This window comes from Chamaea fasciata, unplaced genomic scaffold (genome assembly GCF_029207755.1).
Source record: "Chamaea fasciata isolate MVZ Bird 193981 ecotype frontalis unplaced genomic scaffold, bChaFas1.0.hap1 SCAF_13, whole genome shotgun sequence".
In the NCBI taxonomy this organism is placed as follows: domain Eukaryota; kingdom Metazoa; phylum Chordata; class Aves; order Passeriformes; family Sylviidae; genus Chamaea; species Chamaea fasciata.
The window spans coordinates 10,860,001-11,003,092 of NW_027094098.1; the positions used below are offsets into that span (position 1 = coordinate 10,860,001).

General features: G+C 42.0%; 5 protein-coding genes across 6 annotated transcripts; 3 read left to right on the top strand and 2 right to left on the bottom strand.

Moving 5' to 3' along the window:
- Positions 1–2,099: 2,099 nt before the first annotated feature.
- Positions 2,100–48,945, top strand: LOC136296338 (netrin-4-like). Its single transcript, XM_066195339.1, has 10 exons — positions 2,100–3,067; positions 9,216–9,757; positions 22,181–22,444; positions 34,225–34,351; positions 34,703–34,891; positions 42,584–42,797; positions 43,518–43,654; positions 44,242–44,310; positions 45,203–45,373; positions 45,910–48,945. Exons 1-10 carry the CDS (start codon positions 3,001–3,003, stop codon positions 46,044–46,046), a joined length of 1,917 nt encoding a protein of 638 aa, XP_066051436.1. The 5' UTR covers positions 2,100–3,000; the 3' UTR covers positions 46,047–48,945.
- A 3,406-nt stretch (positions 48,946–52,351) lies between these two features.
- CHCHD4 (coiled-coil-helix-coiled-coil-helix domain containing 4) lies at positions 52,352–61,050 on the bottom strand. The gene is made up of 3 exons (XM_066195242.1): positions 60,784–61,050; positions 59,057–59,155; positions 52,352–53,508 (listed from the first exon to the last, which is right to left on the bottom strand). Exons 1-3 carry the CDS (start codon positions 60,803–60,805, stop codon positions 53,219–53,221), a joined length of 411 nt encoding a protein of 136 aa, XP_066051339.1. The 5' UTR covers positions 60,806–61,050; the 3' UTR covers positions 52,352–53,218.
- A 46-nt stretch (positions 61,051–61,096) lies between these two features.
- On the top strand, positions 61,097–72,675 carry TMEM43 (transmembrane protein 43). Of its 2 annotated transcripts, none has more exons than XM_066195241.1 (12): positions 61,097–61,244; positions 62,377–62,526; positions 63,487–63,621; positions 64,318–64,412; positions 65,149–65,198; positions 66,709–66,778; positions 67,119–67,189; positions 67,355–67,476; positions 68,070–68,144; positions 68,226–68,327; positions 69,678–69,795; positions 70,743–72,675. In XM_066195241.1, exons 1-12 carry the CDS (start codon positions 61,233–61,235, stop codon positions 70,943–70,945), a joined length of 1,203 nt encoding a protein of 400 aa, XP_066051338.1. In that variant the 5' UTR covers positions 61,097–61,232; the 3' UTR covers positions 70,946–72,675. The 2 variants fall into 2 exon arrangements, with proteins under 2 accessions (XP_066051338.1, XP_066051337.1); XM_066195240.1 differs by lacking the exon at positions 61,097–61,244 and adding an exon at positions 61,343–61,432.
- A 348-nt stretch (positions 72,676–73,023) lies between these two features.
- XPC (XPC complex subunit, DNA damage recognition and repair factor) lies at positions 73,024–82,380 on the bottom strand. Its single transcript, XM_066195203.1, has 16 exons — positions 82,223–82,380; positions 81,469–81,670; positions 81,154–81,287; positions 80,761–80,881; positions 80,182–80,266; positions 79,548–79,705; positions 79,227–79,347; positions 78,951–79,040; positions 77,624–78,547; positions 76,986–77,146; positions 76,656–76,737; positions 76,102–76,236; positions 75,439–75,608; positions 75,128–75,221; positions 74,825–74,914; positions 73,024–74,289 (listed from the first exon to the last, which is right to left on the bottom strand). The coding sequence occupies exons 1-16, from the start codon at positions 82,326–82,328 to the stop codon at positions 74,077–74,079; spliced, it is 2,886 nt and encodes a 961-aa protein (XP_066051300.1). The 5' UTR covers positions 82,329–82,380; the 3' UTR covers positions 73,024–74,076.
- Positions 82,381–82,407: 27 nt separating this feature from the next.
- LSM3 (LSM3 homolog, U6 small nuclear RNA and mRNA degradation associated) lies at positions 82,408–85,299 on the top strand. The gene is made up of 4 exons (XM_066195245.1): positions 82,408–82,456; positions 83,330–83,440; positions 84,511–84,606; positions 84,894–85,299. Exons 1-4 carry the CDS (start codon positions 82,436–82,438, stop codon positions 84,972–84,974), a joined length of 309 nt encoding a protein of 102 aa, XP_066051342.1. The 5' UTR covers positions 82,408–82,435; the 3' UTR covers positions 84,975–85,299.
- Positions 85,300–143,092: the final 57,793 nt, after the last annotated feature.

The following is a 143,092-nucleotide window of genomic DNA, read 5'->3' on the forward strand; positions in this document are numbered from 1 at the left end:
GTCCATTTGTGTTATTATAGCTTAGGAATTAATGAAGGTTAAGGATTGTTCACATCACTGTTCATACACATTGTGCAGTTAAGACAGGCAGTCTCTGTTTGACACCCCTTGGTATGGGCAGTTCCTCAGATCTCACCAATTCATCTTCTAGACAGCAGCAGTGGTCATCATAACAGCAAAATTTCCCCCTTAGGTGTTAGTTCCTCTCAGCTCACAGGCATGAATGGATTTTCATAGCATTGAACTAGAAATGTACTCATTAGCATTGGAAGTGGATTTCTCAAGACAGGCAATAATTGGGAGGAATAATGAAGGCTTTCAGTCCTATGTCACTTTTATACCCTACAGTCAACAACAACTAGAAAGTCTTGTACTGCCATCCAGGAATCACAGGTAGATGAATGCACTTAACTTTGATTTTCCACTTAACAGTGCAATGTGAACTTTGCTCTCCATTCTGGTTTGTTATTTAAATTATACAAAAGCTTCTTGACCTTTATTACATCCATTGTACTACAAGTGCAGCATTTTAAGCCTGGTGAAACTAACTGGGCAAAGCATTTCAGTTAGAAATGAGCCTAAAATCTGCAAATGAAAAAATACAGCATTTCCCCACAAAGGCAGCAATCAACAAGCAATGACAGCAGAGCACAATTATTAAATGACAGCCTCTCATTAATGTCAGATCCGCTTTAGCTCTAGGACATCCTGCACATCCCCAGCTCCCAGTGAAGATGCTCAAGTTGAAAGAACTCAGAGCATCCCAGGGGAGCTGAGCACACAGCAGACTCAGACCCTCTGAAAGATAATGTAATTTAGAGCAGGAGAATTTTGTTTTGTAATTATACAGTATTTTAGCTGCTTTCAAAAAAAAGGCAAAGACAAAAAGGAGAGAGAAAAGCCTTTATATTTTAAAGTTTTCTATTGAGTTTTCATATTAAAAACACACACACACACACAAAAGGGTAAAGTCAGAAAATTCTACCCCAAAATCTAGCCAGATAACCCTGCCTTACATAAACATACCCACCCCAAAGGGAAATAAATCTTTCCTTACTCTTCTTTGTACGACCTACATTCTTCAAATCCCTTTAAGGTCTGATCCTCCACATACAAGGGCACAAGAATAACCTTGTCTGCCTTTGCACTCCCGTCCAGACCTGCTTCCCCCATGACATCAACAGAAGTTAATGGCGTTATAGTGGTGAGAAACCTGAAGAAAGAGAGAATGAAAACGTGGGGAGCTAACACCCTGAATTAGATTGTTTTTCTAGGGCTGGACACTTTCACCCCCTGACTGCTACACGCCAGAGTGTCTCCGTGTCCCTGGGTTTGTGCCAGAGTTACCGAACGCGGCTCAGGGGTTGTGCCGGCGCGGACACCCCAGCTCCGGGCAGGCACCAGTCGCCTCGCCGCCCGGCTTGTCCCAGCTCCTGCCTGCGGCTGTGGAGTGACACGGGAGCGGGTGGCAGCGGGCCCGCGGTGCCCGGGGGTGCCGGGGCAGGTGTCATGTCCGGGCCGGGCTGGCAGAGGGTGCTGCAGGGACAGACGGACGCGGACGCGCCCCCGCCTGCGCGCACACACGGACACGCACAGGGACACACGCACGCACACCCAGCCCGGCTGAGGAGGGAGAGGATGCGCCTGGAAAACAACGCCCGCAGCTGAGCCCAGCCAGGACCAGCCCAGCCGAGAGGAGGTGCGGAACCGAACTTAAAAAAAAAATAAATAAAGGCAGGAAAAGAAAGAAAAAAATAAATTTAAAAAAAAAAAAAAAAAAAGAGAAAAAAAAAAGAAAAAGGCACATATAAAGCCCAGGAAAAAGATCACATGTTTTAATAATCCCTTTTTCAGCTAGACAGGACCAGAGAGGAGGACTGAGAAGTGCCCGGTTAGGACGGGGAGATGTGCTGGAGGTTGAAGGGAGCAGAGAGAAAACTTGCAGATAACTAATCCGCCCTCGGGAGGGCAGGACCCCCCGCCCTGAGCCCTGCTGTAGCAGGAGGGAGGAAGGATTTTCCAGCCCCTCTCCCTTTCCCCGCTCTGGGCTGGGCGCTGGGCACTGCGCCTCCATCCCGGGAGCGCAGCCCCAGCCCGCGCCCGCCCCTGCCGGGAGCCGCAGCCCCGTGTGGCGGCCAGGAGCCGCTCCAGCAGCACGGACCGGGGATCGCCCGGGCACCGGCCCCGCGGAGCTGGCGCTGGGTTTGTTTTCCACTCCCCTGGCGCTCGCTGTGTGAAGCAAATCCCTTGGATGTGGGGGAGAAGCGGCTTCCGTGACAGCGGAAGGAGGAGGGAAATAATAAAATAAAACAAAACAAAACAAAACAAAATAAAAAGAGAGAAGAGCCAAGAAAGCACTTGCTTCTCATCATCTCTCAGGGACCAAAGCCAGCTCTTTTCTTCTTATGAGCCCAGGCTGCAGTGAGCAAAGGGAGAGAAGGTACCAGGGGGCACCTCCTAACAAAGCAAGGTTCAGGCTGCCCGGAGCCCCTGGCCGCCCCGGGGAGCAGCAGAGGTGCGACGGGATAGGGAAGGCTGCCAGGGCGAACCTGGGCACCGCCGAGCCGAAGCTCCACCGAAAGCAAGGAGCAGAAATTAAAGTTTCGAAATAGCATCCGAAAAAGCGCCAAGGATCGGACCGAGCAGAGCTCCCCGCCTCGCATCAGCCCCCGATGGTGCATCCGAGGGGCTGCATCAGAGATGTGAACGTCCCCTGCCCACTGCATGGAGAGGGGTAAAGGCACAGAAACCCCTCGTTATTTATTTATTTATTTATTGGAAGCAATGTATGGGTGACACCCAGAAGGCATCTGAGCCCTGAAAAAAACCAAACCACCTCTGGACCCAAACGAGAACAAGAAGAATGAGACAGCAGCCTTGACCCTACACTGAGAGGAAGGTGAGCAGAAAGAAAACACAGAAAAGCCATGCAAGCGCCAAACCTGTAGATTACTGCAGGTCTTTTTTGCTTCACTGAGGACAAATATTTTACTGACAGCCATGCAGCATAAAGGCATCATGCTGATTGTGTTCTTGGAATATTTTATTTCTGGACATGGGGAAGCAGGTAAGCAAAATAAATCAATATTGCCATTCTGAAACAATTTATCCTAAATTTAGCAAGGGGGAAGGTGAAGAAAATCAGGTCTGTTTGTGAAAAATAAATTGTGTCAACATCTTTATTTTAGATTGATTTTTTACGAGGAATAGGTGTTAGTCAATATATACCAATGCTTCTTATTCTTTGCAATACTCAACTTTATAGCTCAGTCTCCATCCAAAGACTTATCATAGGATGTACAGGTTCATACACCCTTGAAAAAGAAGGAATGTGTCATTTTTGAAAACAAAAGAAAAGTCAAAGAGAAAAAGGAGGGTAAATGGAGTGAGATATGCTGGATGTTTGTTTTGAGGATGAAACACTGCCTTCCTAGGGAGGACAAGAGTGAAATGACAATATCCTTGGAAAGCATCAGGGTAGGAATCAGAATTATTCTCTGTTAACTTAATATTGCATCATTAAAAATCAGAGACACTGTTTAGGAAATCTTAACTGAATACTTAACATGCAGAGGACAGGATTAAATGAGCATTAGAGAAAAATGGATTAAAACAGAAAGAGAAGCTGATTAGTTCTGTGTATACATGTGGGTATACAAATAAACATATATGGGAATGATACAGCTGTAATGATATTTACATGGGGTTCTAAAAATACCTAGATTATGAGGAAGACAAAATCCTTAAAGGAAAGGAAGCAAAGCATTGGACTTCTGTCCTTTCTATTATGGTTTAATACATCTTTAAGTTCAAAAAGGATTAATTACAAGAATCAGGTCAGAAAAAAAAAAATTGATTACTGATGAAAAAAACAGTTCATCCTTGGTGACTTTTCCTTTGAGATACTGTCTTGGAATCTCTCCTCCTGTGCAGGAAAGCATTTCAATGGTTTAAATTTCACCTGTGTGCTCAGAGAATTAGGACAGAAACAACACTCTTCATGCAGTGATTTGAAAGTAACTGAAGGGCTCAGCTGTCCTGCAAGTTCCAGTGAAGGCAGAGGCAGATCAAGTGGATTCAGCTCAGATTATTCCCCAGCTAGAACTCTTCTGATAACAGACAGCAGATTTCCATAACCACAAGAGTTATTTTCTTAAAAAACTGAAAACAGCTCATAAATTTACCATCCTGTCGTATTACCCAGTAACTCATTTGGGGAAAAGGTTGTCCATCACAACGTGACAGGGAATGAGGGGAGGGAGTACATGTGCCTTAATTGTCTTAGTGTCTTATTCTGGGCATTCTCCAGTCCCCAGGCTAGGATGCAGGCTCCCTATAGGACGCATATGTCGACACGCAGCACAGAAAGGTTACAGAGATCTCTTGTGAAGTTGCTGACACTGTTGCAGAAGGCAGTCTGTTACAAACTAGCCTAAGTCGGCTCTGCATCCTAATCACTTTAAGAAAAAATGAATCTTCAAGGAAACATAGCTCCCAGCTGGTTGCTTAGAAAGTGAATTTGCGGGGGTCGGGGGGAGTGTGTTCTTTTTGGAGCTAAACTCACTCCAAATAATAGTGCAAGACATTGTGAATAGCAGCAAAATAATTGGATATTGAAGGTGATGCTTCTAAGGATTCAATGTCCTTTTAAATAAATATTTGGTGTTTGAATAAAAAGGTTGCACAAACTATCAGCCTGTGAAAGCACAAGGGTTGCCTGTTAATTTTTGATTCTTTATTTGGAGCTGAGATGTGTACAGAGAAGTATGTTTTTTGTGTGCTTCATTAGCCTATGGGGAGTACAAGGCACGTTATATTTGTGGGGAGTCCAGTATTTGCCTTCTGCCGCCTCTGTGAAGAGAAGACCATCTGGGTTGTCAAGATTAACTCCTCAGACCTTTAAACATAATGAAGAAAAAGCCACCCAAACAACAAAACCAAACAAACACCTCACTTATTATGCTGGATCTGTCAGCTTGGGTTTATAGTGTAAGATGTGACCCTTGGACAATCCTTCCCCTTGTCTTATGCAGGTGGAGGGCATTATTCCCCTCCAATCAGCTCTGCAGTGATCTGAAAACTCCTGCATAAGGGACACTTAGTGGAGCTCACAACAGCTTGGGCCCTTGCTTCAGCCCCAGACCTCCCCATGGGAGCAGTGCCCTGGGGAGCAGCACTCGGCCTGGCTCTCACCCAGTGGCAGCCCTGAAAAAGAAGGTGTGATTTGTTCAAAAATAGCCACTTCTACCATCAGGCTTGAAATCAGTTGCAGGACCTGGCTATTAGCAGGACTTGGTTTCCTCTGATCTGAGGTTATTCAGCCCATCTGCCAATGGAACTGCAGGTGTTGGAGCCCACTGCTGTTCCAGGAAGGATGTGGACAGGCAGATTGCAACTGGACATGATGGACAAGGGCCTCAGCCTGGGATCTTATTCTTCTGGTCTCAAGTCATGGTGGCAGCTTGGTTTCACAGCACATTCCACCTCTGAGGTATTTTGACAGCAGGCTCATTAGCTCCAGTTATCAGAACTATTTTAGTGCAGAAATACACTAGACTTCTCATAAGGGGATGAAGACCTGCCAAAATCACCGCATGTTGGCCCCAGGCAACCCAAAATGTTGTACAGCTGTTGAAACCAGTGTTAAAGGGTAAAATTCTAGGGCTGACTAAGAAAAACTTGAGCAACTTAAGTCCCCAGGGTGGCTAGATTTAGAATAACATTTATAAGGTCTTGGTTATTAGGAAAACAGAGTTGAACAGATATATAACAAGTGCAATACAGGTTGGACATACATGTGGAAATTGCTCCATTAAACACACAGCAGAAGATGCCAAAAAGTTTTACTCTTTCTGAGATATGTGAAATTTACTGTCCTGACTCACTGCAGGACACTTCAACACAAAAAATCATAAATCTGCATATAGAAAAGAAATAAAAGTTCCAATTCAAACCACTCAGGAAATATTAGGCATCTTTCCAGTCATATCAGCAGGCTTTGGATGAGTTGCCATATGACCTTTCTTCTATTGAGTATCCAATTGAGGGTGAAAAAAAATGAAAGAAAAAATAATTGAACCTGTTTTTAGTTAATGTCTACAATGTTTTAGTGCATTACAAGGTTGTGAAGTAAGAGGTCTCCATTTGAAATGGTGTCCCAGGAACATCCACAGTATGACCTCCCTTCAACTGTATGATTCCCTAATCATCAGATAACACCATTGTTACAACACATGCTGGGCTTGTGCCATTGACCTGCCACTTTGTGGCACAGCTCTGAGGGACCACAAAACAAACAAATAAATTAATCATACCATTTATGAAGCCAAGCCACCCTCCATGGAGTAAAAGCTAATCAACCTCATAATAACATGCAGTGCCCGTGTGTAATCAAACCATTTAATTCTCTGAGTAATTCAGTGAGTCCTCCTGGCAGTTGGGGTAAGTTGTGTGCTTCCCTGGCTGCTGTTTCTCTCCTGCAGCAGTCTCCCCTTGCTGTCCAGACTCAACATTTCATGTTGTTTCCACAGAACCAGTGAGTGATGGACAGGCTGCACTATCCTTGTGGCCAAGCAATGTCCTGCCAATTGATTTCTCTAAACACAAAGCTTTTAATCGACTGCAGATTTTGTTTTCCAATCTCTCTCCTCTCAAAGTCCCTTCTGCTAATTTGCACTTTGTTCTTCTCCCATTTTCCTAATGACACAGCAGTTCAGACAGGAACTGTTTATTGATGTTGCTGCATTAGCAGGCAGAGCAGATAAACCTTCTTGTGACTGCTGTTCAGGAGAAAAAACATCTTTCTCTCTTTTCAAGGCTCATAAAAAAACAGCTAAAATTCAATAGAAGGCTAATAGTCCATTTATGGGAAATACAAAAAGCAGCCATTCCTTTTAGAAAATGTTTCCTTTTCTGCTTCCTCACATTCTTGTCTGCAAAGCTCCCCCTTATGCAACTTGTTTAATTTAGAACTCCAGCATCCCATTTCTTCTATGAAAGCTTTAGTGGCATAATCCATCAAGAGAGATGGACTTTCTTTTAATTACATGGTGTATTTATACACAGTCATCCACAATCCAATCACATTTGTAACATGGATCCATTCTTAATCAAAACTAAGTAACCTGACTCTTAGTCAGAACTAATGATTGTTCAAAGTTCAGTTGTAAGACCAGTCCCACTAAAATTCTCTGGAGGCAAAGATGACACCTTTGTGTGGCACTGAGCAAAATCAGTTAATACTGAATCTACTTTAAACACAGAAATTGCCTTCCTTATTTCCAGCAATTTCTACCAAGCAGTTTGGACATGAACTTAAATGCCATTTGCAAAGACATTCTTGAGGTGTGCACTTGTAGCTCATTTTATCTTTGCTTACTTCTGGGAGTGCTGAGAATCACCTGCTCAGCTGAAGGTGGGGAGCACAAAACAGAACCAAGAGAGCCAAAAATCCCCATCTTCATTTCTCTCCAGATGGGACTGCAGCTCATGTCTGTGCTGGCTCAGAGAGTGGTGGTGGGACTGGGGAGGGGCACTTCCATTCCTTTGATCTGAGGACTGTTAGGTGCACTGGTAATCCAGGCACTGCTGCCCACTGAGCTCTGCCAGGCTCCTGCGACTGACTTCACTGCAGTACTAAAAGAAAATAATTGCCAGCCAACACATCTCAAACTACCTTGAAGGTGGCTTCCACCTGTTTCTAAGAGCAGACAAGAGCATTTGTGGGTGATCTCCTTCCTTGCTATCTGAAGTTTCAGACTGCCTTACACTGTATGCAAGCTAAAATGGCCCAAACCATTCATCAGTGGGATTCAGTGGGCATGCAATAACTATTTTGCATCCTAACCCTGGAGTGCAAAATGCATGAGGTGTTTTCCAAAACAATGTTCATGTCTGACCTTTCTTTCCTGGCCTGTGCAGAGATACCACTGAAGAACTAAGGACAGAATCAACTCAGAGGCAAAACCATGCAAGCTGGACGCATTTTTTTCTCTTTAAGTTTTCCTTCAGGGAAGAGGAATGTCCATTTCATTCAACAATATTTACAATCTGAGTACTTTCATAAGGCTGATTTGGAGACCCCTTTCTTTGACTTAACTTGATTTTTAAACTAATTTTACCTAAGGAAAGGCTGAATATAAATGGAGTAGGGATTTTAAAATTTGACCTAGAATGTTGAACTTATAGCTGACCTTTGAACTGCTCCTAGATTACACAGGGTTTATGGTCATCCTTTGTTTCATTGGAAGGGTCATTTCCTGTAGGACCTAAATCCAGTCATCTGACTTGTGACCTCCTGGATTAGATTTATAACCTTGCAAGATCAATTTTTAACTCCTTCCAGAGTGTTATGTTGCAAAGAGAACATTGTATGTCATTAGAAATGCGGCTTTCTCCAGCACAGTAATAAGGTTTTGAAATGACCTTTAATTTCAGTTCTCAAGACACCTACTGATTTTCAAACAACATTAAGACTTTGTAGTTATCCCTACCTTTTCTTAAATTAGAAATAAATAAATATATACAATGAAGATACCAAAAATCTGTCAGTATTTGCAAACTTGGCAAATAGAATGTAATCACCTACCTCCACATCAAGGTATTTAAATAAAAGAGAGACCTGATTTTCAGCTTTGCTACAAATTAATATCTTCACCTGATCTTGTTGGAAGCAGTAGAAACTCAACACTCAGCTACAGAAATACAGGTTTTCTTTAGGTGTTCATATGTGTAATTAGTATCCATAACCTCTTAGGCAGGAATCATCTCTGTTCTTGATGTATGCACAGTGTCCAGTCCAGTTTGAGTTTGCTCTCTGATTGCCATGAAAATAAAGGCATTGAATAGATTCACTCCTTCAATATGGAACTTTACTAGAGTAGAAGTAAAAAACACAAGATTTTTCTGGTTAACCATAAAATTCATTGGACTGGCACAATTGAATTTTCAACGGAAATGAAAGTTAAGCACCATAAGCACGAGTTTTTCTAAATATCACTTTCTGAGTCAGGCACCAAACAGTATAACTAGATTTATTAAGACACTATCCCAAAACTGGGATAGTGTGAAAAGATGAAGGAGCTCTCCTTCAAAGGTGCCCTCTTAAATGCCAGTCCCCAGATGAGGACTCCAAACATTCGTGTTATCACCTGAGTTACACCATGAGAACCACTTGAGAAATTCTACTTGTTGTGTTTCTTTTCCCTGTCCTTCAGATCCCACAAGGGCACGAGCCTTCCGCTGCAATGGCCATGCCTGCAACCCTCCCGTGGGGAACCTGGCCACAGGAAGGACACCAGTGACCACTACCACGTGTGGCCAGAACAGCACAGAGCTCTACTGCTTCTACCCAGAGCAGAACCTCCTCCACCATGTCTCCCCTGGCTGTGGGCAGCCCCGCTGCACCAAATGCAACACCAATCAGCCCGATAACTCCCACCTCCCTGCTGATATGACAGATGATTTCTTTGCAAACCCCATCTCCTGGTGGCAGTCTGCCCAAGGGGTGCACAGAGAAGAAATCCGACTGGACTTTGAAACAGAATTCTACTTGACCCATGTCATTGCTGTGTTCAAGTCACCTCGCCCAGCTGCAATGGTGTTGGAAAGATCCCAGGATTATGGGCAGACTTGGAGGCCCTACAAGTATTTCTCTGTCAACTGTACAGCTACTTTTGGGCTCCAGGATGATCTCATTGAGGAAGGCTCCATGTGTACTTCCAGGTATTCAGATGCAGTGCCCTGCACCAGAGGAGAGGTAAGCAATAATTGAGGTTTGGACTAAGCTTAATGTGAAACATCTCAAGACTGCCAGAAAACCAGAGAGTGTATCTCAAAGACATACTGTGCATATAAATTAAGAAAGATATCTCTCCCTATAGGCTTTGTGTTAAGCAAATAAAGGGGAAGAAGAAGAGAAATTATACATCAATGATAAAAATGCTTTAGCAAATTTCTTTCATGAGAGCTCACAGGATAATACAAACATTGGCTAATTTTACACTGCAGATGCCCAAAACTGAACTAGAATTCTAGCAAAGTAGATGTAGGGAAACACACATCTGTAGAGTCAGATTTATCCAAACCATTTTCACTTTAGGATGACATGAACTGTGTGAACTTTCTTTTTCTTCCCCAAATAAAAAGTCTTATATGATTGGCTGACTTTTAAATATATCATTCCTCCAAGTTCAATGTTTTCTTGATTTCACTGTTCTTGCTGGTGGTGACTATGGCTGATTGTATCAAGCCATAGGCTTCAGAAATGAAACTGCTTGGAAGCAGAAGTGGGAGTGAGCAGCCAGGATTCACTATTCAATGGTGGGAAAAGCCCTCCCTTAGTATGACTATTCTGATTTGTTTTTAAACATAGGCAAAAGTATGTTTTTTGAATAAATGTACAATTGCTCAGATAAATTCCTCAGAAAAGAACATTAACTACTGATTAGACTCTTTTCATTCATCAATCTTGAAACAGTTCAGATGGGAAAGACCATAAATGTCATTCGTACCTTTTTACAGAGAAGATGAAGTCACAAAGCAAGATTATAAGATATTTGTATAACTACAGCAGAGGCTTGTGTCTTTTCATGTCCTTTCACTTCCTTCTCTCTTGCTCAGAGAAGTCACAATCCTTTTGGTTTCAATCTGGAAGTAGTCAGCAGATTCAGCAGTAACACTTGTCTACAAATTAAGCTTAGGTGCAAGGTGAATGGTCCAGATAGGCTTCAGAAAACCCAGTGTTTCAGCAGTGCACTTGAAAATGCACATGAGAAGAAACTAAGGTAAAATACCTGAGGCAGGGGCACAGCAGTAGGGAGGGATAGAATTCATCTGCATGTAACAGGCTAAGAAACATCTCTGCGCATTAGAAACCTGGAACAGATCATCTGACTACTAAAGTGTCTTATTTCTGGAGTAGTAATTCTGCTGGTCAGTTATCATTATTCATTTCATGTCAAAGTCAAATGCAAGTCAAATACATCCAAATGTCTTCTGGAGGGAGGTTACAATTTGCCACGTCAAGAATCTCCGCAAGTAATATATTCTTCCATTCTTGTGTGCTTTCCAATCAAAAATCTGGAAGTACTTTGCAAGACCCAGTTAATGATCTTCAGCACACATACAAGGGTTCTGCTGCCATTTCACAGATGGGAAAAGAGCAGCACAGGAAGGTGAAATGTTTTGTGGTAAGAGAGGACAATTCCAGTTGAGTGAGGGACAGAATACAGGGTCTGATGGAAATGCCTCGGCCTTTGATAGAGAATAACCCTTCCCTCTCTAATACAGTATCCCCTGCACTATGTTGGTTTTGCGCTTACTTAACCCTGAGCAATATCATTAAGACCATGTGCTGCTGCTACAACAAATCTGAGAAGTGGATGGCAGAAAATCAAATAATAAAACATTCATCCAATGCAAGCTTTTGTGATTACAAGTGTTAAAGTGATTGTGTCAATCTGGGCAGCAGCTACACTGAAATGAGTATGTGTGTGCTTAATCAATCTATGGCATGGTAGTAGATGTCAGAAAACAATAGTAGTAATAAGAACAGTCCTATATTTTCAGGGTACCCTTGCAGATCCCAAATACTTTCACAAACATGAATTTAATAGGTGCAGGGGTCACTTCCTCCATGGGAGAAATGCTGAAGCTTTAAAGCAGCACACAGGAATCTGTGTGGCAACTTAACAGAGGACAAGACAAATACTGTTTCACAGCATATTAACCCAAATGGATTGTCAAGCTCCGGACAGACTTTAGAGACCTCTCAATCAATCCATGAAATGTCCCCATGGCAAGGGGGCAGAAGCAGCAGGTTTTTCAGGTCAGCACTATGACATAGCAGATTCTTTTGTGAATTGAAATAAAGGAAGGCAGAGTGTACTTATTTAAAGTGATACCTGATCAGATTTGCCTGAGTGACACTGCTACTGTTACTACAGGTCTCACGGGAGCTTTGCCCACACATCTCAGAACTGCAATTTTACACCTTGTTTTGAAAATGTCACAACTGTCACCAGGGCATCCCTTCAAGCACTGACTCAAGTGACTTTGAAGTCAGCTGACTGAGTCCCCACCAGTATTTTTTTCTATCTTCTCTGCTTCTTTTACACCTCCACTCTGACCTACCAGTTAGTGATTCTGGCTAAGCCTTGGATTACTGAGGGGCTCACAGCACAAACTGACAGCATGTCTGAAATGATCAAAACTGTTCCAACTTAAGTGCTAATTAATGCTCTGACATAAATGCCAGTTTTCTTAACTGAGGGATTTGAAGTCATTTTCACCACATGAGACTCAGGTTATTCTTGGGTCCTATTAATTCTGAGAACAGACACAAATTCCTTTTTTTAACAGGGCACAAAAAGAATTTAAAAAAAAAATAAAAAAAAATAAAAAAAAAAAATAAAAAAAAAAAAAAAAGAGAAAGAGAAGAGAGAGAGAGAGAAAGAGATGGCCTAGTGAGAGCACTTAAGTTTAAAACTCATGCTGGGAAACATCATGAAAGAAGATTTCAGATCAACTGGCTTCCAGAACTGAGAATGTAGGTGTGAAAGGTGAAAGGAGAAGGTGGTAGAGCTGCAGTAACCTACACACATCTGTAAATTGAGACATATCTGTCAGCACATTCTGGACACCAAGACCACTGAAAGAGTTTCTTCCTGAAAGCAAGATTAAAAAAATTGTCAGAAGAGAAAATTTTAGGAGACTAGAATGGAGCAAAGGACATTTGGATGAGTGATGTGACAATGTCACAGCAGAACATAATGTTAAGGCATATCCCTTGTCTCTGGTAGATTGCCCCTTATTTTTCACCTCTGACAGGTGTCATATATCTCCATTTCATCTCAGATAAGATACACCTGAGACAGAAGGCATTGGGTAACACCTCATATAGAAATGCAAGAAGATTACTAATATATCTTTTCCATTTTCTTTTACTCAAGCATTTGTTAATTCCCTTACTCCTGTTCCGATCCAGAGTACTTTAGTAGATGGAATCCATTTATCTGAAATCCTAGGATTGTCATCATCCCTTCATGAACTGAAACCAACACCATATTTTTAAGGTCTGTTCATCATCTGTAAGTTTATCTACAGGGAATACTGGCATGGAGTCTTATGAATCAGTTGAGACCTTTTTTACCCACTTGTCCATCCATCTGTTCTTCTAACTTAAAAACACTGTACTGTATAGTCATGGAGCCTAAAATGAACCTTCAGATCAGCTAACATAAATCAAAACTCTGGCCCAAACAGAAGGAGAAGTTACCACAGCATCGCATCAGACATCAATGTGAGCTGCAGTTCAAACATCATGTGGGGGAAAAAGAGACCAAAATGTTTGAACCTGCATCCTGACAGCACGTGCACTCAAGGATCTGAGAGATTAAAAGCACGTTTTTAATAAACTGGACTATCAGGAAATGAAAACAAATGTTCTCCTCCATTGAATATGATGTTTGCATGAAAGGAAGACATTAGCATGCAAAGTGGGGTGGAACACTGACCTGCTCATAACGACCAGGTCCAGAAGGAGACTCTTCCCCTACTGGGTCTAGCTAGTGGAAGGGAGTTCTGAATCAAAGGCTGGTTCATTTATGTGAGTGTCTGTGTGACAGATGATACCAATGAAGTGTGATATAATAAACCCATTACTGGAATTCACTGGGGGCTGGAAGAATTGTGTATGCCTGAATTAAGTAACTGGTTTCTATGGCAACATGTTAAGTGTGCCTTGCACAGAAGACCTGTTCATTCTCCGTTTTGTATCCTGTGGTGACCTCTTTAGGGACAGAAGTCCCCAACAGCGCCTTTTGTCAAAGATGAGTGACCCTCTTTGTAGCTAAAAGACATTTAATCACTCTTCTAAACACACTCCACTCGGTGAATGCCAGACCAAGACAGAGTGTGATGGGTGCAGTTCCGTCGGCTTCAAAAGCCACCAGGTTGTTCAGAGAGAAGCCACAGTCAACCCTGTGGAAGGTCTTTTCTTCTGCACTGACACTGAAGCCTCTGCTGCCTTTCTCCATCCATGGGGACTTCCCGAGCAATAGCTGTGGCAGAGGGGGACCGCTTGCACCCAAGCAGCAAGCCAGGCCAGGGACAAGGTTCTGTGTGGCATGTATGTGATCCTGTTTCCAAGGACCTACATTTTCTGCTGTCTTTTCTCAAGCTTCTCTTTTACTTTGTTCAAGCCAAACCTTTTGATAAACAAAGAAGTATTCTCTGTGCACGCACACACACACACACACACACACACACGCACGCACCCCTCATTAAATGGCAACATCAATAATTCAAGAGGTCACCACTGAGGCTTCGGTGACTTCTTTGAGTTCTCATCTCATATGGCAGTGGGGTCACTGGAAAGAAACCTGCTCAGCACATCACAAGGTTGAATTCCCAATAGCTAAGATTCAAAGACAGGGCCTTGCACTTCAGTGAATTATCCAACAGTCATCAGGACTGGCCTCTAAAAGTTGCATGATGCTCAGGTTATTCCAACTTCCATCTGGAAAGGATTCCAGGAGGGATTACTCATTAGTGTAGGTAAGTGCCTGATTGTTATGACTAGGGCTGTCTGCTCAGCATTCGGTTTAACTTGAGCTGCAGAGCCGATAGAATGCAGAGACAAGTTGAGAGGAAGCAGTTAACACCAGCAGTGTAAACAAGCTGATAGCATTGCCAGGCTGTGCTTCCCTGGAGGAAGAATTAAGGGGCTCAAGGATTTGTCTCTGAAGGGAATTTGAACTGACTGAGACACATCCAGCAATCCCATCCCTGGCAAAGGAACTTGAGAAGGGCACCAAGTGTCCTACTCTGACCTGGTTTGCAATGAACCATTTCAGAAACGTTTGGAACATTATAAATCAGCCAGAAAGACACAGCAGTGGGGTTTCTTTAGCATTGCTTCTGCATTTTCTGGTTTTCTGAACATACAAGGCAGCAGATATCAAATTATTTTTTCTTCTCACCCTTTTTTATAAAATCTTAGTGGAGTTGCAGCCATTGGTTTTTTTCTTCCAGGTTTCAAGTGTGAAAAAAATCGTTGCCTAAGATGCTGTGAAACTTAGTAATTTATTGTTGTAATTTTCAAACTCCAGGCTAAAGAACACTTAAATATTTGCTCTACAGTCATCCACACATCACTGTCGTGGTGAGATTATACATTTAGCTAAGTCTGTTCATGTGTAAGATTTCAGCCAAGACCTAGAGATATAAATGGCTCCACTTTAAAGAAATGGATGCTCTCCCATGAGGACACAACTTGGTTGACATTAGTTGACACTGATGGTGATGGGTTGTTTTAACTTTCCCTCACTATGCAGCAAACAGTGAAATGAGTCTCCCTATTCTCAATCCAGCTCCCAGTCAGGCTGTTGCATCACAAAACTACTTGTGCCGCCCCTTGCCATTTCAGAGCATGCACCATCCTCACAATGAAAAAGGACACTGCAGTTCATGGGAGCATGGAAATCTTCTCATATGCCCACATAAGGTGCTGCTATGTCGAATGGAAGGAGTTTTGCCCATTCCCTGTATAGAGACTGAAAGCTGAAGGGGTTTCTGTCAAATAATCTAGATTTTGTGTTCCAACTACATTACCTGTCTCATAGAGGGTACTGCTTCTCCCTGCAACCCTTGCCTTTCTACATGGATGTACATCTGCAGATAACCTGAACCTACAGAATACAATTTGTTTGAGAAAGAGGAAAAGTCTGCATGGCTCTTAGATTTGCCTGACTTCAATTATGCTGTAATCATATTGGCAGCCATGCCTAAATATTAATATTAAAATGCCACACCAACTGGATCACTGGAATAACCTCAAAGCAAATGCAAACTGAAGACACATCAATCCTTTTTGATTTGGAGGATACAGAATGAATTTAGGATGCCACTGTCTTGGTGGTAGCTGAGTTTAACTGGATCAAAAAATGTAAAAAATCAAAAGAACAATTATTTCTTTAACAAGCTACCATATTCCATACTGGTCTCTAAGCTTTGCTCTCTGGAAGGACAGAAAAGAAGCAGATCTTGACTAAAAAAACACTATTCCATAAGTTGTCAGAATAGACCTTATAATGGCTGGGAGAAGAGTTAGATTTTTCTCTGTCCTTCAAACAGTAAATCAGAAAAAAATACTACTTCTTAGTTAAGACTACTGTACCACAAAACTGAAATCCATCAAATAAAACAGAAGATATATGCCACTGGGTAGGAAAAATTCTGAGACAATTGTTAACTGTTCCTTTAAGAACAAAATCAACTCACATGAAAATCTCTTAATGAAGAGGATTAAGGAGTGATGAGAGTTTTTATTGCAGCTTCCTTCTGATGGACCCAGTATAAGCACACAGACATTTCTGACTTCATTAACCTGATTGTGTGCAACATGATGAACAGAGCTTAAGGATAGTTTGGAATATCAAATTCTTGCTCTACATGAGGATCCTCTTTTGTAGGAGGCCATGCATTGGCACTGCCCTCCATGTATGATTCATATTCCTTGACCTTAGGCTATGAGTCTGCAAGGAGGAACCTTTGTTGTGTCCACATCTCTTCTGACTAATACTGGCTGGAAGATCAGGGTAAGAAAACAGAATTAGATGCATCAGGAATGGAGAAGCAAAACCAATGGCAAGAAATCAAAAATCTGAGACACTGTCTCCGAAATGAAGATGATCTCTTGATTGGTGATAAAACAATGTGAGGCTGTGCCAAATTGCGTACAGAAAAACCAGTCATCTAACAGTGGCTGCCTTTTAGCTTTGCACACTTACAGCATTTTCCAGACTTCCTTGCTCTTAGGAAGGTCAGGAGAGGACAGAGTAGTGACCATTTTTTTGAGGCACAGCTGATTGACTTTTGAGAATGAGAATGACAAATATGCACTCGATAGCAGATATGCAGATAAGCATGAATGTCCTACTCAGCATTCAGCTCCAGTGCCAGCTCCTGATTATAAGAGACACTCGTGACCTAGGATGTATTTCCACGAAGGGTTAAAATATAGAGATGCTGCACACCTTCAACTTCCACTCAGTTCAATGGAAAGATTTCTAGGGTGTTCCTAAGCAGACTCAATCACCATCAGATTTTCTTCTGCAGTTGTGTCTATGCTATTTTTATGACAGCTGCACACTGATGTTTAGGGAAACAACCGGGGGATTTCAGAGCAATTCATTACAGCAAAAAAAAAAAAGAACAGAGCTTGCTACCAGATAGAGGTTTCATTAGATGAGAAACAGCTTTACAGTGAAAATCATGGGAAGCTCTTTTCAGAACTTGCATCTTACTTAAAAGCAAGCATTTCTTTTTCATTATACTCTCTTCCTGTCTTTTACATGAATGTAATGGAAAACTGAAAATTCATGCAGTATCTCTGGAAAATGAAAAAATAATAATATTTTTGCCTTTCTGCAAAAGGCAGAAGTCAAATGTCTATCTGTATAGAAGGAATTGGCTTCATAGGCTTTAGAATTACCAACCTTGTGAACTGAAATAAAAGGAACAAATAACACAGTGAAAAGGTGGAATGCCTCTTCCTACAGCTCATAACTCTAGGAGTTCACTAATACTTAGATCCATGTATAATCTAATCTAATAAATTCATGCAACAACAGCTGAGGAGCCAAATTCATATCTTTTTCTTGTAATTATTAAAATTGCATATATAGATACCCATCTCCAGGAATTTTCAGGGAATTTTCCAGATACAAGTTTATTAATATTCCTCCCATTGCACAAAGTGCTTGAATACCAATATCCCATTTTTATGGAAAGAAAACAGTACATAAAACTAGTTCCCACTGAAATCAATCCAGAACATCATGAGGCCCAAGTTACTTGCTGAGCATTATAGTGAACAATTGTGCTGGGGCTATGACCAAAGAATTGCATTCTCCACTCTGGATTTTTATCAAAGAGATATCATCTCCTTTTTCAAAGAAATAAAATTCTTTCCTAAATCATATAAAATTGTCAACCCATATATATAGCTACCACCAATCTGTCTCTTAATTTTGGATCTATTTTTCCTTTGGGAACTATAAACACAAACACATTCATTTAAAACATAGTCATGAATTTATAACACAGAAAAACATTTAGGGAGTTGGTTTTGTTGGGTTATTTATTTATTTATAGCTAAATTCTGCATTTATGGAAAAATAATTCCTGGCATGTAAGGTGAGATACCAGTTCTTTTTTTAAAAATTATCCCAATCTAGAATTATTTGAATAAATACATATAGTAGACTAATGAGGAGAAATTATGGGTACTAATATCTTTTTCTTGATGGTATGGCAGTCTATATGTTAAGGAACCACTTTCTGATTGACACTTAATGTGAGACTAAACATTCAATCAAATATTAAAAATTAGGCAAGAGATGGTGATTACTTTATGCAATTGCCTGTGCCCAAGGATTTTAACCACCAATATTTCAAGGAGAATGGGACATCCAGAAGAGAGAGAAATTCCATATTCTAGTTTTATGCATATGTGAAATAAGACTGCTAAACTGATTTAATTATGAAATAAAACCACTACCTCTGTGCAAACTACCTAAACCTACTTTTATTGGCACAATATATCTGCTGGTCAAAATGTCTTTGATTTTTACAAAGTTAAGGAAGGTTAATTCCTTACTGGAGGTTGAATCCTAGAAGAACATTCAAGTGCAGCTCCCAGAAGACCTCAGTAGTGTTATGTCACCCAAATCAGATCTTTAACACTTAACAAGACTTGCCTTGGGAGAAATAAGGACAAGGAAATCCAGTTGCACCAGTGAGCTTATTCCAGACAGAAATGTGTCATGAATTAATCATACAAACAAACTCTTGTACCTCAGCTGGAATGGAATACTGTTTTTTCTTAAAAGGATGCCACAATCCCTATGGGACTTCCAAGCTATTAATGTCTCTACTCACAAATGATGTTCAGTGTTCTAATGGGATGTAGAAAATGCCAAAGCAATTCCTCTCAGGAGAGACAAGGCCAGAAATGAAAATATTTGCAGAACAATAAAGCCACAGGAAACCAAACCTTTTTCTAAGCTGTCAAGCAAAGAAACAAGAAACAAAACAGTCTGGTGAAAGCCAGTGGCCCTTTGCTGAGAGAAGAGCCCCTGACAGCTGCTCTTTGCCTAAAGACCTCAGTGCTCTCAGAATGCCAATTATGACATGGGGAGGATGGATAATTGACTGGAGACCCCAAAATATGAATCCATGTGTTTAAGCTTGCCACACTATGTAGAAAATAGGTTTCCAGTAGTGCACAGGATTTTCTTCATGCCTACCATAGCACAGTGCAAGACTGTTGCTATCAAGAAGATACACAGTGCCAGAAAGAATAAAGAAACATTTTGGCCATTATCTACTGATTTTTTTCAGACAGACCCAGTAAAAACTCTTCTTCTTCACCTCATTCTTCCCTCCTCTCCATCTCCAGTAAGGAGACCCATAGCTGTTCACAGCTGGGATCTCTGGCACCTGAGGGCAGAGGCACCTGAGGCAAGAGACCTGAGGCCTCTTGCCCAGCCTCTATAATGTAAGAAGCAAAGTGACACAGAGTCCCCAGGCAGTGCAGAGGAGAGTGGTTTTATTGCAAAAACCAGGCCTTTTTAAGCAGTTAGCCAGTTTTCAGTTTACATAGTTTTAAGGCACAACAAGCCCAAGTCAACAACCACCATGCACCATGATGTGGACATGTGGCAGTCACACAGCACATCTCACACGTCTCTCACATCTCTCATGTGTCTCCACCTCTGTTCTTCCAGCTGAGTCACTCTACCAAAGTTCCCTTCTCCTTAGCCTAAGGAGCAGGCCTGAGCCATGATTTTACAAGGGTAACAAGGCCTTTATTTTATACAGTTTTACCTATATGCAACAGTATAAGAAGGTCATTGGCAGGACCAGAGCAGATCTTGCAGAAAACAATGCTGTATCAATTACTTTTCAGATGTCTATTTTATGGAGTGAAATACCTTTAGCATTTATGCTCTCAAGCCTGGGTATATCTGGTGGGTATCCTCTGGAGATCCACCTGAAAAGAGATACCACTTTAACCAAGCAAGTATATTAGAGAAACCATAGACAAGAATGTTAAGTGTGAGAACAAAGCTTATAAAAGCCAGTGAATAAATAGACTGCTTTACCCTTGATTCCTCTGGTCTATGCCAATTCAAACAGTTTCACAGGGACTTTTAACCATTCTTTGAGATCTCCAAGCTCAGCAGGCTCTGCAGAACTATTCCACCCAGTTCCCTTCCTTGGTCTTAGTTTAGCTGACCACATGGGAAGGAGATGTGTGTGTTTATACACAAACAGGTGCTCAAGACTCTGAGAAGCTGCTCCACCTCTGTGTGGTCCACAGGGGACTGGGAAGGAGAGAGGGTTCATGTAATAGTTTTCACTAAAAGATCAGACCATCCCGGATTAGGGGAACTGAACAGATATGCAGATTTGGTCTTTGTCCTGTGAATCTATCAGTAAGGGGAATGCTGGGCACCTGGACAAAGCAGAATGAGCCACTTGCTTATGGTTCCATTGACCAGGGGAATGTAGACATAGGGATGGAAATGCTTGGGCTATTTTGTCATGGCTTCGTTGGTCGGGGGAATGTGGGCACCTGCATTGCACAGCCTGGGCAATCTGCCCACAGCTCCATCAAACAAGGAACTATGGGTGTCTCTGATCTCACCAAGCAAGGCTGTTTGCAACTTTTTAAGTAGCTGACAATAGAAGAGAATTAAAAGAAAAAAGAAGAGCAGAGTTAATCAAATAGAAAACACTATGGACAGGTGGAAGAGGTACTACTGCCTTTGCTGGGTTCTGTGCAAAGCCTGCAGCTGATTCTGTTAATTAAGAGTAATTCTCTCCCCATATGCCATCAACATGCAACTGAACCAACTCCTAGGCATATACCACAAGCTCTTTTGTGGCTTGTGCAAGCAAAAAGGAGCAAAAATACTTCACATGCTACAAGCATTTAAACTGATCAGTTCACAAGGAAGAAAGTAGAAGAAAAACTGACAGAGAGAAAGAGGGAATCCCTATGGAAACAAAGATTTCACTCTGCTAATACTAACAGAGTGACTCAGACAGAGACTGACCACTCATAAAGCAGGGCCAAATAATCCCAAGGGCAAATCCCTCTGCCATGATGGAAAATCTCAAGCAGAGGAGGAAAAAACTGTCAAATTGGAGTTAGTACATCTAAGCCTGGAAACAATGCTAACAGTTCTCTATTTCATTAGCAAGGACTGTGGTGCAGCCCTCCACTATCAACCTCTCCCAAAAGCAATAGAAACAAGCAGACCCCAAGAGACGGAGAAGGGTAGAGTGCTGATGAGCTAAAATACAACAGTCACTTTTAAACACCAAATTAGAACTGTGACTGGAGCTGTTACAACAACTTCAGTTGCTTTGCAACAGCAAAACCCAACTGTTGCTGCTCCAGAGAACTATCAAACAGCAAAAATGCTGTGGCGAAAGAGTAACAACCTACAGAGAGCCAGCAGGCACCAAGCACCTTGGGTCCTGTGAACTCACTGCTCTGTTGCTGCTTCTTACTGATAAACCACCTAGCTTTGTGTGCAGACAGGGCTCTCTCAGTGCTCACTCACCCTAAACTGTGTTTCCAGCATAGTTCACGGGACCCAGGAATAAGTCTGATCACAGTTTCCACTGCTTTCACAGGTGCCCTTAGTGCCTTTGTTTACCTGACTCTAGAATTCATGCTAAAGTCACGCTCCTAAAATGCTTCCAGACATTGGGATGGCATTAACACTGCATTTATGCCAATAAACCCTGGATTTCTCTGAGTGACAGTCTTGTCACTTGGCTCAAAAACACAAGGAAGTAGGCTTATCTTGTCCCTTGACATATTGTCTGAAAACTGCAAGTAGTGACAGGGTTCAGTAACCCCAGGGAGTGATGCTTGAACGAAGGCATTTTCCATCTCACATCTGAGATGGGATGAAAGCAGGGACACAGTCACTTGCTGTGGCTTGGCCAGGTGGTGGTAACTTAGCTGTGATGCTCTGGGATCAGCCACAGCCCCACAAGTGCTTATGCAGAATCTTATGGCTTTTTTTCCTGAAGATTGTCTTGCTGTGTGTGCAGAGTCCTGTTATCTGTTCTGGGATATGAACCTTCTCTCTTTCAGGTGATTTATCGTGCCTTAAGTCCAGCTAACAAGATCGAAGACCCTTACAGTCCTGAGGCTCAGGATCTCCTGAAGCTCACCAACCTCCGCCTGCTCTTGTTAAAAAGACAGGAATGTCCATGTCACAGCTCAGGATTGGTAGAGAAACCCCAGAGATTTGCCCACTATGCTATTTATGACCTGATCATCCGGGGAAGCTGCTTTTGCAATGGGCATGCAGAGGAATGTGAGCTTGCCAACAGGACGGGAGTCATGGAGAACATGGTGAGTTACAGACATTTATCAGCTTACTAGACTAGCTACTTGCTCCTTCTGCCTCAGCCTAAATATATATTTTATGTGTGATCCTGTCCCGGCCTCCCTAAGCCTATCCAAAAAAAAGGGCAGTACAGTCAATCCACATTAATGAAACCTACACCACTCTGCAAAAATATTTCCTACACTCCTTTCTACAGTTTCATATGTAATAACTACTATCTAAATAAATTGCAATAAACACTGGACCTCAAGATACCTATAAACTGAAAGGGGTCTTTGTAATTGGAATAGAGATCCAACCCCAAATACAGTGAGTGAAATCTCCTACTTACATGCCTGCACAGAACTGAATATCTTTGATGCAAAGTCTGCCCTGAGCAGAATTTCAGCATCAGATCTTAGATTTTCTGAGTTTGTGAGACATGGGAAGTTCTGTCATAGTTAGCGTTTCAGCCGTCACTTTTAGGTTTTTAATCTTCTGTGTTCTTGTTGCTTTCACAACATAGACAACAACATTCAGGATGTGAAAATAATTTCCATTCTCCCACTCTTTTATCCCTGCATCTTAAAATAAGCTAAAACATTAAAAAAAAAAAAAACCAGAAGACCTTGTAGTAAAATTATTCTGTAATACTTGGAGTGTCTCTTCTTTGTTCAGTCTTTTATCTGCATTTGACTCTGGATGTGCACAAGTTGTGTTCGAATGCACACTCAGACGTTGAAATTCAGAGGAAATGACTGATGACACCTTTTTGATTTAGCTGCAAGCATTGTGTAGAGAACTGTAATAACAGTCATGGGGAGATTTAATCTAATCAAATATCCAGGTACATTTACACATGTACATCAGAGATGGAATTCAAGGCACTTTAGTCAATATCTCTCCTGGATCTAGAACTCTCTGTCTCTGTATTGGCTTTTGAAAACCCAAATAACCCTTAAAATTCTAGTCCCCAGTGCACTCTGACATAAAAGACCCAAGAAAAACATCCTAAGCTAATTTCTGTCCCTTTAGATCCATGGTACACTTGACATTTTGGTTTATGTTATTTTGGAATGTGTGTTCATTGTCTTCCTTTCCACTTTCCTAGGTTCAGAGGTAGATATTGTAAGATGATTAGGACTGTATGACTTTCAAATCATTTCTGGATCTGTTCCATCTGTGGTATAAATCCAAGATGTGGCTACACTATATGATACTATCAGATTCAAATTATATAGACTCACTTAAATCATAACTGTGTGGAAAAAAGCTGTTTAAAGAGTGGATCGTCCTTACTGCAAACTGTTTAATAGACACATAGTGAAATCAAATAGATGACTAGCACACTAAGTGAATGCAGCTGGTAGAAAAATAAACATTCTGCCCATCAGAAAAGGAAAACACAATATTGTGTATGTTACTGGCATAACCACTGTAAACTATGAGTGGATATTTTTCCCACTGGTCACAAGGGAGTAGAATCTTTTTGTGCCATCAATGACTTCACAGGGCAGAAGGTGAAAGAGTTTTGATGAAATGCACTTCATGAGTGACTCATGTCCCAGGAGAGAGAGGGTGGATGCAGCACATGATTCGCACAGATATTATCAAGTCTTTGTCTAAGCAAGGATTCAAACACAGCTGTGCAAAAAATAAGAAAAGCCTTCTGTAGTTTTTACTGTCTCTAGAATCCTAGAAGAGGCCTCAAAAAGACAACTAGTGGGCTGGTTTGTGTCCTCACATAAAGGTGTGATCCAGTACACCTAAACCTTTTACTAGTGAATGCTTGTTGAATGAGATTTTCCTGACAAAGAACATTCGAACCTTCAGTAGTTGTTCCAGTTTTAACATTTCAAAAGCTCTTCTTTTGTGCCTGCCTAAATAACCTCTGCTGCAAATTAAGGTGATTCCTCCCTGTCACCTCTTCCCCAATGACCAAAGTGAGCAGTTGATCCTACTTCTGCAGATACAATTGGAAGGTTCTCTCCTTATCCTTCCTTAGGTTCTATTTCTTGTACTAACCAGACAAGAGTGAAACCTTAGGTGGTAAAAATTTAAAATTCTACTCCCGGATCACAAAAGCCTGGAGTAAAGGTGATCATGCTACTGTATTCATCTTTTCTGTGCTTTAGACATTACCACTGTAGTGAAGTCTTTCTCAAACACAAATAAAACCCACACCTGAAAGATCCAGGTTCCTGGATGCTTTTCCATTTTATCTAATATTTACCAATAATGATATTGTAGTGGTGAGGGGAGAGTTCACATAGGTCCAGATCTCAAGGTTTGGTTTACACAGCCGGCATGAAGGAGTTTATGTAAGTGTATAACTTTTGGGCTTGAAATACAGTAATCCCCTTGCCTACAAGAAGGAGGAAAAGGCCTTTGTTGTTGAGGGTTCAACACCAATGATACAGTTCCTATCAGCCAACTTACACTGCAAAAAAATCTTTTCCATTTTGCAATTTCTTGGCAGAGGAAAAGTGCTCTGCTTTCAGTCACATGGTAATGGTGACCCATATAAAAAAGGGTGTGGAAAGGATGTTACAAACACTGCACATCCAGAAATAATCTGATTCAATCCACAGGCCACATCTAATATTTAAGGTAGACATGGACAGAACAAGTCCCAAGACACACAGTTTTTAATGTGGCTGGTGTGGATGATGTCACATCATCCACCGATTGAAGGCAGAGCAGCTTTGTTTCCCAAACTGCTGTTAGGTAATTAAATAAAATGCTGCAAAACATAAAGACCTCCACAGAAAGTCTTAAGTAATATGAGTTAAACCTCTTCATTGTTCATAGTCCTCCTGTGATGTATTTATCTTCTGTAGTTAAAAAAACAAAAGCAATATCATGTAGAATACAACTGTAATTGTTTGATATGGGATAGGCCCAAAATCTGAGATCATTCTGCACTTGGGTCTTAGAAAATGCACTATTTTCTTATTTTGCAAGTCTGCTCTTCTTACTCTGACAGAAATCTCTTCCATTTGAAATACTCCTTGCACTGCTACACTGATACTACATAGGGGCTAAATATTGGAGAAAATTAAAGCTAATTTCTTGATACTTTTGAACCAATATTTTTCAATACCATTTTGGAAGGACTGGATGAGCTATGGCTGTTAGATAATCTATCAATCATCAGTTTATCTGTGGATAGGTCACTTCAGTCAGGGCAACCAATTCAGCTTCTGGCTTCTCCACTGAGGCTGCCAATAAGAAATGCAGCTCCGTGAGAAGCAATGTCACAGATGCCACAGTGTCATAGCAACAAATGGATACAAAAAAACTGCAGATTGTAAACCCAACATCCAAATGGTGCATCATTCCTCATACCTCGAAATCCTACATAGTTTCATGCATATTTCTGGTCATAAGTTTGTGAAAATACAGCAAGATTCAAAATAGGCCCATAGGATCCAATGAAAACATTTTCTGACTTCTTATTTTAGAGCAAAACAGTAATAATAACTCTTTCTGTGGAGCTTTTTGTGTGAGTGTGTGTGTGTGTGTGTGTGTGTGTGTGTGTGTGTGTGTGTGTGTGTGTTTTGTGGGTGTGTTGTTTTTGTGTGTGTGTGTGTTTGTTGGGTTTTTTTTAAACAAGATTTGTTTTTAAACAAGCCATGCACCCCCCTCAACACAATTTATCTAGATGACATTTCCTGTATAAACTACTGCGAATATCACGTTGGATAAGAGGAAAACTTTGAGAAATGAAGATGGGAGCTGTAAATAGGCAAGAAAGTTCAGGACAAACATGTCTTGAATTTTGTTGAGGTTTGTTGCTATTGACAGTAATGTTTTCTTGGTTTCTATTTAGATTTCCTCAGATCAGAAAAATAAAAGGAGACACAGAGATGTCATTCTTTACCCAACTTCAATAGCTTTATATGGCAGCTGATGGCAAAAATCTCTTTTCTGAATATCACAGCCTGCATTTTTCAAACTCTTACAAATAGGTTCTTGTTTGTTTGTGTTTTTTTTTGTTTTTGTTTTTGTTTTGTTTTTTTTAATGGGGGCATTCATATGCTGCTATAAGTGAAACAACTGCCAGGACCCAGCCAGCAGAATGCATCTAGTCTTGTTCTACGGTTGGATGCAACAGAACACAATCCTGTCCAAGGTATTGACACTACAGGATGTACAAAGTTTTGTGTGTCTCTACAGAAAGAGGTGTCAGGTTTAGGATCTGCTTTGGTGGCCCACTATAGCTGAGTCCAGAGGTGCTTCCAAAACAAAGTTTACAAAGCAGAAAGTGCATATGGACAGAACACAGAATCTAGACCAAAGTCCTTTTTGTTTGCCAAACATTTCACAATTCTCTTTCTAGCTCATGAAAGTAAATTCGGAAAGAGGAAAGCAAATGTGGATTAAAATATTTTTGTATAAAACATTAGGGTTTTTTTTCTTTACTTCTTAATTATTGGTACCTACACTGCCAGGAAATCCTTACAAGTGGCCTCGGATGTTTCTTTTGCTTCTTTATCCTGTTTACAGAGACAAACTAGACTCCCTGTGGGCCTGATCCTCCACAATGAAGCAAATGGAAAGTTTTCCACTTACTTCAAAGGGAGCAGGATTTGGTTCTAAGTAGGATTCCTTGTTTGGCATAATGGAGGTTACATAAGGTAAAACTTACTTTTTTTTACATCAATTTTTCAGGTGACCAGTCTGTTGTAGCCTTTGCAAATATTATCTACCTCCTCTTCAGATATCTTGTGCAGTTCTATTCATAATCCCCAGATAAGTTTTCACATTATCTGATTCCAGCTGTGCCCAGAACTCAGAGATGCAAGAGGTGCCACTCACTTTCAGGACATTTGAACAGTGGTATTTACTCATTACTCTGTGTTTCAGGCAGTCAGCATAAATTAAAATACTGAGTCTCATTCCCTTTTCTGCTTCCTCCATTCTTAAGACACTCAGCAAGAGCTGGTGACCTGCTGTAACTGAGATGCTGCATTTCAGCCTGAGAGCTGTTACTTGTGTGCAGTTTATTACAGATTGATAACGGAGATACTGGCACTGCAGGCACAAATAAGAGGACAGCTTTCCCCCAAAATCAGTAATAATCAAGGTAGAATTCAGAAAAAAACAATAAGAAAGCAGAATGAAATATGGACTGAGGGACAGCCAGGTGTGTGTGTGTAAAGACTGAGGGCGCTGAATTGAGGCAGAGGGTGGAGTTGTGTCTTGAAACTGTTACAGACTGAGAGATATCATCTTGTTACTGTTCAAAACGTTCTTAGGGATGTCAGTCTGAATATTCAGCAGAACACTGTCACTGATTTTTCTCCACCACTACCAATTCAGTGAATTTGGAACCAGCAGCAGCTCATTCACTTACCCACTGCCATGGAAATCAAAACCTGTATGGGCTCAGGAGGCTTTGCCGCAAGTCCCAGCTCTACTTATCCCTGTCAAGTTCCCACTGACTTAATTTACCAAAGTCACCAAGTATGAGCCAGAAACTGAGTTCCCTCAGAAAACACCCATATGTGTAGTAGTTTTCTGACATCTACATGTATTACACCTTTTCCAAGAAAACAGCAAGTGACAGAGGAAAATAATGGCTTTTCTCATTCCTGATTAGAGCAGGAATTTGAACTGTCCATCTGCCCACAGCAGGCACTGCAATCTGGGACTTCATCCCAAATCACCCATTCTCTTTCCAACTTTGCAAAAGTTGAAGGGAATTTTTAGTTTGGCCTCTTATAAGTTGTATGTGCTCTCCTTAGGACTTGATATTCAAGGATTTCTTATAAATCTGTACAGATTTGTCTTTTCATTTGGAGAGACCAAAGAGCCCATTAGAACTGTAAGAGAAACAAAGCAGAACAGCAGACACTGTTTCATTTAACCGTGCAAAATGACCCAGGAAAAGTCAAGTTACGACAAGCAGGTAAGGGATAGCATCTGATGTCACTGCAAACTGTGGTATCCCAAATTTCCCTGGTGACATTACAGAGTGAATACAGAGTCCAAAGGCAAACATTTTTTCTGAATCAGCAACAGTTGCTCTGACCTGGAAGGCTTCCAAATTTAGCCTTCATTCATTAGGAATAAAGCCCCCAAATAGACCGAGAGTAGCCCAGGAAAAAGAGCAACAATCACAACATTTACTGAAAGGACAATAGGTAAAGAAACTAAATGGGCAAAGAGAAAGCAAGAGGCTTCAGGTATTATACAAAGATGAACAGAGTTTAGAAAAAATTTAAAAACTGCAGGACAAAGAGGTGGAGAATTTTCTCTCACTTTCTCAGCTGTGGATCAGAATTCAGGTGAAGAAGCTTTGTGCAATGGTAACTAAGTATCATGTAATTTCTTGGAACTGTTGTATGAAAACAGGATAAAGTTCTACACTATGTGCTATAAATCCACCAGAAGTTACAGAGCTTGATGGAACTACTGGATGAAACTCATGGCTGAGCACAGCAGGTCAAGCTAAATGATTGGAACTGATCATCGTGCATCAAAATCCACAAAGCTATAACCTCCTCTATGTCCTGATTCAGAGCTGCTCAGGTGGTTGATGTACAAATCAAAGCCTTTGGCAGCAACATCAGACTTGTAACAGCATGACTGTACTGTGAGACAGATGAGGGAATTAATCCAGATTAAAAATACTGGTGCCAAGGGGAAAAAAAGCCCTCGGTTTAGCTTTTTTCCAAACATGGTTTGGTTTTACAGCCCAATTTATATAAGTCAGGGTATGATGTAGGTGACAGCATAGAAAGAAGTAGTAAGGAAACGTCTCAAATTGAGATTATCCAAAAAACGTTTACATCATGAAGCCACAGTCTGAGAACACAGCTGCTATACCAAAATACAAAAGTAGAACTTGCTTTCACATGGCCATTAAAGCCAATATGACGGTGATTGAGCATAGCAAAACATTTGTGTTCCTTTCCTGGACTAACAGTATCCTCTAAATTCAGGTATGTCAGTTTATAAACATCTACCCTTTGCAGAACTGATTAGAAAACTTGAAGCATGAAGAAGCCGGAACGTCATCATTTAAAGCAACAGTTTTCATCTTTAAAAGCTGACAGCCTGCATTAGTGACAGGAGCAACCCCAGCTGAATGCACTGGGAGAGCAGGAGTGCGATATTCCAGGTGATGCACATGGGACTTCACACTGGTATTCTGAAATGGTGAGGCTTATACAATCACACAGTCTGCCTACCTGCATCTTTTTCTCAGATCCATTTCCCACAGTAACTTTGGAAGACACCATCCAGTTTCAAAAAAATTTGTGAGAGCAACTGAACTCTCAATACAATGAATGGGAAAAAGCCTCAGAGACAATACAGTTCTCAGAATAATGAGGAAAAGCAGATGAAGGGAGGTGTCATAAAAATAAATTTCATAATGTTTCCAAAGTACTCAAATAAATATTGCAGCCATGAGCACAGTGGAGAAGCCCATACAGGCCTAAACAATTTTGTATCTAAGGATCAGGATATGTCAAGTGTAACCTATGGAACAAAAGGATAACATGAAATATAGAGGTGATAGAGAAATCCCCTGGATCTCAATTTTTCATCTGCTGTATCAATCCCTTTTTATGCATTCATATAAATCAGTGTCATAAACTACTCAGGCTTTAGCTAAAAAGTGGGGTGTTGGGGCTCTGCTCTAGGTCTGTACCTTCCCTCTGCAGCTTTCCCTGGCATGTGCTGTAGCTTGTCTCTCGTTCTGCCCTCTGAATGGAATTTGCATCCACGTTGTGTCCTTCTTGGCCTGTCTCTTGCTGCTCCTGAATTATCCCAGTCCCTTTCCTTTTTGTTTCTGGGCTGTCCAGGGACTGTGGTGCCAGCTCCCTGCTCTGCCCACAATGCTTGGGATGGTGCCCCCTCAGTAAGGGCACAGCCTTTGCTGTTGAAAACCTCAGCTTGTAGCTCTTTGGGCCTTAAAGAGCAGCTGGTCCTTGTTGCTTCCTGACAATCCTCTCCTTATTAATCATCAGTATCTCCATGCAAATCTGACCCTGCTTTCAAGGGCATAGAAAACTGTTAGCATAGTTCCCCTGGATCTTTGCTTGTCTGATTATCTTCTCTTCCTTAGCACAATATTTGTGTTCCAGTGAGATCCAGTGCATCCTGAGATCTTGCATTTGGTAGAGGTTGCAATTTTCCAATTTTTTGGTCACACTTTGGTGAGAGATGCTGCCTTATTTCAGCAGTGAATAACAACTCAGGGACACACCTGTTCTCCTTGTGCTGGTGTTGAATGTGACTCTCACATTCTCCTGTCTTTAAGCAGATATCCCATTTCCTATTTTATCGCACAGTTTCCTGTATTTCATTCTTGTTCCTTCCTGGACTTTAGTCTCTGGCTGCCTCTCCTATCTCTTCCTCTCTAACAGAACAAATTGTCTCATTACTCACAGCCACCTCACCTAGCCTTATTTCACCTTATTTCCTCTCACACTTAAATGTAACAGGTCTCTTCCACAGCTTAGCTTTTTCTGCATTAACCAGTCTTTCTGTGATAGCCACTTACATCCATTAATCACTTTTTTTGTGTGTTCAGTGTGAGCTGTTCATCTCTGTTCTCCTCTCCTATGCAAATCCTTTCTCTAATTGTCACCTCATGTTGCACTCTCTTCTGTAGCTGCTCCACCCATGAATGCTATCTGAGATTACTCACTATGGAAAAAAATATTCCTTGATACCCATGCACAGACAACTCATGCCAGACTACTTTCTCTTTTCCTGCTTTACCTTTGCATCAATACCAATCAATTCTCTTTGCCTTTTCCTTAAACCTATACCAAAAATGTTAGTATCCAAATCCAACACTCTCTAAAAGAAGTTCCATGCCAGCTTCCCTGTTTCCCTGTGCCTGCTCAATGGTTTAGACAAAAGGGCTGAAAAGCCAAGCAGACAGCCAGCAGGAGTGCCAGTCAACCTTCCACGTATTTTTGGTTGCTGTTCCATAGCAGGGACCACAGGTAGGAAGCTGGTTCTCTGCCTCTGTCCTGCTCACAACATGCCACAAACTACAGTTCAAAACAAACCAGTGGGAAATGAGCAGACTAACACATCTACTTTCCAAACAATAACTTGAGCTTTCCTTTGCTCTCTCACTGAATTTTACTGTTTATTTTTCTGAATAATTGTTCATGAGTGTTCACACCATCTGTGCTGGGCAGTGTAAGCACAGGGTCCAGTGGAATACTGAATATTTGATCATGTCATTCAAGGTTAAAACAAGATTGCATGGTTTAATTCTACCATTTCCCAACTGCAGTCTCAGCAGTTTTCATATAATTTTTTTTTAATATAGTGAATAGACAGTTTTTGCATGTATTTCTAAAAAGTAAAATGGGCTAATTTACAGATTTTACATAGAAGTAAACTTGAAGTATTTCCTAAGGAAGTGAAGATATCTAGAATTTTATTCTGATACATTTTAGAATGAGCTATAAAGTTCAGGTGGAGTCTGAAGTTTGGAGATATACAAATCTATAGTTCTGAGTCAGCTTCATTTTACCTTTCCTTTGTTCTCTGGCTTCTGAAGAGCAGCCCCTGTGAACCACAGGGGAGAACTTAGAGCTTGAAATGTCAAAGCCAAGTAGGGAAAAGCACAACGCTGTTGTATTAGTATTTTTGCCTTCGTCTCTGTCATGTGTCATCCTGTTTACGCCTTGAAGGCGCATGAGTTTCTTGTGCGGGTGCTCCGTGCCGTCCCCGCGGTGCCGGTGCGGGCTTTGACAGACACGCACGGCCCGAGCTCTGTGCTCAGCGTGCCGTGAGGAGGCAGCCACCCTGCCAGCTGGCCCTGCAGGGGCCATGGCATCAGCTGCCGCCGCTCCCTCTGCTTGCTACATCACATTCTGCTCGGGGAGGATTAGAAACCAGGGCAGCGCAGAGCAAATTGCTGCAGGCACATGAGTTTGGGGGCAGGGGAGCACATCCACACTGCTGCTCTTTTGGACGCTCTCTCCTGATCCCGAGCTACCTGCTCTGTCTGATGGGGATGGGGGGGCTGCAGGGAGAGCCTGACTTTCAGGAAAGACCATGGAAAAACGTAACTCATGTTAATGGTGAGATTAAAGGATTAAAGCCAATTCACACCCCAGTCAAAATGAAATTTCAGCCTGGTTTTTGTTTTTGTTTTTGTTTTTGTTTTTGTTTTTGTTTTTGTTTTTTTTTTGTTTTTGTTTTTGTTTTTTTTGTTTTTGTTTTTTTTTTTTTGTTATGTGCAGTGGGGCAGAGCTGTGCTGAGCTCAGGATCCTCAACAGCCCACGGAGAGACAGGGGTCTAATCCCTGATTTCTGTGCATTTCCTGCTCTAGTATGAGAGTCTCCTGGCATAATAGCAGCTGCTCTTGTGATAAATGTAGAACACGACTTATGGTACCACCCTTCCCTTTCTCTCACACCCTATGCTTGATATTTCCTCCAAAAAAATGTATCTGCGAAATCCTTTCCCGGAGGAATTGCAAACAGATATTGGAATACTATTTATTTATCCAAAAAAACCAAACAAACCAAACAAATAGAACCAAGCAACAACATATAAACCCTTCTGTAAAGCCATTCTTAGATGTCGGTACAGAATCTCGTGCACCAATTCCCAGTTTCTTGCGGAAGTGGCTGCTCTACTCCTGGTGGGTAAAATTACTTGAGAGCTGAAGTAGTTTCAAGGGTAACTCTGTCTTTGAAGGCTGGACTAGCTCAGTTTGCAACGTCTGGTTTCTGGTGTGAGCACCTCATATGTATTTGAATATTCCCATGACTAAAAATCATTATTGGGCTCCAGTGAAGGTAGGTAAGTACAAAGGAAGAAAGTTCTTTCTTCAAGTAATTTTCAAAGCAAATAGTCACAGAGAGAGCTATTCAGCCAGTCCTACTCAAGACTTTTTGCACTTTATTTGCCCATCAAATATTATGTATTGTTTTCTGGCTTAGATAGGTTTATGTACTTCAGACCCATTCTTCAGCCAGCTTTTGCTCATTTTTGTTGAACATCTTCTAATTCCTAAATTATCTGGTAATAAGATGTTCAAACCGAACACAGCATTGCAGGTAAAATTTTCTGTCCCTTTGGAGTTACAATGCTCTTAGTTCCATAGCCCAAAATTCTACAGGGCCTTTTCTACTAATCTAATTTATACATAGTCATATGTCAGTTGGCAGTCTGGTGCCTACTGTGCCTAAATTAAAATATCAGTACCTTTCTCATAGAATGTGTTTTAGGTTACTTTTCTGTGGGTTTGTATTTTTCCATTTTTAATATTCTTGCTACATTTTTAACTGTGCTAGGATGTCCAGGCCTATTTTTTCATTCATCTAGCAATTTATAATTTAGTAATTCGTGGTGATTTCACTTCCCTGTATTTATACTCTCTTCCAGTTCAGTGTTAATGTCAAATAAGACCGAGTCCAGCATTCTCTGTTAGCCTGTGCTTTCCTGTGACTTGGCTCTGCTAGCCAGAGTATATGATACTCTCTTTGTGCTCTTGCCCTGAACTTGTAAATCAAAATAAGACCTGTTAGCTCACCCAATTTAGAGTCTAGAGGTTGTTCATCAATGCAGTAGTTAATCAGCCAACTGAGAGTTAAATTGTTGCTATGTGCTTTTTGTAAGATATAGGAAAAATTCTACATCATTAATAACTGTGAAAAGAGAGAGCTACACTTTTTATGTACAAGGTCTGTGGGTTTCCTAAAAGACCCCAGGCAACTGTGTGGGAATTGCGCAGAAGTCCCACCTCCTCATGAGGCTGCTGGGGACCCCACCTGTTCTTGTAGCTATTTGACTGTACTCTCTTTCCCCTGGCAGGTCCATGGGAAGTGTGTGTGCAGACACAACACGGCAGGGGACCACTGTGAGAAATGTGCTCCGCTCTACAATGACCAGCCTTGGAAGCCAGGAGATGGGAAAACAGGGGCACCAAATGAATGCAGAAGTAAGTGGAAGGGAGTTACTGATGCAGGCTCTCAGGGCGAGCACTCACCATACCAGCAGGAAAAGCTCTCCCACAAAGACTTCTATGATTTACAGTAATGGTGCCACTACAGAAACTGGGGACAAATTGCTGGTCATTGATGGAAAACTTCATTGTGCAGGTCGTTTTTCTGCACTGGGACTACTGGGGAGTGGAATTTACAAGCCAGAAATCTGGTTTTCATGGAGCTACATCCCCTCACATTCCAGGTTCTAGCAGGGTTTAAAACACTGCCAGATTGGTTTGGAAAGTGATACCATGATCACTGTGTCAGTTATAAAAGCCTGAAGGCCATTCTCTTGTCCTCACCAGAGTGTCGCTGTCACAACCACGCCGAGAGCTGCCACTTCGACCTGAGCGTCTGGCTGGCCTCGGGGAAGAGCAGTGGGGGAGTCTGTAACAACTGCAGGCACAACACGGAGGGACACCGGTGCCAGAGGTGCAAACCAGGCTTCTACCGAGACAGAGGGAAGCCCCTGTCTTCTCCAGAGGTCTGCAAACGTAAGTGACTGTGTTACACGAGGTGAAAAGTGAATGGTGAAAGAATCATTAAAAGAACAAAATAATTTCTATAGAATCAGTAACGCCTATAGAGGTAATTCACGAGTATTACTATCTTTTCTTTGTATTCTTTTCCTAAACTACAGGAGGTTTTGATCAAATGTAATCATCCTGATTTTTTGTGTCTATTTGTCCCCATGTTATGACACATTTTTTTTTGCGATAACTGATTCAATTCTCCAAATGCATTGCCTCCTGGGAAAAGGTACATTCTTCTTGTGTTTGGTTTTAAATTAATATGGTTCCTTTACTCTTGAGGCACATTTTATTTACCTGGGGTTTCTTTCTGTACCTCTCAAGACTGTGTGAGCCTATGTGCAAGCTATTGTTAAATTCCATTTGATTGTGCAACAGCTGTGCAAATAAATACAAATAGTGGATTCAGAAGATACAGGAGGCCCGGGACTGTGCATATTCACTTGGAAACAAATAGATCAGAACTCAGTCTGACTTATCTCCGCACTCTACAGCTGTTATGGGGTGCTCTGCCCAAATAAATTGCATCATTAACACTTCAGCAGAATGTGTTAGGGTGTGTCTCGGGCACAGGGGCACTAATGGCTACACACAGAGGATGTAGAACCTCTGGATCAAGACAGTTTGCACCCAGCCAGTCTGGCAAACAGCCCCAATCTCGTTCATTTAAAGTAAACATCTCCTGAGTATCCTGCCAGGCTTCACATGTCTGATTCTATCTCACATCTGTTTGAGAGGTTGCTATTTCCAGCCTAATTTCATCTTTCCCTTTAGATAGTTTTCCTTCCCCATAACTCAGACATCAGTTACCAGCATAGAGAACTTCATCCTCTCTTATCTGACTTCTTGCCCACTGACATAGTGAGTTTTGAAGCTTTCTGACCCTTTTAATGTTCTTCAAAATGATTCCTCCTAAACACTTTGGTTATTCCTCTCCCTAGGACTGTGAGCCCCATGATATTGCTTAAACTTTCTGTGCCCAGTATATCCAATGTTTCTGCTCTTTTGCCTTCTTCCCTCTGGAACCTGGTGACAGCAGACTGCTTCCACACAACTTTTTCTTCTCATTTTCACAATGTTCATCACAGAAAATGGATCAGCAGACAGGGCAGAGGGTGAGCTTATCTGGCTCACCCTGTGTCCTGCAGTGTTCTATGGTGGTCCGTTTCTAGTTCTGTTTCTCCTCTGAGCAGATTTTCTACAGGGAAATATTGTAATGAGAACAAATTGTTTTGCCAGAAGATTAGCTTTCAACCTCATAGCACCTGGAAGAATCTGTGTATGAACTCTTGTACTGAGCAGCAGGGAGATGGTGCAGTAACCAGCATCATGTGTAATACTAGATAACTGCTAAAGTCAAGGAGCACTGGAGAGCAGCAAACAGGAAAAAACATTGTTTGAAAATACAGCCTATCTGTCTGGAAACCCTAGAACTGTTGGTGTAGATGAAATCAGACCTTGTCTCTACGTCTGCCTCTCTTGTCTGGTCTGGTTACAGGTCTCTCCTGCCAATACTCTGCATAGCAAAAGAAAAACTGTTCAGAAATTTACCTTGTTGAAAGAGCTTTATTCCTGCTGTGCCAGTCAAGCACAACAATGTTCTTTTCACCTGCGAAGGTGCTGCTGCCAGCAGAAGGCCCCAAACGCAATTGTCTCCACTCTGAGTTGCCTGCTCAGGCCTAGAGAGCTGCCATCCTTGCTTTAGTCACTGAAAGTTATATGTCTTTTTTAGGCTCCTTGTTCTGTCAGTGGAGAAACAGAGGGACCTCTGGGGAATTATTTATTGCAGTCTAAGGTAGATGCCTGAAACAGATGGACTGAATTGCCCTCTAAAGCATATCTATTTCCTTAAGAGGCACTCTGGATCACCAGCCTCCACTAGAGTTTCTCTTAGCTGAGATGAGTTTAATGGGTTTGATTCAGCAGCAAAGGTAAGCACGACCCTATCTGTGAATGATTCAAGTCAATGGGACCTTTTCCCAGGGGTGTAAAGGCGTTCATGAACACTTGCCATATCAAGATATAAGGAAAGGGCATTGCAGCCCACTTGGCTTTTACAGCAGCTGTGTGCACAATGCTTGTACCTCTGTGGGAAAAGGAGGTACTCTAGATATAACTACACAGTTCAGAGCAAACTGGGAAGGAGGTGGTTAATCTGTGGCTTTTCCCTTTTATTTAAGGCAAAGAAGAGAATTCCCACAATAAGATTTGACAATTTACCATAATAGGTAGTACTTTGTATGATGGAAGACCTGATCCCCAAACAGTTCCCCATGTGGATTGCTGGCAGTAAAGCGTGTACTTCATCTTACACTGCACCTCTGCAGAGAATTTCCAGGGAACCCTTCACTACTTTGGTCATTATCAGACAGCAAAACCAGAAACACCAGTGGAGACAGGCTTTGGTTAGAACAGACTCAGTTTGATAGAGGGAAGGTTTTTCTTCCAGGACCATCATCAGTTAACATTAAACTGAAAAGCCTCCTGCAGGATGTGCAGGATAGGGGCCCTCTTCTCTATCCCTTAGGTTGAAAACTTGCATTGCCAGTAAACCTCATCTGGTGTGGTCCAAGTTGTTCAGGCTGTGTGACCCCAAAACCAACTCTGGTTACTCAGTAAAAAAAGTTTCTACTTTCAGCATCGCTAAAAAATTAGACAATGAGACCACCAGATACATTTTTGTCATACCTCATCCTGCGGATTATAAATTGAAGAGCTGCCACTTCTGGATTAGCATGTTTTTAGGATTTAAGTGTACCAATTCCAAGGCATCATCTCACTTTGAGAAATTCATGCAAACAGTGCCAGAATAACACCACTAAATGAAAAACCTACCCAATGAACAAGTGTTGAAAAGCAGTAATAAACTGCAAACAGCAGACTGAATGGTTTTGGTGAGAGCAACCTAGTGCCCATCTTCCCATTTTGAGCTCAGAGGAAAAAAAACCTTCAATGGGAGATGAAAACTTGACCCTTGTGTACAGTAGATACTGAGCTGGGAAAGGAAGTCTGATGAAAAAGCTGAATGAAATGCTGTGCTAATCCCTTTGAGAAAGCACGCTTGAAGAGTGCTCTGCCATCCAGAGCAAAGTCTAGGTTCAGCTGTGACATCTGCCTCAGGCTCCCAGAAAGTTAACAGAACACTGCTCAGGCCCAGAAACAGTCTTTAAGCATTAGTCATAATAATGAATAGCATTCTCTCCTAATCTGCTCAGGGAAAAAAATGTTGTATAACAATTGGATCTCCTGGCACTATCTAAACCACCCTTAGCTGACCCTCCAGTGTGAGACTGCAAAGACATCCCTCAGAAAAAAAAAAAAAAATCTGCTAAATTTTGATAGGGAAGTGTGAATCTGCTATTCCTTTTTGTCTGCAGAGGTAGCCTGCCTCTGATCCCTTTGCTTCTCCTGTTCCTACCAGCTGGGATGAATGAGAGCCGGGTCATGGGCAGAGCCTTGTTTTGACACTGCTTAGATCTATATTAAAAAGAAAAAAAGGCATGAAAAGAGTCCCAGAGCAAGGCACACACCTGCCTGTTATTGGGGGTGACAACACAGGATTAAGTAGTTTGTATATAGACTAGCATGGGAGCTTTAACTCAAAAGACTAATTGTTTCCTAACCAATGGCTAGAAAAGCTGCTGTATCCTTGGCTCTTTCCTGTGGCTTATTCCAAGGCTTAAGGGATCCTTCTGAAATGGCATCATCTTTTGTACTCACCCTTTGCTTAGCTTAAAAGTAATGCAGGCATGTAGACCCATTAAAAAGGGTCTCCAGGAAAACAAGCTTTTTTACTCAAAGAGAGAGGCTAGAAAATTAAAATGTGCCCAGATGCACATGCACACACACATGGTCTGAAAGGCTTGCTTCTCATCCTTTTACTTCTGAGCGGAGTGAGTGAACTTTTAATTCTAATATCACAAAGGCCCCATCACATCTTGGTTCAAAGTCTGTCTTAATCAGCCCTGACCACACACAGAGCTGTCAGTCTTATTTCCTTCATTTAAGAAACATCACTGGCAGAGTCAATGCCCACACCTGATATGCTTTAAAACTCACACTGGTTTGATCATATACTCCCAAGATGCACATGTATTTCAGACTCAAAAGACTGTTTGATTTTTCATTTTGCCTGTTTTGTTTTGTTGTTGTTGTTGTTGTTGGTTTTTTGGGGGGTTTTTGGTTTTTTTTTGGTTTTGGGGTTTTGTTTGTTTGTTTGTTTGTTTTACCAAACAGCCAGTCTGCTCACAGCTATCTCTTATGCAGCATTATTAGACAAAAGTTTAAGACAAGATACCTCAAAGGCCGTTGACTTACTTGGAGCACCTGGTATTTTCCTGTAAGCTGGGACCATTTCATTACAACCAATATTATATTTTACATCTGTGTCTAATTACCTGGGGAAGACAGCTGTGCTGAGGGCAGACAGATTTATTACAGACTTGAGTGGGGATTGCAATATGAATTATTCATTTTTCATTATTTCTTGTCTCCTCCCTTTTACAGTAGTGTCTGACAAAAACCTAGTATGGGAGTGAGACTAAAAGGCAAGAGGTTGCTTTGTGGTACTCTGTGTCCAATAGGCAACTCTAAAGTAAAATGATGCTTTTTCACTACACTACTGTCAAGGGGAGAACCAAAATAAACTGCCCAGCTCTGAGCCAGGACTGTCTGCACACCGTCCCTAAGATAATTGATGATGCCTTTGACAAACAAGGCCATTGTCACATCAGCTGCTGTTTTGTTAGACAGGGAGGTGGATGGAGAGAAAATTACGGTTTGCCAAGAGAAAAGAAGCAAAAATCAGTGAGAAAGGGTTGTCAAATATTGGAAAATGTTAAAGGGTGAGGTTTTGGAAACTTGCTTTTATGTTTATTTAATTGTGAGGTTTATTTGCAAACCCATGGTACTATTAAACAGATAAAAACCCAGTCATCCACAGCTGCCCCTTCAGCATGTGACATGTGGGCTCTTATTTTAGGAGTTACCTTAGATGCACAACTGGGATTTTGGATGTAATACTCTGGAAGCCAGACAATGTACCCACCCAAGCTGAAATGCTAAATAAACACAGACTGAGTAAAGAGTTTGCAAGCCACTTGTATAACTCATCTGAAAGTGTTGTACATGTATTGATTCAGCTTGTTTTCTGATCCAGCAGAAGCTGTCCCAGTTTCTAACTGGAGAATATGTCTCACAGTTCATCTGGGAACATTATTTTTACTGAACTGTACCTCAAAAAAAAAAAAAAAAAAGAAAAAAAAGGGGCACTTTTGTTTTCTGCTTCCTCATCAGCTTTCACCAGTGCTGTCAGTCACTGGGCTGTAATATTTTCCCTTAGGAATAGCGTAGGAGAACTTCTCATCTTGAATCAGGTTCCAGTCTCAGCTGGGAATAGGTAGTCTAATGATGTGAGTTACCCATCTGTTAAGTGACCCTTAACTGATGAAACCCAAAAACTAGAACTAAGAGGGATAAAGACAGACCCAGAGGTTGCAGAAATCTAAGGCATTTTAAGCGAAAACTCCACAGGTAGACCCTACATATAGTAATATTACAGTGAAAACAAACTTGATGTTGGCAAGTTCTTACTCCTTCTGTCTCAAACCTGTCTGCAATAAAGGAAGGGTGTTTCCCCTCCTTATCTCCAAATCTCTGAAATCCATTGTTTTCAGTGACTGACAAACTATGAGTCTCTTTTTTAGGGTGATGTAGTCAGCCCTGCAAAAATGGGGTGGGGGATGAAATCAAGTTTAGCAGCAAAAAATCAGACCTTGCCTTTGAACCTGTCAGGGCTAATGAGCACTTCAGTGTTACACCTGCTCTCCAGAACTGACAGCACAAGCCCTGGGTTTGCTCCCAAAGTCGAGGCTGCTGCCCTCCGCCAGCCCGCCCATTGTGCCGAGCACATTGCCCATGACAGCACGTGGCTTTTCTGTCCCTAGGCTGTTGTGCTAGTGTCCCCTGAGCCCAACGGGCCCGGATCCATCCACAGCAGTAAAATAATATTATTAAAATTACTGGCGTAAAGAACACAGGGCATGGGGAAAAAAATAACTATATGGTAAGCAGATCATAAGAGAAATGCCCTTTAAACAAATTCCTCGCCCTTCTTCTTGTGCTCTTTTCAAAAGGTATTTTCTTTTCCTGAGTTTCAAATATGAGGTTGCAGATGAAAGTGAATCTGTCCCTGCTACATTTTCAACTCTCTTTAGTCATATATTTGCCCCTTTCCCCTTGAAAAGTGATGTGTGGGATCAGTGTTCATTTGGTCTCTTATCTGTGAGCTCATGAAGAAAAGTAGTTTGATCTGAAACAATGATGGGCAAACTTCAAAAGCTTTGGAGATCATGTTTGGTTCAAATAAGCATCCAAAAACGCTGGCCTCTGATCCGAGCTATCTAAACACCTTGGGTGTCCAACATTTAACTGAAAATCTCTGTAAAAGCAGGCCTTACCCACAAGATTTTTATTTCTGCCCTCTTCCAGATGGATGAAGTAGTGATGCATTACCTTTTCAGTCCGCTACAAGTAAAAGTCAGGGCATGCTGCTTTCTTAACACAAAAGAGAGATGAAATATGAAGGCTGGAGTACAGCTCAGTTCTCATTTTGATCAAACTTGCCTGAACATCAGAGATAATGATGGGTTTGTTTACTGCTTGTATTTTACTTCTGCAGAACTGTTGGCAGGAGGCTTGACCATCCCAGCCAGGTTCTGCCCTGATGGAGAGGAGTCAACTGTGCTGGCTTGCACCTCTCTGTGCATCCCTCCCTGATGCTGTCACATCAGGAATGTACCAGTGGTGTGAGGTTATGACAATTTATTGTCTGTGCAGGAAGTGATGCCCACAGGAGCTGTAACTATCTGTGTTTCCTGCCAAATTGCCTTGAGTTGCTAGGCTGGTGTCAAACTGGCAACAGCATTTGAAAGATGTGGAGGTTTTTCCTCCTATTTGCTCATCTTCAGCTACATGTAAAATCCATCTAGTAAGTTTAAAGGTCTTCTCTCATTCTGCTTGCCTTCCTAGAAAAAATCTGCTCATGCATTTAAAAAGAAAATCACCAGCTTCTTTAAACACATACAGTACTGCATGGTGTGATGTTTAACACTTTAGAAAGGAACTGAAAGGAATTTGTGCACTCTTCGGAGGCAGAAATTGAAAATACGTTTCAGGTCATCTGAATCACCTTTACAAGCTCCATCTTCCCCAGAGGAAACAGTAGTTTTGTCATCTCTGTGTTTATAGGAAAGGCAACATAGGCAATAGCTGTAAATCATTACCTTGTCCTTGCTAGTGAAACTTTCTGCAAAACACTTTTTAAAGTGAATCACCTTCAAGCCCCTTTAAAAATAAATACACAGACAAGGCTTTCTGGTATCACTTCAAAACCCTGTGTGGTTATGATTTGTGTAGTAGGGAAGAACTGACTTTCATGCACAAATGCTCACAGTTGTACTTGTTTTGCGTTGTCTAACAAATTAAAAAGAAAAAAAAAATTGCAAATGTAAGCTGAAATGCAATGTTTACTTGTTCTGACTTAAAACTACTGAGCATGAGGAAGAAGGTACAAGTTTATCAGCCTTGCAAAAATGTCACTTAACCAGCTGACCCCATGGCACATAATTTGAATTGCCCCTTGCTGTGTGTCCACAGCCTGTGCCTGCCAGTCCATGGGTTCAGCCAACGCCACGTTCAGCAGCAGCTGGAGATGCCACCCCAGGACAGGATTCTGCTACTGCAAACCAGGAGTGGCGGGTCCCAAGTGTGACAGGTGCCTCATGGGCTACTGGGGCTTTGGAGAAAAGGGCTGTCAGCCCTGTGACTGCGCCAGAGACTGCGACCAGCGCACTGGGACCTGCCTCAATGGGTAAAGAACCCTGCTCTGGCTTCACTCTGACATGGGACTCTGTGAAATGAAACAAAGACTAGCAAATACTGCAGCAATAACAAAAACTGGGGGGTGCACAATCATTTGAAAAGGTGGCTGTAAATCATAAAAGGATTTTTAGGTTACATTCACACCTTTAAGTCCACTGCATTATCCAAGGCAATCTTGAACAGATGAATCTTTGCAGTAATAAGAGGCATTTCCACAACCCCATGAAAATATGTGCAAGGTCTTTAAATACACCTTTGCTTTGGAAATAGATGGAAGAGTCTGAAAAGCCTGCCACTATGAATGACAGTCTCCCTCTTGGTTCTAGAGGGCCAGGCATCTGTACCCCAGACAGGTATTAATCAGTACAGAAATCCTGTGATTTGCTGAGCAATTGCACTCCTGCAAGCTGTCCTCAGGTCCCAGTGACATCAACAACTGGTCACTAAGTTACATAATTCCCTAAAAATAAACAAACATGAGCAAAAAAGGCCCGATTTATAGGTACTTGAAAAATACTAAGTCAGCAGTGGGAGGCCTAAATAAAAGCCTAGACCTTGTGATCTATCTGGCATGAAGTCTTGCTCATATTTACACTCCCAATCTGAAGAAAGCAAGCTTATCAACCTGGGTACAGGCAAAGCCAGCGCTTTGTTTGTTTGCCACCCCTGAGGTGCCCTAAGGCAGTGTTGTGGTTTGTGTGTCCCCCAGCCATGACAGTGAGCCCTTCTTTAACATCCCCATCGGGGGACGAATCCCCGACCTCATCCAAACACCAACCAACGAGAGCGAAGAGGAGTGGAGATGGAATGACCACGAGCAGGGATTTTCTGCACTGAGGCACCCAGGTACAGCCCAGAGTTCGGGAACACTTACTTGCCAGTTCTTTCAACCCTCCACCCTGACTGGGTCTGGCCCACTCATCTCCAGCTTGTCTGTAGAGTTTAAACAGTTTTCAGTTTTTCCTGCCCTGTAAAGATCAGCACTTACCATCACTGGTGGCTTGGGAGAGCTAACAGTGCCACTAACTGCATAGCTTGACTTTTCTGAGATGGATATTGCCTTAATACCAGGAAGGATCAGCATTTCTTAGGTTATGGGATCAAACAAAGGTCTCATTACTTACATAATTTACAGCTGGATCTGATTCTTACAAATCTCTTGATTAGGATCAGTTTATTAACTGTACAAGAGACCTCATGTGGGCTGCATTTTACTTGACAGTGCTGATCAGATTTCAGAGTAATTATTTTATCATATAACAAGAAGCACATTTGCAAATAACTGAGCTCACTCTCCAACCTATTCTTAAGGTCCATATAGATTATGGGAACTATAGACATCTAACGTTGTAACTGACGATTGTTTGCTCCTCTTTTCTCTCTCACGTCCTGGCTCTTCTCCAACCTTTTGTATTCGGGGGTTTCCCTGCTAGAAAAGTGTGTGTGCAAAGAAAAGGTGCTCGGAAGCGTCAGTGACTTCTGCCAAATGAAATATGCCTATGGTAAGTGGGTAACACGCCCCCGAGCTATGATCATTTCACAATGTTCCCACTATGCACATTGTTAGCTGATAGCTATGAAAAATGACAGGATTGGTTAAGTCCTGAGAGGTAGGATTTCTTCTGCCTTTTTTGTCTAGTGACACATCCAACTTCTGATCAGAACTTAAAAGCATTTTTCATGTAAAGTTCTGTGGTGACTCCTTCCCACCCAGTTCATTTTCCACTTAACAGCAGAGGGGGAACTAGAATAATACTCAGTGAAATGATTGGCTTCTACATCAAGAAAAAAAAATTTAAAAACCTCACATCTGAAATGCCATTGGTTTTGCAGTCATTATGCAGGTTCCAATAGCCATGCTCATTTACCAAGAATGTTGTTCATGAACACCTGGTTCATGCCATCACATGAAGCAAGAAAGGATGCCCTGGGATCCAGAGGTTTGATGTGCTTGTGCCAGGAGACAACAAAGCCTGCTTGAGGGCTGATCTACATGAGCCCATCATGACAAAAAGTGTAGAATCAGTGCACTTGAAATCAGACTGGTAGCTTCTTGGGTTGGGGATTTTTCACTCTTCCTTTTGTATACATACAAGTGCTTTCCTAGAATTTCCAAGTGTTTGACATCAGCCCATTAAAAAATAGTTGCCAAATACCATGGTGAAAGGATGAGTTAACTACTTAAAAAGAAAAATCCAGTTTATCATCCTCAGATTTATTTAAAAGATCCATCAATGAAGTGGTAGACAAGCACTGTACTTTCTGTACAACTGCACTTTGTGGAGTTTTTTTGTGTCTTCTTTCAAGGTGTTCAAATTCCACCTTTTAGCAGCATTAACCAAAATTCATTTAGAAATTCATTGTTGGTCTCTATTTGGATATGTTTTCTGGCAGTAATAAAAGCAAGAATCCTATCTGCTCATGACAAAGGGACCCATGCAGAAGTTGTTGTGAAAGTGAAGAAGGTCCTGAAATCAGGCAAAGTGAAAATTGCTCGGAGCAACAGAAGCATTTACCCAGAATCCTGGACCAACAGGGGCTGTACATGTCCCATTCTCAATCCTGGTAAGGACAAAGTACTCACCAGGGGTTTTGCTTCCCCTGTAAACAATGTTTAGGAATATCAGCTGTGATCAGCCTTTCTGGGGCAGCATCTTTTGATTCCTCCCCACGAAAGCATGTTTGCTTTCCAGCTCACAGTTATTAAGAAGGGTGGTAACGGCAGGAGGGGGGCAAAGGCGTAAGCAGCAGCTGCCACATCCCAGCAGATCTGTGTGCAGAACCTCACTGGAACAAACAAAAAATTGTAGTTGTAAGCCCTGAACACAGTCCTGACAGCAGTGAATCTGTGTGCCCAGGAGCCAGCAGCGATAGTACACACATGGATGTACACACTCAAGATGGCACATGCATAAGCTAGATGAAATTGGCAAAGGTGCTGTACAGCAGATCCATATGAAATAGAGAAATTCTGGTTTGGTTCTTTCTTATTATATTTGCTAACTAAGGGTTTTCCCTTTTTCCGTGTTGGTTTTTTTTTTGTTTGTTTGTTTGTTTGTTTTGGGGTTTTTTTTCTTTTTTTTTTTTTTTTTTTTAACTAGGTACTGACTATCTTATAGCAGGCCAGGAGGACTCTAGGACTGGCAAACTCCTTGTGAACATGAACAGCCTGGTGAAACCCTGGAAGGCATATTTGGGAAAACAAGTATCAGATATTCTTCGAACTGGATGCAAATAATTTCTGCTTCAGAAATTAAAATGCTGGACTTTGCCTCTTAGTAACACTGCAGTGAAAGGCGTAGTTAGTTCATGCATTCCCATTCAATATGCTCCTAGCTGAAGTGAGGAAAGCAAACTTGCCATCCCTCCCTTCATGTCCATAGACAGGAAACTCGGGACATGAAATCTTAAAGAAAAAAAAATGCACAGCCTTATCATACAAAACTACCTAGTGCATCATACATAGATCACAAGTCAGTTCTTCACTTGAGCCTGATTCCACCCAGAATCATTTTACAAGGCAGAACTAAAGACATGGACTAGTGTTTCCATACTTCAGGTCAGAGACTGATATTAATATACATAAACTGCTTTCATAATACATTCATTACTGGGGTGTAATTTTCTTTATAAGTGACCACTAAAAGGCAGCAACTTCTTTCAGCTTTACAAGTGGCACAATACTAAATAAGAATATATTTACCATCGGACTGCAATTATGCCAGTATAATGGGCTGCTTTATAGAAGACAATATTATCCCATTGCTGACCAGAAACAAACACGTTTATCTTGGGACAGTGTCCTTTAGAGATGTGCAGTGCTATATCATCAATGCTTAGTGGTGAGCTCTGCTGCAGAAACCACCCTGGCTCAAACTCCATCCCAAATCCAGCTCTTTGCTGTAGTACTTAGTCAGTAACACCAAAAAGGTTTCACAGCAATAACAGCAAATAAGCCTTAATTATAGGAAAAAAATGAAGCATGAGAAACTAGCAGCTGCTCTAATGTTGAAATTGTGACACTACAAAAGCTACAAAGCAGAAACAGGAAGTAAATGGATTGGCTGGACCATGTATCAAATGAGGTAAGCTGTAGTTCTGGGAGAGCAAACTGGCAATTCCAACTGTACTCAAGACCACTGGCCTTCAATTGCACTTAGTGCTTCCATTGTGCTTTATTTCTCTTGGTCACACTTCAGGGTGAGATGCTGAAGCTTCCCTCCTACAGTGCCTGAGCATTATTTCTCCCTCTGCAAAAGTACAGGAGTGGTAGCATCTGCACTCCAGGTAAAATTAGTTCTGCTCTGCAAAAGCATTCTTTCTAAATCAATTTTACCTTACAGTAATCAAGAGGTAGCTACTTAAATCATTCTCTAACACAGAATTTTGAGGAAATTGTAGTTTGAAACCTGTGTCCCCTGTTTAAGGACTCACAACCAAATGAAGCTGGTTGAAGCAGAAATTACAATGAATCAATCATTCCAGCGGGTTACACAGAAAGAGAAAGCACAAATGCTACTTTTGCATATTTCAATTCCATGTCTCATGTTTAATGCTCCTAGGGAAGAGGAGATGTTTTAATTCAGCAATGTCTGACTGGTAAGTGGGATACCTAGAAAACCCTAACACTAATGCAGAATGATGGAAGTTGCAGCTTGCAACTTAGGCCATTGACTTGTTCTCTTTACCACTGAGAATGTAAAAATTCAGCTTCTTCCATTCTATCTACTGCTATTTTACTTTGAATTTCACATTGATTGAACAGAAGAAAAATCTTCAGCTCATTTGAAAATGGCTGACAGGCAGATCTTTAGGGGGAAAAAAAAAAAAAAAAAAGCTCCAATCCGTTTCCCAACAGGATTTAAACAGTGTTTCTTCTGCCCTCCTTTTCAGGAAATTTCCCTTCCTCCATTGCTTTCCCCCTTTCACTTCATTATTTATTTGTTGTTACCTGAAGTGGTATCCAACAATGTGGTATCCCCAACAAGGTATTTAATTAATGCAATAAAACACTTTTTAACCAAGGCATTTGGCAGAATTTGAAATGTCAGCCTTATGAAATTAGGAGCCCAGCAACTGCTTTCTTTACTGTCTCCAGAAACTGTCTCACAACAAAAAGATTAACTAGCTCTCTTTCAAATATCAATAAAGACCTGTACATGCATTTACAGTCTGATCTCAAAGGGCCTCTCACAAGAAATGAAATTCAAGTGTAGGTTTAGAAATAAACTAAGGAATGTGCTTTTCAACAGAGGCCATTTTACTTGTAGGGGATCTTATTTAATGACAATGAGGATATTCCATATTGGTTTATAGTCAGCACAGTATTAAAGCAAACACCTCTATTCCACTGTTGTGCCAGACTGGTGGTTTTGTGGGGAGGGTAAACATCTGCATAGTTCTCTTCTGTGAGTGAAAGTTATTTTTTGACACAGTTATTTACTAGCATTACTAGGTAGTGCTAGTAGAAATACAACTTGGAACAAGAATATTGATACCCTGGTGTGTTCTCTTGGGGCCTATGATAATACAGTGATTAATGACCACCAAATGAAACACTGTGGGTGTGCAAACAAGATAATCTATGCATCACATATTTCATACATTTCAGGTATCTCAAAAGTATTTGATACATACACATATCTCTCTCTAAAACTGACTTCAATTTGACTTTTTATTGTTCATCAGTTTGGGCTCTTTAGGAGAGGGCAAGGAGAATGAAGAGATGGCCCCTTGAGCCAAGGAAGGGAACAGAGCCGATACCTGTAAGGAGGAATGTGATGGGCTGTAGGGGAAAAGGAAGCAATACAGTCTTTGGGGATGCATGAGAAGGGGGCAAGACAGAAAACAAAAGAAACAGGGTGGAGACAACAACACTCATAATGGTAGGAAAAAAGTCAGGAACCACAGACGTAGAAATCAAGCTCCTGTTTTCCTTACAGCATCCTCTGAAGGGAATGAGTCCATTGTGAGGGGATCCTTTAACTATCTTAGGAGGTGTAAGGAATTATATTCAGAAACATATAACTGGACCTGTCATTCAGATATGGTACAACAAATCCTATGTCCACCTACCCTTCACATCATTGTTCTGTCAGTTGGGTTAATCTGCACTGTGGAATCAATAAAAATCCTTCTGTGCTCCTTGTTTTGGCCTTCCTGAGCTGTCTGCTCACAGATCATCAACACTGATTTGCAAAAGCCATTTAAAAACAAACACATTGGTGCTATAACCATTGCTGCACTCCTCTACTCTTCCTCTGCTGGGTGTGTCTTCTCTCAGTTCCACCATCACCAATAAAACATCAGCTCCAGAGGGGTTAAAAGCAACTGAAAAACAACTGCAGACAGACTCCTGCTCAACAAAATGAATTCATGTCCAGTGAAGAGAGCTGACTAAGAATAAAGGACAAACTGCTGGTAGCTTCTCTACACTGTCCCACACTAACACTGATAGAATTTTAATGAGGTAAAACAAGAGTCTAGAAGCATACAAATTCCTTTTTTTACTTCCCTAGGAATAAGTAGGTTCATTGACATGTGATCAGATCAGTGCCTCAGATAAACAGGAGACACTGCTGTCAGGTTTAACAAGGACACTCTCAGTCAGAACTGCATGGGATATAGATCTTGTTTCCAAAACAGCCCTGCCAGATCCCCAGATCCAATGATCCCTACAATGGCCTGCAAGATAAACATCTCCTTCCAGCCACCATTTTGTTCATCATTCCTTTTGCAGGGAAGAAGGAGAAAAAAAAAAAAGATTCTTTTTGCACTTGAAGCAAGGTCATACCTCTAGGAAAGTTACTACACTCGAGTTGAAGTCAGGTCTCTGCAATGTCCTCAGGCTGTACTGCAGAGAACAGCAGAAAAAACTACTGAGTAACTTTTAATTCTGAAAATGCAATTTTGTCAAATGTTAACTATTTTTCAGTACATTTTACATTCTTGAATATGTGTTTCGTTAAAGGATCATCTAAAAGAGACTACTTTTAGAGACAATCTTTATCCACATCAGGATATGTGATACATGCACCAGTGACTCAAGTTTAAGTGGACTGCAGGAACAATCCCATCCTAACAAGTTATATTTGACTTCGTGGCCTGCTCCATGCAGGATTTGCAGCCAGCTGATAACAGTCCGCTCAGCTGTCAAAAGCAGAGTTGTTTCACCACTGCATGAGAAGGACACGGGTGTACAAAAATTGAAGTATGGTTGTAACTGAAAATCTGGAGTATTACATGGCAATATGGTACAAGGGACTATTTTGGGAGCAATGGTAGGTCTGTATGGTGAATACAATTAAAACCATGGCTTTTTATTCCAAAAACTAAGCAGAGAAAATTCAACTGGAATTCTATCTACATGAAACCGTATGGGCTAAGTAGCTTGTATTGGAAACATATTCTAATACATGGAGAAGTGTTTCATGTATTGTTAACAGCTTCTTTTACCTAAATTTTTATAAATATTCAATCACAGCACATCAGCTTTTACCGGACAAAGATCAACTAAAGGCAGAGAACTAAAGAGCAATTCTTTCATGATGAAAGCTTTCTTTATCCCCCAATGACTACTTGTGACTTGACACAGGAGCACCTATGACTTGACAAAAGCACCTGACAACATAAAATCACTATGAAATGACTCCATAAACACAATTGCTCAAACCCATTCAAATCTACTACTCTCTGTCCAAGAACCAGTAGATCAGTGATGGAGGAAGAGAACCAAGATATTATTTATGAAATACATATATAAAATAAGAAACACATTAAAACAAGAAATATGCAGCTCTAAGTTTTGTATCCACACAACAAAAATGCAATTTATCATCTGCTTATTTCACAAGCTTGTCACATATTGCCGAGGATCATTTTATCATCTTTATGATATATTAAAATGGTCACTGATTTATTTTAGATTTAAAATTGCGGCATGTAATTATAGGAGGAAAATCACAAATGAAGTAATGCTGGGAAACAGAAACCAGGAGTTACATTATCTATGCATTGACAACTGCATGAGTTTACATAGCAAAAAAAAATTTCCACAAAGAACTGTTTAGGATTAAAGCTATGACTTCCTTTCTCAAAACATTCCAAACACAGTACACAGTGCTTTTCAGTTTCTGGTGTAAGATCCTCACGCATATTTCATATTTGTACTGGATGCAGTGCAACAGGTTACCAAGCCATAACAGTCAGAAAGAAGCAAATCTATCCTAAACACACCTTCAGACGTGTCAGATTATGCTCCAAGCTCCCTCTGTCAGTATTAGGTGCATGTCCCTACCTACTGTAGGCCAAGATTCTTGCATTTTGTTTTGTATACAGAGGCTACAAATACAGTTGCAGAGGATAAATCCAAACTCATTAGAGCACACAGGCAATGTGGGAAAGAAAAGCACAGGAAAAAAGAAGAGGCAACTTGCTAGAACAGAGCACCCCCTCACAAACAGCTGTTGCTTCCTCACAGGGAGTGCACTACATTTCCATTTGAACAACCAGAAGCTTGAGTGCATGTGATTTTTTTTTTTTTTTTTAAATCTGGTGCCCAGTGTTCATCTATTGCCTAAGATTTCATTTGCATGGCCCAACTGCCTAAGTGCCAAAGTTTATCTCTTCTGCTTTTGTGCCTGTTTACTCAGGTTAACTTGGCACTCGGCTTCCTACCCCTGAAAGAGTCACACTGAGAAGTTTTGTGTCACTTTGTTTCTCTGAAAAGCAGCGATGCCCAGTCCCTGCCACCACTGCCCTCAGAATCAGCCACCTAACTGCCTACAGATTTTAGCTGAGGATCCAATAGCTGCGTGAAATACGAACACCCCAAACACATTGTAAAACTTGACAGAAATTCCCCTCAAACATTCAGACACAGCAGTAGCACCAAATTCACTTATGCAAGCAAGAACAAGACACCGAAGTGCTATATGGAATTAAAGCTGCTGAGCACTCCAGAGTGCTGCTCACAGAGGAAGGCAAGTGTTTAAACATTGCTGGACTTTGTGGGCTGCATTACCAACACTACAACTTTTTATGCTTTGGGTGAGGTAACCTACACAGAAGAAGAGGAAAAAAAAAATAAACCAAACTGACATGTAGTGAAGTTACTGAAGCTACAGCCACAATCCCTTTTGTAAAAAAAAAAAAAAATTCTCACAGCCTATCTTTTGCTCGGAAAGACAAACAATGTAGTATTCCCCTATCTACAGCTATTAAACTATAGTGAACTATTAAATCATTTGTACCTCCTAAGTAATTTTCAAATACTTTAATAGTTGTTCAGGTTTATTTGCTGGCTCATGATCCAGTCTACTACAGGTACTGAAAATGCTATAGGTTTTTTATGTGTTCCTGCCTGGGCTGCGGAGAAGAGTAAGACAATAATAAAAATCTGACAACCTAGAGCAACTGATCTTCACAACCCACAAATTCATTCAAGGTCTGCTTACAGCACAGGACAGTTCTCAAATCCAACCAGCGTTAACAAAAAAAGGAAACAAACAAAACACCACACCACAAAGACACAGGAGCTTCCAGTGAGGGTAAAAAGTATTTGCTTTTTAATATGCACTTAAGTCACAGTATCTGTTTTGAGATCATTACACCAGGTAACAATTTATTGTATCTCAAAGTATTTTACAAGTGCCCATCTATACATTGAAGGAGAAGGTGACAACCACAGGAACCCAAAAAATGTATTTTCAGAGCAAAAACAAAGCCAGTGACCAATATTCTTTTCATTCAATTTAATAATCAATTGCACAACACACCATTCTTAAAAATGCAAAAACCATCACAGTAAGTGAATGAAATCAAAGAAGATGTGCATTTCAACATTTTCCTGGCAGTCCCGATCTGATGCCAGTAGTAAAATGCAATCATAATCTAATAAGACCATTTGAAATTATTTTAGAAATTCTAGATATAGAATTCTCATTTTCAATGTCTAGCATCACTTTGGCAAAAAAAAATCTTTAAGGAGAAACAATCATTTAATGCAATTTCTATTGACAGAACAGAATACATAAAAAAAAAAGCAGCTACTGATCAGAACATACTGAAATGAAGACAGACCTGGTGTGCCAGTGGAATTTTAGTTGAAAGCTATGTACTTCAACACATTATTCAAGTCAAAACTGAAGGAAAACTTGAGGGTAAAGAACAGCTGTTAAAGTTTTAACTGTGTCCAAAAGCAATTTACACAGTACATACACGCACTCACTCATTTTGCAGTATTTATTTGCAAGGCAGTAGCTCTGAGATTTCTCTTTCAGGAATAAATTATTTATGATACAGTGCACAGAACATGGTGAAATATTTCCCCACTACTCAGAAGACAGACACAGTGCAAAGTCCATGTCTCTGAAAATGAGAAATGGAGACAACAGCCTCCTTGCATCTTCATTAGCTGGATGCCTTCTCCTCTTTGGCAGCAGAGGCCTCCGTAGAGGCAGCTTCCAAATCTTTGCTGGACTTCTCATCATTTTCATCCTCTTGAGGGTAAAGATCTGGGTATTTCTGCATGCATTCCTGCATGGCACGGAATTGGTCCACACAGTCTGATCCCTTTATTTCTTCTGTGCTATAGTGGAAACAAGAAAAGGCTGACTTGAACTGCTCCCCACAGGGACCACTAGCCATTCCACCCAGACATGGGCAATTCCAATTGATATCTCCATTGGGCAATATCAATCCTGAACAAACAAGAGAGAAGAGAAGTTAATGCTCCTTCCAAACATTGATTTCATTCAGTGACAGCTGCTGGGCTGCAGGTGTCAACTCAAGCACTTGTAATGGCTTTTTAGTTCTGTAGCTTCAAGGCTGATAAACACCTTTCACTTCCCAGCCAGTCTGTTTCTCCCTCTGATCTGTATAATCCCTTAATGGGCACAAGTGAGATTAGTTCTCTATCCATCTCTGAATTAAGTCCTTCTCTCTGGACTACAGACCACTGAGAATATTCTAAGGGAACTGCAAAACAGATAGAAGTCAGTCAATCGATTTGCCAGACTCTCTCAGGGGAACAAGCAAGCATTATAATCCATATGAATAGTAAGAATTTAAATCCAGTATTAAGCCTAGAAATCTTTTAAATCAAATCAAATGGATGCATTTTTCTTCTTGTTTTAAATAAACTCCGAAATAATAACCCACAACCTTCCCCTTCCAAATTTCAACTGGAAGACCAGAATTGCAAAAACAAAAATCAGTGTATTTGTAAAGCACAGATTAAGTCACGTGCCACAGAACACAAGGAACAGCAAGAGCAAGCCTGCCTGTCTGGTTGCCAGAACCCAAATTGTACTTTAGAACACAACTGAAAGGAGTTAAGTATCACTTCAGACTCTAAACTGGAACAGCTGTAAACCTCTGCCCTGGAACAGTTAAAGTTGTGACAGAAATACTTCACTGATGGACTGGCAAGGTGAAGATTTAAGGGAATAAGTTCTTCTAGATGGCAACTGATTTCCACAGTGAAGGTCAAACAGCAAGCTGAAGAAATCCTTTCCTCTGATGTTCAATATAATAGACTCAGTCTTGTAGGTTTCTATAGTCTCAAATGCATTTCTCTATGGCAATAGATACATCTCCATTCCATTTCTCTACCTGGTATGAACATATACAAGTATGTTCATCTATTGAAGAACAAGAAAACTACTGTGCTATAATCCAAGCTGGCTTCTTCTCCACTTAACAGTTTACTCTTCTCCTCCTCTTTACCAGACTTTTCTAACTTCATCTCCAGGCTGAGTTTCTGCAAAATCTGACAGCACGTGAATAAATCTTAATTTTAAGCACTTTCCCTTTAGAAAGAGGGTACGCAAATACCACTGGCAGACAAAAAAGTCGAATTAATTCTGATTCAAACACTAAATTATATTTAAGACCTTATACAACTTCACATTACCTAAAGTACTGTCACAGAACTCAATAAACTAATTTCTTGTCTTTGTCCTGTGGGATCACAGAGTTCCAGGCATACATTTCACTCCCAGGTGAAATTCCTTGGACACCAGGCTGCAATATCATGAATCTTGACTGGTACAGCAAAAGCAGGTCAATCATTTATTGCTATATTAAAAGCAGTATTTTACTGTGATTTCCAATCCATCAGTGATGTGCCCTACATCAGCCAATGCAGTTCAGGAGAAAATTACACTGAATCAGTCAAACCTCAGCATTGATCAGACTCTTTCTCATTACAGAAAGTAACAGTGTCCTGAGCATGACTCAGTCAACTACAGCAATACTGTCATTTTCCATGGACCATGAATTATTTGGCAAGACAGTTTTGCAAAATGTCTGCAATATTCACTGTACTGATAAGATAGACCTAATCCAGTGCATCACAGTATCTCCAGCTGCCTGGAGGAGAAGCAGGACTTCAGAGACAAGAAAATGGATGGCTGGTGCCAGAGTCCTCATTGCCAAGGACAACATAAAGCAGAAAGATGTTATTCATGCAGTGTAGAAATACAATTTGTTTGTAAACTAGATTTTGAAGTCCTATATTCCTCCTCACTAACATCAACCAGGCATTTTAAGGTCATTTCTCTAGCACTTTAAAAAAACCCACTCATTTTCAAATGTTCCTGAAGACACTAGAGCAATAAAATTACTTGTAAAATAATTCTCTTAAAATAGATTGCTCCTGTTAGAAGCAGACCTGCCTTGTAAACATGTAAATCTTATTAACAATGTGAGTTATCCCATGAACAATGCATTCTATGGTATCACAAGATCACTGACCTACATCTATTTTATCACTGAAATAGCATCAGTTTCAGAAGTTCTGCACACAGAAACCATGCTTTAGAAAAACAAAACCACAGATGAATAAAGCAAGAATTCCCTTATTCATATTCACAGCAGAATTCACACATCAATGAGTAAGTCCATCAGCAAGCTTAGAACACAATTAAATAGGAAACTGATTTCATCCATTGCTTTTCCTGAGTTGCAAGCCTGCAATAGATGGGATTACTATTTTTAATTAAAATTGAGTTAAAACTTCTTTCAAATGCAGCCTGAACCTCACAGATCCAGGAAGTCACAATTTACTGGAACCTGCACTCATGGAAGAAAAAAACAACCCTGCTAACATCACTGCAGATCAAGAGATTTGTGTGAGCAACTGATTGCTGATATCACACAACCTGACGTCTTGTGGCTCATGGAATCTGCTCATGCCATGGACAAAGGCAGCCCCATCTGCATCTGTGTCAACACTTGTCTCTGGACCCACTGCTCTGAAGTCCCACTGCTGCTCTGAGAAGCGTTTCTTCTCTGTTACATGACAAACACCCCAGTAACAAGTTTATCTGCCAGGGATTCACAGTGTAAGATGACAGGAAGCAGGATTGAGAGGGACATCATCAGTCACAGAAACAGCCCCGTACATCTGGTCATGTCATCAAGTTTTTTCTTAAAAGAATGTCGGGTTTTGCTTCAACAGTGCCCTGTAGAAACCACTTTAAAACTGTCTCTAAAATAAGATGACAGGAACAAGTCTGGAAAAACAGAAGGGAAAGACCAGCAATAATTTGTGTTTGAGGTCCAATTCCATAAGAACTTTTATCCAACTTTCTCATCACAGCTGCAACACTAATAAAAGTCACTTTGCATGCATAGAACTCATCAGTGCCTTCTTCATATAGGCTTAATAAAATAAAAAATCATTCTAACTGATGGCAGCCAGGATGTCAGTGAAAACCAGGAATCTTTCATGTTTAAATTCTACCATCTGCAACACATAGGACTAGAAAGAAGCTTTATAGTAACAATACTTTTTCAAAACCACTGCAAATGATTTCTTAATTTGTTTCCATCAGCCACAGCTGTCTAAAGGCAGAGACAGTGAACTGTGATCTTCACTGTAGTATGAAATCCTAACCTGAACTTACTCCAGTTTGTCTGCCTTTCCATTTCAAGTGGCTTTTTTTTCTTTCAGTGTTTTTAGTTTAAAGTGAGTCATTAACATTTTGCCTACCAAAATCTCACAGCTGATACAACAACAAAATACTGACAGAAATAAGAGCAGTATACAACTGGTTTTTATCCTAAGGGAAACAGAACACAAATTTTCCTGACCAATCCACTGACTCAACTAGACTGCTCAAACACTTACATCTATGAATGTCTGGGCCAAAGTAAGAACTATCAAAAATTAACAAATATCAAACTAGATGTTTTTCTCAAGTATGAGAAAGGCCCCTACAAAAAACCAAAATCTCAAACCCAAGTTTCAGGTGTATTAGAAAATAACACAAATTATGGTAGATCTGCATAATGCATCTATTCTTTCCCAGACATGACTGGTCTCTTCAGCACAGCAGAAAACATGATGAGTCCTTAAATTAATTATAGTTATAATTCAACAGCATTTAAACAATGGAAACCAAGTCTTCTATTCCAAGTAGAAGCTAAATCAGAAAAGCCTGCACATTACATTAGGTACAGCAAAACCATTCCCAATTTTCTTTAAAATAAAAAGCCATGCAAGCCAGCATTTCAACAAACATTCTGCGATATGTTCATTTTCTCTCTTCTCATCTAATGCATTGTAGCCCTGGGTCATTCAAGCAGTTTTTCAGATGTTAAAACAGGGCAGTAATTCACCACATACTAAGAAGAAAACTCAACAAACTAACAAAGAAAACCACACAACAAGAAATCCCCACCCAAACTTACTGACAGCACTTAAACGTAGTTTATAGTTTCTCATTTTGAAGCCCACAAACACACACCATCACTGTAAGGTGACATAAAAAGCTCCTGGCTTTCCCCCTTTCTTCTCTGATCTACTGCTGAGGGAGAAAGTGACCTAACGTTCTATAAATGCAGGATTGCCAGGAAACAAACCCCACCACCTCTCCTCCTCACCACAGCCTTCCCATGTCCAGCAAAACACACGTAAGAGAAACCATCTGATATGGCATTTAAACAAAAATAAAGGGGTTCTTTTAATTTTGACTGGTTTATTACTCCAGATGTATGTCACACCAGGTTATCAACAGACTTATGAGTGCAGGTGAGAACAACTCCGGGATATGTAACTGACTACACACAACTGTAATGAAGCCAAAACAGGCAGATAAACGCAGTGACACTTCAACACAAATCTATGTACGAAAAAAGTCAGTTTTAATGACATAGGAAGGGGTGGTTCAAAAGACACTACACACTGGAACAGCTAACAAAGAGACCCTGTCAGCCCCAGCTGCTAAACCGCTTAAATGCTGCCCTCTAAAGGTCTTGGAGCCATTTTAGAAAGCATAACTTACACTGGCTAACTAAATTTCCAAGAGTCTGAAGAATTTACTTCAGCCTCAGCTGAGCTGAAACCAAGGAAATCACTTCACACAAAGTGAAGAGGCCAAAAGACCTGTAAACATAGAGGCAAATAGAAAAAATTTAACCTAAGCTCCCATTTTCAGGATAATTATTTACCCAGGGAAAAATTTATGAAATCATCATGATCAGGAGATTATTTCCTCTATCCATTATTTAAAATACACTCCATGCAACCAGAATATTGTAAGTCTTCATCTCAGAAATACTCTGCTCTCTTAAATCTCTATTTGCAGGTTAGATATACTTCATACATGAACTGTAATCTTAATGGCAACTTTTATCTTTACAAGGCAAGACAATTACAGTTGAAAACTCAATAATTTTAACTTACCTGCCATGTGCCACTGAGAGATACTGACTGCTAACAGTATAGATTAACCAAATATTAATTTATATTAAATCAGATATTATGAGTCACCAAATTAGGCAATTTCAGCTGCACACAACCAAATGAGCAACACACATCAATGACAGTGATATGTAACTCACTCCAGCTTCTCTGAAAACTGTACTTTGTTACTTAAAACAGAGAAAAAACAATCAGAATTTTCAGTTGATTAGGCTCTAACTTTATTAATAAAAGGAAAAGGTATCCCTGCATATCCCTGGCTACTTAACCAAAACTAAAAGCCACCAATTGATTATTTGAACAGGCCACTGAGAAAAATCATTACAAGTGTAGAAAAAGAAATCCTGGAAGAAAGCATGTCATTAGTGATGTCCTAATCTGGCAGTTAAAACTGACAAGAGTTTGGGTATTTACAGCATAACCAGCTGCCTTCCATCTTTAAATATGCTTAAGTTTTCTAATTCATACAGGGTTTGTTTTCTGCTGGATTTATAAATGATGTAACATCCCTTACTTCTGTTCTCCTGCTCACTACTGACCTTGCTCCTCGTAAGGGTCATCTGGGTCATCTGCAACCAGCTCAGCACTGCTCGGTGTTTCATGGTCCTCCTTGGTTGCAAATATTATTCTGTCCTTTCCTGCCATGGAGGAGACAAGAAGCAAAAATTCAGAGAAATCTGAGACAGAAAAGAGTCATCTACAAAACTGCTGAACACCACAAGGTAATGAGATATTCAATGTGATGCACTAATGTTAATAGAGAATGAACTGTTGTACTTAACAATCACCTTCAATTACTAATTACAATTACTAATTGCAATTACTAATTACAGTTACTAGCTCAGAGGAACACGTACACACTGAAAATTATTCTAATTTATTCTAAAGCTCCAATTTTCATAGCAATGACCTGTAATGGCTGCAGATCACAGTACAGTTCACTGAACTGCTAAGTTAAAAAGCTGTTTCAATACAAACTCGAATTACTCCAATACCAGGACTAACACGGCAGAAGGGTATAGAATTTTTAAAAAAAAGAGCATAAGAAAAACTGTAATAAATAACAGTGAAGTGTTTAATAGGAACTTATTAATAACTGGGCTCTTCATTAAAGACTAGTGTAATTTTTACACTAATCATCTGAATTAAAAACCGAAGATAGCAGTCACCATTTAGAACTAACTACATTGAAAGGTGCTGTGAACATTACAAGGGATGGAAATCACACGGTGCAAATTTCCTGCTCTTGATTTAACTAAAACAGTCTGTAGCAGGCTCAGGGGAGGCTTGGCTGTAAACTTCCCTCACAACCCTGCAAAGCTCTAGCACACACTCTGAGGCATGCAAAAGCAGAGCACAGCTAGCTGAAACTCTTCTGAACACACAACTAAGTATCCTGTGAGTGGGGAAAAAATGGTAAATTCCACAAGGATTCTCCAAATTCATAACGGCCACTACAGTAACTTGGCATATTAGAAATTAGAATCTCCTGGCCCCTCAGTGTGACCTCAGCCAGCAGATGTTCAGTATCTTTGCTCAGTAACCATGCATTTAAACTACTGGCGGGGTTTTTTTCCAGCCTGAAACTTTACATTCAGCCACTTTGCATTACTTAAGAAAGCGAGGATATTTTATATATACGCAGTTACAGATATACATCTAGATACTTATCGGCGTATCTCCCACTTTAACAAGTGGACAAGCCTCATGAATGCTACCACCTGTACAACACGATACAGATACAGAAAAGCTCGCATTCTACCCACCCTGTCCATCGACCTTAGAAAGGCAAATCCCCAGGCCCCTGGCCACTCATCTAGGCTGGGATAAATGCAACCCCTGCGGGCAGAAGGCGCTCCGAGCTGCCCTGCCCGCACGCCTCGGCCGCTCCGGGCCGCACACGGTCCCTGCGGGGCACTCGGGCCGCTCCCGGCCCGCAGCGTCCCCACACGCCGGGCGCCGCGCCGCCGCCTCGCCGCCTCACGGCCCCGCCGCCTCACGGCCCCGCCGCCTCACGGCCCCGCCGCCTCACGGCCCCGCCGCCCTTCCCGCCCGCCGGGAGGAGAAAGGTCAACGGCGGGAGGCGAGGCAGCGCTGCCGCCGCCACACACGGACCGCGGGCTGCCGCCGCGCCTCCTCTCCTCTCCACACCGGCGGCGCCTTCCCCTCCCGGGCTGCGGGCGGTCATCCCGCAGAGCATCCACCCCCGGCCGCCTCACGGCGAGCCCACCCGGCGGGGTGACATTGAAAGGACACTGGGGCGCACCTTCCTGCCTGCAGTAGGACATGGCGGAGCCGGCCGGTGCCTTCCTCCGCAGCGCGCCGCACACGGGCCCCGCCGCTCGGTTCCCGCCGTCCCGCCGGCACCGCTGCTCCACGCCGCGACCTCCCGCCTCCGGAAGCGCCTTCCCGGCCCTGAGGCGGCCGCTGACGCACCTCCTGCCGGCCTCGGGGCTCCGCCAGGCCCGGCTCCGCCGCGCTACAGCTCCCGCCTGCCCAGCGCCCGGCCGCAGGGGGGAGAGAGGGAGGCGGGAAGGGAAGAAGGAAGGATGGGCTTCCCCGCCGCGGCGGGAACTACATGTCCCGGCGTGCTTCGCTGCGGGCGGGGAGCGGCTCGGGGGCGGTGGAGCCCTGAGGCGGATGAGGGCGAGGCTGGCGGTGCGCGGCTCTGGCGGTCCCTGAGCTGTGCTTCCCGGGAGGAGTGAGAGGCTCAGGATGTCGAGGAACGTAAGTGCTGCTCGCTCCGGCCCCGCCGCTGCTCCGCGCTCCGTGTGGCGGCCGCCCGGCTCGGCCCCTTCGCCCCCTCAGGTGCCCCGGCCGTGGCCAGGGCCCTGTGCCGGTCGCAGCCCCCCGGCATCTCCAGATGAGCGGGAAGATGTGTGCTAATGTCTTTACAAGTAATTCGATGGGTGAAGGTATGGGTGTTAATGGCTTTGCTGACCTCGGGCAGCGGGTTGGTTGCAGAGCCGAGACAGCTTGGCTCCTGAAACGGAAAGTGGGTCTGCACAAGCTTGAGTTTCCGAACTTCGGGATAAAACAGTAGGTTTCAGGGGAGGATATGTGGAAGGCGGTTCGGGGAGGCTGTACCTTCCTAGTGCCTCAGCCAATGGGGAAAGGACGAAGACGACGTGGGGCCCGGAGTTTCGGATGAAAGGAGGCTGCACCCTCCGAAACCGAGAGGGAGAGAACCGCACGGGCGTGTGCCCCACTGGACTTTCTCCCTTTATTTGAATAAAGTTGCAGGACTCCTCTGTCTCCTTTATGGACGGTGGCTTTTCATAGCGTGATTTTCCGTCCACAGAGAAGTGCCGTGCCCTGCCTTTGCTCTGTGCGTGTGCTGAAGTTGGATTTGGTAACTCCCCACAAGCCGCAAACGGACAGATAAACCCCAGGCTCTCATGTTAGTCGTGTGCCTTGTTTTAAGTTATTGTTGCCCTGGATATAATTATTTTAGAGTGCACAGGCACTCTTTTTACTGGTGAGGTGAATCATAATTTGTTATTTATAGCAGTGTTTTAGCTGGTCAGGAATTCAGGGCTATTACTCAATTTGTCATGGCCTGAATGCAGGGTGTGGACTCCAAATACAGAACCTAGAGGCAGACCGAAGAAAGCTTGAATATGTAAAACCACTATAACAGAAATTGGGGTTGTTTTCTGTCAGGCTGGAGCTTTATTTATTGAACATATTTCTGGTACTAAAAGTGTGATAAGGCATTTAATAAGTGTGGGAAAGTTTTGGTCCAAGGCAAGAGGTTCTGCTCTGTAGGGCAGCAGTGCTAACAAAGCTAAGACTTGTTTTGAAACTGAATGCTTTCCCCTTTCACACCAATATTGCAGTTTTGGTTTATTTTCAACAGTTCTCTGACACAGGCAGCAGAAAAGAGCATGTTAAAATCACAAGCGAGCCCAAACCAGGGTTCCTGGAGCGACTCAGTGAGACTTCTGGAGGCATGTTGATTGGGCTTGTGACATTTCTTCTGGCTTTCTACATTCTTTTTACCAATGAAGTAAGTGCAATACTGTCAGTGTTTGTACACAGCTTTATTACTTTATCCATAAGAAGAGGAGGTTTTGTCTGGGGCCTGGTTCTTATGCTTAGGATATAACAGAAAAGTGAAATCACAGGCCACAGGTAGTGTTTCTCTGGAACTAGGTGTACTAGAGACAGTAGCAGTGTGTGAGGAGAGATAAGATCCAAAGCTTGTAAAGTGATGACAGAACAGCCTGTGGTAAGAGGGTTGCATGAGCCAGCCATGTTCCAACCTTCTCTTTTTTTCTGAGGTAATAAAAGGTCCTCATTTCTAGTGTTATTATAATTACTTTAAAGAAAATTGTATCCCATGTTGCAAAATTGGTGGCGTTATTTATTAATTTTTTCTCAGTATTATTTCTTGGGTTTAGATTAAAAAAAAAAAAAAAAAAGTAAGCCAGGAATCCTAACACCCTGCTGTATGTACTTGAGCGGAGAGCAGAATTCTGTGGATTTTCACTTGGAGGCTTCCTTTCATACTTCTACAAGAGGAAAAGTAGCTACCCCAAATTTTGATGACTTTGCAAAAAAAAAGCACATTAGGATATGATGGTAAGGCAGGGAAAACTTTTGCCAAGGAGTCAATATAGGTGTGTGGGAAAAATGAACCATAATTTGTATAATTTTTGCAGTTACTTAGGAATGATGAACAGGTAAGAGGTGAAGAGCAGTAAGTTTGGACCCTTGTAGGAAAAATTTGGGTCTGTTTGAGAACCTTGATCAGTGTTAGTGATCCTGCTCCCTGGGTGAGAAGTACTGCCCCAGACTGGCTCAGACACAGAGAATGGAGAAGTACAAGTGTGTTTCACAAATATGCCTTGGGCTGAATATACAAGCATTCCTTGTGGTCATCAGTTCACTTGTCTGCTGACCTTGTTCACAAAGTGCTGCTGTGACCTTGATTCTTCACAACTTGATTTCTGTTTCTTCATTGCAGGGACGAGCTTTAAGGACAGCCAAGTCTCTCGATGAGGGGCTTTCCCTTGTGGTCCCTCTTGACAGCATCTACAGTATCTCTCAGCAGAATGAGGGGAGACTGGTACACTTGGCTGGAGCTCTGAGTACATCTAAGGTAAATAAAATTGTATCTTGAAGATATGAGGGAAGCGTGGAGGGAAGGAAAAATCTTTGCCAATGAAAGTTTTGTTTGATGTCCAGGAAAAGACACATGGCTTTTCTCCTCCTCTAAGCATTGCCAGCTACCATTTAAGCTCTGGTTCTTGGCCTGGAATCAGGGGGATGCTGAATGTCCTTGCACTCCCTTCTCCAGGCTAGTGCCGGGTCTGGCTGTGTTTACCCTCAAGCTGCCTTTCGTGGATGATTTCAATTACGGTTTGTGTAGGGAACCTGTTGTGTGTTCATGATAGTGTTAAGTCTTCAGGCTCTTGCAGCACAGGAGCTCTACAAGTTCTGACTTTTCAGTAGTGGTGACATTTTCCACAATCCACCCATATTGCAGAAGGTAACACAGCACCTTCCAGCAAAACAGAATCTCCTGGTTTAAACACTGAAACCTGTAAACCCATAGTCAGCAGTTCTGGTATCATTCTTCACTATGGCAATAACTTTGGTGATGATTCTTCAGGTCAGATTTGCCAGAGACATTCCTTTTTGTCTTTCATAACATTTATACCATGTTCACCTGTGTGTAAGATAGTGCTGGCTGTACAGTGAGATATGTAAATGGGTTCAGTAGTAAAAGTACAATGTTTCAGGTTGTGAGGTACAGCATTCAGACTACCTTGTATTTTCTTTAATTTCTGCACAGCCTTTGTTTGACCCCAGCTATGGGGTCTCCATCCAAGCTGTCAAACTTAAGCGTAACGTGGAAATGTACCAGTGGGTAGAACATGAAGATTCCAAGTAAGTGAAAGTAATCTTTAAAAGTAGTTTATGAGGCTGTTGTGTTACCAGGATCCTATCACATTTTTTTTCTTTCCTTATGCCTAAGGGGAAGAAAACCCCCAAAACAAAACCTCTTTTTAGCAAGAGAATTCTAGAGCTCTTGGATTCTTTTTTCCCTATAGAGAATCACTTTAATTTCCTTGAGAGATGTTAACTGCTCTGTTAATAGTTGCAACCCAAATAGGGAAAACACTTTTGCTATTGCTAATAATTCAACTCATGGAACTATGAATGTTATTAGCTATTATTGAGGTGTGTCTGCACAGAATTCATGTTCCAAATGTCTTTCATGTCAAATAAAAAAAAAAAAAAGAGTCAGAGGTTGTGAAGGTGTGAAAAATAATTTCTCAGTTTTAGGATGCTTATGGTGCAGCATCTGTTAAAAACTTGATTTGGGCCAGCTTGTCTCACTGTACTTAATTCTGGTTGCTCCTCATCAATCTAGTCAACACCTCCTTGTTCAAAATGTGGGAATAAAAAGGTTGTGCCTGTTGATCGTTTGTGTATAGTTTGCTCCTGGTACAGAAAATCTGTCTTCAGAACAGGTAGTTCAGAGAAGAGTTAGGTTCTGTGTAAAGATAAGTCTGTGTTGCCAGATAACCTGTCTGTGCATTTCATTGGTGAAGTGTATTCTGCCCAGAGCAGGGGTGTGTGTGCACTGGTTTGGTTCTCATCCCAGCCCATTTCTCTGCAGGGAGTATGAGGAGAATGGTGAGATTAAGAAAGAGACAAAGTATTCATACGGTAAGTTGATCTACAGAAATTCCTTTTTATGCATGTAACTTTGGACTTTTGTGTGTGTGTGTGTGTGTATTTTGACTTTTGTTGTAAAACCTGTATTTTCTTCTTGGGAAAGAAAGGAATGCAAAGAAAGAAGCAAAAATTCTCTTTCCTAAACAAATGACAGAACCTCCCTTTCCTGAGGTAACTGAGGTGAAAGGAGATGTGCTGTCAGCAAGCAAGAGCTACAGAAAATCTGAGTCTTGTTTTGAAGCCCCTAAAAGTTCAGAGGAACATCCAGGGATAGGATGCTCCAGAAACAGGACCCTTAAGGTCCTCAGTGGCCAGAGATGGGAGTGTGTTCAAAGCTACACCTGAGATAACACTTCAGAGTATTGTTATTCCCAATTATGGAGTAATTGGGAATACGTCAGCTGTGAGTAGAAGAATAGACAGAATAGCAGAAGAATAATAGAAGAATAGACAGGGAAAAACAGGGTAGCTCCAGACTGTAAGGGAGCTTGTTGAGAACCTGTTTAGATGTTGATACCAGCCAGTGTAAACCACCAGCACCTTCTGATGTGCACTATGGTTTTTGCCAAGTGCTTTTTTGGCAGGAGCAGAACTGGGTGCATTATTCTGATCTACCCAGTGGCAGAAAAGTACTCTGAGTCATCATGTGTTTGGAGATTGGTCTCTGTGCTTCATTTACGCCTGATGGAAGCACATACATGTGCAGCGTGGGCGTGCAGCAGTTTCTGGGTGTGATCATATAAAAATACTCAGCTGAGTGGAGCATGGGGACCCTGTATCATAGAGGTACTTCAGGAGCAAGGCTGGTGTTTGTGAGCCATGAAAAACAGGCTCACAGTGACAGGGAACAAAAAGAAATGCCACCTAAAACAGCAGCTCTCCTCCCAAGATCGATGGGTTCTGTCCCATAGATGTCTATGTATGCCAGCCATGGACCCACACAGCTGCTTGATTACTCTCCCCTCAGCAGGACTGGGGAAGAAATTAGGAATGACGGGAGTGAAGGACAGGTTGAAAGAAAGATAGGGAGATGGCTTGCCAATTGCCATCATGGGTGAAACAGACTCACCTTAAGGAAAGTTTATAGTCAATTAAAATAGATGTTTAATTACTGACTTTGTGTTGGCAAAACACATTTGGACTCAACCTTTCCTGGGCTCAAGTTCACACCAGACTCCTCTCCCTTTCCCCCGTGCTCCTTGTTATCACAAAACCAGCTTATTCCCAAAGAGTGGAGCCAGGAATCAAAGCCTGATGATGGAAGATGCTGACAGCAAAGTTGAGTTATAATTTTCTCCCCAAAATACCTTTTTTCACCCTAAATCCTGCCATTCCCTGTTAATATGCTAGGAGGATAGAGCTAAGTATCAGTACAGACTATCACAGATGTTGATGTAGACAGCATTACTAGAAGTGTAACCTAGAACTGGTTGATTGAGAGGTGTCTTCAGTAACTGAGATATGAGTGTCTTTTACTCAACCTTCTTATCATTCCGTTTAGATACAGAGTGGAAATCAGAAGTTGTGAACAGCAGAAACTTCGATCGAGAAATTGGACACAAAAACCCGAGGTGAGGTACCACCTGAATTCTGTCACTGCGTCTGATCAAAGATGAAAGCTGAATGACTGATTTTATAACAGAGTGCAGTAGATGGAAACTGCTGTTCTTTTGGTAGTTGGGAGAATGAAGGCATGAAGAAATTAGAGCAGCTCAGAGCAGTTGGGCCTTAACTTATTTTAATGTCTCCAATAGTATGCAATCTGGACTGTCTCTTGATGGATTTGTTTTCACATCAGGACAGTCTTTTAGCTCTTTGAGTTTCTCCTTTTCTGTGCTATACGTTACATACTGCAAATCAAGAGTTTGATCACAATTCTGGGACTAATCAGGGACTCTCTCTGTTCCTCAGTGCCATGGCTGTGGAGTCTTTCACTGCTGTTTCTCCTAATGTCCAGGTTGGCGGCTTTGTTCTTTCCAAGGGTAAGGATTGTTTCGTCCTGGCTTTGTGTTTGCTGTTGAATCAGCAATGGACCTTGGTTCTTTCCACAATAGCTGTCATGTCAAGTGATAATCAGGAAGCCAGCCAGCAAATTGGCTGTTCCAGGTTACACACTGAGCCTCAGCTTGATGATTTATTTTGCTTAGGTCTCGTGGATAAAATTGATGATTTCAAGCAGTTGAGTTTGTCACACCTGGAGGATCCCCATGCTGATGTTACCCGCAGAGGAGATTACTTCTATCACAGCGACAACCCCAGGCGTCCAGAAGTAAGATGGGAAAGATAAACTAAAGCAGTGATTTCCTGTGTGTGAAAAAGGCGTTGGGGCATGTCCCATTTCTATTCAATGTATAGAAAATTGGGGGCAGACCATCACATAGGATCACTCCCTTAGTGCAGCCCTTCAGAATGAGTGCTTCTCTTGCAGAAAGAGAATTCCAATCCCATTTCTTTGGTCTCTGGTTTCTCAAGTCTGCTGTGCTTTTAAATGGAAAGAGATGATGCTGGGAGGGGGGTTCCACCTTGCTGTATTGAGTACGATCAAACAGCTTGTTGTCAGATTGTGCTCCCTGCCCTGTTTTGCCAAAAGGTGGAATGATGAGGGATGAGCAAAGCATATCATGTGCTCCTGCAGTTTAATCAGAGGGGGTATTACAAAACAGCATTTGAGCTCTCCTCTTTCAACTGGCAACTAGCCCTGAAAAAGGACAGCTTGGAAATCATTCTGGCTATCTCTTGCTTGACAGAAATGCTCAGAAAAAGTGTTGATAGATAAAGGATGTTCCTGTGCCAAATTGTCTTTCCTGTGATTGCCTTTTGTAAAACAATCTTTCTTGACTTCTAGTCTTATCTTGTTTGTAGGTGGGAGACCTTCGTGTCTCCTTCTTCTATGCAGGTCTGAGTGGAGATGATCCTCATTTAGGCTCTGCTGCTAAGGTGAGTCTTCAGATGTTTCTGTATTTTGCAAGCTCTGTTCCCAACTCAGTAACCAGTAAATATTTTTTCCTGTCTTCCAAGGTGACTGTGATTGCTCGGCAGCGAGGTGATCAGCTGGTTCCATATCATACCAAGTTTGGAGATGTTCTGGAGATTCTGTACCCTGGGGACCTCTCTGTGGAGGTGAGATACCACACTCTTCTAGTGAAGGGTTAAAACTCGAGGTGGTAGTGCTAAAGCAGCAGAAGAGGAAGCTCTTACTCTCCTTCAGACCTGCTCTAGAGGAGGAGATCCTTATATAAACACTGACTTTTCTCTCTTCTTTTTGGACAACAGGTTGTAGCCTGTGTTTGCTTCCAGGTTTCTGCACATTCTGCCTCTTTACTTTAAAGATTGTTTCTGTGCCTTCTCATTTTGTTTTTATTTGCTCCTTGGTTGTTTCCCAATTACACATGCAAGCACATGCTTTTGAACAGGTCACATGTAAAAATAGTAAAAATTAGGGTTTAATTAAATAAACCATAAGAGTTATTCTGTCTTCAGCTCCTAAGAACAGGAGTTTAGGCTTGTTTGAAATGTTTATTACTATTCTGGCAGAGAAAGAACCTTCAGGCAGAGCATTATGCGTCAATAAATCCTGCATGCTCCAGCAAATTGGTGATTCATTTACTCCTTTTAGTAGGTTTGTTTCTATAAATGATTGTTTTGGGCCCTGCTGCAAAGAAAAGCAGATGTCACAAGTTTACAGGTGCTCCCAGACGCAGTTAAAAAGGCTTTGTTTTAACTTGAAAGAGTAGCAATAGAATCAACCCTCTGCTGTAAGCTCTGAATCTTCATTAGATATAATTTTGTTTATTGAAAATTAACTGGTTACAAATAAATAATGCATTGAGTACTTGTATGTGCAAGTACTTAATGAGTCTTACACATCTCTTACCATTTAGTGCTTTCTAATGGCCCAGCCATCTTCATGTGAATGTTTTGTTGAGTCAGAGGGTCACACAACCCATTCTGAAAAAAATCTTACTCAGAATTTCTGCAAAGAGATGCTTTGCTTTGCCTGATGAAATACTCACATACCTTTTAGCTTTTCTTCCCTGCATCCAGCTTGCTCTCTTTCACACACCTTTCTCTCAGCCATCAGTGGATATTGTTTTTTCTCTCTTCTTTCAGAGTGAAGTCAGATCCTTCTTTATTAGTTACTTATTAGTGTCGTATTTTCCACAATAATGTTGAACGTATCCAATTGCAGCAAAACCTATGTGCTTTCTGCCTGTGGGTAGTGTTGAAGGGAGCTTTTTAGGTTGTTTTAATTAAGAAAAGTGCCGTTTTCCCCCATGCAGCACTGTTCTGTCTATTGCAGTGTACTACCATACTGCACAGACCCTGCAGAATGAGCTGCAATGTATCTTCTGCAAGAGAAATTGTGCTCCTAAAATGCTCTTGGCTCTGATTGGCTTATAATATACTGGAATTAAGGGGATTTTTAAAAAGAGCAAGAAACAGGCTGCATGTGATGGTGTTTGCTTTCAGGAGGTGTTTCAGAAGGAGCAGGAGAGTAACACCATGAAGACCTGGGCCCTCCGTGCAGCCGGCTGGCTTTCAATGTTTGTGGGCATCAGCCTGATGACACGAATCTTTTACACATTAGGTAAGTTTTTCACAGAAAGGTAAAATGGTCTAGAAATAAGATTGTAACCTTAAAGAATTAATTTATTTGGAGACCAGGAGAAATCTGGTTTCAACTCAGATTTGATTTGATCTGAAAAGTCCTTCTAGGCAACAGCGGGTTAACAGGATGCCAAAACCAACTGGTTGCTTAGTGAACATTAAAAAACCCCACACAAGTATCTTTTGCCAGTGTCAGAAGATCCCAGCCCAGTGCTTACCAGAATAAAAAGCAGAAGCACATGTTGGGCTGGTTCTTTCAAATCTAACTATGATGCTGCAATACAATTACTTTCTGCACCCACACACAGCTGGTCCCCCGACAGCTCCTTATCAGCAGTTGTACAGAAATACGATTTTGTGTCTGGTTATTCTACACTATTGTAAACAAACAGTGAAGTAAGTTTTTGTTTATTCTTTTAATATAGAAAAATGCTGGAGTAAAAACACAAAAACAGGACAACGCCTCAAACTTGCATAAACTTCAGACATCAAAGATATCATTCACTTTGTAGCTGTGAACTTTCTTTTTCTAATTTATTTATCCATATACATGCTGCTCCAAGATTTATTGTTGCCAGAAAGAAATTTCTGTGCTAGCAGCTTGTATCAGTTGCCCTAGACTTGTTTCATAGCTGCAGGGCTATCTGTCTCCTCTGCCTCTGAAGCCTTAGACAGATCTTCAGACTTCATTTTGGATTTCTTTCTCTGTGAAGAGATGAGGATAGCATTGCCTTATATGTTTAGCTGTTGTTTAATGATCAAATATCTTGATGATGCTCTGCTGAAATGCTTAATCCAGTTGATAGATAGTTTGAGTCTGACTTTTGATTGCAGTTGTTAGGGTGCAAATTCTAGGCATGAATCAGACTTTTTTTTTAAACTGTCATCTTGCCAACTACTTGATGCCGTGTTGAATTCTCTCTGCAGTGGACTGGTTTCCTGTTGTGAGGGACCTGGTTAACATTGGCTTGAAGGCGTTTGCCCTGTGCGTGGCCAGCTCGCTGTCCCTGCTGACCATCTCTGTGGGCTGGCTCTTCTACCGCCCGCTCTGGGCCCTGCTCCTGGCGCTGCTCTCTGCAGTCCCCATCCTGGTGGCCAGATCCCGTGTGCCACCCAAGAAACAGCAGTGACCAGGAGGTGGTGGGGTCTTGAGCTGAGTCCTGGTTAGAACCTTCCCAAGTGCATTTCTGCCCAGTTCCTGCAGCAAGCTTTACAGCAAATCACAGTTCAGCAGCGAGCACTGAAAGCTGGGGAGGGGGCTTCAATGTGGTTATTGGTACACGTTATCCATAGGACTATAGGATGCTGTTTGTGGGAAATCAGTGACACCAGCTTTGGGGAAAAAAGCTTTTTGGGTGTGTGTATTGATGGTAAGTTAGTGAATAAGCAGATCTGTACCTCTTACTGCTTAGTAATTCCTCCTGATTTGAGAACTGGCAAGTCGTTGCTGGGTGGGGCACCTTGTGTGGTTTGGAGAGAGTGCCAGCTGCATCCCATGGACCCTGACTAGATGTCCTTAGGAAATGCGTGTGCCTGCCTGTCTCTGACAAACCCTCCCTCTGCTGCTTTTTTTTGTTTGCAGTCAGGAACGCTCCTTTGGCTGATGTGTTTGGCAGCGTATGTGTTCAAAGGGAAAACATATCTTAGGTGAATTCCACACAATACTCATGTAAACCCTCTGCTTTTGGACTGAGGATTTTCTAAGTCACTGGTGTAATGAGTGGCCAGGTTAGCAGTGCTCTGAGGTTGGGCAGATTTATCAGGACACGTTGGTTTCCCCCAGGTTTTAAAAGTGTCTGAAGTTGTTATTGGTTAAGCATACAAAATGATAGCCTGGACTATATAATATCATTGCAGAACTGTTTCAAAAATCTCACTTCAAATTGCACTTAAAGGGATACTCAGAGGTCATTCACCTGTAAATATAAAACCTACTGCCTTGAAACATTTACTTTTATAACTGAATGTGTAGTCTTTAGAATAGTTGGGGTTTTTTGCTCTGCATACTGTTTCTTTCTTTAATTTCACCTAGTAAGGACAATGAACATACTCCGTGAAATTAAGTAATGGAAACATTTTTGCCTGATTAGTTTCCATATATTTTAGTAGTCTAAATTGTTAGTTTTGTAGAGGAATGCCTTGTAGTGTTGTGTAGGCTCATGTTTATCTGCTGTAACCAGTACTTATGGTTAGAGACACCCTTAAGTCTCTCCACCAAGCTAGAGTCTGGCTTGCAGATGGGCCTCCCTACCCTACTGTGTTTTGGGTTTTTTTTAAGTATACACAGTTCAGTTTTCAAAAACTGAACGGTTTAAAATAATGTTCAAAATGTTCACAGTTAAAAATAATGTTTTCAATTATGAAATCTATTTATGTTCACCAGAGGAGTGTTCTCTGTACAAAAGGAACTTGACTTGAACATACATAGGAGCAAATGTTTGCTAGAAATACTGAAATAGAAGTCTGATTTAGAAATCGTTAAGTGTTTTGAGAATTTGTAATTACTTAGTAAGTCCTAATTACTTTCATTCTTTTGGTATTTGAATATTGTCAGTTTGGTCTCACAGCTCTGTCCTGCTGGTGAAAGCAGGAGCAGTGACAGGGCAGGTACAAGAGATGGCCTTGTGCATGCACTGGTACGTGGCAGTGGTGCTGCAGTCGTGCTGCTGCTCAGCAACACCAGCTCATGCCCCAGCAGTCAGGAATTGTGCTCCACAGCGCAGAGAAACTGGCTTTGAACTGCTCTGTTTTGCCTGTGATGCAGAACACTAACCACCATCAGTTATTGGAAATGAAGTGACAATTTTCTACTGAAGTGCTGAGCTTTTGTATATTTAATAAAATACAGTTTTTTTCAAAAGGTTGGTCTGTGGGCTTTTTTATTAAATTAAGTATTGCATGTTTTATATCCAGGAATAATGTCCAGGAGGGTTAGTTTGTAGCTTCCCCAAGAATGAGTTTCCTATTGTTGTGTTTTGTTTGTCCTGCAAATATTTTCCTGGTTTGGGAAGCTGCTCTCTGGTCTGTGTACTGCTGCCAGCCTGCCATGGGTTTACTCCCCATTACTGACCAAAAAAGTCAGTCACTTCCTTGCCTCTCTAAGATTATTTGAAAAATATGATGGTTCAACCTGACTGCTACAGCCTCTTGTATTTGAAGGAGACTGGGGGTTACCTGTGCATTCTGAAAACAGACAACATATGCTTTTTTCCAAACTTTATTTTGATCTACAAATACAGTACAAAAATAGATTTATTTTTTCTGACCATAATTACATGAAAGCAATTTTCTTATCTTTCAATCTCCGTGACAATGTCCAGCAATAACTAAATTGTTTTCCCCTCCATTTTTGAAGAGACTATGTCAGTGGAACTTAGATACATTATACTGCCAAAGACAGATCAGTATTTCTACTACAAAAGTGCAGGAAAAGCTTATGTAGATTTAACATTCCTCTCTCAACAGTTTTTTAATGCTATGGTACTGGATAACAAGAATTCTGTGGTTTTAGTGAATTTTGTTCCAGCAGTGAGATTTAGCCAGTTCAACATGTTTTGCTCTAGCACAGGATCTTGATAAGCAACAGAAGCAAATGTGTATATATTCAAATTGCTTAAGAAGGTATATTGAACCTTAAGTTTGTAGTAAGGACAGGCCTTCCCCAAGACTTCCACAGCACAAGATCTCTGAGAGTAAAGGAAGATGGTAGGCTGAAAACCCAAACTTACATCACAAAGTGCAAGTATTCTTTAGAAAGTATTAATTCCTCCATATTCTGATTGGGGGGGGGTTTTACAGCTTAAAGGAAGTATTTCCCCTTGAGACAGAAAGGCCAGAACTCTACCTCACCAGTGATTTGGCAGCATTCCTTTGGCCACCTCTGGAGACAGGTAAAAAGCAGCTGGATGCTTTAGTTCTGAGGAAGCAGGGAAATATGAAAATCAGAAAAAATGGGAAGACTGCTGATGACAGGAGTGCCTCAGGAAACTCAACTAGTGCTGAGTGATGCAGAAGAGCAAAAACCTCAACAAAGCAAAGTGATCTCACAAGGTGCAGCTCTTCTCCCAAGTCCAAGGACAAAAGGAAGAATCTGATACCTAAGTGAAAGGAAACTGGATACTGAATTAGGTTGGTCCCTGACAGTTCAGAAACACAAGTGCACAGAAAGACCCTCACTCACCCTAAGGCCCTCACTCACTGCTAAAGGATACTTTCGTGACTCTTTTTCCTGCATGTGAAAACAGCAAAGAAAAGCTTGTCATCACAATTTCTCAAAAGGGAACAACTGAGCTGCTTCTCCTCTCTTTTCTCGCTTGCTCTTTTTGGTTGTTTTCTCTTCTTGTTTCTCTAGCTGGCGATTTTGGGGCCAATAAATGGCCGTGTTCTCCACTGCACTCTCTGAGCTCGGAGCTCCTCCTTCTTCATCAGAAGAGAATTCCCCTCCTTTCTCTGTCTCAGGTGCTGATGGCTCAGTCTGGAAAAAACAAGTGTGAAAATCATAAAGTCACTCTAACAATCACTTGTAACTGCCCCTTTCTAAAAGGGCTTGTCTTTGGTTACAGTGATGCTGAGTGATCTGGCTTCCCACCCAAAGTGCTTCTATTTCTGAACACCAAACATTCTTGCAACACAAGCATTTTTGACAATAGAAGAATAAAACAAACCTGTTTTTAAAAGATCAGGCTTTTCACCTTTCTCCTTGCAGAAAAAATTAAGAACTAAAACATCTAACTGAAAGAAAAAGTACCCCACTCATCCTGTTAGCTACACACTTGCCTTGGACGAATAAATTTAGGAAGGGGTGTGACAAAACAGAAAACAGTAATAAAATTAAAAACTTTCATGCCTTGTTAAACAATAAAAAATCTTTGATTAACTTGACCAACACTGAACTTCTGGCACCGTTTTTTTGACTAGCTGAAGACTTTGAGGAACTACACTCTGGAAATTTTATTCTACAGTTAAAACAACCTCCAGAAAAAGAAATGACTAATAGACATGTAGGATACCTTGATGGAGTAGCGTTGCTTCAGTCTCTCTCTGATGAGAAGTCCTTTTGTCAGCAGCTTCCAATTCCCTAGAGCTCTTTTCTCGCGCTTCTATGGGGGATTGTTATAGGAAAGAGAAAAATTTACTACTGTGAATTTCAATGTATTTATGCACATGGAAAAAGAAAGCTTTAAGATCTTGAAATTGTCATCAAACAAGCCTCGTGCTTGCTGCTTACACAGCCTACCCTGTTTGACTGCCCGGTTTCAATGAAATTCACATTGTAAATATAACAGTAAGGAAGCTGCAAAAATAATTCTCACCTCCTTCTCCTTCTTTTCTATTTCTGCTTGTTCGTTCTCCCAGGCAGCAATAAGGACCTCTTTAAACTCCTCACACACCACATACCCATCAGTACTAGGAAGGAGAACACAATCTTCTGTCAGCTATGAGAAGGAAAAAGAAAGGGAGCAAAAGCCTGCTGACCCAGCCCAAAAGCTACAGAATACTGACATAACTGTCTGTCTCAAAGGATCAAAGTGTGCAACTGGTCACAGGCTCCCCTTAACACAAGGTAGACAACTTCTGCAGGACATCAACATCTGACAGGTGCAACAAAGCAGATTTTACATACACTGGGTGTGAGTAGCCTCCATGAAAATCAAATCCAGTGATGGCTTGAGCACAGTCAATGTTCAACTTCCGTGCCACTCTGTTCAGATTTGGAAGTTTCAGCTGCACACAGCCAACAGGTAACATGGATGGCAAGAAGAGATAGACATTTCCATATTCATTCCGAGGAACCTGTTATGGCAAGATTAAAGACAGATGGTGGTAATCCTGCTTTCTGGAGAGAGGTGAAAATACCTGCTGCAACTCAGGGACTCTCCCCTCCTGACGTGCTACATTCCACTCCAGTATTCAATTAATATTCACATGACAAGGTGCAAGCCTAGATTTTAGTTGCATGGTTATCTCCTAGCTATGTCCTCTGCCCAAGCTTTGTTACTCAGGCTGTAATGCAGAGAATTAGCAAGGCAAAACATGAGCTAGGAAGATCAGATCAACAAAATTTTGACTTTAGCAGTCTGCACTCACTATCTGTACTTGTGAAATAAAGGCCTCGATAGAGTTTTGACTATTTCCTCCTGTGAACATTTACCTCTTAACACTTAATCCAGAATCCAGATATTACTGACTGATCTCACATCTGAAACATACAACTTCTGGAAAAATAAAGCCCAGAGCTCCACAGAAACCACTTCCTTTAGCACCACCCCTCTGCCTTCCCAGCTACCTTTCCATCCACTGCGATGGGAGGCTGATACTCCTCTGTCTGCCAGCGGCCAAAGAGTGCCAGGTCCTCCCGGTCCCGGTTCTCTGGCTCTGCCAGGCGCGCCTTCCTCGCGCGGTTGGAAAATCCTTTCACCATCTGCAAATACAACAACAACCAGGCCTGGAGCATCACAAGAACCTGATAGTGGTTTCAGGTTTTCCTAGGACACTGAAGGAAAAGGTTCTAGGAGAGCAGAAATGCTATTTCCTAGCTTCAATATTCATTGCCTATAAATGACAACCCATGGCACCTATATGGAACAGGCAGAGATCCAGCAATGCATAGAGAACACTGGGATGCTTTTGGAGAAGGTGAAAAGGGAGCAGTTCTGCCAGACACCACTAGGGTGGGAAAAAAACAAAGCTGGGCTTTGGGCAGCATGTAGGAACTACAGGCACAGCAGGTGGACACTACAGCTACCACAAACCATGCAAGCAAGTGTGAAACCAAGATAGAACTGAGTTTGAGCTTCAGAGGGCAGATGGACTGCAAAGAAGGAAGTTGACCCCTCTTACCTTGTAAGGCACTTCTCCGACCCTCACCACTCGAGCTTGCTTCAGCCAAGTGTCCCTGGAGTGCAGCGTGTGTATGCAGTCTCTGAAAAGGCCAGAAAGAAGCAAATATAAGAGTTTTCAAGTCAGCCATAACAGATCCATAACAAACTTATCATATTAGGAATAATAAAAAAAGCTGTATCTTAGTGATACACAAATGCTGTGAGAGCAGTAAATGCCTCACCTCTTTACGCATGTGGTCTGAGACTGCTGGTGATACCATCATGCAAATTAGCTCTCCAATTTGTTATAAGTATCACAGATGCAGGTGACAATAGATGCACAACTCACCTGGAGTAGACAGCCTCACCCCTGCAGTACCCCAAGATAGCAGCTGACTCAGGATAGATGGCCTGGTATTTCAAGAGGTGCCTCTTCAGTGCATAGAGCGGGTGGTTTTTGTACTCTCCAATTGCTGTTGGTAGAGGTTGGTCTTGAAGCTTCACTTGAAACTGTAAGAATTACACAGAAATTAATAATTTCACAACTTTTTCACCACCCTTTGTAAGAAAATAAGAATGACTATGGTATGAACCAAAGAAAAAAAACACCAGAAACTTATCAGATGAACCAACAGACCAAAACATTCTTGCTGCAAGTAAGTACTTAAATGTGTACCCTGACCTATGTATTTTAAAAACTCTCTCCAAGAAGAGTAATGCTAAACATTACACAAACCTCACTTGTAAGTTTCCAGCACAAGCTGTGCAGTACTTCTGCTATGGAAACCTGTCTGAAAAACCTCCATAATTTAATATATAAATTTATCACTGTATGTTCTCTTTAAAACATGTTCAATCTCAACATTTCAAGTTCAAATACAAACCTCCTTCCTCATGGAACGACATTTCTAATGCTTTTTGCCTGAATGAGAATCCAGGGACTGGACTCCTGGCACTATGTGTCCTGAACAACCTGTTGCCATTTACCTCATTTTCTTCCTTCTTGTCTCTCTCCACATAGGGACTTTCATATGGCTGCAGTGTCTCTTCCCACCACTCCGGGTCCACACGGCTCTTCCTTGTTGAGGTCATCCATGCTGGATCGTATCTTTGTGTCACATCCCTGACACTCCCATCGTTGTCAAATCCCACAACGTAGAAAAGTGGCCTTGTGGCATGTGCAAAGCACAGCTGGGGCTGGCCCACATTGCCATGAACACAGTCTACACAAACCCACTTGTCCTCAGGCTCAAGGAAAACCTCCAGCCACTGGTCTGTTCCCACTGCTTTCCTCACCTCCTGCTGTCCATCATCCTCATCACTAGAAATGATTTTGTTTCTCTTCCTCTGTGCTTGAGGCAAGCCTGGAGCTGTACTTTTTGCTGGCTTAGTCTCAGCTCCATACGAATTTTTTGATAGCCTTGTTTCTGAAGTCTCAGTTTTTGACCTTTTTATAGTAGTCAGCTTTGAACTCTGGGAGGGCTGTGAGCTCCTCCGCCTTTTGGGGACAGTTTCAAAATCCTCATCAGAGAGATCACTCTCCTCCTCTGAAACCTCAAAGTCTGAAGCACTGCCCTCATCACTTCCACTCTCTTCCTTGTAACACACTTTGGAGGCCACTCGTCTTCGGCGGTCGTTCTTGGGCCTGACTGGCACATCTTTTTCTGCTGAGCCAGCCTCATTACTTGATTCCTTCTGTTCCTGGCTGCCTTTAGCCTTGTGTGTCCTTTCAGCCTGGGCAGTTTGGGGTTTCTTTGGCTCCTTGTTGTTTTCTTTGCTCTCTGAGGATTTCTCATCCTGCTTGGCTGTTTTGCAGGGGCATTTTTTTGCCACAGCTTTGGGTGTTGTGGCAGAATTCTCCTGCCCCTCAGAGGTGCTGCTGTGAGACAGTCTCTTGGAAGAGCTCTTTCCCTGCAGAGAAACAGGCCAGGTCACATTTATCACTACAGCTAATATGGTATAAAAAATCAGCCCAAGGTTCATGTAGACCAAAGGTTGGCAGGCACAGTCAATTCACTTGCAAACTTCAGGCAACTGGCTGAAGAGAGGTGTATTCATGCAGAAAGAGTTGCCATCTAATTTTAAAGAAACGTAAACCCACTGAAACGTTAAGGAGTCTTTGCTGAAACACAAAAATGAGTGGCTTTTTTGAAGAAGAAAATTAAAAATTAAAGGTGTGCATTTTCTGCAATGTAGACAGAACCTCAGTTCATGCAGTAAGAAAATCACTGCAAGATGTAAATAGCCAGAAAATTTTTTTAATCCTACTAAATCAGTGACCTATTCCTTATTCCACACAAACAATAAAAACTACCTTTGGTCTTGTCTCTTTGAGAGGAATGGGCTGAAAAGACAGCACGAGGCGACACAGCAGCTGTAATGCTCGCAGAATAATTAAAAATATCTGCAAAACAGTTTAAATTGAGTAATTTAATCACAGGGGGCCTTGAGATAAAAATATAAGAAATTAAAAAGCTACAGAATCACTTAAGTCACTGATCTGCTTTCTTCAAATCCACCCCTCCCACCACTTTGTCTATGACCTAACACACAGCATCCAAACTCACCAACCAACTCCCCAGTTTCTTACATGAACAAGCTCCTCATCATCCTGTGCAGCATAGATGGCAAACCTCCTCTCCAGTGTTGACTGAAGGGGCTCTCCTTTTTCAGTGGAAAGCTCATCATTGACAGTGAAGGTTCCAACAAACCTGAAATACAAGATACCTGCTTATTATCCAGTGTTTGTGACTGTATTCTTAAACTTCTGAGTTCACCCTCTCCTCTAAAAAGGAGAGCCTCTCTCATCCTTGTATATAAAATTTAAAAAACCCACAGAAAATTACTAGTTACAGTTACCCCTCTCCCTGAACCCTAGCTCTACATTCTGTGTTACAGAAGAGAGTTTTACCATTTCACCAAGTTGGAAAGGTAGACGAGGTCCACTTGGCCTGCGGGCACTTCGGTGAAGCGGGTGGGGACGATGGACAGACCAATGGCGAGGAGATCTGGCTGGCTGCAGATCCTGTTCCTATAGAAACCATTTGCTAATAAACACAGCAAGTGAACCTGAGAGAGAGAAGTTTAAAAATTGAGTTCACAAGAGATTTTCCTTATTGGAACTACTGTCCATGGTAAAGACAAGGAATACTTCACTGCTCCTTTTAACAGAGAGAGGTGACAATGAAGCCTCCCAAGCATTCACAGTGCTGTCTTCAGAAGACAGTAAAGCACTTTAGTCTTTGCAAATGTTTCCTGCTCTACACAGTTTAATCCAGACAGAATGAGAAGACATCCCTCCATGGAGAAATATACATCCTACTCACATATGCTTTGAGTTACAGTTTTACTAACACAGGCACTGGTGTTTCTAATTCAGTTTAGGAGGAACCTTGACAAACATCTGTCAGGACTACAGCCTCTATTTTTTCACTTCTAGCTGTGGCCCATGTTATTTGACAAAAATTAGTTTCTTTTGATTACAGATCAGTTCAGACACCTTTATGCTCAATTTCTTCTCTGCCATGGTTCTCTGTGACAAATACCTTATGTGTGTCCTCACGAACCTCCTTGCTGAAACGTTTCATCATTCTCCGAAGGTACATCTCAAACTCAGCTTTTCTCCTTTCTCTGCAGAAGATTACAAAAGAAATGGATGTTGTGGGATTTCTGTGGAACTGCTTTTCTGGATTCCTGAACTGGGTCAGTTCACAAAGAGAATCCATCCCACTGTACGAAATTAAGGAAAGGTTTAGTGACTGGCTATGTGAATAGACTGTTAAGATTTTGCAGTAACACAATGCCATTCATCCACAGCCCTCCCTACAGAGATCTCCTGCTGTCCCTTCACTAGAAATGGAGACAGTAAAACACAGTGAAGTTGCAGACTTGATTTTCAAGGAAGCTGAAAAGACTCCTCCATTCCTGTCAACTTCCACTGAAGATTTTTGGTAGAACTGTCAGTGTGTAAACTGCTCTTTATCCCACAACTCTGCATCACTCCAACTCAACGGTCTGCACCAAGTGGGGATTTTCACCCAGAACACAGCAAGTCAGTGACAGCCAAGACTTAGGGTATTTTTAACTTCAGCCTTCAGCACCCTCCACCACATCCTTGCTCTTACCTCCTCTCTCTTTTCTTCACCTGCTCTGGGGTTTCAATCTCTATCTCAACAGGATTGCTTGGCAGCCCCACTGATGGAAGAATAGCAGCTTCTTCTAACTCATCTGTAGGCTCCTGAAGTTCTGTAAAAATAAAATACTAAATTATAAGTAAACATGAAGTAGATTCCCAGGGAGGACTTATGATGGGATAAGAACCTACATTTTCCTTAAGTGTTCAAACAACCTTAAAACAGAACATATCCAGTAACTACCAGCTCCTGGATCTTCCATAACACTGTGTGCGCTAAGTTATTCCAAATAACTGTGGGATGCTGGTCACCTGGTGTTGAAGAAGCATTGTGATATACGTGCTCTTAAAAAGTCCTTAACATGAAAAAATATGCAATCGTTACCTTCCACATCCTCCCATTCATCTTCACTTTCATCATCATCATCATCGTTGTCATTATTGTCTTCATCCATCTCTTTTTTAACGGGAGATTTTGTCTTTAACTTCATCTCATTCTGAGGACGCTTCACTGAGTCACTGATAAAATCATCAAAACAGTAATAGTATCAGGAAACGTTAGCTGCTTGTTTATCAAAGACCAAAAATAGGGAAATAAATCAAGCATGACCTCTTGCATCAGTAACAGATTGAGTATTTGACAATCAAACCACAGAAAGAAATAAGAAAGAAGTTCTATAGACTTGAATAATAAATCTACCTGTGTGTCTCCTCTTTGATACAATTCTCTTTATTTCTAGCATTGTTTTTATTTTCTTTTGTTTGCGATTTTGCCTCTTCCCGTTTTGAAGGTTTGGAAGTTTTTGCCGACTTGGAAACTTCAGTATCACAATCTTCTTCCTTTTTCCTAGCTGGAGCTTTTGAGGTTTTTTTTACACTGGGCTTTTTCTCTTCAAAATCATCTGCACGTGACAAAAGAAATAACGATTAATATTAGAGAAGTTTCATCTCCATGGCAATCTAAGACAACATCTCCATGGATTCACTAGAGGCAGCTACAGAAGAACGTGAGCACTCACAATGCTGAGCATGTCACTGTTTATAAATAGGCAGGATTTGAACTGTGAGACTTGTTGGAAGAAAATAACTCACAGCAAGTACCGAAAGATTTCTATAGTCCTACCGATGGAACCGGCGGAAAACCAAGCATCGTGCTTGCCATTCACAACAACTTCTTACCACGTAACGCTGCGGCACACAGGGGTTTAACGCCCGGGATCTGGGGCACTGATCCCACCGCCCATAACCCTGCTGACAACACAGCCGATAGCATGGCGATAACACAGCCGATAACAGCCGACAGCATGGCCCATCACCACCGCCCCCCAGCCCGGTGCGACCGTCCTACCCGGGGGGGCGCTGGCACCGCTGCCCCCCGACCCCGCGGCCTGCAGCGGCCCGAGCCCCGGCGGTGGCGCAGCTCCGGCCCGCCACGGCCTCCCTGCCGCACTCACCCTCTTCCTCCTCTTCCTCCTCCTTCTCCTCCTCCTTTCGCAGCCCCCCAGAGCGCCTCTTTTTGGCGGCCGCGGGCCGGGACGATGCTCGGCGCTTTCTGGCCATGGCGCGGCCGGGGCGGGCAGATCGCGGCCGGGCCCCGCGCCGGCGGAGGGAAGGGAAGGGGCCGGGCCATAAAGTCTCGCGGGCGGGCGCGGGAGGCGGTTTGAAAGATGGCGGACGAGGTGGACCAGGTGAGCGGCTCTCGGCTCTCGGCTCTCTCGGGGCCGCCGGGGGAGGCAGCTCGGCGCTGCGCGGCCCCCGGGAGCGCTTTCCGTGCGGGGGGAAATGCCCGCGCGGCCTCGGGCTTTGTGCCGCTGGCGGGGCGCGGGCAGGGCTCGCTGCGGGCCCGCTGACCCCGGGCGCCGCCGGAGGAGGGAGGAGGGGGAAAGCCATGCCCTTAGCTCTGAAGGAAGGGGGTAGCTAGAACGGAAATACGGGATCTATATGAGATACGGAAGATGTGGGATGTGCACGGAGGTCTTCATCCCTTTTTAGTTGCCATGCTCGGAGTGCGCCTTTCTCGCAGAGAGGGGCCTCAGGCCGGCGTGTGCTGAGGTTTCACGGCAGCCTCGCAGCCCGGCCTGGCTGGGCCCAGCGAGGGCTCGGGGCGGCGTGTGCCCGGGCCCCTGAGGTCACCCCCGAGTGTGTGCCCGCTAACTCCCCGTGCTGGCAGCGCTGGCAGCCCGCACCGAGCCGTGGCACAGGTGAGGTGCTGGCTCACACAGTGTGCACTCTGCAGCAGTGTGAACTGTGGCTGCTGGTAAGAAAAACAGTTCGGAGTTATAGAATGGTTTGCGTTAGAAGGAACCCTGAAGATCATCTAGTTCCAATCCCGCTGTGTGAAGAAAGATTTGCTGCGGGCTGAATTGAAATCTTTTGACTCACATTTCTGGTGAGTATCAGTGGAGTGGTAAATCAGCAGCACTCCGGTTCACCAGGATGTGAAGGAATGATTTGAAGTATTTGCATCTGTGTTACTCCTTTGTTTTTCTGTGTTTCATGAACATTGAGGAATGGAAAAGTTCACAGTCCTCTTCTGTACAAACAATGCTTTTGTTTTTTAGCAACAAACAACAAATACTGTAGAGGAGCCACTTGATCTCATCAGACTCAGTTTAGATGAGCGAATCTATGTCAAAATGAGGAATGACAGAGAGCTTAGAGGCAGATTACATGTAAGTAAAACTTTCAGAACGTTGTCATGCTCATTCAGGTAAGCACTAGGCAGCTTTTATTTATGTACAATAGTCTGTTAAACAAGTTTACCTGTCATATTCCACTGGTTGTTGAAAAAACTAGTTTTAAAACATGAGTAATTGCATTTCATGGTTGAAAGTGCAGGTGTTGGTTGGAGAAAGTAGGTTAAGAATTGTCTTAGTTGCCAGAACTGTAATGTGATTGGTGGAAAAATCTAATTTCCCCAGTACTTAGTCAGCTATTAATTACTTCCCTAGAAATCCAAGAGATGTATTTTGCTTTTCTTGTCTCCTGAATGATACCAAGCAACTAAAATTTCACTGCTTTTGACTTCCATTTCCCTGTCTGTGGAAAAAACGCAATAATGCTGCAGGCCTCTTCCTATGATACACCCTGAGGCCTCTTCTGGACTGAGGTCATCATTATCAAACAAGAATCCCTTAAGGCACACCCTGGGAGGTGTGATGGGATGTGTACTCAGCTGGGTTCTCAGATCTTTGCTTTCTGTTAAGTCAGTCAGCCTCCCTGAGTGCTGTGCTCTGCTGCGGAAGAGAACTACTTGCTCCAGGAGTCAACTGGGCCCCAGCTCTTCTGGAAACACAGAGATAATGAGAAATCCATGAGGGACACGTGTAGTTTGCAACATGCTTTTGTAAGGTTTTTGGAACATGCGTTTAAAGTTTGGTAGTACTGTATGAGAAGCAGCTTTCATATCCTTTAAGTTGCCCCCAGGCAATCAATTCCAGGAGGCTGGACTGGTAGCAGTGTGTAGCTGTTAAAGTATGTCTGTCTCTGAGGTCTTGTAATTGCTGTCACAGAATGCATCAGAGCCATTTCCTGCAAGTGTTTCAGTAAGTGTCATGCCTTCTTTTTCCTGCTGCAGAGTTCTCATTTGTTTGTTTGTGTTGTAGCTAAAACTGATAGTACTTCGTTTTGGTCAAAATCACACTTAACTACTTGTGTCTGAAAGTCTTGCTAAAAATTCTTATTTTAATAAACTCATGTTTGAATGTTGGAAAACATAATAAACTGAACTTAATTCCCACAGGCATATGATCAGCACTTAAATATGATTTTGGGTGATGTGGAAGAAACTGTGACTACAATAGAGATTGATGAAGAAACCTATGAAGAGATTTATAAAGTAAGGACTGAAAAAGGAGTTCATTTATCCTCACAGATTTTTTTAAATTTAAAACTACACTGTGTTATATTGTTAAAGTAGTTTATTGCTGAATGTTTTTTGAACCAAGCTCTAAAAGGATTTGGACAAACTGTTATGAAAGTACACAGGATATCTAGAGACTTGGTGTGAGTTGTATTGATCTCTTCAGCATGCCAGAACATTGGCTGTTTGTTGCAGTTGTTTCAGGCGTGTTTTTATGATTGAAAGGAATATTTTGTAATTGTAAACTTTTCTTTCCTTCACAGTCTACCAAAAGGAATATCCCAATGCTCTTTGTCAGAGGGGATGGTGTTGTGCTTGTAGCACCCCCACTGAGGGTTGGTTGAAGCAAAAAAGGACTCAACCTTCTGGAAAGTTCCAGACTTTTGGACAGTGGTTCATGTTTCAATCGTGTCTCAGAATTCTGTATGTGTTTTTTATAGGGTATTTTTGTTGGTTCTTTTGAAAAGGGAAGGGGAACCAGTTTGTCTTGCAAAATGTACATGTAGTCAATTGAAGCAGTGTAAAACCCAACCTGATCTCAGAATTAATGTAAACTGCTGTAAATTGGCTGCCTTGTCACATTCAGTAAAAGAATCCTTAATTTTTTCTATCTTGGCAGTAGCACTGTCTTATTTTTGTTGTTTTAAATAAATTTTGGTTTATCTTTGAGATTTGACTTGTCATGTTTTTGTGTTGATGGTAAATGTTCTTCCGTAGGGCTAGTGCTTTATGAAGTTATAGTATCAGCCTCACTGTCAGAGAAAGCAGTATCCTTAGTGTGTTGTTTTAACTTCTGTCCTTACTAATACCCAAGTTTTGCTGATTATTGGTTTTGAGGATGACACTACATCAGTCAATGGTGCTGTAATATATGGCTCTGTGTTCATATTTGTGATGCATATCCTCATTGTAGGGAAATGAATTTATATGAATCTTCCACCTAAGATAAAGAAGATGGGCTTCAGTGCAATGTTTTCATATATTTTCATTGTTTCATTGGCTTTGTTAACAGAGTCACAGTTTGCAAAGCCATAAGTAGAGACTGAGGTTGTTACTCACGTGCTATTGAATTCCTTGCTGCATTCACTTCCTGCTGTTTGTAGCATGTTTCAGTTCTTGAATACATGAAATTCTGCTGGATGCCTTAACATGCTTGTAAGTTACCTGTAGGGAAGGTGCACTAGAACCTGAACAAAGCTCCTTTTAAATACATGCTTTCTCAGGCCCACCTTGTTTGCAATTTACTTTCCTTCTTGTGTGAAAAAAAAAAAGACACTTCTGCTATATTTATGTTTTAGAGTCATATGAGAGATGTAGGTCTGCACTTCCTACAAAGCTTGACTTTTGACTTAATAAACTTAATTATCTAGGCTCTCTGTAGGGTTAGCAAAAAGCAGCTTGCTCTGGCACTTTCTTCTACAATTAAAAATCTTCATAACGGTCCATCGCTTGAGACAGTGGTGCAGAATACAAGGTCTGCCAATCTTTTTTTTACTCCATTCCTTTCGGTACTTGGATTTTTGTATTGGAGGATTGACGTGATGCTCAAAATGCTGGCAAATCAGGAATTTCTACCTTGATAAATTTTAGAATTCATATCCGTTAATAACACTTGTGGACTCTGACAATGGAGTATGCGAGTCCCACGTACTCTTTACTTGAGCCATATTTGCCAGCATAACACTTTTATCTGTATGTACAGTATTTTTATATCACAGGGTATCAGCACAGTGGGAAGAGGTCAGCTCACCTGACATAGTATATAAATAGCAGGAAAACTCATTAAAAATTGTCTCATTTGTCACCTGCTTCTTTTTAAGGGAGAGATTATTACGGTGGTTGGTAGCTCAATTACTGTCTAATTGATTTCTTGGGTATTTGCTGTCTAATTAAAAACATCTGTTATTGTTTTGTGTCACTGAAATGGCCAGTAGCATCCTTGATCCTCTGATTTGAAATGAGCTGTCTGGAGCAGGAGCCAGTCAAACCCTCTCCATGATGAACGTGGATTAAAAGAAAAACAACAAAAAATCCCCACCAAACATCCCCTCCCAAACCAACAAAACCGTCAACAAAACAAACAACTAAAGAACATCACATTAAATGAACTCCCCAAAAAGACCAAACAACAAATCTCCCCCCCCCCCCCCCCCCAAAAAAAAGATCCTAAACAAACCAAGCCCCAAAACATTTGAAGTTTTTTCCAGTCTGCTCTCTTTCATACTGTTCTTTCTACATTTGGCCATATGTTTGCTGTGCTAACAGTTTGTCAAGATTTCTGTTCCTGATGAGTTTGAAAAATAATTTATTAATTTTCCTCATATATTTTCTCAAGGTTTCTCAAATGCCTCTTCATATTGTCTTATGTGTTCTGTCTGCTAGAACTTTTAATATTATTGAACTTCTTGAAACTTGGCTTTTTATTTCTAGTAGCTTTATAGACAATAGTAGCCTTCGGGTAAGTTATAACCTTTGGACTGTATCTTTTTTATAGATGGCAGAATAATTTCTTAGTTTGTCTTTAAAGAATTTCTGTTCTGCCTGAAAACGTCTCACTCTCTGGAGCTCTTTTTTAACACAACCAGTATTATGCAATTCCCTTTTTCAGGAGTGCTGATGGAGTTAAACCTCTGGTGTCCTACTGGTTTTGTGTGTTTGCTATCTTGAAATTTCTGTGTGAGCTTGTGAAATTGATTTTTGGATCTGTCTACTGTAGGGCACTAGATGGTGCTGCTTTTCCTCAAATCCAAGCTTTGTTGGCTCTGATGTATGTAGCCTGTGTCAACAGGCCCTGTACTTGTACAATTAGTCATTTGTTTTTAATTAGGATGGCACTTGCTGGCTGTTTTAAATTGACTCTTCTGCTCGCCCATAAGTAAAAATCAAAATATGTTTTGATGTTTATGTAGGTGCAGGGCACGTCCCCACGAGAGTTAAAGTGAAGCCATGTATGTGCCTTGCTTTGTCAGAGGTTAAGATGCACAGCTTTTCTCAGAGGAGAATTAGCTCAAGAATTGCACCATCTAGAATAAATGGAGATGGGCCACTGTGCTGCTGAGCCCTGCTTGGTGAAGAACAGCCTTTGCTGTGTTGGTTCACAAGGCTGCTACTGCTGCACCCACTGATTCCAGTGCTGTCCGCTACCTTCACTGGAGAACTTCGCTGCAGCTCAGATTCAGCAGAGGGGAACACCCTGCACTTAGGTGTTTCTTTACATTAAACTCCTGAAAAGACAGATATTTCAGTTTATTTCAAGTCACCATTTCTGCTCCCTTTTTTTGGACCCATGTAAATAGATTTTGAATCCATCCTACATATCTGAACAAGATATAATTTTTTCCTAGGCCGTGTAGGGTTTGGGGGGATGTGTTTTGTTTGTTTCTTTGTTTTTAAAGTTGAACGGGGATTACATTGCATGTTTCATTAATATTCCCTAGCACAGGACAGGCCCAGGATTTGGACAATACAGTTACGGTAAGCCTTGAGCAGTGTGAGCATTGGCTGGCTGCAGGGATTTGGACTGGAAAAGCACGACAGTATTGATTATGTTGGGAGTTCTGCAACAGTGCTTTCTCCTCTTGATGTTCCTGTTCTGTAGATTTCATTGGAAATCTATCCTTTGAAATACTTAAGAGAAAGAAACTTGTTAGCCTTCTTACTAGATTTTCCTCACTAGAACCATAGGACTGGGAAGGGAGCTGATCTTGCAGAGCAAGATGCCAAATGCTGTTCATTGTTTTTTGAACTGATGATGATGGTGACATGTACAGAAAATCCCATCAGACTTATTAAGATTTTAAGGCATTCATGCCAAGATCATTGATGGGCTGAATACATCATTACTGAGGGTGTAGGACTCCCATGTTTCTAAACAGGAAGCTCCTTTCATATGCTAAACAAAAAGAATGGCAAAGAAAAATAGAAAGTTCTACAGAAAATTGAAGCACAGTGTCCAAGCCAGCCTTTTTTGGGGGGAAGAATGGGTGGAAGGAAGAGAATAGATGATGTGGGTTGGAGCGGAAAACAAGAACCACTGACGGAAAAAGATGTAGTCAGAAACCCTGTTCATGAGTGATTTTTTTCATTGTTGCCCGAATTAGTTTGAATGGAAGAAAGGTCCACTCCCAAATTTTGGAAACTTAGTCCAGAAAGCCTATTGAGTTGTACAATGGCATTTGATCGGTTTATGATGTGATTGCCTGCACCAGCAGGGGACGAGGCAGGCGTGCTCACTGTCTGGGTGAGTGGACAGGCTGTTGTAGACAGCACTGCACAAACCTTAGGAAGAGCTGGGTAATGACTGATCACGAGGGGTTTTAGCAAAGTTTTATTTTGGGTGGCGCGTGGCAAACATGGATATATTTCCTTCCTCAAGGTGCACATGAAAGGCATCAGGATATTCAAATGTAGGCATATGTTACAGCTCTCTCTTTGGTTTTAATAATGAAAATTGCTTTAGATTTTTAGAACCAGTTGTTTAATTAATTTTCTGATAAGAATGTATGTTTTACACACCTGGGCTGGCTCAACATGGTGCTTTTGGGTCTCAGTCTGTTGGTTCATGTCACCCAAAGCCCATGTCAGTGCCTGCAGTAGATTATGTAGTCCCCTAGCCTGAGCAAAGAATTTTCACCAGGGGTTTTAAACTATTTGACAAGTCAAAGCCTGAATTTCCTAAACTCTTTTGCAGCAGTGGATCAATTTTAGCCTCTAAAGTGCCTGCAGCCTCTTGGTGCTGCAGGCGACTTAGTCCTGTTCCTTTCTCACAGCCCTCAGCTATGGCACAGAAGTTACCATCTTTGTGGGTAAAGGAGGCTGCAAAAGCCTTGCTATCAATAGCACAGTTTATTATGTGATTCACAGTCTAATTGCTACCTGACAGAACTCACAGCTGTGGCACCTCTGCTATGGTAAATTTTCACCTGTTCTTCTTGAATCCATTAAAGTGTTGGGCAGTAAAGCCTCCAGTCTGATGCACATCACGGCATCAAGTGTTGTGTCACTGGAACTTGTCACTTAGTGCTGATCAGGGTGCAATGCTGTGAAAAACTTGGACCAAACAGCTTCATATAATTCCTTCCCCAGTCTATTCTTTCAACATCACAAGAGCTTTCAAGTAAGCAAACTATCTCCATTTAAAAAGAAGAAAGAATGCTGCTCTAAATTTATGTTTAAGTATTAAGGATAAAGCCTGTAGTTTTCTTCATGGAATGCATTATTGAATTCTTCAGGAGCCTTCAAATTTCAGTGGCAGGAAAATTTGAAACAAGTAAATGGTGCTCCAAATCTTGATTTCTTTAAATAACTGCTGCAACAGATGACTTTGTCACTCATCCTTAGCACATAATTGCAATGATTAAGTTGCCTTTTTATGCTGTAAAAGTGACACATTAGCTAGACTGAATTAACCTTTTTCACAGCAGGTGACTGTTCCTGGTTCATCCTGTGCTGTAGGTGGTGTGGCAATGCAGCATGTTGCAATTTGTTCTATAGCACCTATATTTAGTACTTTTTTAGTAAAACAGTTGCCTTCCCCCACTGCCCAGATGTTGTGTTCCAGTGGTTAGAAGTCTGAGGAAGAAATGAGATATCAGCAGATAACATCTGGGAGCTAATTTGATTTGTTCTACATTTGTAATGCATTCCTCCAAGCTAAATTCTTGTTGACTGACGTGCTGCTTATAAAAAGCAAGAAATCCAGAGCTCCACTGCAACCCAGGAGGATACACTGTTATAGTTAAATTGAACACAATTCTCAACAACTTTCTTGTACCAAACTTTCGGATCGTTATTTCTGCCTGTGGGTGTAATTCAGATATTCAGAATTGTTTCTGAATTAATGTGGTCCTCTCCATAAAGCACAGGCTCTGATATCAGTGGAGATTTTCTAATGTAATGGAGACTATTTTAATGTTTAAATGTTAAGCCTTTATATTTCACTTGTCCTGCACTCATTCCCTGAAAACCAACCTAAACCCAGCAATGCTGTTTGCATGCAGCTTCCAGGTTTGCAACATCCTGTGGGTAACACAAGACCTCTGTCCTCTGTACTCAATTCTAAAGCCAGCTGCTGGTGCTATTTTTGCTTTCTTAAGACACTGTGATACAGTGATTTTTTTCCCCCTTCTCTCATGTGCAGTCTCATGAGTTAAGGAGAAATATTTTACACATGGTGTTTCAGGTGCTGAATATGAAGTTCACTTTAAATTTCCATTAGTTTTGTTTTCCTCTGGATTTTCTTTTAGTGCTGTTGTCCTACAAACAGGGTAAAAGGTTTCATTCTTGTGAAGGGTTCTGACATAGCTGGGATGAAGCTTCCCCAAGGGATATTTCTGCATCTCACTCTGATGCCAACCTTGATACACAGCTCTGAAAAGCAGGGGAAAACTGTTCTTCGACTGGCTCAGCTGCACAAAGAGAAGTCACACAGAGAAACAGTCCCATCCTCACACTTCCTACAGAGATCTGCTGGTTCTTCATCAAGCAGGAATATGTACAAAGAGTTAAGAAGAACTGAATGTGGTGTGATTTGTGGTCTCAAAAAATAATTCCCAGGAGTTATATGAAAGGTATCCCCACTCTTCATAATCAGCCTATTAATGAAGCAAGCCCTTCCTTTAAACATGTGACACTTAAAAGACTACTGACTTGAAATTTGATGTGAACATTCAATAAGTTTTTTGGTTTTTTTTTTCTTACTTTATCAGGATCTATTCACCCACAACTTATACAGCAGAATTGAGAGATGCCTACACAGAGAGGTTGTAAACAGAGCATGAAAATATATGACGTAAGCAGCCAATTGGCCTCAAGCAGTTTTTTTTCTTTCATGGACTCTGTTGCATAACTGTTTTCTCCAGCCTGGCTCTGGTGTTTATGGACTGGATGGTTATGTGAGAAACTAATCAGGGCAGTTTCTACTTCTAAGGACGAGGAATTTTTTGCAAATTATGGCAGTTCTGCATGTAGTAATAGCATCCAGAGAAGCAAGGGTTAATTTCCATAGGATTCCTTCACAGAGTTTCCTCCAAATAAACACCTTATAAGTTAGGAATGAACTTTGTATTTTGTGTCCTTTGAGCTGTTATCTTGGGACAAGAGGCTTTATCTTATCTTTTTTTTTTTTTCTTTTTTCCTTTTTTTTACTGTTCTGATGGTTGAGGGAGTTGTGTAGGGTGACTGCTCATCCTTGGTGTGTGTCTGAGAGGACCAGAATTACTGCAGGTCATGCTGTCCTAGTACTAGATTCCTTTTGGATTTAGGTTGTTTATTAGTCACTCTTCTAACACGACATCCTTTATTTCCAACAGAAAGCCATTGCAGGAATGCAGTAGCAAGGGAAGGAGGATTGCTTCATTCATAAATCTGAGAGCATTTTAAAAGGAGGCTATAAATTATTGTCTAATTTCTTTCATCTGAAGAAAAGAAAGCAGAATATTGCAATTAAACATTTTGTCCAAGGTTGCATGCTGAGCCCATGGCAGAACTGCGAACAGGATACACCCTGTCCTCTGTTAAGGGTCTCTTAAACCCTAGAGGCCAGGAATGCAGCCTGGGCCATGAGTACATGGATCATTGTTTCCAGTGTTACACTGCTAACATGGAGAATGCTGGAATCTCCAATACAGAAGGCATGGGAGGAGGAATTTAACCAAACTTACAGGATAAAATATAGTTTCCTTCTACACGTAACGCAAACCAACCAAAAAAAAGATCAATCTTGAATAACTCAATCTCTAATCTCTTTCTCTAGAGAGAGCTGATGTCTGATCAGACTGCTATAAAGTTCAACTCAACAGAAGTTAATTGAAAGACAGGATAGAATGCTGGGCTAAGAAACAAGATGTGATCCTCAGATTTGGTCCAAGATCTGGGAATGAGAAATTAAAAATTTATTCTAGTCCTTTCTTATTTTGTTACCACAGCTAAATAACTAGGATGTCAAGAGCACAACTGCTACTTCTAGGAGAGTTTTTGTATGGGGAGCTTTGGAGCTACTTTAGGCAGTCATCTGACTCAACTGAAACTCTTGGCATGCAAACCCTGTTTGTAGCCATTTCACAGGTGTATGGAGAACTTGGCTGCAACACTTTTTATTAGTAAGATACCATATCTGTATTAATCATAGATATAATTTTCCACTGGCAATCTGGGAAAGTAGATTGTGATACCAGATCTCTTCATTACAGTTTTAGCATGAAGTCCTGTAAAGGTACTACAGAGATACAGCTGCAGCTGCTTTTATCCAAGGGCATTCATTTTTCTGACACTACTCCTTATTTAACACTGGGTTGTGAGATATAAATTATCTACCATGAAAATTCCCTTGTTTATGTGAATTTTTACATGACCATCTTCCTTCAGATATCTTCACAACCAAGCAGAAGGAACGAAACACACTGGGTTTGTCTTTTTTAGTGACTTGTAAATATTAGCATGGGACATGCATTACATGAGCATGCAGTTTATCAGGAATCAGCAAACTGATGGGTGAATACGTTCACTATTCATTAGTAACCCTCGAATAAGAAACAGCCCTGTGGGAACTGTGCTGGTTACAGAACTTGCACCTTGGTCTCATCCTCTTGAAATCCAAATGAAGCCCCCCACTGCCTGAATGCTTGCATAGTGAGCTGTCAGCCTCTTCAGCTGCGGTGTGACAGTGCAGCTCATGGGAGATGCAGGTCCTGGCATGTGGAATGCATTAGGTTGGAGCAGGATGGAGCACTGCCTGTTGAGATCCTGTAGTCTCTGTGGGCTGTACCTTGGGTTGGTGAAGATGAAAGCTTCAACAGTGAGAAGCTCTGCGTGGGCTGTGTTTGGCCCACAGGCTATGTTCACCATCCCTCATGTTCACTGGAATGTAGAACTTTCCAACCTAATGCAGATTATGTTTGGTTTTTTAACTGTATAACAAAACAGAACTTGTAATTTTCTGACCCTAAGTGGGAGTCACTTAAAATGCATTAGTCAAGGCCAAAGGAATTTCCATTTCACCCATGGCTCGCACAAACTTCATTCTAAGCTCTTTTATGTTGAAAAACTGTCAACTCAACTACAGATGAACCATCTTCACTGGCATGGTGTTGCCAGACATTTTTCATTTCAGACTTAGGCTGTTACACAGGAACTCTGCATATCCCTTGGGTGTATTTTTACACAAGTGTGAACTCCCCACTTAGCTTTGTGCCTTCTTTTAATTGTGATTGATAAATCACAGCACCCCAGCTTATTCTTTGTGGCTTCACCAAAGAGACTTAAATAAATTCTGAATGAGTTTTACCTTTTAGAGAAATGTGACAAGCAATTGAGGAGAATCTTGCAGCTGGATAAAATAACCGCTCTAAAATAAACCATAACACACACAGGATTACAGTGTCTAATAATTTTCAACAAGGGTTCAGCCCATGAAGTATATCTCTGGTAAATTCCAGCTTTTTCAGCGCACTGATAGTAGCTTCATCCTTCTCTCCGACTCTCTGTAGATCTCTCTCCATATTTAAGTCTCGTTGAAGATAAATGGCCATTCATTTTTAAAAGTCAGTGTTTAATCATCAAAATTTCTACTGGTTTTGGCAGCATATCATGTCTCAGACCAAATGTTCTATTTAAATCTGTAGAGGACAATGAACAGCGTGGGTTTAGGGGCACATAAGCGTGTGCTTATCTCCTCACCTTTCAGACCAAGGAAATACAAGTGGGCTTGCTCTTATCCTTACAGACAGCATCTACAAAGGCAATGAGGCACAAAGAGCAATCATAACAGAAAATATTCTAAATTTGGGATTGTGTGAATGACCAGACACTATGGAGGAGGGAAAACTGTCTGTGCACAGCAATTCTGCCTTGTATAGTTTTGTGGCCTTAACAACCTGATGACACATGGAAGTGGAATATTTTTCATGTTTTTCTCCTAGAGCTTCTCCGATCAATAGACTTTCCAATAGTTACAGGATGGAATGACAAAAATGGTCCTGTTTCCTAAGAAATGTCTCTGGTGGCAAAGCTTTTAAAGGTCTGGGAGTTTCCCTATTGTATTTAATGGGGCCTTTGGCTCATAAACACATTAAACAAAGAAACAATAGATCCCTAGGGGAATTTTAAAAGCTGAAGTGTAGGAGCTTTAATAATATTATGAGGACCTGACATGTCTGATGTGGGAACTTAAATCTGAGGCAAGAATTATGAAAAGAATGTTCAAAGTGAAGATTTAATTACATGATTTATTGTTAATAGTTTATTATTATATATACAGTGCCAGGGGCACTCCTGGTGCTTTACAGATGATTACAGAACAGCAATTCCCAGATCAAAAATCTTGATCATACAATCTTTATTCATGTAAGTATTCCCCATGGTGCCTGATCTTGTTCCCTGTTAGAACTCAATAGTCTCTCCCAACACAGACCATCACAGACAATTAAAAGAACTTCAGCAAGAGAACACTGAATAATTATCCTCCCCAGAACACTGCATATTTTGGTGCCATGTATGGTATGGAAAAAATACATCTATTGTGTTTTAGCAAACCTCACATTTTTCTGCAGCTTTAATTCTTAATTACAGTGTCAGCAAACATTATTTCCATGATAGAAGTAGCTTATTTCTGGTAGAAAAAGTCCACTGACTTGTCCCCATATGTTTCAGATCCCATTGAGTTAATGGTGTCAATTTATTTACATGTAATTGTTCCCTTAGTGACTAGTTTAAAAAGTTTCACCTTCAAAGACAGATGCTGAATGTGAAATACTCCTGTGAGCTAAACAGATGCTGAAATCTCTGTTTGCAGAAGGTTTTGCTTTTCTTTGTTTCATCCTGTGTTGCTTTGCACTCCCCTGGAAATGCCATCAATGAGAAATGCACTTAGATAGTTTTCCTAATTCTTCAGCTGAAATGGCTGTTGTTTATCCTCTGGGTTGCTGCAGGCAGCCACAGAAGTGAGCACAGCTTGTGCAACCATCTTTTGGCTTCTGTCTTTGAGACATAACAGTTCTGGTGGGGAGAGATTGAGGCAGTTTTGTGCAGAAGGCAAAGAAGGCTTTTTCCCCTCCATCTGTTACAGGATTTTAATACAACTTTTTGCAGCATGCTGTCCTATTGCTCTCAGAGCAGTGGCATGTAGCACAGAGAGAGGTATTCTGGCTGGGGATGTGTGATGGTCTACATGCCTAAGATTCCAGTACAGTGGTCAGGATTCAGATTCTTATCTGAATATTCTTGGTCTAGACTGTGGGTAGGGAGCATTGCTAGAGGAGGAACTTTGGGCGGTACCCAACATTGCCTGCTCTTGAAAATACCTTTTTTTTTCCTTCCAAGTGTTAAATCATTATTATTTAAAAGCACTCTAAGGTGTCATTATTACCCAGGATGTTAATGAAGTCTAGTACTTCATGCTGAAATGAACATCACTCTGACCATTAGCTACATGGCACTAACCAGTTTTGTGTTTACAGCTGGTAACACAGAAGCACACATTTGTGCAACTCCTAGTTTTGTGTAGGTCAGAAGTCAATGGAGGTTAAAAATGGGATTAGGGTAATTTACAGAGGGTTGGTCCATTTGTGACTGCTAAATGCAATAATTCTGGTGTGATCTCTCAGTGATAAACTGTTGATTGCTGGAGAGTAGGAGGCTGTCCCTGGGGAAGAACTGCTCTACACACACACACACCTTGTTTGTTATATTCTTTATCTTATGTTGGAAAAAATGCACTGGGCTAAAGGGAGCTGTCCCTGTCAATCAGCTGGCTCAGTGTGATTGCTCTTGCATTCTCACATGTTACAGGTTCTTGGAAACTTTTCATTTCAGACTCTAATGGTGTGGCTCATAGCATTATTAGTCCTCCTTGTATTGTATTCATAGTCACACAAGCCTTCCTAAACTCCCTTACCCCTGTCTCAGCATGTCTAGTGCTGAATACTCGAGAAAGGCTGGTTTGTAGGTGCTATCAATTCTGCAAACAGAATTCTGCCACCCCCACCCCCGAATCAACCACAAACCTTCAGAGGGACTGGATATTTATTCACTGTAGTCATGGATCACTTGGAGATTGCTCAGCTTCAGCAGCAAATGAATGCTGACTGACCTTCACATCTCCCTTCCAGCTCTCTCCTAAATGTTTTGTCAATGAGCAATTTCGATGTGCAAAGTTGAAGTCTGGCTATTGAGTGGTTTATTTAAGGTACAGGTGAAGACATTGTGAGCCAGAATTATGGTTACCTGGGTACACAATGGTTAGCTTCTGGCCACTTTTGGAAGCTTCTAAACCCTGTAACATATCAAGGATCAGCTTTACAGTCACAGGCAGGATTGGCTGCATATCCTTGCCCTTTTCTTTTCTGGCACTATCACAGTTTCCAGGCTAATATATTAACAAATGTATGGTGCAAAATCATTTGGGCCTGGGACAGATTCATTCCATGGGTCAGGTATGGTCTGTAGGCTGTCACTCTCTAATCTAGACAGCTGTGGTATTTGGGTCTAGTCAGAAGGTCCCTAAACACGATTACTTTTTGTTAATTATTCCTGTGCATATTTTGGTAGTTCTTGAAAGCCCAAACTGAGATTGGGATTCCATTCTGTTAGGTGCTGTGCTAACACACTCACCATGTTTCTGTCCTTAGTCTGTCTTGAGTTCAGCAACGAGCATCAAAACTAAATTGGAAATTAGATGTAAGGGATTGTTGGTAGGAATTGTCACAGTTTCACCAAAAACAGCAGACATTCTCAAGTTCAGCTTTTGCCCAAAGATATGTTTTCTTAAAGACTGAAGACATTCTCTTCACTTTATGAAACAACTTTAGACATGTTTTTTTATCTGTAATGCGTGATATTGGTATAAAGCCCCACCACTGAACCTGAAACTAGACAACTGATCCTGACATGATTGCAAAAAAAATTCAACAGAAAGTAGGAGAATTGAGATTCACTTTATCTAGAGATATATGTTTTCTAAGTTTACTATAAATGGATATTTAAGAAGTAAGTGACCTCCTGAAGACCTCAGGATTCAAATAATTATTCAGAAGTATCCATACAGGTTAATGTGACCCACAAGATATCCATTACTCATTTCTCTTTCTGTGAAAGAGCAATGCCTTTGTTTCTCTCTCTCTTTTCCTTTAACTTGAAGGCAATAACAGGACCTGTGGCTTTGCTTCGTACTTGTCACTACCTGCCAAGAACAGCAGGCAAATGAGTAATACTATTCCTCCCTTTAAATTCTTTCCTTGAAGTGAAATTAGTGAAGATCCTTACCATGAAAGAGAAGAATCTGGTCTGCCAAAGGCAGACATTTAGACTTAGATTGTTTTTTCCCATTTTCAATTGTTTCTAAAATAGAGGTGGTGGAAATAGCTACAGAAACAATGAGAAAAGGAAAATAATTATTTAAATATCAAAACCCCCCTTCTCATCAGGCAACTGGCTAGTTAGAGGTTAGTGAAATGTACTTAGGAGAACCATTGTGCTCCAAATGGGAAATCCAGTCAGGACAAAAATACCTTTCCAGTCTCTGATGCTTGATTAGTCATTGTTCACCTATTTTTGCACCAAGATCTGGGAGCTTGAGGACAGAACTTTCTAAAGGCCATCAGCTGAAAGAACAAAAATCTGTTCACCACCAAGTTAGCTGCTCTGCAGATTCTTCGAGGCCAGAAGGTAAACACAGAGACAGTGTCAGGAACAGCAGAGGAGATGAATAGTAAAGGGATTTGCTTTCTCTTTCTTGTGTCTAAACATAGTGCTCGCCAGATTTTGGTGTTGTTATCATCAGACAAGCATTCTCTTGTAAAATTGATACCTCCCAGTCCACTACTTACCAGTAATGTAATAGCCAGTGGTCTGGGGATGGAATGGAAGCTCAGCACTCAGAGGGAGATGAGATCTTTTATTAGATATTTGTATGTACACTCTGCCTTCCCTGAGAGACCTTAAGGACTGGCAAATTTAAAAGATAAGCTGATGAATAAAAGGGATGCTTTCTCACCCTTAAACTTGTTCTCTCTGGTCATGGTGCAAGAATGATGGAGGATAATGTAAAGAAGCAGCTTCCACTATTGTTGTCTGTGCTGTTTGCTGTGTGAATGAACAAAGGGCTTCAATCTCCAGCACTGTTTCTGCTATGATGAATGCTTTGTAAATGCTGATGGATGGATCAGGAGAGGATAGAAAGATAAAAGTCTGACATATCTTGCCAGTACTGAATTCATACATGGATTGAAAGTGAAGTGTAATTACCACCCAGATCAAATTCTTTCAAGAGCCAGAACTGTCTAGACCAACAGAAGATATTTATTTTTAGGGTTGATCTTTGTGGGTTTTATTAGCAATGCTGCCTGGGGTAAAAGCAGGGGAGGGAAGAACACAAAATCCTCTTGAGCTTCCATTGTTAAAAAAAACCAACTATGTAAAGCCTACAGGAGAAACCTAAATTCTGAGAGCAAGTTGTATTTTTGTGATGTTCCTTCTGAGATATCCTCTGCTTTAAACTGACTTCATGAATCAGTGTAATAAAACTGGCATTTCAGAACTAGATTATGTATTTAGAGAAAAAGGAACTTTGTAACTGAAACAAGGGATATGATAATGAAGCTTTCTCTTCACTCGAGACAATCCAGAACAGTTAATTTTACCAGGAGTCACAATGTTTGTATACTGAGGTTTGTAGGTTAGCACAAACCTAGCTATGGCTCTGTTCACTCTAGCTACACAGAAGGAAGTTAGACCCATTCTGCTAATAGTGCCACTTTGTCAGCAAATTGATAAGACATTGCTGGGTGCTGATAGGCCATTTTTTATATTTCAAGTTTACCCCCATGAAACTCCAGCACACAAATCTCTCAAATGTAGCAAGCACCAAATTCTTTATTATGTTCAGTTGGGTTGGGGGAAATGAGCAATCTGAAGGTGTGTTATGAAATTTTTCAAATGGGCTACTCAAACTGGAAAGCTGAAGAGACAAATTTGGATGTGTTGTTAAACAACAAATCTAAAGAAGCTGTAGTGGGATCCAAGCAACAGCATTTCACCACCTGTAAGGGGATGCTAATATTCCTTTTTGCCATCTGGGGAAAAGACAGACCTGCTTCAGAATTTCAAAATGTTCCACTGGTCTCACACTGATTGAGGGAGGTGATTCTGCCCCTCTTCTCTGCTCTGGTGAGACCACACCTGCAGTGGTACATCAGCCCTGGGTTCTCCAGCAAGGGGGAATAAGACATTTTGGAACGTCCAAACTGACAGACAGTAGGTTTAGATTAGATATTAGGGAAAAATTATTCTCTGTGAGGGTGGTGAGATGCTGGCACAGGTTGCCCAGAGAAACTGTGACTGCCCCATCCCTGGAAGTGTCCAAGGCCAGGTTGGACCGGGTTTGGAGCAACCTGGGATAGTGAAAGGCGTCCCTGCCCATGACAGGCAGTGGGACTCAATGATCTTTAAGGTCGCCTCCAACCCAATCCATTTTATGATCTTCACACACAATCATGTTTTATTTCTGCTGAGTTTGTCTGAACAGGACTCTTCTGCCCAGCAAAGCTTGGTAACTGCCTGTTTGTAACGTACCAAATTCCAGCAGTGGAAAGTGTTTGTGCTCAAACATGTTGAATCACAGACCTCTAGCACATGCTTTGAAGAACTTTCCTGTAAGGCAGCAGTAAATATGTTTCTTTCTAGCACGCTTTTCCAAATGGATTTTCTGGGGAGGATGAGAACAAGAAAGAATGAATAGCATGGGATTCCTTATTGGTAGCAGCAGCAGTTCATAAGTGAGAAGAAGCAAGCTGATGCTCACTTGGAGGTGGGTGACTACCTCCCACACCTGCTGCAGGTCCGTGGCGGTTGCTCCAGGCTGCCCTCCACTAGATGCCGGTGTTGTACCAGGATAGCTGGGGAAATCCGTGCCGATCCCGCGGCAGCCTTGGGAACTGCGCTTGGGGCATGGAGCTAAAGCAGGACTTGGGGGCACTTTACAGGTTCTATGCTAGATTTGCTGTATAACCGCATAACCAAAAGCTGAGAACGAAAAGACACTGAGAAATTCTGCAAAAGTGTTGTCTGGCTGATGTGGGATTACAGACAGGATTCAGATCCCACAAGCCCATGGAAACGTCTCTGTGATGAGGGTGGAGTGCCACCTTTGCTGTGATACCTGCAGTAGCAGGTCAAGGCGCAGGGCTGTGTGACTCTTGACATCCCTGTGCATATGTATAATGTGATTATTGCCACTCATGCTTCAGAGACCAGCGGGAGTTGTCTGCAGTTTTGAAAACATTGAAACTTTCTTCCTTGGAACAGGAATTTGTTCCTAAGCAGATGTGGCACCCCAGGTATTAGAAAGCAGTATTGCCCATGTTCTCATATGGGAAATGGGATTCAGTAGCCAGGGTCAGAAATACTGAACATTCTGGCTGCCAATCCAGTGTTAAGAAGGATAGATTCGAATTGGATTTTTTTGGTGGGGTGGGGTTTTTTGCTTTTGGTTTTGGGGGGGGGGGGGGTTGGGGGGGCGGGGGGGTGTCCCAGTTATGTCTATAGTTTTGTCCTCTGGTGTACTGTTTCTATAATTTCTGGACAGACAGTGAAGGGTTTATGCAATAGTGAATAAAACAGGAGAAGTGGATCAAGAGCTTCTAACCTCTCTCTCAGGACTTAAGAGCAAACATCCGTATCATTTCCTGACTGTTGACAAGTTCATACTGGATAAAAGCAAATGTTTTCAGCCACCATAAAACAAAGTTCTTTATTATACAGTGTTGGAACTGATCATTCTTGATCATTTATTTCAAGACGTTTGGGATAAATTATTTTATATAAGAAAATTTTACAGCTGCTTTACATTTTAAGTTTTTAAGAGTAAAGACTGTATAATGTGGAATGATGTGATTCTGTGTCTGAAATGAGCACTTTCTGACCTCTGTGTAACTCCAGGCGCACAGTGAGTGTGGGTTCTGTTGTTTGTGTACCTGTAAGTTCAGAAGCCAACAGCCTGGAGGACAGGACAAATATAAATGCTTTGTTAAGTGAAATGGCACGTGGTCTCTTGTTTGTCTGTGGCTTCATGTGGTGGGGCTGAAGCAAATTTCAAGGTGGTGCTGCAGGCTGTAGTAGCAGGTGCAGCTGTAGGATTTGTCTGCCTTGGAAATGAGACCTTCTATGTGTATTCTCTGATTTCCTACTCTTTGAGCCTCTGCTTTTCCAGTATTCCCTGTGGCAGTTGGGTGGCAGTTTATGGCACTTATCTTCTCAAGACAAAGCTTAGAATACGCTTTTAGGATACTTCTGAACCTTTCCCTGTGGCACAGACGCTCTCAATGCTCTTTTCTGGGTTTCCTCTTGTCCACTTTTCAGCATGGCTGGAGAGCTCCAGGAGGTGTGACATGAGAATGCCTACAAGGTTTCAGAGATTTCCAGTTCCAGCAAGGCTGCATCCATTCCTTTTCCATCCTGACCCTGTTGGGATGCCCTGTGCCCCTGATCTGGTAGCTCCTCTGTCCTGTCTTTTGTAATCTCACAGTGAACAATGCATTTTTTTGTCCTGCATTACCCAAGTTGCTCAGGAAGACCTACAAAACCTTACGCTCTTGTAATGATATTGCTAAACAAGACCGTCTATACATACCAAGAATAAGTAGATATTATTGTCAGGATTAAGACTGCAACATTTCTGGAGGCCAAGATAATGAAGAGGTCCACAGAAACTCTCCCATCTTAGGGAGGACAAATCAGTACAGAGGATGACAAAGCAGAATCAAGTCTTGTTTAGTCTTGAAATCTGAGGATGTCTGGATCCAAAAAAAAAAAAACCAAAACCTGTGGTCAGCTTCTCTAATATGAACTGAATCCAGACACCCTTGGGCTTTGTGCTGAGCCAGTTTTGGAACCCACCCCCATTCTAATGTTTATTGATCTATGTCCCTTTTTTGTGGGGGGCTAAATTAAGAGGATTTGGCATTCTCAAAAAGTGGTCAAGACAAACACTCAAACTAGGGGAATGCAAGAACTTAAGTTGTTGCTACAAATTCACTAGAACCTTTGCGTCATATGCATTAGGGCATTGTCTTTAATCACAGGCTACATACTATTAAATCTCTGCTCTGTTAAAAGTGCAGGATGGACACTGCTCACTTACTGAGCAGTTATTTAATATTTTCTTTTATCTTCATTGTTCCGTGTGTACCACATGGCTTATTTACTGCACACCATTCAAAGCCTGTTCTGAATACAAAATTCTTCATTTCTTTGGGAGTTTTTCTTCAGTAGTCATTGTTTTTGTATCTGGGTGCTTCACAGGCATTAAATAATCTATTTCCAGAATTCCTCTGTGAAATGAGAGGATGCTGCACCTCTCTTTGGACAATTGGAAAATAGACACATGAAGATGAAGAGAAAATATTGCCAAAGGTTTTTGATTGTCTGAGATTTGATTTTTTGGCACTCTGACTTCATTGGACCACAGAATATTTTATATATTTAAAGAATACTTCCTACAAATTTCAGTTCTTGCTGTGAATTTCCAACAGTTTTGCAGCTCAGACTCTAGGGTCTCCTGTTGGATCCTTAAGTGGACAACCGACACGTTGTGGAAATGTGGATTAATCCATTTGCTTAGCAACACACAAAAACACTGCCATGGAGGGCTAGGTGAAATCTAGTCCTGCAGGAGCAGCACTCACTCATCTATAGGAGACACATGGACGATAAGTAGGACAAGAAACTCAATTTCTCTCCACCCAAATGAATTCCCAAATGCCTCTCTCTAGCTGAAACCTGGCAGTGAATCCTCTGATCCCTTTGCCTTTGTCACAGCTTCTCATTTACAATGTAACTTTCCCCTCTGAAAACTCATTTCCCCAGTGAGAAATGTTTCTCCAGAAGGCAATTCAAACTAGGAGCTTAATTTGGTCACCATTACCAGCAACCTGGTGGAGCAAGTGCTTTCCCCATCAACCTTAGAGGTACCAGAAGGACATCATCCTCACCAGGCTGAACATACTCAGGGTAAATTACCTCCATGTCTACCAGCTCCCCTTAAGCCACACTCAGTGCATTTCCAAGCTCCCAGTCCCAATAGCTGTTTTGTCTTCCCCATCCCTCCATCCATACTCATCCTGAACAGCCCTGTACTCAGTTTTTTACCATCTTCTACTTCTTGCCTCTCCAAAGAGTTTCAGCCACCTTCTTTCCCTTCCTACTTGTCTTGGACTTTTTACCTCCTGTGTCAGGACAGTTTCCCCGTCAGCGCTGCAAGCTCAGCAGTGGGGTGGTCACTAGAAGCACAGGGCAGCTGAATATCTTCCCCTACCTTTTAATGCCAGGTTGGGATAGGAATGAGAGTGAGCAGGGAAAAGAAAATCAGGTCCACCAACACAGTCGTGAATTCTGCAGGCTCAGTTTCGGGGTTTCAGTATGCTGGCACACATATGCACCCCTTCCCCATGCAGATGCTGCAAAGGAACAAAGATCTGCAGTGAAAGCAGATATTGGGTTTTTCACAAACCTTTACCTAGTATTGAAGATATTTTCCCCTTCAAGAAATATTGATTAAAGTCTGTGCAACACAATTTCTCAGTTTCACAGGAACAGCACAAGACATTCAATGATAAAAACTCTCTTCACCTTCAGGATATTTTCTGAAGAATATGGATTTCCAGATCAGTTTCTTTTTTTAAATATGGCGAAAATTATGTATTCTTATCCAGTTTCTTTCTTGGTAAAGGCTGACTGTTGTGGCTAAAATTTTCCTTTAGAGAAATAAATTAGCCTAAGAGAAAGACTCCGCACGGAAAATTTCAGACTTCCTACCTAAAGGTTGGCAATGTTTGCAGCAATTGAAAAGAGGATTTTATAATGAATGGAAAGTGTCAAGCAACCTTTGTAATAATTGATTCTACCAACCCTTGCTTATAGTAACTACAATTATCAAATGTTTCAGTAAAATCATCTCTGTCCCAGAAAGAAATTCCATTTTAGTGCCAAATCCTTCAGGCTTAATATCTTCCTTACTAAAGAAGCCTCGATTGCCAACCTCTAAGTACTTAGAAAGGAATGTTTTATTTAATTCTCATTCATAGGTGTAATTCATGACTAGTCTGAACTTTGAATGCACCTGCAAAGGCACTGTTTGTTTGTGTGTATTGTATTGTTGGTAACAGTGTCTGTAGTAAAAGGCATGGAATAGATGGCACAGTTCACACATTTTCCCAGGATAAGAGGAATATATTCATCAATTAGAACAATCCAATCGAGATCAAAATCAGTAAAGATGGTAGAGGGGTGAGGTAACTGGCACTGCTCTTGCCTGTGCAGTGTTTTCTATAGAAACAGAAAATGTCACTCTCCAGTCTTAAATAACACTAATCTGATGTTGAGAATATCAGCAGTGAAAAAGAACACGGTGTATCTGTGGGTAAAGGTTATTAAAAGCTGAGCCTATCTTAATTTTGAGGATGTGTTTGTGTAGGTGATGATGAGTTCTGAGATTGGTTTTTCAGACATAATGCACAGACCAACTGCAAGGAAACACAAATTGAGGCAGGAGCTCTGTTTGATTAAAATGCAGCTTTGTCTTGCAAGGGATTTTTCAGAAAGAGACCCTCCCCCTCAACTGATTTCTGGACGTAAATATAGATTCAAGTCAAACTTTTCTTCAGATTCAAGGAAAATTCATACTCCTTTTCAAACTCAGATCTGAAATTTAAGGTCTATTTCAGTACATATTTGAAATCAAACAAACTTTTATCTGACAAGCTCAGAATTTGTGAAAATGAATATAAGAGTTCATTTCATGGCCGAGATTAATCTTTAGATGGCATAGACCCTTCTTTACAGTTCAATTTATGATTGATATAAGATTTCAATAATAATGACTAGCCAATATAGAATATAATGCCTGCTGGTTTTCCCTGTGAGCAGCCGATTTTCTTTTATCCTTTTATTTTCTTCTTTGTTTTTTTTAGATATTAGCAGTGGACAACAGGGGCTCAGGGCTGGAGAATGATTTCAGGGAGTAAGAGGACTATTGTCCTAAATAACTGTCTGTTTTCAACACTGTTTGCCAGAAGTTGGCAGGAAGACTCCATGTAAATATTGCTTTAAACTGATTTAAACTCTACAAATGGTGCCTTTGTTGTCTCTACCTGCCAATTTCATGTGGTCTTAACAAAATATTGACTTCAAACAGTATCTTTGTCCCTGAGTTGTGCTCCCCAGACATTTTGTTCATGACTCCTGCATTTTAAGTGTACTGTCCCAAAGAGTTTATCCAGCTTCTTTTCACCACATAGCAATGATCATTATTTCAACCTAGGCAAATAGTAATTTAAAAAAAAATCAGTGTAGTTTTCAGGACTTCATAGGTTAAATAAGAATCAAGAATGTCCCTCTGTAAAAGTGTTCCTGTTCAAAAGATTTCTTCTCTTTTTGAAAAAGATCTCTTTCTGAAAAGATTTCTCATACCTGGAATGACTTTTCACACACTGATCTGCAGCCACTCCTTACAGGTGGGTAAAACGGAGAGTTCCTGACCCTTCTTTAGTCCCTTTTCTATTTGACTGTGTGGGCTCACAGCTGGTCAGTAAAAAATTCCCAAGGCTACACTTTGTGCTAGAGGAGATTACATCTCCTTTTCAGTGGTGCACAGCATTCAGGCCAATTTTATTCTCCCAGAGTACAATGGTAGCAATCCCAATGAGGGGCATCAGTCCTGGGAATCATTTGCTTCACCAAGTATCTGCTCAATTTGCTCTCTGATGCCTCCAGATATATCCCTCATTTTTCTCACACTGTTTCTTCTCAGCACACAGGGTGTTGCAGGGACAGTGCCAGAGCCTCTAAAATACTCGTGTGATCTCATTGCAGGCCTGTACTAATGTTTGCTCTCTTTGGGTAGGAGAGACAGCACATGCTTTTACTGGATGTGTTCTGCACGATATTCATCTATTTGTAAGATGCCTCTGCCCTCTTGTTTTATCCTCTTCACTTGTCTGTGTTCTGAAGCATCCACATGTTCTTAAATATATGTTACATCTCCTAGATTGCTCCGTTTGATTGGCATAAGACACAACATTTGAGCTGTCAGCAAGCTCCTGGTGTGTATGACCTCTTTGCAGTCCAATTTTTATGTGTTTGGTGTCAGAAAAAAGTATTTGGTATTTAAACCCAAGTGTTCATCCACAAGCAAGGGAAGGACTTATGCAACTGAAATACATAACTTTCCTCATTCTTTTCTACATTTTCCAAAAATTCTTTTTGTCATATTTTGTAATACTCTTTTTGTTAAGGAAGATCATAAAATTGTTTATAAACTCTTAATAAGGAGGAAGAGAAAGTGCTAATATACTTCCTCTGTGACTGAGAGACTCAAGTCTTGATTGGAAGATCTTGCACATGCTACAGCTAAGTACGTTTAGGGGCAGCCCAAGCTATACATACCCTTATTTTTAAAACAGAAAAACACTACATTTTCTTCCTCTAAACTGATTTTTGAGTGCAGTCCATGGGACACTTTTAATGTTTAATTTTCTTCATGGCCATAAACAATCTTGGAATCGTGATTCATTCCCTACATATGGCTTGTCACTCTCATGCTTTCCAATATCCTCCCCAAGCCATCAGCTGCAGAATTTAGGGTTGGACACTTGACACTGTGCAGTATTATGTCATATTCTGTCTATTCCTGATTTGATCCTAAACTGTAGCCACAGTATAATGACACCTGGAAACACGGTGCTGGGAAGGGTTTGAGAGTTGTATTTATCTTCTGTAACTAAATTTTGGTTTGGCTTAAATCTGCTTTGGATGACTTTGAGGGGTTTGTTTGTCTCATTTCAAGAACAAATAAATGATACACCTGTCTAGGTGGAAAGTGAAGGTAGCAAAGAGCCAGCTTATAACCCATTTTAATAAGTGAGGAGCAGGGTCTAAACCTGGAGAGTTTTCCAGGAGTGCAAGTGTGAGAACTGAGTCCTGTAGCTGCTGAGGGATACATGTGCATCACTTGCAGCTTGTATACACTTGTATACTCAGTCTGTCCACATTTGAGCTGTGTCTCCACAAAAATAATAATCATGATGACTTTCAGAGACTTATGGCTTTGAGACACTCTCTGTAAACAAAAGAAAAACAGCCAGTCTAGAATGGCCCAAGCCGGATGAAATAAAACAAAGACATCATCAACAGAACAGTACTTTAAAAAATCATTTTGAATAGACTGGAGTGTTAGCCCAGATTTATGGTGATTGTGCCCCTTGAAGCACTTACCAAGTTTATATGCAGTTTGTGTGTGGTTTTTGAATACTCAGCACAAAATGAGATTGAGAGGGTTTTTTTCACATGCTCTGCTTCTCCTGTTAATTCATGCTCCCTGGGGCTCCTCATAGGATAATTTCAGATACTCTTAGCTAATATGTTCATCTGCATAACATTGTCTTTAGGATTTCTCCCTCCTAAGTGTGTGATCAGCGTGAGTTTTCGGGAAGGTCATTATCTGAACTGGGATCTCAGTGAAGGGGACCAGGCATTCATGTGTACATCTTGAAGAGCTCACTGCAGTGCAGTGATATTTTAGAATTGCCTAAGGTGCACTTTGTGCCAAGAGACAAATTGAATGCCTGAAGGAAGAAAGGGCAAATCAAAGGGTCCAACTGCTGCATTCAATGTGTAGGTCAGGCTGGAACAAAAGGTTACCTACAGCACATCTATTGGATTTGGAAAACTTTGAGTCCTGTCTCTGAATTCTAAAGTGTTTCTCCCATCAGATGATTATCTTACTTTTAAAAATAAGATCTGCCTTGATTTATCAAAATCCAAGCCTGAGCTGCACTCTTGCTGTGATGGCTGACAGAAATCAACCAACTAATGATGCTGAGTTGAGCAGCATTTAGTGATGAGATGACTCAGAGGCATTAAGATGGACAGAACTGTCTGGTTCTGCAGGCTTAGCATTAAGAGACACCTCAGGAGCTTTCTGACAAATACTTCTCTTCCTAGAATGCTAGTTTATCAAGAATCAGCTGGACCAGGTGTGGAAATCAGCATTACACCAGCTTCGCTGGTAGCAAATGTGCTGTAGAACTCACCTGCAAGAGGACTGAGATGAAATCCAAACCAAATCAAGGACTTCAGCTTTTTTCTGCCAGGCTGGCAGTCAGCGCTCTCATATATACACACATGCTATCATAGTTTGGGCTCAAATTGCTTTAATTTAGTTATTCAAAATAGAAATTCTCAAATAGAAAGACTGGGTCAGAAACTGGTGAAAAAAATAACAGGTGGGATATCTAAGTTGGATGACCCAGGGACAAGTCCAAGGCCTTACTCAGGCATGAAAAGTGCCTGAGTTTGTGTTTTCCCTATTCTTTGTGAGCACTCAGAACTCTGAGCAGGTGGAGGTCTCTACTCATTGGTGTTTCCTTCTCTTGGCCCCTAGCCCTGGCTTTTACAGCTTGTTTTTTTTACAGAGTAGGCTCTTGGCTTTGCTCTACTCACTTTGTAGGGTGCCAGGTATGGTGAGACCCTGATCCTGACCAGGACCAGGCTGGAAATGGAGCTCGTTGGCAAAATGTCTCATTGCCCTCTGAAACCACTTTCCAGCAAACATCCCCCTGCCAACAGTGAGGGACTTGCAGCTGTACTTTCAGTGCTATGGATTTGGTGGCTTCTCAGGAAGGGTTTAAGTGTGGACTCAAAACCATTAGGAGCTGACACAGCAAGAGGCTGAATAAACCCTGTGTGACATAATTGTGCAGGTTTCAGTGCTCACAGGATGTATGCTCAATACAGGAACCCCTGTAGTAGTAAATGTACAGCTGAGTCAATGGGAAGTTTTTCTGTCCAAATGAACTCCAAAGAACATCAGCCTTAAGGGCAGGGTAACATACTGAAACACATGTCAGATAGTGCAACCAAGGGAAATTGTTCACTTATTCACTTCAAGAGAAATCTGTTGATTCTAGGTAAGAAGAGCAGGTTTTATCAGGCTTTTCACCTCCCTGACACATATTTCATATTTTGAGCCATTCTACTGCTTTCTGCTCTCCAGGAATCTGAGTTTTTTTCTCGTACAGGATTATTAAGTTCCAGGGATTTGTGAAATTGCAGATAAGAGGTAGCAATACTGGAGCCAGCCCAGTGTTCGATGTGCTCTTTGGGTTTAAACAGATGGAAACTTCCTAACCATGCCTGTTACGGTCTCTGCATAGTCATTTCTCATGACGTACTCAGGCTGCACTTTTCAAGATATTTAATGCTCTTAAAGCCTCAGCCCCTCAACTCATGTGATTTCTGTCATTTGACTTCCATACAAGTAAGGTTTTTAGGCCTTAGCTTGCAGAGAAAAGTTTAGAAATTGAATCTCCTCAATGGCTCGGGTAACAGCAGATTGAAGAGGAGGAAGAAACAAACAAAAAGCATGCAAGCAAATCTGAGAGTTCCTGATTTCTAACCCATGCGATTAGTTTTGACAGGTGAGAATTGATTGTACTACAGGATGGGCTGTGAATTTGAGCCTTCCTTTTGAAAGGCAAGAGGCCAAAGAGGCAAATGAGAAGGCCATCAGCAAGTGTCTTTAAAATTACATTCCAGTAGGGAAATGGAAAACCGTAGTCTGAGAAAGCACCAGTTGTAAACAGCACAGGAGGGAGAAGAATGAGGGACCAAAGGCTTCATAGTGAGGGAAACGATTTGAGAAAGCTGAAAGAATAACAACATAAAAAAGAGGGCAAACTCTAGCATGATAAAAATGAGATCATTTGGAGTTAACAGCCTGACATTACTATACTATCAGTGAGATTGTTGCAGCCCTATTGTGTAAGCTACATGCCACATCATTTTGAATGTTGTTCTCTAATGGCAATGTTTTGCCCATTTGGACGGGCTCTCAGATAGGGCACAAGCTTCTGAACGGCAATTTCTAGTCATAGGAGTGCAAATTGCCTGCAGCATTAATGTAACACCAACTAAAACATCTCCTTTGCAATGTTGTTAGGGTGGGAAATGGGTTGTAAATGCAAGTCTGGAGGGAACAGAAGTGATGCTGTTTGAATGTGTAATTTTAGGGGGGAACAACATTGTGCTAGACTAAGGTTATTGATTATAACATTTTAAATGTGAAATTCTGTGGGAAGCTATTCTGAAGAGAGGTGGCCTATGAACATCAACAGCACTGTGATATGTGAGATGTAACAAGAAAATTATTTCAAGTCTGCAGGGAGAAGGAACAATGTCCCTTTACATGGAAAAGTAATTTCAGTGCAAGTCCACAGAGACCAGTAACAATACTGTTTGGGTGTGAGATTCTATGGGAAATGCATTTCAGTACCACTCTGTTAGGTCGAATGAGGTCATTAGATTATGATGAGAAAATTATTTGTTGAAGGCTCAAACAATAGCCACAGAACAGATCATCAGCATCAGTGAGCTTCCATTTGAGGCAGCAAAGATACCCAGCCTTTCCTGTTCCTTAAGAAACGGAGGCTCAGCTTCAGCTCCCAAAGGAAGTGAGCAGTTTTTTAGTTCTTGGTGATGTCACCGGGCCTCTGGGATGGCTGAGGAGCAGGTACAGCACTGGATATTGCCTTTTACTTTTTCTCCCTTGGCCTGCCCACTCCCCAAGCTCTGCCACTGTGGTGGGGAGTGCAAGGACCAATTCCAAGGATTCACACCCTTGCTCTTAAGCAGTGACTGATCTGTTTTGCTCTGCAAAGCTCAGTCAGAGACAGTCCCAAACAGGGGCACAGGAGCAAGTACCATGTCAGGGGAACTGTTTTCTCTTACTCACTTCCTGCAGGTACAGTTGTAGCAGGCCCAGGAGGTCGTGCTCAATCCAGATTTGTTTCAACAACTCCTGCTCTTATTACACAAGTCTGCTATTCTCCCTGTGTCCAAACATAATCACAGTTTAGGGAAATTTGAGCTCGAGTCATCCTAGTCAAGGATTTTGAGCTCAAGTCATCACGTCTGCCTATTAACCTTGGGATTTCAACAGTTTATAATGTAGTTGGGGTTTGCATTCAAATCTAAATTTCACAGTTCCTGCCAAACTATCTCAGCGTAAGAGTGCACCAAAACAAGATTCCCATTTTAAGAAAAGGAGGACAATTTCCAGGCAAATGATTCACCTTGAGTCCTGTAAGCACAAATTCTTGGAATATTGCATTAAGTAACACCTTCAGCAGTTGAGGTGATGATGACACAACTTGAACATGCTTCTGTATTTCCTATGTATTATGTATATAGAAATAGCTTTTAACTGCCAAGGTCGTCAGCATCCAAGAAATACCATAGATAGGTGGGAAGAGGAGGTGTGAATGAGTTGCCTGATTCAGTTATATGTTTTGAGAATATGATAAGCTACATTTATATAACTTATAGGCAATAATTTCCATGATACAACTGTAAGAAACTGTTGGAAAATATAGTAATTATTGTACTAATATGAAGAAAATAGTTACTAATAGAACAATGATCTAAGGCATTACTGGCTTGCTAGTCTAAGTAGAACCTATTCTGAAATTACAGCTCTGTGTGGTCCCACTGTATTCACCAAACCATGGTTGGTCTCTCTGATTGATGCAATCTTCTTGATGGCAATTAATTTTTTTCTCCAGTTCTTTCTGCTGTCATTTCAGAGAGAGACCTAAACTACTTCCCATTTGTCATGAATTTCTGAAAACAATTAGCCATATTCTGGGCAAATGTGATGTCCCTCTTCTAAGTGTTCACAGCAAAGATAAGGAATTGCTGTGACAGGGTCCAGAAAGCCATTTGTCTGAAAGGAAGAAATCAACATTTCGGAGCCAATTTGCCCCTCTCTTCAGGTCTGTGTCACAACCTGTCTCCCACATTTCTCTTGTAGCTCAGCAAAACGTGTGCAGCAAATATAAAGGGAGATAAATATCAGAGGGATGTTCAGATGCAAAAATCAATTTGTGTCCATCTCTAGTTCCCAGGATATGTTGGTATGAAATTCAAGGAAGGCTCTGTGCACTGGTTTGTGGGGTTTTTTTCTGTAATGAACTGCAGAGGCAGTAAATCATATCCAGAAGCATGTAGTCATGGCAAATGACTCAGTTCTTTCTGCTAATAAAAGCCAAGCCTTCAGTTCCTGTCTTACAGGGTAGCTGATTGATTTACAATATAACAGCTTCTCTTTCAGGTTTCCTAGTATTTGTGTTCAAATAGATTTGGAAATCGAACTGATGAAACCCAAAGATAAGGACCAGATTGTGATCTTAATTGCTTCTGAGAATGGATTTGTTCAGATTTTCTAGATTGTAAAGGAGGAAAAGCCAATTTATAAAATCTTGTAACAATCCAGTGGAATTTTTTATCGTTGTTTGAATTAATCATCTGCCTATTATTAATCTTAATTCTTTGGAGAACACAGACAGCCTGTGTCACATTATCTTCCAGCAGAGCTCCCTGGGCTTTCAAACTTTCTCTTAAAAGGGCAAAGGAAATCTTATCTGTTGCATTTCCTCACAGCCATGTTGGCAAAGGATCTTGGGGATGGTCACAGCATGGTTGGAAGCAACATAAAAGCAAAACCCCTTATTATTGTAGATGTTTTGGTTTTGGATGTATCTTCCCAAAATCTTGGAGCAGCCACAGTTTATTCTTGCTTTGATCAGCTTTGAGATGATTTTTGCTTCTTGTGTATGGGAAAGCAGCAGCAAATCTGCTTTCCTTGGGAATATATTTGGTGGATATTGCATGTGAGAACCCTGGGAGACTTTCCTCTCATGTGCTATGAGCCACTGAACTTCATTTACACAAAGGGTGATTCTACACAGAGAAATTACAGAGACTTAATAAAATTATTTCCCAAATCCCTGGTTTAGATGAGTACATCTCTGTTACATGGATGTACTTACACTCATTCAGCTTAACTGAGTAGCAGACCAACTGCAGTGGGTAGAAACTTGCTGAAGAGACAAAGCTTCATCAGAAAAAAAAATCTCTGTTTTTTTTACAATAGTGTAGACTTCAATTCAGTTTCTCAGCCTGGCAAATCTTCACCAGTGATTTCTTTGTAATTAATGGAGTCATTCTGAATTCACATTCAGAGAAGGGCAGAAACGGAATATAGTTCCTTTGGAATTCCTGAGTCTCTCTTGCTTGGTTTCCCAGTCTTTGCAGTGCATTAATTTAATCACTTAAATTGTTTATTGCTCTTTATTTTAATACCCAGCCCATCATGTTACAACACAATATATTGGGAAACAGTTTATGCAACCTTCTATTACTGCTGAGAGAAGGAAATGAAGCATCAGTTATATTTGTTAGCCAGAGAAGACAGAACAGAAGTAAATCAGCTTGGGCTGTAGCCCAGTAATTTAAGCAAAAGGTAAACTTTTATGTAGTGTACTCCAACTGTGTATCAAGATTCCCAGGACCAGTATGGAATCAGCACATCAGGACATCAGAACTTGACCAGACAGCTGCATCTCAGGGAATAGTAGGAAATAGAGAAATCAGTTGTGCTGTGCTTGATGAAATACTTTGGACTAGATGACAAGCTAATACTTCAGTTCCATTTAAATGACCTTATGTCCATTCCTCTGTAAAATGAAGTATCCTTGGGTTAAAAAATGCAATGGATACACGGGAAATTGCACACACAAGAAATCAGGTGAACAGCAGAAATTACCAGATCTTCTCAGTGCTGGAAATGTACCATTTCTCTTTCCCCCAAAGTAGACACATAAGAGTATCAGAGATATACACTTTGATGTCAACTCACATCTGTACTTTCTATTGCACACATCTGTACTTTCTATTGCACACAAATCCAGTAATCCTCTGTGCTTCTGAAACACAGATTCCTTCTCATTTCCAAGTGGTAGAACAAAGAATCTTGATGGATGTCAGGGACCCATCACAATGGACTCTGCAGATCAGACTTGTGCTCTTCACTGGATACCACACACAGGCCATCACACTGGGAGCACATGCAGCCATTTCTTTCCTTTAAAAAGCCAGCATTATTTTATTATTTCAGAGTCTTACATAACTGCGTGGTGAAAATGAGAACACAGATCTGGGGCACAAAACATTCCAACAATTCTCATTGCAAAAGAAACATGAACTTCAGCATCCATCAAACAATTCTCCCCGCAAATGAATAGTGAACATACAAACCCACCATCTCAGCTTGAGTTCCTTTGCAAAAGAAAGCCCTCTGGAGTTATTAAAAATAATAATAAAGTAATCCAGGCTCCCAACAGACAGCATTTGAACATCATGTCAAGTTTCTATAAAGTAGTGCAGCAACACCTCCTTTTACTAATTTCCCTGGATCCCCAGTGGCTTCCCACTGCCACAAATTAAGCTTACATTCCTTTCTGTAAGCCTAGCAAAAATTGCAGACCCGGTGTCCCCTGTGCACAGCTCTTTGAGGTCGGATGCTTTTGGTTGTCTGGTTGTTACTCATGCCTCCCACTGTGAGGCCCAATATTTCCCTGCCCCATCATTTTCCTTTCACCCCCCAGCGTGTTACAAATCACTGCTCCTCTGCAGGGTGTCCTGGAGAACGACTTTGCCGGGACAATGCCGGGTCAGTGACAGCGTCAGGCGCGTGTTGAGTGATCTCACAGGGAGCAGTGTTCTGCTAAAGGCACCAGTCTTCTGCCTTTCATTTTAACTGGATCTTCATTCTGATGCCTTGGCAAAGCCCAGTGATGTGCCTAGTGCAGATGTGGCCATCTGTGTCCAGTTTCTCTTCGCGTCTGCAGTTCTCCTTTTCATCTCAGTTTTATCTTCCTACTGTGCTTAGAACTCCCTCTTTATTTTGTTTTTGCCCTCTTCTCTGCATATTCCTGATCAGCCTATTCCATTCCTTCCTTCACTTAGAAGCACCACACTGCTTGGCTTGGCTCAGCTCACAGAACCCCAGCACATGGCTGTTCAACATGTCCAAGGCAAGTCTCCATTGCTGCTGAACCAGATCCAGAGGAAGCAGAGAAGCGTGGCTAAAATGTAGGGGTACATGTCGCTCCTCACCTCCAAGAGACACGAACTGCCATGTCAGCAGGATCAGCAGCTATGTCCTGGAAGCACACGGGTTCTTGGGTGCCTTTTGGGGACCATAAAGCAGCTTCTTGGAGGGAAGGTCATTCCTGTGATAAAGGTCAGTCAGCCTTTCAGTTGTCCTAATTAAGGACCTCGCAGTTTTGATTAGGCTACAGACACAGCCACAGTACTGTTTGTGCTCTTCATTTCAGTGGCAGGGAGAGAACGGTGGTGTTGAGAATCCCTTAAGAGAGCAGCACACTTCGAGCTTAGGTCTAGAGGCACTCATTTTATGTTTGTCAGCTGTTGTAGTCAAAGCCAGAGCCTGTCAGTGTTTCCTATTGGGTTCTCAATGTTTCTCCCTTGTCTCTACCAATGTCTTCTGCAGAAGTTTTACCTTTTTATACTTCACTTTTTCCACACTTATCTTCATAAACATAAAGGTAAATAAAATTTTCCCTCTTTGTGAAGCATTGTCAAGGCATTGGGTAAAAGATACAATATTATAATAAAGTGTTACAGTCATTGCTATTCAGTCATTGAGCATGTTCAAGGGAAGTTTGTTTAAACTGTGCCACTTTGCCTAATTAAACAGTCAGCCATGAATGAAGCCACTCAGAGACAGATCTTTGTCCTGGTGCCACAGTCACCAAAGGTGAAAGCAAGGGCAAGTGGGGCTCCTCTTTCCCCACGCTGAACTACAGCACAGCAGTAAATATTCACAAAAAATTAGCATTCCACTCAGAGGCAGGTGGCAAATGTATGTAAGCAAGCCAGTTTCCAAACAGCCTGGTTTTCAAAAACTCTTGGTGACAGGAAAAATATTTAAAGTGGGAGGAAAAGTGATCAACAAAATGTTAAAGCCATTAGCACACGTAGAATTGATGGTGACAGAGTTGTGGCTGGCACTGTAGGCACAGAATAAGTTTGCTCATACTTTCACATGAAAGAAACCTGCAAGTGAGAGGGAGAGTGTCCATACATGTCTTCTCTTCCCTTATCTTCCCGACAACTACATTTGCTTACCACTCCATGTTTTTTCCCCAAGATCTGAGTAAGCCACATGGAATAAAGTTCTGGTGAACCACTGGTGAAATGGAGTCATGGGGAAGATGGAGGTGTGCAGACAAGTTGGGCCAGACCTTCCAGAAGTTGTTAGGAAAGGAGATGGATACATCTGCTTGCTGAGAGGATTGGCCCAGTGAGTGCTTTCCATGCAGTGTGCCCACCAGTAACCCGTGGAAGGACAGTTTGGAAGAATGTGCCCTGAGCCCAGGCTAGGGTGGACAATGCACGGATACAACATCACAGCTGAGCAGCTGGGAGGGCTTCGGTGGGGTGGAGGAACTCAGGCCTTTCTCCCAAGCAGTTAGAACTTGCAGAGGGGACTGTCAGCAGGAGAGGCTCCTAGATAAAGCCCAGCCCTTTCTGGATGTCGGATGGCAGCAGTAAAACTTTGCCAGGCCTCTGACCACCTCTACTTAGGACCCACAGACTCAACTGTGCTCCCAGAACACAAAGGTTCTGCTTTGTAAGCAGCAGCTATCACTTCAGCTCTTGCTTTGAACCTCCAGGGACTTAAACACAGTTGTTCTATAAGTGCATTCACAGCAAAAGGAGTCTGTATGCCTCCTGTGTATGCCTCTGGCTACCCCTTGTAGCCCTTTTGGCACAGGGCAGAACATATTTCATCCTATAGCCCCAAAGCTGATTTGCCATGTGCAGCAGCTCCAGTTAGATCTCTTTCTTGGACAGATTCCCTGGCATGACTTAGGTGCCCGGAATGCGTGTCGTAGGCTCAGCAGATCCCACCCAGGCAGTGATTTAATCTGACAGTTGTACTTATTCATGGTGACATCCCCGGCAGCAGCAGCACAGAATGTTCAGGCAGTGCAGGGAGGAGGAGGAGGAGGGACGGGTGGGTGCCACCAGCGCAGCCAGAGCCCGGCTGAGGGGAGCTGGGGCTGCCTTTGCATTCAGCCTGTACCAGTCCAGCTGCTCCCAGAAGGAGCTTATTACAGATACCTGCTCAGTAGGCTCCGTCAAGCAGAGTAAATTATGTATTTGGAGAAAAAAGGGAGGGGAAAAAAAAGAAGTGTAAAGCAGTCAGCATGACAGAGCTGTCTCCTGGCTGCTCTTTTTGGGGACCACAAGTGTGCAATTAGCCTGGAGAAACAGAATGTTATTCTTTGCCATGAGACACCCACTGGAAGTTTCTGGTGGGAGCCTGGGCCTGTGACTTGTTTTCACACAAGTGTGGGTCTGTGGCAGGCCCAGGTAACTGAGCTGTGGTAGGGCTGCACTGGCTGGGCTGGAAGACCTGGGGATCATATGCTCTTCAAGAGGCAAAAGCAGCACATACGCACAGGTGCCTGAAAACGGATTCTTCAGGGCTGTCTCTGAGCGGGGCATTCATTTATGGAAATACTGTAACCTGAAAAATTTAATGCAAAGTGATGCTTTAGACATGCTCTGGCACAGAAATAGGAATACTAAAATGAAACAAAATGTCCGGCTGTGTTTGCTGGGCACAGAAGTTAAATGCTGGAGCTTCTGCTGGGGTCAGTAGCCACTCACAAATGTCTCAGAGCAAAAATAAGGGTGTTAGCATGTCGCCCAACAAACACTTTTTACTTCCAGCCTGTTTAAGGTCACTCCCAGGATCTCTGTGTTTCTCCAGGATCCCAGAATGCTGGATTGCACAAGTGCCCGTGATGTGGTATGTAAGTTTGCTTTTGTCTATCCAAGCAGATCTGCAGAAATTTCTGTATTCCATCTGTAGCCTAAATTGTGAGAGGACAGGAGTGTTTTCTTCCTGATGCTAAAGCACTTGCCACAAGACCTGGCTATCAGAAATGCATTTTATGCTGCACTCTTGGTGTGAATATGTTATGTTAGAATTGGTAAATATCCCAATAAATTGGAACCGTTCTGATTTCTACCATTTTTGCCCATGTTTGAGGTAAATCCTAAACATCTGGATTTGTTGCCTTCTGCATCTGACAGCCTACAAAGAGCACTTTGCTTCGGATGTCTGTGAAGCTGGGACCTGGTCTCAACAAACTCAGTTTCATTTTCTTTTTAAAGTTCCTGCTGGGATTTTTAAAGGGGTTGGGCTCTGTGAAGGCTGACTTAAAAGCCAAAAGGGGGAAAAAAAGGAAAAGAAAGGGAAAAAAAAGTTCTTGTAAAGACAGTGTCCTGAAGCTGCATCCATTTGTACAAGTGATTTGACAATCCTCTACTTCCCTTCTGCTTCTCTTACAGTTAAGTCCAGGTACATTTAAGACTTTTCTCTGTTATCTGTGCAAGTGTGCAAAAGAGATTGGCTCCAAAACAAACATCTGAAGACACAGACAAAGGTTGTTGGGCACATTCTTTGTTCCAGCAAAGCATTTATGATTTAATCAAGATGGAACAGAATTGATCCTGAATGGGGATCTGTGCAGTGAAACAATCAAACCGTTGCTGTCTTCTTAGACATGGGGAGGGGGAGTGAAAATTTTCCCCTAAAAAAGAAATTATATACAAGACAGTCAAGAAACACTGCAGGTTGAGATGTCTTTGCAAAAATTGTTGTGTCTGCTCTTTTAAAATTGTCATTAATTTTTAGAGCTGCTGAGCTTCATGAGATATCACATAAAGTGTATCTTGTTTGGACGTGCCTCTGTTTCAGGTCGAAGTCAAGGCTAGGTTTTGCTCTGGTTCTGTTTTCTGGGGAGATGGACACCTTCCCTGATGATCCCCTCCCATTCCATTCCCTTCACCCCATCTTTATCTGAGTGTCATGATGTTTTGGGTGGCAGCCTCCTCTTTCTCCCAGCTATAAGGGGGATTGTCCTGAGTGCTCCCTCCTTTCTCGAGAAGATCGCTCATGTGGTTGCTATTCAGATCCTCCCATGACTCACTTAGCAGTTGACATCAGTAGGTGGAAATATATAATCCCAGGCTGAGGATCAAACTTGGCATGAAAGGCAAGGGGTAGGTGACAGGGCGGGCTTTGGGCACAGCATGTGCATTCTCAGACAGCAGCAAGAAGAACACTTCTGCCCCAAAACTGCTCCTCCAAACCCCATCACCTCCCCAGAAAAGTAATTCCTGCCTGTGAACTCTTGAATCAAGAAATTAAGTAATTCAAACTGTGCAAAACAAACCTTGTTTCTCAATTAGATGTTTGGGAATGAGCTGAATTCATTCAACTCCCAGCACTCGTGGCATCATGCATGGGGCTCCAGACAATTGTGAGGTTTGCATTTGCATTTTTAAAATAATAAAGAGGTTTTCCTTATTTTTATTTCTTGTCTGGTGTTCTACCCTTCAGAGTTCATAACTTGAAGCTGCACTTTGCGATCAGGAGAGATAAAATATTTCCTTCCTATTTTACCCGAGCAGAATTTCTCGATTTATCACATGAATTTAGAAGTTGGGGATTAGAAAACCTATCAAATATTAAGGAGGCCGTAGATAAAAGCCTGACATTTGGCAAGCTTCTATTCTGCAGCTGTAACCACTATCACTTTCAGAAGTGGGAAAGATCAAGGAGATTAGAGAAATTGTCTCACAGGGGCAGTTTCCTAAGTTTGTGTGCTCTGGAACTGTTTGAAAGACTTGTATAAAATTTTTCAGGTCACAAAATGAGAGGTTGCTTTTCCCAAATCATTCTGAATTCATAGAAATGGCATCTCCTTGCTAAGAACAATAAGAATTTTGATAGAATACTTTTGGCTCAATAACAGGCTGATTTGGCAATGAAAGTAGGTCAGTTCCAGACTTCTTTTTTCTATCCTTTCTTTCCTGGGTGTTAAAAAGAAAATATATTTTTGATATTAAAAATACAACATTGTGAAATCTTGTTCTGGCATAGGTCAGTTCCCCTTGATGTTTATTAAACAAGTGATCTAATTTCAGCTTCCAGCGTTCATTATAAAACTGCCAGTTTAAATTTTCTGTCAAGAGAGCGGTTAAAAATTGCATTTTATATCAGTGAAAACTACTCTTCCTAGTCCATAGGAAAGATAACATTTTGGATATTAAGGTGCTACTGCCTTATAAGGAGTGGTTAGATAGACACCCTTGGAATTTTCCAAAAAGGACTTGTTACTATGGGAAGAGAAAATCAAACAGATGGTTAAGATGAGCTAAAATCCCATTGTAGAAGACAGAAAGATTTTTCTTATTTGTGTCTTAGCCAGCCAAGTACAGGCGGTTGGAGACTGGGCTGTGTCATGACTTGTTGATACGTGAGAATTTCAAACTGCCTTCTCCTCAGTAATATTTTTCATGTGAGAGGACTACATATGCCTTCATTGAATAGAGTGAATGCACAATATGCAACACAGACAGTATCTGTGTCAGACTGCTGGGGTCTGAACGTAAGATGTTCAGAACAAAGGCTGGCCCCTCAGGAATTATCAGAAAAGGAGTTGAATCTTTTACGGCGGACAGATATCGTCCTCTGGATGTCACCAAATGTGACCATCTTGCTTGTGATTTGTAATGGCAGAGTGTGCTTTCCTCTCTCCTTCTCCAGCATCTGGTATCAGGGAATTTTTTCAGAACCCTTGTGTTGGAAGTCTGGTGCCAGTCCTTGAACTGAGCTTGGGGACATCAGTCCAAGCGTGTTTTGGGGACATCAGTTTCCACATGCCGGTAAACCCCATCTCTCACTGCAGATTTCTCACGTGTTGCTACATGTGTGACTGCCCAAATGCTTTGAAACCCTGAGTGCCCACATGAGCATTCCTGCTTGTCTGTGAGTGGAACCTGTGCCTGTGGACTTGGCTGGAGATCTAGAGTAAAGGACATGTTGCCCTTTCAGCTCCACTCCTTATTGCCACTTAGAAATAGGGAGGCATGTGTAGAGCCAGCAGCTGTTCAGGCAGCAAAATATATCCCTTTATTCATTATAAGGAACAGACTTTCTGGGACAGGCTAAAAACCTTGTTGCTCTGTATCCTGTCTTTAGGATATAGAGCAGCCACTGGTGAAGACAGAAGATCAGATGAAGCACAGAGCAATCCTTTGACTGGTATGGCCTTCAGCCTTCCAGCAGTCTGAGATTAGAGATCTCCTGAGTCAGATGTCAGGAAATGTTGGCCTTTCTTAGCTTAGGGGTTTCAGGGAGGCAATACCCTCCTACTGTGGTAGTTATTTTTTTCTGGATGCATTGCAAAAGCTTTGAATGTGCCCGTGCATAAGTAGGGAGGAAGCACATACCAGAGTGATGAGCATACCAAACTGCACCTTTGGCATAATACTGAGGGAAATTGGAGAAGGGGTTTGCTTTGCCCCACGTGGAAAATCCTGGCTGACATCTCTGGCCATGTGGCTCCAAACTGATCCATAGGAGGGATTTGAGGGACAGTGCACTTGGGCAACCTGTGGTTCGTTTGCACCAGGTGCATGTTCTTGGTGGGAGCCATCACAGTGACTATACCAGTGTTGATAGGGCTGTGCAGGGAGGGCATGTCCAGAGCCCAGGATATGGCCCTCAGAACCCAAAGGCTCGGAGGTTAAAACAGCAAATGATAAAGCAGATCTCCAGATAAAGCGCCGTGCGTCACCATCCCTTCTGCCCAGCTGCTGAACTCACAGCTGCCTTTGTGCCAGCTGGTCCAGGGGACTTAGGGCAGAGCTGCTGCTGGCAGCACACACGGTTTGTGCCTTTAAGGGGTTTGGCTTATCCAGGCTGGGACTGGGTGAAACTGTGTGGGCTGACAAAGAGCGCTTGTCCCTTCCCCCATCCATGATCTGCCAGGCAATGAGTTTGTGAGACACTGGCTTCTGCCTCCAATCTGCTGCCATGTGGGAGCCTGGCACTCACAGTCACCAACACACACTCTTGTGCACACTGAGGGCACAAGGACTGGGGCACAGCTACTCTGGCAACTGTGATCTCACATGGACCAGGGCAAGCAAACGGGGGCACTGCTGTCACAACAGGGCACGGAGCATCCTGGCTGTGCTGAGTGTGGGGTGGGGAGATCCAGTCAGTGACAGGCTGCTCGTGTTATGGGTTTGGGTCTCCCATGGATAGGTCACAGCCTGCAGAAATTCCTAGGGCAGATCATCAGGGAACATTTTTCTTACCCTGAGAGCAACTCAGGATGTTAGGCCACCTGGAGGCATAAGCAGCAGGGTTAAAGGAGGCTTCCCAGCTGGCAAGGCAGGACAGGGGAAGTGACCCCAGCAGGCCTGAGCACAGACATCTGTCAGCACAAGGACCACTGCAACTCGGCACGGAGCTGCCTGCACTCTTACTCAGCCTGGGTGGGACTGAGAGGGCAAGAGCGTGTTTCTTCACTTTCAGAGGGAGGGGAATGGCACCATGCTTTGTTCCTCACGTCTTAGCACCTGCTGACCACTTGCAGTGCCTTAGGACTCGGGGTTAAAGAGAATCTAAAACTCCTGAGAGTCAGGAGATGTGGATTGTGTACATTGCTTGTTCAAGGTCTGTGTTGGCAACATAGCAAGACAAAGTACTTCCAGCTCCTGTATAAAATACAGCATGTTTCCCTGCAACTGAATTAGTGCCAATCAGATGGAGTCAAATTCTTAAGTTCTTCCCCTATATTTCTGTAGTTTTTCTTGAAAATGAAAAGTGATCAGTTTTCATCTGGAGTTTTGCTGAGATTATTGGAAAAGACTATAGGACAAGACCTATGTAGTTTGATTCAGAGGCAGGTACTCCCCCATTAGCACATTGTCTAAGAAATGGCACACAAGTTTAGAAACGTGTACCTCCAGGTACACATCTCAGGACAGATGATTTAAGATTATGTAAAATCAGCTACTACAGAAAGAGTTAATTCTGAGAGATGTGGAGGGGGAGGCTTTGGGGAAAGTCAGGGTATCAGGTTTTCCTCTAAGGGGCTCTCAAATGATTCTCAGCCCTGCCAGAATTCAAACATCTCCTCCCAGCGAAGCCAAGGATGTCTGCCTTTTTGACTCAGCTGCCAGAGTCACATTGCAGAATTTGATCCTCCTCCAGTGTCCCTTCTCCCCTCTTCTGATCAGCCTCTGCCCGCTACTCTAGTGAAGCCTGCAGCACTTCAAGACGGTGAAAGTGCAAGTGATCCCCGCGGCCCCGTGGGCAAAGCGGCAGGTTCTGTCTGCGGTCCCCACATCCGATACAGTCTCAGCCTCCGTGCTGTCCCCTGCTGTAATGCTAGATGGGCTGAACAGATGGGGAGGTCCTGTGGCAGGGCTCAGGCTGACAGCTGCTTTGCAATTATAAGTCTGGAATGCGATTTGAGGGGTGTAAGATACTTAGTGCTGGGGCCTTAGTGCAGGAACATGTATCAAGTAGGTCAGGCTCTGCACCAGGGGAAGAGTGTGGGGAGGAGCTCTGTTGTGACCAGCACTGCTGCTCCTTCTTTAGAAGGTTTATGTTTTGACATAATTTTGATCACTGACGTTTTACCTCCCCCTTTTTTTTTTACCATTTATTTATGTTTTTGTTCTTAGATTTATTATGAAGGCTAAATGCCCATCGAGTGGGACTGAGAATTTCTTACCGATTTTACAGCATTTGGCAATTGGTCTCTACTGGGAGTGTAAAAGGGCTTACCCACCTGGTCCCTCTCTGAGGGAAGGCAGCATTTATACCCTGGTTTCTTATGGAAGACAACTTTGGCCTCACTGGAAATTCACCTGGAATTCAGCAAAGCATCCTCCTCCTCCTCCCTTTAAGCACACACATTAGACTGAGTTTAATTGATCTAATTTTTTCACTGCAATAGACCTTCTTCTGAGGAGAATAATGGCACGCTGGGATAATGTCTGACTTAGCTCTACCCTTGCCCTGCCTGGTCTCAGCCAGCTGAAAGGTCTCTGCATGGTTCCCCATCTCATGGTGTAGGCGCGGGGCAGAGCTGTGCTGCAAGAAGGTGCAGGTTGCACACTGGGGACCATGGAATGAGGACAGGATGAGTTTTGGCTGTGGGGGGAAAAGAGAACTTTGAGTTCACAAAGCAAAAAAGCCGTGCAAAATGGGCAAATTATCAACTCAAGCAAGTGAAAGCCATGCTAGAGAACATGATAGCCAAACACTTTTTTTTTTCTATTTTCATGCAGCAGCTGAGATAATTTACTGCTGCTGCTGCTGCTCCCTTTTTACGGCTCTCCAGTTTTGGCACAGTCACGTAATTAGGCCCTGGTTTGTCTGTGGATGTTTTTGTTTTGTTGATCTGTCTCATTACTGAGGAGAGGCAATCAGGGACTTACATACCCCAATGTGCAGTACGTTCTTGACTTTTATGGGTAAAGTCCTTTTATGCAAACCCAACTGTATATTTTTATTTATATATATTTAGCTGACACAAAGTTTTAGCTTCTTTTTGTGTTCTGAATGTTACTGTAAACAACCTGTGCCCCTGGGAACAGTCAGATAGTCAGAAAAATGGCAGTGAGCAGTGCCTGAAAAAATCAGGGTGAAGTCCGCAAAAACAAGCAGAGTTGGCAAAGTCACTGGTACCAGGCCTTCTCACAGAGGGATCATCACCAGTCTTCTGATATTTTCTGACCTTGAAAAGCTCCTTTTACAGCTTCAGTCCACGGAATTGGTGTGACTGCACCGTTTCCCAGCTTCCACAGGCAGCCATGAGAAATGGGAGAAGATGCCCAGTGAGGCGTCCTGGTGTAAGGCTGTGCTCAGAGATGCCTGGGAGGAAAACTCTGTAGTTTGGATGTAAAAAGTACTGGTGAAACATAGATCCAAAGGAAGTTCATTGCCACTCTTGGACACAGAACACTCACAATGTCTGAGCTACTGCCTACAGAGCACAGCAGAGCTCTGTCAGTGAAAATCAGTGTGTGGAGCAGAAACTCATTCTGTAAACTTTTGTGACAATAATCCTCAAATATTCCCCTTCCAAGATCTCTGAGAAAATGGGCTTGTTTGGATCACAAAGTGGAAATACCCTTTTTTTGATGTTTCCATCAGACCTAGAAATAATCCCATTTTTACAGGAGCAAAGTCTTTTTTCAAGCATCTATTCACAAAGTGTCTTTCCAATATTGATATGAGTGCCTAATTTCTGATCTTTTAACAATGATCAGCAAGTTCAAATCTTGAGAATTTTTGCCTTCCCTTGTAAACGTTTTGTCCTTTCAAATTATGGCAATCCTGTGGAGTGGCAAGACTTCCTGAGCCAGTGGAGAGTCTCCGTTATGTGAGTATGAATCTTCAAGGAAATTGTGTGGGAGATTAACATGGTCTAACTTAAGGGAAGAAGTCAGTTTTTGCCCTTATCATACATGGATAGATATTGCTGTCTCGTAGTAATGGCACTGAACTATTACTAACATCAAGTACTTAAATCTTCCAGGTTGTGCCTTCAAAAATGCAATGAAGTGGACATAAAAATCACAAATTTGTTTTTTAGAGCAAATTTGGTTTTCATTACTCTTATGACAACCCAATTTTATGTTGTATTTCCAAGCTTTTTACCCAATCTTTTGGGTAGAACTAGAAAATTGCTTAAAAAAAAAAATGGATTCATGTTTTCCCAAGAAACTGGAAATGTTCACAATGTAAACTTAATTTAATATAGAAACTTAATTTCTATATTATGTCCAGTGATTCTTTGCTTGGTTGCTCTTTCCAGTAGCAGATGTGGAAAGTGCTTACCTTGGTCCCTCAGCCTGAACCTCACATTCATGGGATTTTTTTAAAAGCTTGAAATCAGGTCAAGCTTTTGGGAAAATTATAGGACAAATACAAATTTTAGCATGTGATGAGATACTGCATCAGAGCATTGACCTCTTATTTTGATGTGGGCAAAAAAATAATGTTTGTTTCGCAAGAGATACTGAGTGTTATGAAACATGTATCCAAACCATGGCCTGGCTGACCGTGCCTGTCCCTGATGTAGCTCTGGGATGTTCAACAGGGTCACTGTGTTTAGTCTGCGTGATCAGCTCTGCTTCTCAAAGCCAGGCTTTGCTCTAACTTCGATATGTGCAAGGATCAATCTTGCAGTGACCTCTGGAATGGTGTCTGTGCTCCTCCAAACTGGGTGCTGAGTCCTACTCCCTGGAGTCACTGCCAGGTGCCCCCTGTCCCCAGATCAGGACAAGTTTTTTGCAGCACAAATGCATAAACAGCTCTGAAAACTCAGCAGGATTTTTGCCATAAGGAACAGCAGATGGTGCCAGACCTTGCTGCACACGGACTTCCCAGCTCCTGTTTTGATTTTCAGGAGTTCCACTTGAAAAATTTGCATCAGTTTTGCCATGGTGGTAACATCTCCTTTGAGTACTGAATCTACCTGATCCAAAGGGTTTACCTTGAGCAGTCAGAGGCAGTGTAATGTGCATGACTGGAAGCTTGGAAAGGTTGAATAACAATTCATGAAGTTAAATAACTGTAGATTAAGGTGTTTGAAGTGCAGCAAGAGTAACAGCAAAACCCCTGCTAGTGTGACAGGCTGAGCTTTATGGGAGGATATTTCCAGTGTCTCTGTGGACTGTATGAAACAGCAGCTGCCTGCTCAGCTTTGGACACAGGATAGGATGGTTTGCTTTCCAGGATCATAGGAGAAGTTTATCTCAAATTAGAATGTGTGCATTAGCCCAAGCGCAGGATGACCAACCAGATTCTAAGCCTTTGAGATGCCCCGTTTCTGTACTCTACCCTTCCTCCCCTGTGCCAGCCTCAAGTTCTCACTGCACCGAGGCTGTGTGTGACTGGAGGGGACACAGGCTGTGCCAGCCTCAGTTTTGCTCTCTGCTCTAGAGAGCCGAGGTGCTGCAGGACATGAGGCAGCTCTGAGGTGATGGTTACTATTGCTAGAAGAACTCTCCCTGTTTCATGTCTTGCCTCCCAAATTTCTTTATTTCCCTGGTAAGCAGCAGGCCAGGTCCTCGCAGTGGTGTGGCAGACACTGAAGAATTTGTTTATTTGGGTTGCCATTCCATCAGGCATTCCCTTCCCCTCCAGGAAGAGGCCACAGGGAGGCAACCTGAGGACTTTTTTCCAGCTCCCTCACCCCTACGAGACGCATCCTACAAACAGCAGCACAAACTGGTCTTGTCCACGATCCTTCCGTAGATTCGTTGACTCCATTCTCCACCATCCCTTATTCTCACAGTAAAAGCATGAATATGGCCTCTGCTCAGTGCAAGGAGGAAGCAGAACACTTCTTTGGGAACAAAAACGCCTTCCATTGGTAATGGTCAGAAGTAGATCTGAGAATGTCAGGTCAGCCCAAAGTCAGGTTCTCAGATTTTCTTTTAATACCTTTGTTGCAAGATATTCTTCATCCTTTTCCCCCCTGCAATGATCAAAGAATTTTTCCCACTCTCAAGAGATCACCACCTTTTATATCAAATTCAGAGGGACTAAATCTGCTCTATATCCTCCCTTGACCATGGAAGTCTGGGGTAACTCCATTACTTTGGATGAATTTGCTCATGATTTGCATTGATGTAACAGAAGCAAATCTGGTCCAGAGATCTGAACTGCAGTTGCCATGGCAACAGGCAGCCATTTAGGAAGCATAAGACAGAAGGTATGTTCAGTGTTAAAGTGGGGACTCCTGCATTTAGTTTTCAGCCATGGGATGAGAATGTCAACTGTATTTGGAGTCCAAGTCCAGGTCTCTATTTCTGACACTACCAATGAGCCCTTGGAAAAATTGCCTCCCGCTGCCTTAGTTCTGCTTCCAGTAAAATTGGGATAGTATTACATAGGAGTGTTTTGAAAATTGATTCAGTCTCCTAAAATGCTTTGTGAGAGATCCTCAGATGAAAAGAGCAGTAGATCACAAACTATTAATAACATCACTTTATGAGTGCATTAAAAAAAAAAAAAAAAAAAAAGAAAAAAAAGAAAAGAAAGAAAAAGGGGCTGTATTGTAAATGAGTAGGTTCTTATACAACTGCAGGCATCTCCCCAGGACTGCAGGGAATGCAGAGCATTAAATCAGCAGTGGAGCAGAGCTTTTGTTCAGGTGTGCCGACGTATCTTGGGTTATTTCGGTCTGACCCAATGGAAGGTTCTCACAGAGTTTAGTCCCAGCTCGGGTTCAGAAGCAGCCAGTAAGCAACCTAATTGAGCTTAAAATCCTCTTCTTAAATTGGATCGAGCTGTGAGTATTAACTGAGTCCTCTGAATCCTCGCCTAACACCAGGAAGGAAACAGTAGGTTTGGAGAAGTATTAACAGCTGATGACTTAAATTCATTATGAGGAGAGTTTAAAAACCAATTCACTGAGGAAGGCCAGGCAAGTGTCAGTCATGCCCAGGTGTGACCTTGGTCTGAGTTGAAATAAAAAATGTCTCAGTCCAGGATCTTGATTTGCATATTCACAAGAAGCAAATAGACTTTGTGACAGGTTGCAAGGAATAGGAAAAACCCTGACAAATCCACCTTGCCTTGCCCTGGGCATGCAAAACTCTGTTTCCATGGCTATAGGAAGGCACATCTGAGGGATTTCAGAGCATGTGCTTTTGCTGTGTTTTAGTTACAGCAGAGATTTGTGGTAGCAAAGGAAATTAAGTATTTGCAAAAGGAAAAAAATTATCAGTAGTTTCCAATGAATGGAAGCAGCTTTTGTAGATTACCAAATTCTAATATCTGAGGGGACCATTGTGGCTGCCTGCAGAGCTTTCACCAGAGAGCTTTGCTGCTACACTTCTTCCACCATTGCTAGAAACACATTTAAATATTTCCTGCCTTTCCTGAGTTTAGCTGAGGTCTCCTTACCTTAGTGTTGAAAGCTTCTAGCAAACCTGCAAACTTGGTCACTCACTGTTGTCATGATGGGCCATATTGGGCCATATTACACTGACACTCCTCTGTGATACAAAGAAAAGGAATATACACTGGAATTATTTTAAAAGACATCAGAAGATTCATCAGATTTTTTTCCCTATTTTGCTAGTGATTTTGAATTTAAAAAACCAACTGTTTCAGTTCCTTGTGAGTGAAGAGACCCATACCCTCCTCTCCTTTTCTTTTCATTAACTTCCTCCCCCCCAACCAAGAAAAAGGCAGGTAATGGAACACAATACTTTCCTTTATTCACCACCATAGGTTTTCCAAAAAAATACAGAATCCCCTCAATATCTTTCTGATTAAAATACCACTAAACATTGGATTTTTTTATTTATTGATTTTTAAAAATCGTTTGGAAGTGCTTACTGAAAACAAGCACACTTTAAAAAACACAAGGTCAATTTTCAAACACATTTTTGACCAGCCATAGTTGGATGACAAGTGCTGGTGCCAGACCATTTGCTCTAGGGTTCCCATTGTTAACACTGCTGGAACTGTACTGGTAACAATGGAGGAAAATATGTAGTAAATTTTGTTAATGAGAAGGCAACATTCTCACACAGTCATTTTTTAACATTTAAAAGAACATTCAAAAGTACAATATGTAAAGCAAATTCCAAAAAGATTTATCCTGGGAGAGAAGGCTGAAGCAGAGAAGAAAGCCCTTTCATTCCACCAATATTAATTCAGAGAAATGTGTTTGGCACCAGGATTAGAAAGTTCTGATCACTGAAGGAGTGGAAGTTTTTTTTCCCAGGAGAAAACTGTCAGAACAGCCAAGCTAATTAACTTTCCTGCTTTAGAGGATGTATACAGTATTTCTAGAAGCAAAAAGGATTCTTTAGTACGGTCTCCCTATATTTCCAAGCTGCAAAGTGGGGTGAAATGCTCTCCTCCCTTATCCTGGCCTGCACATTCCTCTGGAGCACCCTGGGCTGCAGAGGTGACCAGTCCCCCAGAGACTGAGAGTAATTGATATTCCTACAGAGCCAGGAAGGTGAAGGGTTATTTGATGGGAGCATCTTGCCCTACAGTATGGCAGCTAAATAAAGTAAGATTAATGGAGCTAAGTATATATGCCCTGGCTGGACAAGGTGATTAAAAGGTGACTTAAAACAATCTACAAATGTTCAAAAGGTATCATAATCATTTTCAGGAAGGGGAAGAGCTATTGAAAAAAGGGAAAATAGAACTCAGACCTTAATGCTGAGCAAAGGAAGACGTACAATGGGCACTAACGCCTTTTTTTGCAGGACATAAAGCCAGTGTAATTAGGGAAAACCATAAATAGTTACTGTGGAATTTTGAGTGCAAGAGTCAGGTCAATCAGTTTTTCATCTGGCACAGAAAGAACATGTAAAGAAGAATCTGAAGCTGATAAAAGCAGCATCTTGAAAGCTTTTCCCCTCTGAAGTTCCAGCAGTTCATTCAGACACAAACATCAGGGAATGCATAAGACCTAAAGATTCATCCCTATGGATGCAGGGAAGTTTGCAGGCTCTGAGGGACTACGAGAATTTATGTTTCAGAGGCCACTCCACAGCATGGGTTGCACCCTGGGAGTGGTGTAAGATGCAGAATCTGGAATCTCCAGGCTTGGTATCACGGAGCTGAAGTGCACACTGAGGTACCTGAGTGTAGCCCTGGTTCCATGCCTGAGGTGTTTTACTTTTCTGAAATTCTTTTCCCAGAGAATTTTCTGTAAACAAGGAAGATGTTTTTGTAACTGTAACTTTGTTATTCATTCCTTTTCCAAGGAGGAACTTCTTCTTGATGTCCCTCTGGTCAGACCAATGTGATTGAAGAGGTTTGCCTTTGTTTCACCAATCAAATTGGTCTGTGTAAAATAGTATTAAAAAAAAAATCTCAAAAATAAAAGAATCATTTTCAGCCTTCTAAATCTCAGAATTTGTGTCATTGTAGTGTAAAACAACATCACCTGAACATCAATCAAACCTGATCAGAGCAGTGCCTGGGGTGGAATGTCCAAAGCTTCTGGGAGCGTTCATGCATTTGCACAGAACCATCTCAAATTTCTTCCTACTATTTGCTTAATGTCAGAAATACCGTTGGTAGGATAGAATTCCAGAAAAAAACAGTCCTGAAGTGTTATATCAGCATGGTAGGCTGTTTCCTGCCCTTGTCCAGGTTGTATTATCCTAATAGGAAGATTAGGCAGAGACAGTGTGGTTCACCCTAGCTGTTAAGTCTCATCATTTAATTCCACTTTCCAGTGGATTTATAGATGAGGAACTACTCCAGTAAGTCGTCTAATGCTTTCAGCTGGCATATTTCTGCACATCAGCTACCACCACAAAGTCCAGGGTTCTGTTTTACCTGGGCATAGCTCCTCGTAGTTTGTTTGGGAAAGTCCCTGTGGTGGTACTTGTGAGATGCAGAACAATGGGGCTCCAAGAAAAAATGAAAAACCCTTTTAGCAAATCAGGTGGCAAATATGTTTAAGTGTGGCTGCTGCAGCAAGTCATTTTATAGTGACAGGTGTCATTTAATTTTGGATTCTGAGAATGTTTCAGTACATTTGCTTGCAAATCCTACATTTGAATCCACAGGTGCAAAAGAGCCTACAGGTGTGAGGGCACCAGCAGGTGAGGGCAAGGAAAGAGCACCTGCAGAGAGGCTGCTAGCACCCCCTGAGGTGTGCTGCTGGAGGGGTGCTCACTGAAACTGGCATCCAAAAATCAGCACAGCATCCTGCATGTGTCCTTGCTGTGGGCTGTGATGATCTCAGAGTGGTACCCACCATCTGAAGGAGGCGCTCCTGGGACTGGAATGATTTCCCCTCTGCCTGTGGAATTCCCTTGTGCCCAGAATAATTAGCAGGGCCAGTAGCATTTAAAAGCAAGCACACGAGACTGTGTCTCTGATAATGACACTGGAAAAGTAACAGAATCTAATTATAATTAGAAAACAGCCCCAGCAACGTTCCAGCATCACAACGACCATCCTGACTTTGCCACAACAAGTGTAAAAATACATCAGCGTATTTATAGCTTGGCAACTCTGTCCACTTGCAGCCTGGTGACCAGCCCCCTCCTGCTCTATTCTGTGTTCCTGCTGTGCTTCACAAGCAGTAAATAACAGTGACTGATGGGCTAATGTTTATATGGTGTCCACTGCCCAAAGGTCCTAATTTTATTTTTCTTATTACTTGATCCACCTCTTATTCTAATCTTCCTGACCTGAGAGACTGTAAATTGATGTAGATTATTAACAATCCCCAAGTCTTGCAGGATACAGCAGCAAGCCAGGCTGAGAGTGACAACAGAAACTTGAAAGGTGCTTTGGACTAAAACTTCCAGCCTTTTAAGATTCCCTTATTATTGCTCACTTAATTTGATCAAGTAATTGATTCCTCATTTCTTCATCCACTAGACTGAGATTTATAAAGCTAGTTTTCAGGATTAGTTTCTCTGAGATCAGCTTGGGCAAGGCACGGTTTTGGGAAAGAGTTTGTGGTGAGAGTGGGATGTGAATTTGGTAGGTGAAAGTTCTGCCCGCAGGGTAGGAGGGAGATGTTTTGCTGGAGTTTGTCTGAATGAGTTGCAACAGGACCGGATATTCCACCTTAGATAATTGTCCTTTACCTTGTCTCTTAGCTTGCCCTGCAGTGTTGCCATAAGCACCAGCAGAGCTGCCATGCTCCCTTCTGGAGGTGTCTGCATTCTGCAGGGGAGAATTGATGGTTTACAGAAACACAGATTGGCACATAGCTAGTGCAGGAGTCACTCCTGAGCAGGAGGCAGGAGTGGAGGCAATGCTCTCACTGCAGCTCAGGGGTCAGCTTCTAGATATTTCCAGTGGAAGGCCCCAGATCACCCCCTGAACCCACGGGTAGTTTGTTGATTCCTTACCTCCAGTTTTAGTTGTTCTCGGCTGTGCTCTAATGTTCCTTTCAGCTACTCTTCAGTGGTCAAGGTCTCCCTGCACTTTCTGTTTCCTGACTGGTGAAATGTTTGTATTTCTCACTGTTTTCATTTCACTGCTTGTTTTAACAGATTAAACAAAATTCTAGCTAAACAAGTAAACTACAAGCAACTCAAGACCTTCAGTGCTTTCCCTCCTATAAAAGTTTCCTTCCAATTGACAAATTTTTTAAACTAGTTGCATGGAAATAAAGGGTCAGTTCTGATACCCTTTCCTGTGTGAATGACTCCCCTGGAATCATTGCTGAAAGTCTGATAATGTTTTTTTCCTTCAAAACTTGGAAAAACTTCCTCTAAAGTCAGTGGCCAAGTTCTTATTGTGGGTTAGATCAAAAGTTGGCTCATGGAAGAGAACAGAATTATTCTGGACTTGTTAATGATGTAATTGATATCTGAGTCTTATCTAGGAAAATATTCCATATTTAAAGGTTTTTTCCCTGACCTAGTAATGGTGACTTTGAAGCAATTCCTGGCTGTTTCCAACCAATTGTCTTTACAAACACTGTCAGTTGGGAAAGACTGACTGACTCTTAACGTACCTAGCTAGGCTGGGGATGAGTTGCATTGGTTCAGAGTCAGGCATTTTTATTCCAAAATAGAAGTGATCACAGAGGGAATTAATCAGAAATAACTGCTCTGCTTTTAATCCATACTGCTTGAAACCAAATTAACCTCTGTGCACACAAGCCTGAAGGATTTAGCTGAAATTGCTGAAAAGCCTCCAGATTTGCATGATAATTTCAAAGGGGCTGTTCCTCTGAGTGAATATCCTGTAGAACTGACCTGCAAGTCTTCCTCCATTCTCAAATACCAGTTTTCCTGCTTGCACCTAAAAGCTTTATAAATTTTTTTTTGATGCTAAAGGCCATCGCAGAGCAAGTGTGTCCCTAAAATTTATCTTCTGCCTGTGTAGCCTACAGGATGAGCTTGGAGTTAGAGGCAGTGCTGGTATGGGATGAATTAATACTAATGCAGTGACAGCTTGGGACTGGACACCGCTCTGGCAGATGGGGATGGAGGCAGCTTCCTGACCTTCCTGCCTCAGGAGCAGCTGCTGCCATGAGCCTCTGACGCCAACTGATGACATTCCAGCTGTGCTGCCCTGCCCTGTCCCTGCACCCGAGCCAGCACAGGGCAGGACTCCCTTCTGCCTCATTCTCAGTTTAGTTTCATTTCCCTGCTGCTTGAAATTTCATGGTGAGCACAGGTGTAAAATGACTGCAGTATTTTTGCTCATGCTGCACTTTGGCAGCAGGAGAGCATTTGTCCTCCTTCCTCTCCTGCCTCCTGCACCAGCTTCAGCTGGAACCTGTTGGGTGAGTGAACACTGCTCTGCCCAGGGTCAGGCTGCCATTCCCAGGTCACTTTGTGCAGCTGGCTCCAGACAAGAGGCACTGGGCTCTCATGGCCTCTCCATCCATGCAGCAGAATGGGCTTGTGTTGTAGAACCAGATAGAGAACACCTGATCAATATTGGCAGCAAACAGCTTTTGAGCACTGAAAGCAGGGATATCTGAAACATCAATCAATACAGGAGAAGCCTGAAATCCTTACGCACTCAATTCAAAATCTTATACAAGTAGAGGCAAATCTGGGTAGGCTTAAAGAGTGATTTACTTTGCTTCGTTCAGTCCCACCCAACTTTCAGAAATATTTCTATTAGCCAAGAGTTGGCTTGAGAGCAGCCTTCAGACACTGCTGCCTGCATGGCCCTGGGGTGAGTTGCTGAGGAGCAGGAAGGAATATTGGTGTGAGGGAACACAAAAGCCAGGAACACTTGCAATTTTACTGTGTTCTATATTTTCCATGTAAGGCATTTCCCAGATTTTGAGGTTAGAGGTTATGAAAAGCTCAGTAATAAAAGTTCTTCATCTAAACAATCAGGATCCATGCCAAACAGGAACGATTCTGGGAAATAACCCTTTTATCTTTGGTACCTAACTGTATTTAAAAAAATTTAAAGCCTTTTATTATGATTAATTTCTTGTGCTCAGGATGTTTATGCAGCTGTCCTTGATATGGGGTGCTTGTCCCTTGGTTTGTCAGGTCCTGCAAAGTCCAGCAGTCAAAGAAAAATGTTTTTCAAGCACAGCTTTTTTATTTCTCCTCTGGGTACCTTAACTCAGTGGCAGAATTACTGAAAGAACTTACTGTGAGAAATGCGGAATACTGTAAAGGGATTTAGAAGGATTTGGGAGATTTAAAGATTTTTCATCATCCTGATTCGTAATGATCGATTTATTTTTGTACATATTTTCCCATGTTAAGCTCATGAGGAATATGAAAATCCTATTAGGAGGCTGGAGTAGATCCTAGCTGATGCAACAGTGTACCTCCTGTGAGGGCTGGGCTGTGAAGGCCACCTCATCTCTCTTGCTTCACCCCTAGCACTGGAGTCACTTGGATGCCATTGCACTGATCATCACATCTGTATCTGTGTCTTACTAAGGAATCCACCTTTGAAACTTGGGATGAAGCTGTTGTAGTGGGGGAGAAAGTGGTATACCTTGAAACTTTTCACCCAGGGACTGACCTCCTGTTGGTTCTCAAGCCATTGTTCTGTCCTCACATTGAAGAAGGTATTTCTTTTTTTTAAACCCTCTTTATTTATTCTGTGAGAAATAATCCATTTTATTATCTTTTATTCATTATTTGCTACCTGCTATTATATTTATTACATCTAATATGTAATATTTACAATCAGTTTTAATAGTGTAGATGCCATTTGACTCAAGGGTTTAAGAAATTCTTCAAACTGACCACACACAGCAGCCCAGGATATCTCCAAACCATCTTGTTTGAGATGGAAATTGCCAGTACTGGCTGTCTGCTTTCTTTGGGTAGAAGGCTAGAGCTGAGTCTGCCTCAGTTTCGTTTCCTCGTATGGGGAAGGTCCAGGAGAAACAGGATCTGAGGTGCAGATTTTGGAACTGTCTCCACCCATCTCCTGAGGTTCTCCAGGGACAACCTCTGTTCTTTCTCACAGAGGAGAATATGGAAAACAGATAATGAACCAAAACTTCGAAATACTAAAATCCTCCCAGACCTGGCCTTGCTTTTACTTATCAAGAGACAGGTGAAGCAATGTGGAGCTGAAGAGAACTCATGAGCAGGGCTGGAGTAGAGTCCAGGAGTTAGTCACAGGAGTCATGGCCAGACTCAAAAGTAGCTGGTGAAGTAAGCATGAAACTCAGAAACTGGGAGGGGAGGAGTGACTCTGGACAAGGCAGCTGCTGGTCTGAGGGACACAGGGAGAAATAAGAGACGGAATTAAGGTAACAAGGGAATCAGGTAACATGTTATAGACTACTTCTGCCCCAAAATCTCCCTCTGGCTGAGCCATTGAAAGACCTGTAAGGTAAAATACTGTTTATTTGTTTAAAACCACAGAGATGGTGTCGATGAGCAGCAATGACCACGCAACCTGCTTTTCAAAGGATCCCCAGCCACCAGCAAGTAGTACCCTTCACATTCCAGGGATGTTCCTCTTCCAGCAGTGCAAGATTCTACAGAATTTTTACTTTTCGCATCCAAAAATGCCACAGATTCTGTCTGTAACTTTGGTACATGAAAATACTGTGTTGGCATATGAAGGTGAAAACACTTCCATGTGAGAGGCTCACATGGGCTGAGTGCGGTGCTTTGAACCATTTAAATGGAAGGTGTGACACAAATTGTCATTTAGATCATCCCAGAAGGTTCTTTAAGACAGGAATGTGGTGTTGGGGTGACACAAAGGCAAAAACTGTTTGAGGGAACCTGTTTATTTGAAAAACGTGCCTTGCTGCTTCAGTCTGAATTGTTTGTCTTCCTTGGAATGAAAGAATGTAGGACATGGAGGGGAGGCTTGCCAGAAAAGCCTTTTGGAATTGCAATGAAATGGCTGTGTTTGTGCTCAGAAGGGTCTCAGGCTTGTGTTCACATCTGCTTTAAGTTATCCCGATGTTGGTTTTCTTTATTTTTTTTTAATTGAGTTTAACATACTGAGAAATGCACAAAGCTCTCTGGCCCCCAGGCGCAAGAGGAAAAAACCTCAACAACATCCACTGACCCTGCCACCATGTGCTTCCCAACAAACATTCCCAAACAAATGCTGGCGATGACAAACCGGCCTAGGAGCAATGGGATGGCGGGGCCTTAATTGCGCGCTCCAGAACCCGGCGCCTCGGCCTGACGGGGCCGGGGAGCAGATAATGAGGGTGGGGTTTGCTAATAGTGGGCATCAGCCACACTTGGCAGGTTTGGGGAGCACAGAGCAAGACAATTATTGCATTTTGCTGCGTGATGGACGCTCGGCTGAGCCAGCCAGCTGCTAACCAGGACCAGAGGGGAGCTCTTCTTGGGTCTTCCATCCGACTTTTAAGCAAAGGTGGCTCTTAGCAACCTTTGAACTCCTCTCCTATGTAGAAATTCTTCAGGTCTATGATATTTGTGGGATAAATTGCCTACAGGCTCTCTGTGGCACCCAGGCAGCTGAGGACGGCTGCAAAACATCATGGTGTGACTGTGCCTTTTCCTCCCTGCCTTCTGCATTCCCCATTCCCAAGGGGCAGGCAGGCCACCAGCCATGAGCCATTCAGGCAACTCAGCCCTGGCCTAAAAATACCAGAAGTTTTTTTCCACAGAGATGATTTCTACCCAATTCAAAGAGGGACAGCACAAAAGGGATTGGGCCCTGTGGGTGTTGGTTGGCCCAGACAACAATTCAGCTGGTTTGGTCTGCAGGCAGCAGCTTTATCACCTGAGCCGAAAAGATGACAACGGCAACAATAGCACCTAGCTGTCCTGGAGGAAGCTCGAGGTCTCCACCCTTTCCTTTTGCAACAGGGAACAGAGACTGAAGAGAGACCTGTGTGCCGGGCTGATGGATCAAACGCTGGTCCTTGTGCACGCACTAACCCTGGAAGAAGTCAGGACAAGGTGCAGCTCTATTCTCACATACAAACATGGTGTTTGCTCTCCCACTCACTGTGAAAGAGCCCCTACATGTGCATATCACAGAGCCCAGGGGGCTGGGAGAGGGACTGGAGCCTTCACTGAATGACAGATATAGCCCCTTCTCTTCCCAGCTTTGGGCAGGTGAACCAGAGCTGCTGTGTTTCAAGGAAAACTGGAACGAGCTCGTTTTCCTGAAAGCACCAAGTTGTAACCTCCAGAAGGATTTCCCTATCGGCTCAAATAGCCATGCAGCAGGCGCAGGGCAGAGAGCCGGAGGTGCCATGTGGATCATGCACAGCACAGTGTAAGGCAGCCCTGCCCAGCCAGCACCGTGGGGACACGGGGCAGTGCCCCATTGGCACTCCTGGTGTGTGTGGGCATCAGGGCAGCCCTGTGCTGGGTGCATGGCTGTGCTGGTGTGGCTGCTGGCAGGAATCATGGACGCTGCTTAATGATGCCAGCCTGGGCACAGCTGTGTACCTGGACAGGGGAGGGCAGAGCTGTCGGTCCACCCATGTAAGAGGACTCCTTGCGCCACGCACACTTCCAGAGGTCTCTGTGCAGCCTCCTCAGTGTGTCCAACGTGCCCCTAAAGGTTCCTCCTGCCCAGTTTTGCACATTATTGGACTCACTGCTCTGTTTTCAGGTGCACTGAGTGTTTGCCAAGGAAACGGGCTGTCTAGACATGATGTCAAACTGACCAGCTTCAAATCTCACTCAGCCCTGGGGGTAATCACAAACTCAGGAGAGGCATTATCAATAAAACATCTTCCCTGCAGGAGGGTAAAGAAAATAAGTAGTGGGTAATTCAGGCTTATGGGAGAGGGGGAGCTCTGTCTCTCTGTCCTGCTAGGCTGGCCCTAATTTTCTGTGTCAGGACAGTGCCCAATGCTTGCTGTACCTTCTTTGCTGGATTATTTGCTGTTAATGATTGCTTGGTTTTAGATAGCAAATCTCAATCAGTCATGCTGTTTTGGTTTTGCTTGTGAGTGAGGCTTGCTTTCCTTCTGAAGAGGCTGCAATTCACCAGTAAGCTTTTTTGGAATCTGAGGGACAGCTTCAGTTAAAACCAAAAAAAAGAGGAAAAAAACCCCACAAAACCATTCAATCAGTGAATAAAGCAGGATGTTATGTAAGAGGAATAATATTGATACGGGGCTCCCAGGCCTCAGTGGATCTCCCCCTCCTTAGATGATTAAAGGTTTCAGCACTCCCAGGGAGGGGGCTGGCATTGGATAATTTGCAATTGCTTCAAAGCATTTCCCCCTTTTTTAAATCTAAGAGATCCAGTGGATTTATGACCAGCCTGGGCTTTTTAAGCAGATGGCTGGGTTGGTTATAATTTTTTTTTTTTTAATAATAATGATAACTCCGCAGGCTGAAAGGATTAATGCAAGAAATGGAAAGCACTAACACCTTTTTTTCCCCCATGGTGTTTTCCCACACTCAAAGGGCAAAACTCAGAGCACCAAATCTTTGCCTGGCTTAAAGCAAGACGTCTGCTCTGACAAGTGCTACAGAGCTGGTGTGATTTTCCATAGGGTGGCGTTAAAGAAAAAAGTCTGGACACTTTATTACCTTTTATTCTTTAGAGATTCAAGCCACAGTGTGTTTCTAGTAATTTTTTAAATATTTTTTTAATGTATATACTCATGGATTATACTCGCCTGCCTTATATTTCATTAAAAAAATGAGGACAACCTCTAGACAGAGAAAAGCATGACCTCCAAGAGAGGAAGTGAGTTGTATTCCGTTTATATTTTCTAACATCTCCCCTTTGTAAGCATCTTTGTTGAGCTCAACAAAAATCTTTTCTTATTAAATACTTCAATATGCCATTGTGGAAAAAAAGCACAAGCTCTCACCATCTCTGTTGCTGACTGTTTAAAACACTGAAAATCTGCATTCCTTGCTATGGGAAAACTGAGTTCAAAACACTGACATGGAAAAGAAGTGTTTCCATAAGCACAGGAACCAATGGAGTCCGGTGGATTTTCACCTGTGTTCCAGCATCTAATATGGTTTGAACCCTGCTACAGCTTCCCCTCAGAGAGAACTGTCTCCTTCGCTTAGCATTGGTTTATTTGCAAAATCTGTATGAAGCTCTTGCCTTTGAGACCTTTGAAAGCCCCACTTCTTTAGACAAGCAGCCTCAGGACCTGGAGCTCTCTCTTTTTTTATTTTCTCTCATTTTTTGCCATTCAATAGTCACATCTTTTTTCTACTATCATGCAGGATCAAAAGTAAAAGAAAGTGAAAATTTGTATTTATCACATTGGTCTGGTTGCTGGAGCTGTATGAAAACCAGACTTTAGAAACTTGTGACAAAATTGTGGCAGCTGCCAACACTTTCTGACTTTTGAGGACCCCAGCCAATCTGCTATCTCAGAAAAGAGTAGACCAGCCATGCCACTGTGCTTTTGGAGGGAGATAGAAGAGAAAGTGATATTTTAAGGCACAGATAAATGCTAAAAAATATATATATAAATAAATTTAAAATAAATTTTAAAAAAGGGAATGAGGTAGAGAAGCTAAACCATAACCCAGTTGCAAAGCATGTCTCTTCTCCATAGATTCTGTGTTCTCCAGTGCTGCTGGACTGCAGCAAGGCCCCTGTGCCCCAAGGGGACCTTCACAGTGGCAAAGGTTGCCAAAGGGCTTTGTGAGCAGAGGTGGGAGAGGGCATCCAAGCTGAGTTTGAGCTTCTCTGCTGAAATCTAGAAAGTGAATTTGCTGGGAATTCTCTGAAAAGATGTTTCCTTCATTGGAAAGCAATGATTAACTGAAAACAAACATCCTCTGTCTCATCTAAATGAAATAATTCCCTCTGAAATACAGGCTAAATTCCCCTGGATCTGAACTTTGTCACTACTATGACTGACCGAAAGCCAGGCAGATGCTGAGGGCGTGCAGCTCCCAAGTACCTCTGCTGTGCTGAACTGGGGCTCCCAGGGCTTCCATGGTCCCACCTGCACATCCAAGGGGCCAAGCAGATTTGGGAGTCCTGCAGCTCACAGCATGGGTTAGGGCTCCAAACCTCTTCCCTTCTGCAGGAGAGGCAGTTCATTGGCATCAAATGTTCTGGTGCCCAAAAAATAACGTGCAGTGTTTCCAAAGCGTTGGATCAGTGTGAAAAGCTTTCTGTATAATGGGTGTTGCTTCTCATACACACATCATCCTCCAACAGAGAGAAATTGTCTGGTCAGCTTGAGCCATCACACCTTGCTGGGAAAAAAGTCTTTGCTCTGCAGGATGTTCTAGGCACACATCTCATCTTTTTTAGGATGAGGAAGATTTGAAGAAGCCAGGCCTTCACTACAGAAGGATGTTGAGGGCAGGTGAACTCAGAGCCAGATCACTGTGGTAGCAGGGTAGCAGTGCTGACAGATTTGTTACCCGGGGAAACCCTGGCAGAAAGCAAGAATCCTCTTATGCCAGGTGATCTCCTAGTCTCTATCTCCCCTGAAGCTCTGGGGCATAGCTTGGGAGGAAACATCAGTTTAATGGGTTCTCTGTACAATTAGCAAAATGTAGCAGGAAAGCAGTGAAACTCCTATAGCAGAATCCGGGGGGGGTACATTCCCTTGTTTTGGAGGAGATTTGCTGTTCATCAGCTGCAGAGAGCCTGTTTATATAAACTGCTCTCCAGGAAACATATTTTCTGATTGAAGGGATCTCTGTAGCACCACCATAAGCTTGGAAAAGGCTATTAAAGGTGAGGTTTTCCCAAAGATTTGGTGTAGGTTGTCATCCATCAGAAAGTCAAAGCTATCTCCTTATATTTGTACTCTTCCCAGTGTTAATTTTCATCTGCTCTTACAAGGTTAAACCATAACTTACAAAATTTGTTCTTCGTTGCTGTTAAAATGCTTGACATATTTAAAACACTTTGAATTCCCATGCTGAAAGGTATTGTGAAAGCAGTGTTCATATTTATTATTAGAATGAGGTTAGAAAGCAAACTTGACTGTGGAGACATCTGGCAACAAACCCATCTGAACTGAGTGAAGGCCACTTACTGGTAAGGCTTCTAAGTAGGGAAAGGGACAGAGTGTTCTCAAAGATCCTGGAGCTGGAATTAAAACTTGGAGATTGACCTTATCTGTATGATTTGCACATCCCACTTCAGGACCCTTTCTGGACATTACTACACATACAGCTGAAACTAAACAGTTATCTAATATAACTCTGGTTTCAGCTTATAGAGCTAAAAATGAACTCCTTATGGACAGTCCAGAAGTGTTGCAGGGAGGCATTCTCAGCAGGCAGAACATTTCTTTCCTGTCAGAGTGGATAATCAGAATGAGTTTTTCCTGCTTACTCTAGTTTACTCTCTCTCAATACAAAGATTGTCAGGTGACCTAATCACGTATGAACAAGCAGACAGCAAAGGAAATTTGTTGGAGATACAGAGAGTTTTCTCCTAGTTCTTCTTTTAGAAGGGAGAGGAGGAAATACAAGGGGAGACAAGACACAGTAACAACGATCTGTTGCAGAAAATGGTGGGGGTACCCCAAGTTTTTTTTTCTTTAAGGAGTTCAGGGATAACCCAAACTTGTAATAGGTACCTTTTAAAGATACTGAATGTGGAAAAAATGCAGAGTGGCCAAAGGGAAAGAAAACACAAGGTGTTTAACTGACGTGTGCAGGGAACTAAAATATCTTCATCCTCAAAATCTGGGAGACGTGGCTGATGAAACTGCAAGTTTATAGAAGATATTTCACTAATTCATCAAGTTAAAGGTAGTGCTGTATGGTTAGAGAATAGAAAATGTAGTACCTGTACTTAAGATGG

Excerpts from the sequence above, each read along its gene's own strand:
- LOC136296338 (XM_066195339.1), top strand. The coding sequence starts at position 3,001 with ATGCAGCATAAAGGCATCATGCTGATTGTGTTCTTGGAATATTTTATT. Across the intron at positions 3,068-9,215 it reads TTCTGGACATGGGGAAGCAG|ATCCCACAAGGGCACGAGCC; the intron begins GTAAGCAAAATA and ends CCTGTCCTTCAG. Across the intron at positions 42,798-43,517 it reads ACTGGGACCTGCCTCAATGG|CCATGACAGTGAGCCCTTCT; the intron begins GTAAAGAACCCT and ends TGTGTCCCCCAG.
- CHCHD4 (XM_066195242.1), bottom strand. The coding sequence starts at position 60,805 with ATGTCCTACTGCAGGCAGGAAG. Across the intron at positions 59,156-60,783 it reads GTCCTACTGCAGGCAGGAAG|GAAAGGACAGAATAATATTT; the intron begins GTGCGCCCCAGT and ends CCTCCATGGCAG. Across the intron at positions 53,509-59,056 it reads TGACCCTTACGAGGAGCAAG|GATTGATATTGCCCAATGGA; the intron begins GTCAGTAGTGAG and ends TTGTTTGTTCAG.
- TMEM43 (XM_066195240.1), top strand. The coding sequence starts at position 61,403 with ATGTCTTTACAAGTAATTCGATGGGTGAAG. Across the intron at positions 65,199-66,708 it reads AGAGACAAAGTATTCATACG|ATACAGAGTGGAAATCAGAA; the intron begins GTAAGTTGATCT and ends CATTCCGTTTAG. Across the intron at positions 68,328-69,677 it reads CTGGGGACCTCTCTGTGGAG|GAGGTGTTTCAGAAGGAGCA; the intron begins GTGAGATACCAC and ends GTTTGCTTTCAG.
- XPC (XM_066195203.1), bottom strand. The coding sequence starts at position 82,328 with ATGGCCAGAAAGCGCCGAGCATCGTCCCGGCCCGCGGCCGCCAAAAAG. Across the intron at positions 81,288-81,468 it reads ATCAAAGAGGAGACACACAG|TGACTCAGTGAAGCGTCCTC; the intron begins GTAGATTTATTA and ends TGATTTTATCAG. Across the intron at positions 74,915-75,127 it reads TAGAAAAGAAGGAGAAGGAG|AAGCGCGAGAAAAGAGCTCT; the intron begins GTGAGAATTATT and ends AATCCCCCATAG.
- LSM3 (XM_066195245.1), top strand. The coding sequence starts at position 82,436 with ATGGCGGACGAGGTGGACCAG. Across the intron at positions 82,457-83,329 it reads TGGCGGACGAGGTGGACCAG|CAACAAACAACAAATACTGT; the intron begins GTGAGCGGCTCT and ends TTTGTTTTTTAG. Across the intron at positions 84,607-84,893 it reads CCTATGAAGAGATTTATAAA|TCTACCAAAAGGAATATCCC; the intron begins GTAAGGACTGAA and ends TTTCCTTCACAG.